Source organism: Leptodactylus fuscus, chromosome 3 (assembly GCF_031893055.1).
Source record: "Leptodactylus fuscus isolate aLepFus1 chromosome 3, aLepFus1.hap2, whole genome shotgun sequence".
Lineage (NCBI taxonomy): Eukaryota > Metazoa > Chordata > Amphibia > Anura > Leptodactylidae > Leptodactylus > Leptodactylus fuscus.
Genome location: NC_134267.1, coordinates 232,863,740 through 233,007,918, shown reverse-complemented (window position 1 = coordinate 233,007,918; position 144,179 = coordinate 232,863,740). Strand labels below are relative to the sequence as shown.

Genomic DNA, 144,179 nt, shown 5'->3' with positions numbered 1-144,179 from the left:
TACATGGACATCGACTGCTCTGATACATTGTAACAAACATGACAAATATGTTTTGCTTATGTTTAGCTCACAAAGCAATATCTAGACAAAATAGAAGTGTATTAGGTCTGTACAGGTTTGCAAAATCTGATTGTCCATAAAATGTTCTTATTCCCTGACAGCAAGCAGATCTCTAGAAATGATGAGGAATCAAAGGGGAACTCCATCTTAATATGTGATGGCATAATGCTAGGATATTCCATTACTTTATACATGGTGAAGGTCTGATCGCTGGACCCCATCAATCACAAGAATGAAGAGATAGCAGAGCTTCAGATTCTAGAGACTGAATTTAACTGCTAACACTGCACCCCCAAATACTGCACCCCTTATGTTATAACATTACAATAGTAAATATATGAATACTTCTATAATACAACCAAACTCAAGATGTGCCAGAGAGTAATAGAGGCCCATGTCATATAAGCACTATTTTTTTAAATTTTTGACATAGAATTAATCTACATAGAATATTTACTATGTGCCTACATCCTGAGTTACATCGTGTATTATACTCCAGAGCTGCACTCACTATTCTGCTGGTACAGTCACTGTGTACATACATTACATTACTTACCCTGTACTGATCCTGAGTTACATCCTGTATTATACTCCAGAGCTGTGCTCACTATTCTGCTGGTACAGTCACTGTGTACATACATTACATTACTTATCCTGTACTGATCCTGAGTTACATTCTGTATTATACTCCAGAGCTGCGCTCACTATTCTGCTGGTACAGTCACTGTGTACATACATTACATTACTTATCCTGTATTATACTCCAGAGCTGCGCTCACTATTCTGCTGGTACAGTCACTGTGTACATACATTACATTACTTATCCTGTATTATAATCCAGAGCTGCGCTCACTATTCTGCTGTTGCAGTCACTGTGTACATACATTACATTACTTATCCTGTACTGATCCTGAGTTACATTCTGTATTATACTCCAGAGCTGTGCTCACTATTCTGCTGGTACAGTCACTGTGTACATACATTACATTACTTATCCTGTACTGATCCTGAGTTACATCCTGTATTATACTCCAGATCTGCGCTCACTATTCTGCTGGTGCAGTCACTGTGTACATACATTACCTTACTTATCCTGTACTGATCCTGAGTTACATTCTGTATTATACTCCAGAGCTGCGCTCACTATTCTGCTGGTACAGTCACTGTGTACATACATTACATTACTTATCCTGTACTGATCCTGAGTTACATCCTGTATTATACTCCAGAGCTGCGCTCTCTATTCTGCTGGTACAGTCACTGTGTACATACATTACATTACTTATCCTGTACTGATCCTGAGTTACATCGTGTATTATACTCCAGAGCTGCACTCACTATTCTGCTGGTGCAGTCACTGTGTACATACATTACATTACTTACCCTGTACTGATCCTGAGTTACATCCTGTATTATACTCCAGAGCTGTGCTCACTATTCTGCTGGTACAGTCACTGTGTACATACATTACATTACTTATCCTGTACTGATCCTGAGTTACATTCTGTATTATACTCCAGAGCTGCGCTCACTATTCTGCTGGTACAGTCACTGTGTACATACATTACATTACTTATCCTGTATTATACTCCAGAGCTGCGCTCACTATTCTGCTGGTACAGTCACTGTGTACATACATTACATTACTTATCCTGTACTGATCCTGAGTTACATCCTGTATTATACTCCAGAGCTGCGCTCTCTATTCTGCTGGTACAGTCACTGTGTACATACATTACATTACTTATCCTGTACTGATCCTGAGTTACATCGTGTATTATACTCCAGAGCTGCACTCACTATTCTGCTGGTGCAGTCACTGTGTACATACATTACATTACTTACCCTGTACTGATCCTGAGTTACATCCTGTATTATACTCCAGAGCTGCGCTCACTATTCTGCTGGTACAGTCACTGTGTACATAAATTACATTACTTATCCTGTATTATAATCCAGAGCTGCGCTCACTATTCTGCTGTTGCAGTCACTGTGTACATACATTACATTACTTATCCTGTACTGATCCTGAGTTACATTCTGTATTATACTCCAGAGCTGCGCTCACTATTCTGCTGGTACAGTCACTGTGTACATACATTACATTACTTATCCTGTACTGATCCTGAGTTACATCCTGTATTATACTCCAGATCTGCGCTCACTATTCTGCTGGTGCAGTCACTGTGTACATACATTACATTACTTATCCTGTACTGATCCTGAGTTACATTCTGTATTATACTCCAGAGCTGCGCTCACTATTCTGCTGGTACAGTCACTGTGTACATACATTACATTACTTATCCTGTACTGATCCTGAGTTACATCCTGTATTATACTCCAGAGCTGCGCTCTCTATTCTGCTGGTGCAGTCACTGTGTACATACATTACATTACTTATCCTGTACTGATCCTGAGTTACATCGTGTATTATACTCCAGAGCTGCACTCACTATTCTGCTGGTGCAGTCACTGTGTACATACATTACATTACTTATCCTGTATTATACTCCAGAGCTGCGCTCACTATTCTGCTGGTACAGTCACTGTGTACATACATTACATTACTTACCCTGTACTGATCCTGAGTTACATCCTGTATTATACTCCAGATCTGCGCTCACAATTCTGCTGGTACAGTCACTGTGTACATACATTACATTACTTATCCTGTACTGATCCTGAGTTACATCCTGTATTATACTCCAGAGCTGCGCTCTCTATTCTGCTGGTACAGTCACTGTGTACATACATTACATTACTTATCCTGTACTGATCCTGAGTTACATTCTGTATTATACTCCAGAGCTGCACTCACTATTCTGCTGGTGCAGTCACTGTGTATATACATTACATTACTTATCCTGTATTATACTCCAGAGCTGCACTCACTATTCTGCTGGTGCAGTCACTGTGTATATACATTACATTACTTATCCTGTACTGATCCTGAGTTACATCCTGTATTATACTCCAGAGCTGCGCTCACTATTCTGCTGGTACAGTCACTGTGCACATAGATTACATTACTTATCCTGTATTATACTGCAGAGCTGCGCTCACTATTCTGCTGGTACAGTCACTGTGTACATACATTACATTACTTATCCTGTACTGATCCTGAGTTACATCCTGTATTATACTCCAGAGCTGCTCTCACTATTCTGCTGGTACAGTCACTGTGTACATACATTACATTACTTATCCTGTATTATACTCCAGAGCTTATGATCTGTATGAGTGAGTGCTGCTCTGGAATATAATACAGCATGTATATAATTTTGTATAAGTCCCTTACATGTACTGTTTGCCCTCATGTAGTATTACATATATTACACGGCTCACTAGATTACATGTAGATTTCTGTGTCTTCTCTGTACAATCTGATGTGTACGCTACAGATGGATCCGCGGTGTCCGGCGCAGGTCTCTTAATGATTCAGCATTTCTACACGCTGATATTTCCTTTGAAGTCTGGTTTTCTATAAGACGTCACTGTGAGGGTCCCTGGGGGAGGGGGGGCAGAGTCCTCATTAAAATCATTCACACTCCTATATCATGCTCCAAGAATCAGATAACTAGTACAGGCAAATCATGATAAAAGCCGCTGGTGTGGTGGATAGACAGTCCCGGCCGCTTCTACATGGCTGACCTTAGGAGCTCCAGGCTCAGAGGAACGTATCTAATTATCACGGATGGGTTACCTACAGCTCACGTACAGCTTACCCCAATATTATATTAATCTAGGGTTTCAGGGCAAATTTTGTTCACCTGTAAGTCACTGTAAAATTGCAGGATTGACACAATTTCCGAAATGTGTGGCTCTAGCATGGTCACCCACCACATGTCATGGGCCTAGGGGATAAATGTATGATCCACAGGGGCAAAACACTGGGACACTTACCAATCACAAGAACAGGGGCCCAGAATCGACCATGCAAATAGAACAAAGTCATCCATAAACACTATTACTCCATTCATCTTTATAAGACCGTGCCCCGCCGTTCTTGCTCTCCCAACTGTCAAGTTCCATTTTCGACTTGCTTGTCTGTTCCCTGATTTTCCAGGCAGCTATGTACACATTGTACATCTTCTGGTGTTGTTACTGCTCCTGTACTCAGTGCCTAAAATCCTGTCAGTATGTAGGTATATAAGTTTTCTTTACCTGCCACACCTTACCTGAGCAATCCAGTTCCTAGCTTGCGAGACTCCAGCTAAGGTGTTTTCTATGTGCTGCCCTATTTACTGTGTCTGACCTCAGCCTGTTCCCTGACCTCGAGCCCTCTCCCTACCTGCTGCCACTGGTTTTCGTATGTCTCACCTATCGATCAAATTCTCCAATAACGGCCATTAATCCAGATGTTTCACCAAGTTCATTCTGTTATCTATTTCTTTCTTCAGCATTTGATCAGTCTGTCTGCTTAGTTTAACAATCATCCTTTCACTGATCCTTGTCAGGAATCTCTTTTTTGCTGCTTCTGCAGCTTCGAGGTCTTTCCATATATTAATCCCCATTCCTCCTAATCTAGGTGCCTGCTATTTGGTTTTGTAACTAGTTTGGCTTTCATAACCTGATTCTTTGTGCTGCTCTGCTTTATAGTCCGGCTTGATATTGGAATTTCGTTTACTGGAATTACTGATTTTGGCTTTGTCATAACTCTAGGAACTGAACCTTGGCTTGATGCTGGAAAAACGCTTGTCTTCTGATTTTTGTCTCTGACGTTACCTCCTGAACTGACTATCGGACTAGACATTCAATCTTCTGATTCTGATCTGCCTTGTAAGTTTATTGTGGGTTCTAGTTTGACTTGCGTTCCTGCAATTTCTGATATGTTCTTCAGAGGCTCTATTATAACAATTCCTTTCTTTTTGTCCTGGTGGTGCCCCTGCTCATAAAGAGGGCTCTCCTATTCAAGCAATAGCATTGGAGTTGCAGCCCCATCCACTGTATAGCAGTATTTCCAGGGAAGAGCTTGTCTCCTGCACTACTTGTAGTGCCCAAACCACATTTGGGTTTGAACAACCCCTTTAAGGGGAAGTACTGTAACACCATCAATCTTTTGCTGCTGGTGGGCTTGCTCTCCCAACAAAGATAACTTCTCTGCATATGTCTATTCCCTGCTTTTCCATGTAGCCATGTATGTCAATTCTCTAATTCTGCTGCTGTTGCAGGGTCTTCCCATAGGCCGGACAACCTGCTACTTAAAGGGCCAGTAAACCTTCCCCAGCTTATCTCTGTCAGTCTGCAGATAGAAAAGTCTGCTCCTCCTGCCATGCTTTGCCAGAGTAGTCAGATTTCCAGCTTGTACAATTAGGTTTCTAGGTGTTGTACTGCCTGACCTACTGTGTCTGACCTCGGCTTGTTCCCTGACCTTAGATCTTCTTGCTGGTATTTGGTTATTTACTGGTACTGACCCTGACCTGTTTCTCACCACTGAACATGTGTTGCTAGCCCTGACCTCACGCCTGTATACACTACCTCGCACATCTACTGACAGCACTGACCTCGGCCTGTATTCTGGACCCACTCTGAGAGGTAATAACCTTGCAATCTTCCCGTAGCTTCAAAATCCAATTCATTGTACCGAGGTTAAAAGGCAAACACAAAGGAGGCCACTTAGACAACCCCTTATAAATACTCCAAAGCCAAAATGGATTGGTCCTACAGTCAGGTCCACAACCACCGTCCATTACAGCCAGCATGCTTTAGTGTCTGTAACAGTCCCATAAATCTGAACGTAGTGTCTCCAGCTATTTCTCTGATCAAAGGGAGAGATTTGAGACCTCAGTCTTGATGACCGGAGAGGATGTAGAAATTCAGACCCCCTGCCCAGATCAGATATTTGGGAGAGTGAGAAGACTACATGACTGGTAGATGCTTATCTTCCATAAAAGTGAAGGATTGAGCATGTTGAATTCCAATATGTCCTACCCTTCTCTTCTCTAGATTAGAAGAAATGTGTCAGAAGAATTTTGCAACAGTTAAACTTTCCCGTTGTTCCTTCAGACTTCTCGACTCATCCTGGAGGTCATCCCTTGCCTGTTTTACGTTAGACAATCTCTGTGTAACATTGTCTGCCGGATACTGTTAAAAATCTGAACATTACCTGGGAGATGTTCACCTCTCACCAGCAGATGGCAGACAACATTACACTCCGCAGTCTGGTCCAAGAAGAGGGCGAAACGCCACAGCTCCGGAGTCTCCACATCACTGCTGGCCGGAGCAGTCCTGTAGTGTGCCCACCATGTCCAGCAGAGATCAAAGGTGTCTGCATGTGTCTGTGAGGGAAGTGTTGTACAAATGTTTGCGTGTATGTAAGTAAATGTATGTAAGTAAGTATGTCTATGTACGTATATGTGTGTGTGCAAGTATATGTAAGTATGTAATTATGTGTGTATGTAAGTATATGTGTGTATGTAATTATGTGTGTATGCAAGTATATGTATGTAAGTAAGTATATGTATGCATGTAAGTATATGTGTGTATGCAAGTATATGTATGTATGTAAGTATATGTATGTATGTAATTATGTGTGTATGTAATTATGTGTGTATGTAAGTATATGTATGTAAGTATATGTGTGTATGTAATTATGTGTGTATGTAAGTATATGTATGTATGTAAGTATATGTGTGTGTATGCAAGTATATGTAAGTATGTAATTATGTGTGTATGTAAGTATATGTATGTATGTAATTATGTGTGTATGTAAGTATATATGTGTACGTGAAGTTTTTGTATATGTGCAGCATCCCCGTGTACACTGCTAATCATTTCTGTTCTATTTTATATACTATGTTGCTATACTGTGTCACTGTACTGTATATAGACCTCATGCTTCCATGCAGGGGCATAACTTTATGGGGTCCAGAGGTTGCCCCATAAGCACTGGCATCAGTATTGAGATGGCAGCTTCCATCTGGCCCATAAGCCAAGGAGACCTAGAGATTACCCTAACCAAACTCCTTAGCACCATACCCATCACTATCAAGAATATGCTGTAGGGATGAGGTAGGGGTGATAAGGTCAAAGCCGTGTTTATGACTAATTGACCAATAATCCCGGGTAACTGTCGTCATCCTAATTAATTAGGCCAAGTGCCAGGCAGTGACGAAGTCACACCCCTCTATGTGTTGGTATTTGTTCCTTCCGTGCCATATATAGCCAGCTACTCCTGGTCCTGCGTGGTAACCTTGGGGAGCTGTCTTGTGGCAGCAAGCCAAGCATTTGTTTTTCTTGCACCCATCCTGGATACAGGCGCCATCTTATCATATAACATTATACCAGTTTCAAGCATAACTAACTATATCTAGCATTCAGCTTTTAAGGATAACAATGGTTTTCATACATTACATGATTATAACCTTCACAGGGGGCCCCAGACAAAAGACTGCAGTGGGGCCCACAAGGCTTTAGTTACGCCACTGCTTCCATGTTTATTTCTCCTGTTAGGGATCATTCCACTGTGGATGTGGTACACCCCTGCTTTTGGGGGAGCTTGGTCCAGCCCAATCCATAGTCAGCTGGGGTGGGGTGGTGGATGGAGGAGATATTAAGTCACCTCATTGCATTCTGTTTCAGCGACCAGACAGTGTGGATGTGCAAAATTCCTGCTAGTGAGAGCCATTCTCCAAATCCAATACTAGTGAACCCGTGAGACAGAGAAGAAAACCCAGTGTCAGCCTAGAGAGAGGAGAACAAAGTGCCAGTTTGGAGGAGATTCCCCAATACTCCAACCTGGAGCTGAATCTGCTGCTTTTGTTACCTCTATAAAGTACCAACATTTGTTCAACTGCATCTACAGGAGTCATTCCTGCACTTACTGACCTCTATCATCTGGCTCAGAGAGGCTGAGAGCGACCAGCAACTGGGGGAACTACCACCACCATCATTACACCAGCAGAATAGTGAGCGCAGCTCTGGAGTATAATTCAGGATATAACTCAGGATCAGTACAGGATAAGTAATGTAATGTATGTACACAGTGACTGTACCAGCAGAATAGTGAGCGCAGCTCTGGAGTATAATACAGGATAAGTAATGTAATGTATGTACACAGTGACTGTACCAGCAGAATAGTGAGCGCAGCTCTGGAGTATAATACAGGATAAGTAATGTAATGTATGTACACAGTGACTGTACCAGCAGAATAGTGAGTGCAGCTCTGGAGTATAATACAGGATAAGTAATGTAATGTATGTGCACAGTGACTGTACCAGCAGAATAGTGAGCGCAGCTCTGGAGTATAATACAGGATGTAACTCAGGATCAGTACAGGATAAGTAATGTAATGTATGTACACAGTGACTGCACCAGCAGAAAAGTGAGCGCAGCTCTGGAGTATAATACAGGATGTAACTCAGGATCAGTACAGGATAAGTAATGTAATGTATGTACACAGTGACTGCACCAGCAGAATAGTGAGTGCAGCTCTGGAGTATAATTCAGGATATAACTCAGGATCAGTACAGGATAAGTAATGTAATGTATGTACACAGTGACTGCACCAGCAGAAAAGTGAGTGCAGCTCTGGAGTATAATACAGGATAAGTAATGTAATGTATGTACACAGTGACTGCACCAGCAGAATAGTGAGCGCAGCTCTGGAGTATAATACAGGATAAGTAATGTAATGTATGTACACAGTGACTGTACCAGCAGAATAGTGAGCGCAGCTCTGGAGTATAATACAGGATAAGTAATGTAATGTATGTACACAGTGACTGTACCAGCAGAATAGTGAGCGCAGCTCTGGAGTATAATACAGGATAAGTAATGTAATGTATGTACACAGTGACTGCACCAGCAGAATAGTGAGCGCAGCTCTGGAGTATAATACAGGATAAGTAATGTAATGTATGTACACAGTGACTGTACCAGCAGAATAGTGAGCGCAGCTCTGGAGTATAATACAGGATAAGTAATGTAATGTATGTACACAGTGACTGTACCAGCAGAATAGTGAGCGCAGCTCTGGAGTATAATACAGGATGTAACTCAGGATCAGTACAGGATAAGTAATGTAATGTATGTACACAGTGACTGCACCAGCAGAATAGTGAGCGCAGCTCTGGAGTATAATACAGGATGTAACTCAGGATCAGTACAGGATAAGTAATGTAATGTATGTACACAGTGACTGCACCAGCAGAAAAGTGAGCGCAGCTCTGGAGTATAATACAGGATGTAACTCAGGATCAGTACAGGATAAGTAATGTAATGTATGTACACAGTGACTGCACCAGCAGAATAGTGAGCGCAGCTCTGGAGTATAATACAGGATGTAACTCAGGATCAGTACAGGATAAGTAATGTAATGTATGTACACAGTGACTGCACCAGCAGAATAGTGAGCGCAGCTCTGGAGTATAATACAGGATGTAACTCAGGATCAGTACAGGATAAGTAATGTAATGTATGTACACAGTGACTGCACCAGCAGAAAAGTGAGCGCAGCTCTGGAGTATAATACAGGATGTAACTCAGGATCAGTACAGGATAAGTAATGTAATGTATGTACACAGTGACTGCACCAGCAGAAAAGTGAGTGCAGCTCTGGAGTATAATACAGGATAAGTAATGTAATGTATGTACACAGTGACTGCACCAGCAGAATAGTGAGCGCAGCTCTGGAGTATAATACAGGATAAGTAATGTAATGTATGTACACAGTGACTGTACCAGCAGAATAGTGAGCGCAGCTCTGGAGTATAATACAGGATAAGTAATGTAATGTATGTACACAGTGACTGCACCAGCAGAATAGTGAGCGCAGCTCTGGAGTATAATACAGGATAAGTAATGTAATGTATGTACACAGTGACTGTACCAGCAGAATAGTGAGCGCAGCTCTGGAGTATAATACAGGATAAGTAATGTAATGTATGTACACAGTGACTGTACCAGCAGAATAGTGAGCGCAGCTCTGGAGTATAATACAGGATGTAACTCAGGATCAGTACAGGATAAGTAATGTAATGTATGTACACAGTGACTGCACCAGCAGAATAGTGAGCGCAGCTCTGGAGTATAATACAGGATGTAACTCAGGATCAGTACAGGATAAGTAATGTAATGTATGTACACAGTGACTGCACCAGCAGAATAGTGAGCACAGCTCTGGAGTATAATACAGGATGTAACTCGGGATCAGTAAGTAAAAGGATTTACAAAGCGTCTCAATTTTTCTTACAGGTGAAATAGTTTTTCCCGGGGTAATATATTCATGAATTATCCGAGGCATAGGATATAAATGTGTTATCCATGATAGACGTCCTCAGTGTTTTCACAGACCACCAAACAATGGGTTAACATTGGGGTTGTAGTTTTCATTGGGCTGCTGAGGCTTCTTGATATTGCTATTTGGACCCCCACCAATCACCCACTGATATTTGCCCAGGAAACCCCTTTAATCCTCTATGTAACCTGCAGGAGCCCTTGTAATCTGGCGCCATCCTTCTAGTATTTCTATATTTTCATGTCTCTCTGCCTCTGTATTTTTCGCTAATCGCAGCCATGTATTCATATCTGGCCCGGGCACATCTTATTTAGCACAGTGGAGGTGATTCTAATGAATGGGAACAGAAGTGAAGCACAGAAGCCATGTACTGTCATTGTCTGACAGGAGTATCCGAGCCGCCACTTATTACCGCACATTGAATGGAAATTCCTGGAGAAGAAATCTCTGGCTCGGTTTTCACTACAACTTTTTGAAGCTTTGCCTCGGGAGTCCTTACAGCATCTCAGTCCCGGGGAATATAATCTGAAGGACTGGATTATTCATTGACCTCCCATGTTATGATACAGTTCAAACTGCCTACCGGCACCAAAGCGTCGGGATGGAAGGATGAAGCAGTGTCGATGTTTTCGTGAATTTTTTTTTGTCAATTTTTTTTTTTTTCGTCATTTCTCTAAAGGAGGCGCCGGCAGAATCCTGAATCTATTGAAACAGGCAAAGCTTTTCATCTGCTGACTGCACAATCGCGCGGCAGCAGAACGCATGGAATAATTAGGCCGGGGCTAGCCGAGGAGAGGAGTATTATACGGCTGCAGTTAACGTTACAATCTCACAATATGAATCATTTTTGAAGTTCCGAACAGAAAGGTAGAGATAGGACCCGGCATTGTCTTCCCGGAACGTTTCCAACCAAGATACAGACAGTGGAAACCAAATATTCACAATTGACAATGCAAAAACTAATTAACCTCCGAGGTTTGGAAATCAGCGCAAGTAAGAAGTTGAAGTCTTCAGAGGAACTTGGCAAGAAACTAATTAATATTTCTGAATTTTTTTATATATTTTTTTTTTTGCTTATCTGTAAATGTCTTTGAAGGGTTCTATGTATTGAAAGGGGAAAAAAAACAGGAAGCTTCGAGCGGGGATAGCCCTTGGGTGGATGAGAATCCTCGCAGAATTTTTGGGGGGGTTTTTTTGCACCGATCTTACGAGAGATTTGGGCATTTGGTAATATATTATAGATGTCTTTATGTACCCTAAATTAAAAGAATGGCTTTGTTACAAGTATGTTTCTCACAAGTACAAAAATTCTGCTCGATTTTTCCAAACATGGCATAAAAATGTAATTTTTGTGCGAAGAAAATTGCAACTTTTTCATTTCCATGCCACCTTCTCCCCATTTAATAAGACGTAAATGATGCGGGAAATGCACACCAGCTATGAGGTGAACAGCCAGGCAGAGAGTGCACCTTGTCATAATTCTCAGACCTGGCCCATTCCTGGATCTCCTCATACCTCACCGACCGCACATTCAGCGTCTCCCACTCGCACGCCACCTCCTCACCTCGCCCTCTCTCTGTAGGTGTCCCCCAAGGCTCCGTCCTAGGACCCCTCCTGTTCTCCATCTACACCCTTGGCCTGGGCCAACTCATAGAATCTCATGGTTTCCAGTACCATTGCTATGCCGATGACACCCAAATCTACATCTCTGGACCAGACATTACCTCCCTGCTGGCCAGAGTTCCAGATTGTTTAGCGGCTGTAGCCTCCTTCCTCTCCTCCCGCTTTCTCAAACTCAACATGGAGAAAACGGGGTTCATCATCTTCACCCCACCCCATATGGCCCCTCCACCCGACCCATCTATCAAAGTTAACAGAACCACAATTACCCCCATCCCACAGGCCCGATGCCTTTGGGTAACCCTCGAATCCGACCTATCCTTCAAGTCACAAGTTCAAACCCTCAACACTTCCTGTCGCCTCCAACTCAAGAACATCCACCGAATCCGCTCCTTCCTCTCCCCTGATACCACTAAGGCTCTCATAATCCCCATCCTAGATTACTGCAACACCCTTCTCCATGGACTCCCAGCAAACACCCTCGCCCCCCTCCAGTCCACCCTAAACTGCGCTGCTCGCTTAATCCACCTCACCCCCCCGATCTTCATTGGCTGCTCCCTTCTGCCAGTCCCTCCACTGGCTACCCATAGTTCAAGCTACTAACATTAACATACAAAGCCATCCACAACCTGTCCATAGTACAACCCTGTGTGATCTGCTGTGGTCAGTGAGAAACCCTCAGCGCACCTACTATGGGTATATGTCATTGTACACTGACACTTCCTTCTCTTCTGCTTTCTGGATGCCAATTGATCCAGGTGGCCTATTCAAGTCTGTTCTATGAATTTTGTACTACTGTCCTATATCCAATTCAGTTCTGTTATGTCCTCTCTTACAACCTACCTGACCAGCAATGTTATGGAGAATCCTATTCTAGGTCTCTGGACTCTATTGCTAGAGTTCTACTATATAAATCCTGTCCGCTGTAGTCATGGCTGGTGTTGAGGATTAGTCTACAGTTCCTGATATGGTTCCATTCACCTGCTGCCACAAGCCATCTTGTCATCACTGCTGTTACTTGTGATACTATTTGGTATTCTTTCTTTCATCTTTGGTTCCGGAACTGATTGTTTTGGTGTTGATTCTTCAGACAGACCTGTGGGCTGGAAGCTATGGTGAATAATCTGTAAGAAGACTGGAGTGTCCAGAGAAAACCACGGTGGAGAACAGGAAAGGGGGTCGGTGTGTTTTTCGTATTTTCAACCCTCCCTGTCCTCCAATTCCGAGACAAATTTTCTATTTTAATAGGATTAGACAAAATTAGAAAAACACGGCTTTCTTCGAGAAACAGCGCCACCCCCATCTGCAGGTTGTCCATGGTGCTGCAGCTCTGACCCCTTTCGTGAAGCTGAGATGTAGACACAACCCATGGACCGGTAGGAGGAGAGTGAATAATGCATGAAGACTTCCCATCCCTTGATGTAAGAAGGTTAACATGTCTTGACTGTATTGAACATGGAGCCGAGACAGGCCGAGATTGTAGAAAAACAATGCTAATTCACTTATTTATCAACACATCATCCAGCCGAAGGAAACAAGATGCTGAAATGTTTGCGGTGGGTGATTGTTTGATGAAGTGTGAAAGAGTGAGGAGCGCTGGATGAATGTGATTCACGGCTCAGATCTGCTCCCAGTCTATGATATCCGCGGTTTGATGTGCATTGCTTTGTAGGCAAAGAGAAGGCTCGCAGATTGCAGATGTATTGTGATGGTGACAACGAAGAAGCAGATGTCTGCTCAGCTGCCAAAGGGAACAAACCGGGCTGAAAAAAACAAGACAAAAAACTACAGCAAGAACGTCTTCTAAGATGGAGAAACTAGGACACATGAGCCACCGCCCATCAACCCGCCAAGACCTTGTAGATCGTGATTACTACAGACCCCGGACATCATCCAAGGCAGGAACTGATCTCCAGCAATTCCTTATAGGTCACCCGTACGGTCACATCCCCCGACCATCCCGAATTAGCTTTATTGGTCCTAGACATGATGGCTCTATCTGGAAGAGTGGTGTCGCCTGACTGTGCCACACCCAAGTATCAGCGTCATTGCCTTATACCCCAAGTGTTAGCAATGCTAAAGTACAGGGATAATACACACAGCGATGTCACAGTACAGGGATAATACACACAGTGATGTCACAGTACAGAGATAATACACACAGTGATGTCACAGTACAGAGATAATACACACAGTGATGTCACAGTACAGAGATAATACACACAGTGATGTCACAGTACAGAGATAATACACACAGTGATGTCACAGTACAGGGATAATACACACAGTGATGTCACAGTACAGGGATAATACACACAGTGATGTCACAGTACAGGATAATACACACAGCGATGTCACAGTACAGAGATAATACACACAGCGATGTCACAGTACAGGGATAATACACACAGCGATGTCACAGTACAGAGATAATACACACAGTGATGTCACAGTACAGAGATAATACACACAGTGATGTCACAGTACAGAGATAATACACACAGTGATGTCACAGTACAGGGATAATACACACAGTGATGTGACAGTACAGGGATAATACACACAGTGATGTGACAATACAGGGATAATACACACAGTGATGTGACAGTACAGGGATAATACACACAGTGATGTCACAGTACAGAGATAATACACACAGTGATGTCACAGTACAGGATAATACACACAGTGATGTCACAGTACAGGATAATACACACAGCGATGTCACAGTACAGAGATAATACACACAGCGATGTCACAGTACAGAGATAATACACACAGTGATGTCACAGTACAGGTATAATACACACAGTGATGTCACAGTACAGAGATAATACACACAGTGATGTCACAGTACAGAGATAATACACACAGTGATGTCACAGTACAGGATAATACACACAGTGATGTCACAGTACAGAGATAATACACACAGTGATGTCACAGTACAGGATAATACACACAGTGATGTCACAGTACAGGATAATACACACAGCGATGTCACAGTACAGAGATAATACACACAGTGATGTCACAGTACAGGGATAATACACACAGTGATGTCACAGTACAGAGATAATACACACAGTGATGTCACAGTACAGAGATAATACACACAGTGATGTCACAGTACAGGGATAATACACACAGTGATGTCACAGTACAGGGATAATACACACAGTGATGTCACAGTACAGAGATAATACACACAGTGATGTCACAGTACAGAGATAATACACACAGTGATGTCACAGTACAGGGATAATACACACAGTGATGTCACAGTACAGGATAATACACACAGCGATGTCACAGTACAGAGATAATACACACAGCGATGTCACAGTACAGAGATAATACACACAGCGATGTCACAGTACAGGATAATACACACAGCGATGTCACAGTACAGAGATAATACACACAGTGATGTCACAGTACAGGGATAATACACACAGTGATGTCACAGTACAGAGATAATACACACAGTGATGTCACAGTACAGAGATAATACACACAGTGATGTCACAGTACAGGGATAATACACACAGTGATGTCACAGTACAGGGATAATACACACAGTGATGTCACAGTACAGAGATAATACACACATTGATGTCACAGTACAGAGATAATACACACAGTGATGTCACAGTACAGGGATAATACACACAGTGATGTCACAGTACAGGGATAATACACACAGTGATGTCAGAGTACAGAGATAATACACACAGTGATGTCACAGTACAGGGATAATACACACAGTGATGTCACAGTACAGGATAATACACACAGTGATGTCACAGTACAGGGATAATACACACAGTGATGTCACAGTACAGGATAATACACACAGTGATGTCACAGTACAGGATAATACACACAGTGATGTCACAGTACAGGATAATACACACAGTGATGTCACAGTACAGGATAATACACACAGTGATGTCAGAGTACAGGGATAATACACACAGTGATGTCACAGTACAGGATAATACACACAGTGATGTCACAGTACAGGATAATACACACAGTGATGTCACAGTACAGGGATAATACACACAGTGATGTCTGCCGCCCTGGTAGTTGTGCCCATGATACACGTTTGTATGCTGCAGCCATATTGTGTGTCTTGTAGAGTAATTATCAGCCTCCCCGCCAGTCACATGACTCATTCGCAGTCAGTCGCTGACATATTTTTGGACATATGTGTTTAGTCTTTGCAAACAACTAATTTGTTAAAATATTTTTGCCGGCGAGATGCCGGAGCCATGCGCTCATTAAGCAGCGCCGCTTGTAGGACTGTCTCGTGTTGTTTGCTGTTATCGGGATGAATTTCCAGCAATGCCATCCAGGCGCTACGCTGAATTTTAATTCGTCTGAATACAACTGATTATCTAGCGCCGAACAAATCTGACTTGGCATATTCTCCAGACGTACAGAACAGACTTTGTGCAGGAACGATGCTGCTGAAATGCCAGGATCTCCAGCGCCTTCCTTATCGTGTTTTCAGATCGAGCCGAGGATGACAGGAGCTGCTGCGGGGAGATGGAATTAGACAATTATTAGGCTTTACACTCATTGGATAGGACACAATTATACGCCAAGTCTGGCCCATCTCTCTGCAGGGGGTAAAGGGGAACACCAGGGGCGTAACTTGATGGTTATATTCTGGCCTAAAAGCCTTAGACCAAGATACAAACCTAACATCAATAAGGGCGAAGGGGTTGTGATTAGCGGTTTTCATGGGAGAGACTGAAAATTTTTTCCTCTATATAGGTTACCTGATGTCCCTGCTCATTATATAGTGGGAAGTTACAAAGGTTGGGTAAGGGGATAAAGATGAAATGTGATATCTCTGGTGCTCAGGAGATCACCTTCTTACCTTTACCGTCCGCTCTCACCCTGAGAGAGGGAACGGGTCTTATAGGATAATATGAGATGAGCATTCTAGTCCAGGGTGCATGGTATCTCCATAGGCAATAGAGACATTAGTCCAAGGGATTAGCTTCCACAGCATCACAGCACTTCGTGACACATCCCAGCAGTCCAGAACAACAACAATCTTGGGTCTTGTCATGTGTGACAATATATCTCCACTTAGCTCCTCCCACGATGAGGTCAGCAGGTGGGCAGCTCTCCCCATCACCTTGTACCAGTATGACTATATACAGTCATAACTTTTTGAAAGTCTCCTATGGAGTCAGCTTGTCTGCTAAAAGGTGATAGCAAGGCTCTCAGTCCACTGATCCCAGACACCCCCTGCTAAGAATAACGAAGTTAGCACAATCATGACAATGCTGTGCCCAGGTTGAGACAAAGGGATGAGCCAAGCTACCTTCACGAAGGAATTAGACTTGGACAATTGGACAGTATCTCTGGCATCTTGCTAATCAGGTCGAGTAAATTAACAGGGTAAAAGGGAAATATATCTGAGAAGGCAGTGAAAAAAAACAAAACATAACTCTGGGCCATTCATCACAGGTGGTAATATCTCGTTTGTTCTAGAGTAGATATATTTGTAAAGTAAATGAGAGGTAAGATTTGATATTACTGGTGTTTTAGAATGCTGAAAGGGTTAAAGAACGATATAATATATAACTTATCCTGTACTGATCCTGAGTTACATCCTGTATTATACTCCAGAGCTGCGCTCACTATTCTGCTGGTACAGTCACTGTGTACATACATTACATTACTTATCCTGTATTATACTCTAGAGCTGCGCTCACTATTCTGCTGGTACAGTCGCTGTGTACATACATTACATTACTTATCCTGTACTGATCCTGAGTTACATCCTGTATTATACTCCAGAGCTGTGCTCACTATTCTGCTGGTGCAGTCACTGTGTATATACATTACATTACTTATCCTGTACTGATCCTGAGTTACATCCTGTATTATACTCCAGAGCTGCGCTCACTATTCTGCTGGTACAGTCACTGTGTACATACATTACATTACTTATCCTGTATTATACTGCAGAGCTGCGCTCACTATTCTGCTGGTGCAGTCACTGTGTACATACATTACATTACTTATCCTGTACTGATCCTGAGTTACATCCTGTATTATACTCCAGAGCTGCGCTCACTATTCTGCTGGTACAGTCACTGTGTACATACATTACATTACTTATCCTGTATTATACTCCAGAGCTGCGCTCACTATTCTGCTGGTACAGTCACTGTGCACATACATTACATTACTTATCCTGTATTATACTGCAGAGCTGCGCTCACTATTCTGCTGGTGCAGTCACTGTGTACATACATTACATTACTTATCCTGTATTATACTCCAGAGCTGCGCTCACTATTCTGCTGGTACAGTCACTGTGCACATACATTACATTACTTATCCTGTATTATACTGCAGAGCTGTGCTCACTATTCTGCTGGTACAGTCACTGTGCACATACATTACATTACTTATCCTGTACTGATCCTGAGTTACATCCTGTATTATACTCCAGAGCTGCGCTCACTATTCTGCTGGTACAGTCACTGTGCACATACATTACATTACTTATCCTGTATTATACTGCAGAGCTGCGCTCACTATTCTGCTGGTGCAGTCACTGTGTACATACATTACATTACTTATCCTGTATTATACTCCAGAGCTGCGCTCACTATTCTGCTGGTGCAGTCACTGTGTACATACATTACATTACTTATCCTGTACTGATCCTGAGTTACATCCTGTATTATACTCCAGAGCTGCGCTCACTATTCTGCTGGTACAGTCACTGTGTACATACATTACATTACTTATCCTGTATTATACTCCAGAGCTGCGCTCACTATTCTGCTGGTGCAGTCACTGTGTACATACATTACATTACTTATCCTGTATTATACTCCAGAGCTGCGCTCACTATTCTGCTGGTGCAGTCACTGTGTACATACATTACATTACTTATCCTGTACTGATCCTGAGTTATATCCTGTATTATACTCCAGAGCTGCTCTGCTGCATTGTCAGGACATATTAGGAGTTGTAGTCTTGCAGGTCGGTGACTACTGCTGGATGTGTAGGAGGCCTCCATGAATCACCATCCTACTGTGATAAACTGAAATATATTTTTCTCTTCAGAGTTTGGAGGTGCCAGGAGGACTGTGCCGGTGCCAGATACAGATCTAAAGAGAGAAAAACAGAACATAATATTAAATACATGATGACATAGTCTGGCGAGCCCGGGGAAAACACAGCTCTGCTACTCCATCTGGAAGATCTGGTCTGACACTGGAGATCGTATTCATTACAGGTGTGACCCCTTCACTACTGTACATTGGACACTTATTAGTTTCTTTATTTAACCCCTTAAAGGGAGTGTGTCACTAGACCCCTGCATATTAACCTAGCCCCACATATAGATAGCTTAGGGTCTCCTGAATCAAACATTGGTTTCCCCATGTGAATCGCTGCCTCTGTTGCCAAGATAGCGCTATTTATGTCAAAATGGAAATGAGTTCCTGGAAGCCGCCATTGCTGAAAAGAGCTAATTTGCATATGGATAAAACAGCGATATCTTGGCCATGGAGGCGGCGATTGAAATGGGGACAACACTGTTTGATTCAGACGACCCTAACCTGCCTTTCTGTAGAGCTGAAATGGTAAGAGGGTTTTGTTGACACACTCCCTTTAAGGGGTCAAGTCTGGAATCACTTTCTTGTCCCTTCCCTAAAGTCTATACTAGAAGAGACCAGTCATCTATCAGGGGTTAATTGGGTTTTAAAGGGAATGACCGATTTTTGCGCAAGCGTTGCAGCTTTTTCAGCACTTACCATGTACAGCGCCTACATGGCATAGTGGCCGTCCTTGGTATTGCAGCTTACTCCATTCACTTGAACGGGACCAGGCCGAGTGACTGATAAACGTGGTGTCACATGGCCTGTAAAGCAAAAGTGCACTGCTGCTCCCGGGTGTCAGATCTGCATGGATCTTCACTTGATCGCCTATCCTGTGCATAGGCCATCGATTAACAACTCCTGGAAATCACATAGTGTTCTATGACCTGTATTGGGTAAGGGTTCTGGAGCTTGAGGTGGCAATGGCGACGTGGATTTTAGATTTTTACCCCCTCCCCCCCATATAGGGGTCTTTTATACTAGCCCCCAGACTATATATATATATATATATATATATATATATATACTCACCGGCCACTTTATTAGGTACACCTGTCCAACTGCTCGTTAACACTTAATTTCTAATCAGCCAATCACATGGCAGCAACTCAGTGCATTTAGGCATGTAGACATGGTCAAGACAATCTCTTGCAGTTCAAACCGAGCATCAGTATGGGGAAGAAAGGTGATTTGAGTGCCTTTGAACGTGGCATGGTTGTTGGTGCCAGAAGGGCTGGTCTGAGTATTTCAGAAACTGCTGATCTACTGGGATTTTCACGCACAACCATCTCCAGGGTTTACAGAGAATGGTCCGAAAAAGAAAAAACATCCAGTGAGCGGCAGTTCTGTGGGCGGAAATGCGTTGTTGATGCCAGAGGTCAGAGGAGAATGGCCAGACTGGTTCGAGCTGATAGAAAGGCAACAGTGACTCAAATAGCCACCCGTTACAACCAAGGTAGCCAGAAGAGCATCTCTGAACGCCGCACAGTACGTCCAACTTTGAGGCTACAGATGGGCTACAGCAGCAGAAGACCACACCGGGTGCCACTCCTTTCAGCTAAGAACAGGAAACTGAGGCTACAATTTGCACAAGCTTATCAAAATTGGACAATTGAAGATTGGAAAAACGTTGCCTGGTCTGATGAGTCTCGATTTCTGCTGCGACATTCGGATGGTAGGGTCAGAATTTGGCGTCAACAACATGAAAGCATGGATCCATCCTGCCTTGTATCGGTAACGGTTCAGGCTGGTGGTGGTGGTGTCATGGTGTGGGGAATATTTTCTTGGCACTCTTTGGGCCCCTTGGTACCAATTGAGCATCGTTGCAACGCCAAAGCCTACCTGAGTATTGCTGCTGACCATGTCCATCCCTTTATGACCACAATGTCCCCAACATCTGATGGCTACTTTCAGCAGGATAATGCAATGCCATGTCATAAAGCTGGAATCATCTCAGACTGGTTTCTTGAACATGACAATGAGTTCACTGTACTCCAATGGCCTCCACAGTCACCAGATCTCAATCCAATAGAGGAGCATCTTTGGGATGTGGTGGAACGGGAGATTCGCATCATGGATGTGCAGCCGACAAATCTGCGGCAACTGTGTGATGCCATCATGTCAATATGGACCAAAATCTCTGAGGAATGCTTCCAGCACCTTGTTGTATCTATGCCACGAAGAATTGAGGCAGTTCTGAAGGCAAAAGGGGGTCCAACCCGTTACTAGCATGGTGTACCTAATAAAGTGGCCGGTGAGTGTATATACATATTATAGGCTCAGGCTTATCCTATACAGTGCACTGTACCCTATGGAGTATATTCCTCCAGGTTCTTTGTCTGTATAGGACCGTGCTCGGTGCACACGCCGCCTGCCCCTCCAGCTCAGCTGGGTTCACTAACTTATATCAATAAATTGTGAGCAGGCTTCGCAGCTGTCAAGCATAAATATATATCCAATATAGCTGCAGGCGGCACATCCTATAGAATCGCTGCAAAGCAGATGTTTCCCCCGCTCCGCCACCCTTTCTGTGCCAACCCATTAAATTCCATTTGCCTTCCAGTAAGAATAAAACGCCTTTGGAATAAAACGGCCGTGCTGCAGGGCGCCACCTGGTGGCCATCCTGGGGTACTACAGAGCCTCATTAGGAGGAGAGAATAATCGCTGGGTTCGCTTTTAATTGGCTTCCTAGTTTTCATATCAAAGAGACAAAAGTGAAATGAGGACAGTGACAAGTCAAATGCGATATATTTAGCTCGGCGACAGCTGGTGGGCTCTGCCTGTGATATCCAGTAATGATCTTCTTCCCGCAGAAGTGCCGGTGCTCAAGAAACTTGAAAAACTTGACGCTGACGATAAAAAAAATTTAGGCAAAGTTATTCTGATGGGTAAATTGGTGTTTCCAGGGGTGAGGAACTGGCCTAGGGACCAGTGCCCATTGTCCTGTAGTGAATCCAGCTGCACAGAGCATGCCCATTGTCCTGTAGTGAATCCAGCTTCACAGAGCATGCCCATTGTCCTGTAGTGAATCTAGCTGCACAGAGCATGCCCATTGTCCTGTAGTGTATCCAGCTGTACAGAGCATGCCCATTGTCCTGTAGTGAATCCAGCTTCACAGAGCATGCCCATTGTCCTGTAGTGAATCTAGCTGCACAGAGCATGCCCATTGTCCTGTAGTGTATCCAGCTGTACAGAGCATGCCCATTGTCCTGTAGTGAATCCAGCTGCACAGAGCATGCCCATTGTCCTGTAGTGAATCCAGCTGCACAGAGCATGCCCACTGTCCTGTAGTGAATCCAGCTGCACAGAGCACGCCCATTATTGTAAAGGACCATCCATCCACCCCAGCTATACAGAGCATTATCATTATTTTGAGGGTCCAACTTTTATCCATTCGCAGCATGCCCACTATTCTAATGGATTACCTTCCCTCTGTATAGAGCATGCCCACTTGCAAATCGTTCTTATTGATAACTTGGGTCATATTATCTATTGCCGACTTTTTGGTTGTTTGTGAAATAGCCCAAAAAGCCAGGAACCCCAAAAACAATTGATCTACTTCGCCATTGGCTTCAGAGATTCTCCGCTGGACGTCACCCCCGTTTTATGGTCATGAGTTGTAGTCACAATCCTGCAGACTTCAGAGTTAAAATCTCCCAGCATTCCCTGCTTGTTCATTGTCTGCAAAGAGTTTCCCTTGAATTCTCACACACAGGACCCTACATGTGACATCAATTATCAGTATGTGCAGATACCACAGCATCACCAGGCTTATTTGCCCTTCAGGAGACTAGAAAAGCTGAGTGGCAATCAGTTATTATCCAATTTAACCAGACATAACCAGCTGAGTAATCGATTCTGAATATTCCGATGTGTCTGCGCGATTCTCCTGACTCTAAAAATAAGGCAGAGCTTTGTATTAATGTAGTGAACATATTGTGAAGCCTCCGCTGTGTTTACTTGAACTTTACTGGAGATCAGCACTTGTGTTTTATGAGACAAGATGCGCATTTTGCAGCTCATGTGACCCCGCGGCTCTCCTGCCTGCGTTCTGGGCGAGCTGCCTACGATAATCTAGCTGACAGAATCACCAGCGTCTGACTGATTCATTACATTCCCCACGCAAGTCCCTGCGCTGCTTTACAGAGCTAAATTTTACTATCAATGCAAAAAGCCGGAAAACAACAAAACACCATAAACCCAAGAAATAAACCGACTACAGCAAGAAGGGAGGCAACGGGGTAACAGAATAGGGCAAAGTAGTATGGTAGTTATATTCTTGTACATAGGAGCAGTATTATAGTAGTTATATTCTTGTACAAAAGAGGTAGTATTATAGTAGTTATATTCTTGTACATAGGAGCAGTATTATAGTAGTTATATTCTTGTACATAGGAACAGTATTATAGTAGTTATATTCTTGTACATAGGAGTAGTATTATAGTAGTTATATTCTTGTACATAGGGGCAGTATTATAGTAGTTATATTCTTGTACATAGGAGCAGTATTATAGTAGTTATATTCTTGTACATAGGAGCAGTATTATAGTAGTTATATTCTTGTACATAGGAACAGTATTATAGTAGTTATATTCTTGTACATAGGAGCAGTATTATAGTAGTTATATTCTTGTACATAGGAGCAGTATTATAGTAGTTATATTCTTGTACAAAGGAGGTAGTATTATAGTAGTTATATTCTTCTACATATGAGTAGTATTATAGTAGTTATATTCTTGTACAAAGGAGGTAGTATTATAGTAGTTATATTCTTGTACATAGGAGTAGTATTATAGTAGTTATATTCTTGTACATAGGAGTAGTATTATAGTAGTTATATTCTTGTACATAGGGGGCAGTATTATAGTAGTTATATTCTTGTACATAGGAGCAGTATTATAGTAGTTATATTCTTCTACAAAGGAGGTAGTATTATAGTAATTATATTCTTGTACATAGGGGGCAGTATTATAGTAGTTATATTCTTGTACATAGGAGCAGTATTATAGTAGTTATATTCTTGTACATAGGAGTAGTATTATAGTAGTTATATTCTTGTACATAGGAACAGTATTATAGTAGTTATATTCTTGTACATAGGAGTAGTATTATAGTAGTTATATTCTTGTACATAGGGGCAGTATTATAGTAGTTATATTCTTGTACATAGGAGCAGTATTATAGTAGTTATATTCTTGTACATAGGAGTAGTATTATAGTAGTTATATTCTTGTACATAGGGGCAGTATTATAGAAGTTATATTCTTGTACATAGGAGCAGTATTATAGTAGTTATATTCTTGTACATAGGAACAGTATTATAGTAGTTATATTCTTGTACATAGGAGCAGTATTATAGTAGTTATATTCTTGTACATAGGAACAGTATTATAGTAGTTATATTCTTGTACATAGGAGCAGTATTATAGTAGTTATATTCTTGTACATAGGGGGCAGTATTATAGTAGTTATATTCTTGTACATAGGGGGCAGTATTATAGTAGTTATATTCTTGTACATAGGAGCAGTATTATAGTAGTTATATTCTTGTACATAGGAGCAGTATTATAGTAGTTATATTCTTGTACATAGGGGCAGTATTATAGTAGTTATATTCTTGTACATAGGAGCAGTATTATAGTAGTTATATTCTTGTACATAGGAACAGTATTATAGTAGTTATATTCTTGTACATAGGAGTAGTATTATAGTAGTTATATTCTTGTACATAGGGGCAGTATTATAGTAGTTATATTCTTGTACATAGGAGCAGTATTATAGTAGTTATATTCTTGTACATAGGAACAGTATTATAGTAGTTATATTCTTGTACATAGGAGCAGTATTATAGTAGTTATATTCTTGTACATAGGAGCAGTATTATAGTAGTTATATTCTTGTACATAGGAGTAGTATTATAGTAGTTATATTCTTGTACATAGGAGCAGTATTATAGTAGTTATATTCTTGTACATAGGAGCAGTATTATAGTAGTTATATTCTTGTACATAGGAACAGTATTATAGTAGTTATATTCTTGTACATAGGAGCAGTATTATAGTAGTTATATTCTTGTACATAGGAGCAGTATTATAGTAGTTATATTCTTGTACATAGGAGCAGTATTATAGTAGTTATATTCTTGTACATAGGAGCAGTATTATAGTAGTTATATTCTTGTACATAGGAGCAGTATTATAGTAGTTATATTCTTGTACATAGGAGTAGTATTATAGTAGTTATATTCTTGTACATAGGAACAGTATTATAGTAGTTATATTCTTGTACATAGGAGTAGTATTATAGTAGTTATATTCTTGTACATAGGGGCAGTATTATAGTAGTTATATTCTTGTACATAGGAGCAGTATTATAGTAGTTATATTCTTGTACATAGGAGTAGTATTATAGTAGTTATATTCTTGTACATAGGGGCAGTATTATAGAAGTTATATTCTTGTACATAGGAGCAGTATTATAGTAGTTATATTCTTGTACATAGGAACAGTATTATAGTAGTTATATTCTTGTACATAGGAGCAGTATTATAGTAGTTATATTCTTGTACATAGGAGTAGTATTATAGTAGTTATATTCTTGTACATAGGAGCAGTATTATAGTAGTTATATTCTTGTACATAGGAGTAGTATTATAGTAGTTATATTCTTGTACATAGGAGTAGTATTATAGTAGTTATATTCTTGTACATAGGAGCAGTATTATAGTAGTTATATTCTTGTACATAGGAGTAGTATTATAGTAGTTATATTCTTGTACATAGGAGCAGTATTATAGTAGTTATATTCTTGTACATAGGAGTAGTATTATAGTAGTTATATTCTTGTACATAGGAGCAGTATTATAGTAGTTATATTCTTGTACATAGGAGCAGTATTATAGTAGTTATATTCTTGTACATAGGAGTAGTATTATAGTAGTTATATTCTTGTACATAGGAACAGTATTATAGTAGTTATATTCTTGTACATAGGAGTAGTATTATAGTAGTTATATTCTTGTACATAGGAGTAGTATTATAGTAGTTATATTCTTGTACATAGGAGCAGTATTATAGTAGTTATATTCTTGTACATAGGAGCAGTATTATAGTAGTTATATTCTTGTACATAGGAGCAGTATTATAGTAGTTATATTCTTGTACATAGGAGTAGTATTACAGTAGTTATATTCTTGTACATAGGAGCAGTATTATAGTAGTTATATTCTTGTACATAGGAGCAGTATTATAGTAGTTATATTCTTGTACATAGGAGTAGTATTATAGTAGTTATATTCTTGTACATAGGAGTAGTATTATAGTAGTTATATTCTTGTACATAGGAACAGTATTATAGTAGTTATATTCTTGTACATAGGAGTAGTATTATAGTAGTTATATTCTTGTACATAGGAGTAGTATTATAGTAGTTATATTCTTGTACATAGGAGCAATATTATAGTAGTTATATTCTTGTACATAGGAGGCAGTATTATAGTAGTTATATTCTTGTACATAGGAGCAGTATTATAGTAATTATATTCTTGTACATAGGAGCAGTATTATAGTAGTTATATTCTTGTACATAGGAGCAGTATTATAGTAGTTATATTCTTGTACATAGCATGTAGTATTATAGTAGTTATATTCTTGTACATAGGAGTAGTATTATAGTAGTTATATTCTTGTACATAGGAACAGTATTATAGTAGTTATATTCTTGTACATAGGGGGCAGTATTATAGTAGTTATATTCTTGTACATAGGAGGTAGTATTATAGTAGTTATATTCTTGTACATAGGAGCAGTATTATAGTAGTTATATTCTTGTACATAGGAGCAGTATTATAGTAGTTATATTCTTGTACATAAGAGCAGTATTATAGTAGTTATATCCTTGTACATAGGAGTAGTATTATAGTAGTTATATTCTTGTACATAGGAGTAGTATTATAGTAGTTATATTCTTGTACATAGGAGAAGTATTATAGTAGTTATATTCTTGTACATAAGAGCAGAATTATAGTAGTTATATTCTTGTACATAGGAGCAGTATTATAGTAGTTATATTCTTGTACATAGGAGCAGTATTATAGTAGTTATATTCTTGTACATAGGGGGCAGTATTATAGTAGTTATATTCTTGTACATAGGAGTAGTATTATAGCAGTTATATTCTTGTACATAGGAGCAGTATTATAGTAGTTATATTCTTGTACATAGGGGGCAGTATTATAGTAGTTATATTCTCGTACATATGAGGTAGTATTATAGTAGTTATATTCTTGTACATAGGAGTAGTATTATAGTAGTTATATTCTTGTACATAGGAGGCAGTATTATAGTAATTATATTCTTGTACATAGGAGCAGTATTATAGTAGTTATATTCTTGTACATAGGAGGCAGTATTATAGTAGTTATATTCTTGTACATAGGAGCAGTATTATAGTAATTATATTCTTGTACATAGGAGCAGTATTATAGTAGTTATATTCTTGTACATAGGAGCAGTATTATAGTAGTTATATTCTTGTACATAGCATGTAGTATTATAGTAGTTATATTCTTGTACATAGGAACAGTATTATAGTAGTTATATTCTTGTACATAGGGGGCAGTATTATAGTAGTTATATTCTTGTACATAGGAGTAGTATTATAGTAGTTATATTCTTGTACATAGGGGCAGTATTATAGTAGTTATATTCTTGTACATAGGAGCAGTATTATAGTAGTTATATTCTTGTACATAGGAGGCAGTATTATAGTAATTATATTCTTGTACATAGGAGCAGTATTATAGTAGTTATATTCTTGTACATAGGAGGCAGTATTATAGTAGTTATATTCTTGTACATAGGAGTAGTATTATAGTAGTTATATTCTTGTACATAGGAACAGTATTATAGTAGTTATATTCTTGTACATAGGAGGTAGTATTATAGTAGTTATATTCTTGTACATAGGGGGCAGTATTATAGTAGTTATATTCTTGTACATAGGAGTAGTATTATAGTAGTTATATTCTTGTACATAGGAGGTAGTATTATAGTAGTTATATTCTTGTACATAGGGGGCAGTATTATAGTAGTTATATTCTTGTACATAGGAGTAGTATTATAGTAGTTATATTCTTGTACATAGGAGTAGTATTATAGTAGTTATATTCTTGTACATAGGAGTAGTATTATAGTAGTTATATTCTTGTACATAGGAGTAGTATTATAGTAGTTATATTCTTGTAAATAGGAGCAGTATTATAGTAGTTATATTCTTGTACATAGGAGCAGTACTATAGTATTTATATTCTTGTACATAGGGGGCAGTATTATAGTAGTTATATTCTTGTACATAGGAGTAGTATTATAGTAGTTATATTCTTGTACATAGGAGGTAGTATTATAGTAGTTATATTCTTGTACATAGGAGCAGTATTATAGTAGTTATATTCTTGTACATAGGAGGCAGTATTATAGTAGTTATATTCTTGTACATAGGAGCAGTATTATAGTAGTTATATTCTTGTACATAGGAGGCAGTATTATAGTAGTTATATTCTTGTACATAAGAGCAGTATTATAGTAGTTATATTCTTGTACATAGGAGGTAGTATTATAGTAGTTATATTCTTGTACATAAGAGCAGTATTATAGTAGTTATATTCTTGTACATAGGAGGCAGTATTATAGTAGTTATATTCTTGTACATAGGAGTAGTATTATAGTAGTTATATTCTTGTACATAGGAACAGTATTATAATAGTTATATTCTTGTACATAGGGGGCAGTATTATAGTAGTTATATTCTTGTACATAGGAGTAGTATTATAGTAGTTATATTCTTGTACATAGGGGCAGTATTATAGTAGTTATATATATTCTTGTACATAGGAGCAGTATTATAGTAGTTATATATATTCTTGTACATAGGAGCAGTATTATAGTAGTTATATATATTCTTGTACATAGGAGCAGTATTATATAAGTCATATTGTCTGAGTAGATGATGGTACTCATACATTTTTCAAACATTTTTTCAATTGCCCCCATATTGCTGATAAGGTATGTAAGAAAGTGACAGGAAAAGTCCTGGAAGGACGCTATATCTCCCCTAGAGTCCTCTCATATGTCTGGTGAGTGAGGGCTTCAAGAGCTGTAGTAAAGCATATGGCTGTATTAACCCCTTCTCATCCCACTGTAGGAAGGAGCTTTCATGTACAGGTGGGAGCAGTTAGGCCTAATCACAGGCCTATAAAGCCTCTCCAGACTTCTGTCCTGGGCAGTTCCTGGGGGAGAGTGGTGGAGCCAGGTCCTGTCCATCCAACTGAAAACTGGTGAGACCAGTGGGTGCTTCACAGCTTGTATTTTTGTTGATTTGTTTTGTCCGTGTGGTTGAAGCAAGCCACACGTATAGACAGAGTGCTTCTGTATAGTTAGTCGCCTAGCCGGGCAGGTATTTGTGTTTGTTTTTGCCTGAAGTAAAGGCCTGTTTATTTTGTTTGCCAGCACCTTTAAACCTTTTTGCAAAATAAACGCACAGGGGTAAAACCCTGTTCAAACTGATTTTGGTGTCTGTCTCTGACTGTCTGGGTCCGCTGCTGCTACCGCTGAGCCTATCTCCCCCACATTTGGTGGAGGATGCGGGCAAGCCCAGTTTAAAACAGCTCTTAAAGAGACAGATACCTTTTTTTTTTTTTTCCTCGCTCTATCACCTGATGTCCTGGGTGAAGGCGGTGGGAGAACAAAGCACAAACGCGGCTGCAATGGAAGACCTGGTTAAGCTGCTTGGACAGGCCCAGATGGCTGCTGAAAGGCGACAACAGCGTGCAATGGAGGCCTCTGAAAAATGGCAGCAAGAGATGAATGTGATGTTCATGAAGCAGTTGGCTGCGTTAAGTGAGGCCTTGGCTGCTCAAAAACCGGAGACAGAGTCTGCTGCTGTGACCCAAGAGGTGAGACCCACTGCACGAGCTGCTGTACAGAGTTCGCTACAAAAGATGACATCCACAGACGACGTGGAAGCGTATTTACATGTTTTTGAGTGGGTTGCAGAACGAGAAAAGCTGCCAAGAGAACAGTGGGCAGATGTCGTGGCGCCTTTTTTAACCGGGGAGCCACAAAAGGCATATTATGATCTGTGTGAGACCGACGCCAGGGACTATACCAAGCTGAGGGGAGAAATCCTAGCCCGACTTGGAGTAAACATGCATGTACGAGCTGGAAGGGTACATCACTGGACTTTTTCTGAAAGTCTCCCACCCAGGTCTCAAATGCATGACTTGGTCTACCTGGTGAAAAAGTGGCTCCAGCCAGAAGAAGCGTCCCCTGCCAAGATGGTAGAACGGGTAGTGCTGGACAAGTACACCCGCTCCCTTCCTCCTAAAATCCAACGCTGGGTTGGCCAAGCAGGGCCCACGACGGCAGAGGAGCTGGTTTGCCTGGTGGAGAGATATCGGGCCACTGAGGAACTCCTCCAGACACCCTCCCGGCCAACCTCCCCGAAATCTGGCAGGATCATACCCACCAATAGGGGTGTGAGGAGGATTGGACTGGAAGGTTGTATACCCGGGGAGCAGGCAGCCGGAACCATGTTCCCTAGATTCAAAACGCAAAATGGCGACCAATCCCATTTACGGTGCTGGCGGTGCCATGAGATGGGACATGTGGCTGCACGTTGCCCTCTGACCAGTGAGCCAATGGACTGTAGCAGTGTCCGGCAAGTCTCGCTGTTTTCTCAACCTGCCTGTTTAGCCGAACTGCCGACGGATGAGGATCCTCCAATGTGTGTGGTAACTGTGGGAGGACAGTCTGTGTCTGCTCTCATGGACTCTGGTAGTGTGGTGACCCTGATACGTGCAACTCTGGTGGACCCTGCCCAATACAATGGACGTACGGTGGGGGTCTTGTGCATTCATGGTGACATCAGAAAGTACCCAATAGCCGAAGTCCCCATCGAGACTACCTGTGGGGTAGTCCGTCACCAGGTCGGTGTAGTGCAGAGCCTGTTCCACAGTGTCATTCTGGGAAGAGATTTTCCTGGGTTCTGGAGCCTGTGGAAAAACCAAGATAAAGGGCAGGATGGGTGTGAAAGGTTGCCGAAAATGGATCCTGAACCTTTCGACCCGGACTGTGGTGGGCCAGCAATAGCCGCTGTCCCAGAAGAAACTAGCTCGCCTCTTACTGTGTTAGCTGGTGACACTGAAGGTCAGCAGGAGGTGTCTGACCTACCAGAACTTGAGGTGTCCCATGACAATTTTGGTACTGCCCAACTCAGGGACCCACACTTGTCTCGGGCACGAGAAAATGTAAAGGTGATAAATGGTCAGTCCCAATATCCAGGGGCTGATCAAGAATTTCCTTATTTTGCTATGAACCAAGATTTACTGTATAGGGTAAGCAAAATAAGAGATAATGTTATTGAGCAATTGTTGGTACCCCAACCCTTCCAAAAAGTGGTTCTAGATCTAGCCCATAAGCATGCACTGGGAGGACATTTGGGGTATGAGAAAACTAAGGAACGTATATTACAACGTTTCTATTGGCCGGGGGTGGACAGACATGTACGAGATTACTGTAGCTCCTGTCCAGTGTGCCAATTGACTGCACCAGTCTCCCACTTCAGGAGTCCATTAGTACCCCTCCCAATTATAGAGGTGCCCTTTGAGCGTATAGCTATGGATTTGGTGGGACCCCTGGTGAAATCGGCTAGGGGACATCAGTACATATTGGTCGTAGTAGATTATGCTACCCGATACCCTGAGGCCGTGCCCCTCAGACATACCTCAGCAAAGCTAATCGCCAAGGAGTTGTTTTATATGTTTTCCCGGACTGGTATCCCTAAAGAGATCCTGACGGATCAAGGTACCCCCTTTATGTCCAAAATTACAAAGGAAATGTGTAAGCTCCTGGGTATTAAGCACTTGAGAACCTCTGTCTACCACCCCCAGACCGATGGCCTAGTTGAGAGGTTTAATAAGACCCTTAAAGGAATGTTGAAGAGGGTGGTTAGCAAGGATGGTAAGGACTGGGATTGTTTGCTGCCATATTTAATGTTTGCCATCCGAGAGGTACCCCAGTCCTCCACCGGATTCTCTCCCTTCGAGCTAGTGTATGGAAGACATCCAAGGGGTCTATTAGATATTGCTCGGGAAACTTGGGAACAGGAACCCACTCCCTACCGTAGCGTTATAGAGCACATAACCCAAATGCAAGACCGAATTGCCGCAGTAATGCCCATCGTAAAGGAGCACATGGAGCATGCTCAGTTGGCACAAAGCCGTGTTTATAACCGAAAGGCTCAGCTCAGATCCTTTAACCCAGGTGACCGGGTGTTAGTGCTCGTACCCACTGTAGAGAGTAAATTTCTAGCCAAGTGGCAAGGTCCATATGAGATAATTGAAAAAGTGGGAAATGTAAACTACAAGGTCTTCCAACCAGGCAGGAGGAAACCTGAACAGATCTACCATGTGAATCTGTTAAAACCCTGGAAAGAGAGGGAATCCTTGTCGGCTCTAAGTACCCCTAGAGAAATTGCCACTAAAGTCAGAGGTGCAATTGGTAATCATTGTCCTGATGTACAGATAGCGGTGACTCTGTCTAAGGTGCAGGCCCAAGAGACAAAGGAACTTGTACAAAGAAACACTGATGTATTTTCTGAGACACCTGGGCGTACTAATCTAATAGAGCATGACATTGTAACCGAGCCGCAGGTACGAATCAGTCTGAAGCCCTACCGTGTACCTGAAGCTCGTAGACAGGCCATAACAAAAGAGGTTAACGATATGTTAGCTCTTGGGGTCATTGAAGAGTCAAAGTGCGTGGTCAAATCCTATTGTCCTGATTCCCAAACCCGATGGTACCATCAGATTTTGTAACGATTTCCGTAAATTAAATGAAAATTCAAAGTTTGATGCCTATCCGATGCCCAGAGTAGACGAGCTGATCGAGAGGTTAGGGACTTCCAGGTACTTCTCGACTCTCGATTTAACAAAAGGGTATTGGCAGGTGCCGCTTACGGAAAGTGCTAAAGAGAAAACTGCATTTGCCACCCCAGATGGGCTCTTCCAGTACGTAACTATGCCTTTCGGATTACATGGTGCTCCCGCCACCTTTCAACGGTTGATGGACAAAATCCTCAAGCCACATCGCAGGTATGCTTCAGCCTACCTTGACGATATTGTCATTTTCAGCCCTGATTGGGGGAGCCACTTGCCGAAGGTCCAAGCGGTACTAGATTCGCTTCGGGCAGCCGGATTAACTGCTAACCCCAAAAAGTGCACTTTGGGCCTTGAGGAAGCCCGGTATTTGGGGTACACAATAGGACGAGGAGTAATCAAACCCCAGGTGAATAAAGTAGAGGCTATCCAGAATTGGCCCCGTCCCGTAAGTAAAAAGCAGGTGAGGGCTTTCCTGGGAATTGTGGGGTACTATAGGAGGTTCATACCCAATTTTGCCTCCATTGCAGCTCCCCTGACTGACCTGACCAAGGGAGGGAGAACTGGCCTCATCAAATGGAGTGAAGGAGCTGAGGGGGCATTCCAAAAGTTAAAATCGGTCCTTTGTATACAACCGGTCTTGGTCACTCCAAATTATGCCAAAGAGTTTGTGGTACAGACTGATGCCTCAGATTTAGGGTTAGGGGCAGTCCTTTCACAGGTGATTAAAGGTGAGGAACATCCAGTCACATACCTGAGTCGAAAGCTCACTCACGCAGAGAAAAATTACAGTATTGTAGAAAGGGAGTGTTTGGCCATCAAATGGGCTCTGGAGTCCCTACGATATTATTTGCTAGGCCGACAGTTTCGGTTGATTACGGACCACTCCCCTCTCACATGGATGTCTCAGGCTAAAGAGAGAAATGCCCGGGTTACGAGATGGTTCCTTACCTTGCAAAATTTTAAATTTAAGGTCGAACACCGATCCGGTAAATTACAGGGGAATGCAGATGCTTTATCCAGGACACATTGCATGGTGGCGAAAGGTGTTCGCCCCTATAGGTTCGAACAAAGGGGGAGGGTATGTAAGAAAGTGACAGGAAAAGTCCTGGAAGGACGCTATATCTCCCCTAGAGTCCTCTCATATGTCTGGTGAGTGAGGGCTTCAAGAGCTGTAGTAAAGCATATGGCTGTATTAACCCCTTCTCATCCCACTGTAGGAAGGAGCTTTCATGTACAGGTGGGAGCAGTTAGGCCTAATCACAGGCCTATAAAGCCTCTCCAGACTTCTGTCCTGGGCAGTTCCTGGGGGAGAGTGGTGGAGCCAGGTCCTGTCCATCCAACTGAAAACTGGTGAGACCAGTGGGTGCTTCACAGCTTGTATTTTTGTTGATTTGTTTTGTCCGTGTGGTTGAAGCAAGCCACACGTATAGACAGAGTGCTTCTGTATAGTTAGTCGCCTAGCCGGGCAGGTATTTGTGTTTGTTTTTGCCTGAAGTAAAGGCCTGTTTATTTTGTTTGCCAGCACCTTTAAACCTTTTTGCAAAATAAACGCACAGGGGTAAAACCCTGTTCAAACTGATTTTGGTGTCTGTCTCTGACTGTCTGGGTCCGCTGCTGCTACCGCTGAGCCTATCTCCCCCACAGGTATCATGGGTCATTTTTCTACTATTCATAAATGCTCCTTAATTTCTCCGCTGTCAGTCGGCACTGCCTGAGGAGTCTTCACAATTACTGCTGATTCTTAGACACTTTTTACACAACCTTATATAAATCACCAGGAATTACTACAAAGAAAAAGATATTATGACACCAATTCAGACTGGATCCCCTGGGATGCGCTTTGCTATTTACCAGTAAGTCGGGCACTGTGATAAATGGGGCTATTAGGCCTGTACTGGGGAGCGGGCAGACACATGCAGGATACATATTTATTCACTTCCACTGCAGGATTTATTGAGACCGAGCACATTGGCATATTTTTAATTTTTGTGCTGCCCGCTTTAGGACCTACATTTAGAAACAATCAACTTTTAGATTGAGAAAAAAGCTGGAGACATATAAAATAGAGTTTACTGGGGTCACATCATGGACATAGTAAGTGGGAGATGGAATGTGACATGGTCAGTATATAATGGGCTTATGTCACTTATAAGGGCGAGTCCAGGAGATGCGAGAGCAGTCAGCCAGGCCTGGGTGATTTGCCCCCTGTCCTAAGATTCCAGGTCACCTCTTCTTGTAGCAGCCTACCGAATGTCTTAGGAGACTTTGCATATACTGTAGCCGTACAGACCTGTAGTTGTAATATGGTGCCCATACGTAGAAAGCGTCATGATCATGGCACCATATTGCTGTTTAGCCCTAACCTTAACCCCGTAAGGACATGGCCTCAAGAACGCAGCATTATTTTTCATTTTCTCATCATCCTATTGCAATAGCCTTAAGTTTTTTATTTTCATGTTGCCATAGCCATGTGTGGACTTGTTTTTTGAGGGATTAATTGAATTTTTAACAGCATCATTTTTACAACACAAATCATTTAATAATTAACATTTTTTTAACTCTTTCTGGGAGAATATGGGGAAAAAACAACAATTTTACCCTTGATTTGGGGCTGTTTATTCTATGGTATAAATAGCATTCTTAACCTTTTCCTGACATTCGCTGTACTAGTGCGGCTGATGCCGGGTGTTTAAATATGGCCGCTGCTCAGGAGCTTGCGGCCACCATAGCCGCCGGGTGTCTGCTGTTTTATACATCAGACACCCGGCGCTAATGCCTGTGATCGGTGCCCGCACTGATTGTGGGCATTAACCCCTCTGGCCCCTTGGTCAAAGCTGACTGAGGTGCCATTCCACCGGCAGCGCATGGGCGCCACCATTTTACCAGGGATTGCTGGCACCCAGAGCAAGCTCTGGGGCCGATGTCCCGTTTCCATGACAATCGGGGGCCTTGTGAAGGCTCTGAGGCCTGTCTTTCAGTATGTTCTATTGCAGGATATTCTACGTAGCCTGCACTAGAAATGCCGGGGTTTTTTTGCAATGCACTGGCATGGTAATATATTGAATTAGTTATCAGACCCCCGGGATTAATAAATACAAAAAAGAATTACAAAACAGTAAAAAAAATATATAAAAAAAATTAAAGCTATTAAAAGTTCAAATCACCCCCCTTTCCCAAGAACATATATAAAAGTACTTAAAGGGATTCTACCATTAAAACACATTTTTTTTCTTGTTGACACGTAGGAATAGCCTTAAGAAAGGGTATTCTTCTCCTACCTTTAGATGTCTTCTCCGCGCCGCCGTTCCGTAGAAATCGCGGTTTTCGTCTGTATGCAAATGAGTTCTCTCGCAGCCTCCATCTTCTTCAGCAACGGCCTCTTCATCTTCTTCCGGCGCACAAGGGATCAAAATTCAAAGCATGCGCAAGTCGGCTCTGCCAGCAGGCCTCGGGCAAAGCTGATTTCACATGCAGGGCGGCCATTTTTTTGTGGCTCCTTACGCGAGCATGCGCAGTACGCTCCTGTAGTTCTATAGCTATTTTCTTGTGGCCTGTGCAGGCTGCTCTGCCCGAGGCCTACAAGTTTGACTGCCTGCACCGGAAGAAGAGGACGTTCCTGAAGAAGATGGAGGTGTCGCTGGAGAGTTCTCTCGCAGCATTGGGGACACCCCCAGTGCTATTTGAGTGCTGGGGCCCGCCCCCAGTGCTGCAAGAGAACTCATATGCATACCAACGAAAACCGGGATTTCTACGGAACGGTGGCGCGGAGAAGACATCTAAAGGTTGGAGAACGTGTCAACGAGAAAAAAAATAGTTTTAATGGTAGAATCCCTTTAAATACTGTGAAACACGTACACGCCCGGTCTACAAATCTCTAAAAATATTTTTCCTGTACAGTAAATGCCGTTTCACTGTTTTGCCTCTGATAAAAATTTGAATAAAAAATGATAACAATTCCCCAAAATGGTATAACTAAAAAGTACACCTGGTCCCGCAAAAAAAGACGTCCTATGCATCCCTGTACACAGAAGTATAAAGAGGTTACGGGTGTCAGAATATGGTAACTTTTAGAAAAAAAACACTTTTGCACAGTTTTGGATTTTTACAGTAAGTGCCCTTCCTTGTGACTTTACCCCACTATCTGCTGGGTAACTCTGACTCTAACTCCCTCTTCAGTCTGGCACATGGGACCTACTGGAGACTGGAAGTGGAGGCGGCCATAGGCAGGAGAGGGCATTGGTAAGTCATACCTCCCAACTGTCCCGATTTCCGTGGGACATGCACGATTTCGGTGACGTGTCCCGCAGTCCCGGTTGGTGGGAGGTATGTCACGATTTCAACTCAGATCTGCGTCCAGAGGATGCAGATCTGAGTTGAACACATAGGCGGCTAAAGCAAGGAGCTGTCACAGTTCAGCTCCTTACTTCGCCGCTGCACTCCGGGTAGTGGCTGTGTAGGCGCAATGTGATGACGTCACATCGCGTCTACAACTGTGTGCGAGAGAGAGAGAGAGAGAGAGGCGCGCAGAGAGTGGCGGGGGAAGGAGGAGAAGGTAAGTGTAATGTGTACACTGAGGTGGAACGTGAAACTGGGGGCAGATGAAGGAGAGGACGGCATGACACTGGGCGCAGAGATGGAGGGGACATAAATCTGGGGGCAGAGATGGAGGGACATGAATCTGGGGGCAGAGATGGAGAGGACATGAATCTGGAGGCAGAGATGTGGAGACATGAATCTGGGGACAGAGATGTGGAGACATGAATCTGGGGGCAGAAATGGGGGACATGAATCTGGGGACAGAGATGGGGGACATGAATCTGGGGCAGAGTTGGAGAGGACATGAATCTGGGGGCAGAGATGGAGAGGACATGAATCTGGAGGCAGAGATGGAGGGGACATGAATCTGGGGGCAGAAATGGGGGGCATGAATCTGGGGACAGAGATGGGGGACATGAATTTGGGGGCAGAGATGGAGGGGGGACATGAATCTGGGGGCAGAGATGGGGGACATGAATCTGGGGACAGAGATATGGAGACATGAATCTGGGGGCAGAAATGGGGGGCATGAATCTGGGGGCAGAGATGGAGGGGGACATGAAACTGGGGGCAGATGAAGGGTGTATATGAAACTGGGTGAGAGATAGAGGGGGAACATATACTTTACGGGTGACTGTAGGATGGGCGGAGTCAACGGAATAGTGGGCTGGGCTAAATTTGCAACGGCACGCTACGTGCGCCGCACATTTTGTCCCTCTTTCGGTTCTTCAAAAGTTGGGAGGTATGAGTAAGTCAATAGTGACCATTACCTGCTGGTGACAACCTATTGAAAAAAACAGCAATGGGCTCCCTAAATTCACAGGACCCATAGTGGAAACCATAGCAAGATCAAGCAGGATGATTATTTTTTCAATACGCTGAAAAAAAGACATTTTCATCCCCCTCAAAATCAGGTTTAGGTTCTGTCCTGTGTAAACATGCCCTTTCATGGACCCTGGAGAACTATACCACCCAGCAAGCTCCCTCGGACTTGTGCCATATATCGCTCATGATCATACCTCCCAACAGTCCCAGATTCAGCAGGACAGTCCCAGATTCCAGGTCCTGTCCCGTTGTCTCAGTCAGCGAGAGGTGTGTCCCGGTATCAACTCATCTGTGTCCTCTACGTAGATGAGTTAAATACAATGATGAAGCAAGAGTCATCCGCAGACAGCTCCTGCTTCACCATTGTGTGTGAATCAGATCCTTGTGTAATGGCATCACTCACATCACACCTGCAGCTCCCTGAATGCTCAAATAGAAAAGACTTTTACAGGGCAACAGGGAAGCGAGGAGAGGTGAGTATCATTGTCTTTATTATGTGAAGAAATTTTTTGAGAGAAGTCCTCAGTAGTTGATACCTTTTTTAATGGCTAACTTAAAAAGTTTTTTGATGACATATTGAGCTTTCGGGACTACTATAAAGGTCCCTTCATCAGGATGGATGAAGGGACCTTTATAGTAGTCCCGAAAGCTCGATATGTCATCAAAAAACTTTTTAAGTTAGCCATTAAAAAAGGTATCAACTACTGAGGACTTCTCTCAAAAAATTCCTTTCATTTCATATCCACTGGCTAACACGGTACAAGGATATTTTGTCTTTATTATGTCAAACTGTGGGGGCAAATGGAGGGGGACCATTAAACTGGGGGCAGATGAAGGGGGACATTTAATTGAAGGCAGATGAATGGGGGGCATTAAACTGGGACAAATATAAAGGGAACATTAAACTGGGGGCAGATGAAGGGGGAACATTAAACTGGGGGCAGATGAAGGGGGAACATTAAACTGGGGGCAGATGAAGGGGGAACATTAAGCTGGGGGCAAAAGAAGGGGGTGCATTAAACTATGGGCATAGGAATGGGGGGAATTAAACTGGAGGCAGATAAAGGGAAATTTAAACTGGGGCAGATGAAGGGGGACATTATACTGGGGGCAGAAAAAGTGGACATTAAACTGGGGACAGAAGAGGGGGGGGTATTAAACTGGGGACAGATGAAGGGGCACATTAAACTGGGGAGGGCAAATGGAGGTTGACATTAATTCGGGGGGGGGCAGACGGAGGGTGAAATTAAACTGGGGCAGCTGTTGGGGGGCAAGTTGGAAGGGAACATTAAGCAGTGGGAGTAGCTACCCCCACAGTTTAATGTCCCCCTCTAGTGGTGCCCTGGTTCACCAGAACTGGACAGAAATCTTTATTCCATTTTTTTCTTCATATTTTGCACGAGCCCAGATTTATGATACACTTTCATTTTATATTGTTAGATTGTTAGATGATACGTTTTTAAATAAAGTTTCCGATTACAAACCCTCTCAGGCCCGCCGGTGTCCTTCACTATACTGCGCCTATGTGTATTATCTGCTTTATAACCAGCGCCACCTGCCGTCCGCAACCGGTACAGGAGGAACTACATGACTGAAAAAACTAGATCCGTATCGCATGCGCAGTGCGGCTTAGTATCTTGTATATAGGGATAAGGTTGCGCAGGCGCAGTGGCGGCAGGGACGGGTTGTGGCCTGGTAGTCGGTCCGGTGATGACGGGCAGGACCGGTGTGTAGGGCAGGACGGGCTCTGCTTCCATTATGGAGTTCGCCGAGCTTATTAAGACGCCGCGGGTGGATAAGGTGCAGCTTCACAGACCCTTCCACCCGACAGTGGGCGGTACCTTGTGCCTGACGGGTCACCACCTGATCCTGAGCTCCAGACAGGACAACAGTGAGGAGCTGTGGCTACTGCACTCCAACATAGACTCCATAGAGAAGAGGTACAGTATATATCTATGTGTATATGGCCTCCTACAGGGGTCAGCGGCTGCGGTGGTACTACAAGTCCCAGCATACCCGCCTCAGCACCTCAATCACTTATACAGAGCCTTACAGGACCGGATTAGGTTAGGCAGGTTGCCTAGCATCAGGTGCTGCCTCCGGCAGGTGACTACCCTGAGCCCTGTATGGAGAAGGCGGCTCTGTGAGACCACTACTGCCCCCTGGTGTCTGCTTATCATTCTGCCCTTGCTGTTGGCAGGTTTGTCGGCTCCTCCGGGACCATCACCATAAAATGTAAGGACCTGCGTATCATCCAGCTGGAGATCACCGGAATGGACGAGTGTCTGAACATCGCCAGCTCCATAGAGGTGAGGGCACCCCGCTATAGAGATTGTGCCCCCACCCTCATATATAACGTGGTATAGGGTCAGGTCACTGGGTATAATGTGTTCTGTCCTCATGATAGTGCTGTATGAGGAGGGGGACACTGGCGCTGTATGAGGAGGGGGACACTGACTGGTGCTGTATGGAGAGGGGGACACTGGCACTGTATGGGGAGGGGGGCACTGACTGGTGCTGTATGAGGAGGGGGAGACTGACTGGCGCTGTATGAGGAGGGGGACACTGACTGGCGCTGTATGAGGAGGGGGACACTGACTGGCGCTGTATGAGGAGGGGGACACTGGCTGGCGCTGTATGAGGAGGGGGACACTGACTGGCGCTGTATGAGGAGGGGGACACTGGCTGGCGCTGTATGTATGAGGAGGGGGACACTGACTGGCGCTGTATGAGGAGGGGGACACTGACTGGCGCTGTATGAGGAGGGGGACACTGACTGGCGCTGTATGAGGAGGGGGACACTGACTGGCGCTGTATGAGGAGGGGGACACTGACTGGCGCTGTATGGGGAGGGGGACACTGGCTGGCGCTGTATGAGGAGGGGGACACTGACTGGCGCTGTGTGAGGAGGGGGACACTGACTGGCGCTGTATGAGGAGGGGGACACTGACTGGCGCTGTATGAGGAGGGGGACACTGACTGGCGCTGTATGAGGAGGGGGACACTGACTGGCGCTGTATGGGGAGGGGGACACTGGCTGGCGCTGTATGAGGAGGGGGACACTGACTGGCGCTGTATGAGGAGGGGGACACTGACTGGCGCTGTATGTATGAGGAGGGGGACACTGACTGGCGCTGTATGAGGAGGGGGGCACTGGCTGGCGCTGTGTGAGGAGGGGGACACTGGCTGGCGCTGTATGAGGAGGGGGACACTGGCTGGCGCTGTATGAGGAGGGGGACACTGACTGGCGCTGTATGAGGAGGGCGGCACTGACTGGTGCTGTATGAGGAGGGGGACACTGACTGGCGCTGTATGAGGAGGGGGACACTGACTGGCGCTGTATGAGGAGGGGGACACTGACTGGCGCTGTATGAGGAGGGGGACACTGGCTGGCGCTGTATGAGGAGGGGGACACTGACTGGCGCTGTATGAGGAGGGCGGCACTGACTGGTGCTGTATGAGGAGGGGGACACTGACTGGCGCTGTATGAGGAGGGGGACACTGACTGGCGCTGTATGAGGAGGGGGACACTGACTGGCGCTGTATGAGGAGGGGGACACTGACTGGCGCTGTATGAGGAGGGGACACTGACTGGCGCTGTATGTATGAGGAGGGGGAGACTGACTGGCGCTGTATGTATGAGGAGGGGGACACTGACTGGCGCTGTATGTATGAGGAGGGGGACACTGACTGGCGCTGTATGTATGAGGAGGGGGACACTGACTGGCGCTGTATGAGGAGGGGGACACTGACTGGCGCTGTATGAGGAGGGGGACACTGGCTGGCGCTGTATGTATGAGGAGGGGGACACTGGCTGGTACTGTATGAGGAGGGGGACACTGGCTGGCGCTGTATGAGGAGGGGGACACTGGCTGGCGCTGTATGTATGAGGAGGGGGACACTGGCTGGTACTGTATAAGGAGGGGGACACTGACTGGCGCTGTATGTATGAGGAGGGGGACACTGGCTGGTACTGTATGAGGAGGGGGACACTGGCTGGCGCTGTATGAGGAGGGGGACACTGGCTGGCGCTGTATGAGGAGGGGGACACTGGCTGGAGCTGTATGAGGAGGGGGACACTGGCTGGCGCTGTATGTATGAGGAGGGGGACACTGGCTGGCGCTGTATGAGGAGGGGGACACTGGCTGGCGCTGTATGAGGAGGGGGACACTGACTGGCGCTGTATGAGGAGGGGGACACTGACTGGCGCTGTATGAGGAGGGGGACACTGACTGGCGCTGTATGAGGAGGGGGACACTGACTGGCGCTCTATGAGGAGGGGGACACTGACTGGCGCTGTATGGGGAGGGGGACACTGACTGGCGCTGTATGAGGAGGGGACACTGACTGGTGCTGTATGTATGAGGAGGGGGACACTGACTGGCGCTGTATGTATGAGGAGGGGGACACTGACTGGCGCTGTATGTATGAGGAGGGGGACACTGGCTGGCACTGTATGAGGAGGGGGACACTGGCTGGCGCTGTATGAGGAGGGGGACACTGGCTGGCGCTGTATGAGGAGGGGGACACTGGCTGGCGCTGTATGAGGAGGGGGACACTGGCTGGCGCTGTATGAGGAGGGGGACACTGGCTGGCGCTGTATGTATGAGGAGGGGGACACTGGCTGGCGCTGTATGTATGAGGAGGGGGACACTGGCTGGCGCTGTATGTATGAGGAGGGGGACACTGGCTGGAGCTGTATGAGGAGGGGGACACTGGCTGGAGCTGTATGAGGAGGGGGACACTGGCTGGCGCTGTATGAGGAGGGGGACACTGGCTGGTGCTGTATGAGGAGGGGGACACTGGCTGGCGCTGTATGAGGAGGGGGACACTGGCTGGAGCTGTATGAGGAGGGGGACACTGGCTGGCGCTGTATGTATGAGGGGGGCACTGGCTGGAGCTGTATGAGGGGGGGGACACTGGCTGGCGCTGTATGAGGAGGGGGACACTGACTGGCGCTGTATGTATGAGGGGGGGGGACACTGGCTGGCGCTGTATGAGGGGGGGACACTGACTGGCGCTGTATGAATGAGGGGGGGCATTGTGGCTGGCGCTGTATGTATGAGGGGGGCATTGTGGCTGGCGCTGTATGAGGAGGGGGACACTGACTGGCGCTGTATGAGGAGGGGGGCACTGACTGGCGCTGTATGAGGAGGGGGACACTGGTGCTGTATGAGGAGGGGGACACTGGTGCTGTATGAGGAGGGGGACACTGACTGGCACTTTATGAGGAGGGGGACACTGACTGGCGCTGTATGAATGAGGGGGGACATTGTGGCTGGCGCTGTATGTATGAGGGGGGACATTGTGGCTGGCGCTGTAGGTATGAGGGGGGGCATTGTGGCTGGTGCTGTAGGTATGAGGGGGGACATTGTGGCTGGCGCTGTATGAGGGGGGCATTGTGGCTGGCGCTGTAGGTATGAGGGGGGACATTGTGGCTGGCGTTGTATGTATGAGGGGGGGCATTGTGGCTGGCGCTCTATGTATGAGGGGGACATTGTGGCTGGCGCTGTATGAGGGGGGCATTGTGGCTGGCGCTGTAGGTATGAGGGGGGACATTGTGGCTGGCGCTGTATGTATGAGGGGGGGCATTGTGGCTGGCGCTGTAGGTATGAGGGGGGGCATTGTGGCTGGTGCTGTATGTATGAGGGGGGACATTGTGGCTGGCGCTGTATGAGGGGGGCATTGTGGCTGGCGCTGTAGGTATGAGGGGGGACATTGTGGCTGGCGTTGTATGTATGAGGGGGGCATTGTGGCTGGCGTTGTATGTATGAGGGGGGGCATTGTGGCTGGCGCTCTATGTATGAGGGGGACATTGTGGCTGGCGCTGTATGAGGGGGGCATTGTGGCTGGCGCTGTAGGTATGAGGGGGGGCATTGTGGCTGGCGCTGTATGTATGAGGGGGGGCATTGTGGCTGGCGCTGTAGGTATGAGGGGGGGCATTGTGGCTGGTGCTGTATGTATGAGGGGGGACATTGTGGCTGGCGCTGTATGAGGGGGGCATTGTGGCTGGCGCTGTAGGTATGAGGGGGGACATTGTGGCTGGCGTTGTATGTATGAGGGGGGCATTCATTGTGGCTGGCGCTCTATGTATGAGGGGGACATTGTGGCTGGCGCTGTATGAGGGGGGCATTGTGGCTGGCGCTGTAGGTATGAGGGGGGGCATTGTGGCTGGTGCTGTATGTATGAGGGGGGCATTCATTGTGGCTGGCGCTGTATGTATGAGGGGGACATTGTGGCTGGCGCTGTATGAGGGGGGCATTGTGGCTGGCGCTGTAGGTATGAGGGGGGACATTGTGGCTGGCGCTGTATGTATGAGGGGGGCATTGTGGCTGGCGCTGTAGGTATGAGGGGGGCATTGTGGCTGGCGCTGTATGTATGAGGGGGGCATTGTGGCTGGCGCTGTATGTATGAGGGGGGCATTGTGGCTGGTGCTGTATGTATGAGGGGGGACATTGTGGCTGGCGCTGTATGAATGAGGGGGGACATTGTGGCTGGTGCTCTATGTATGAGGGGGGCATTGTGGCTGGCGCTGTAGGTATGAGGGGGGGCATTGTGGCTGGTGCTGTAGGTATGAGGGGGGACATTGTGGCTGGTGCTCTATGTATGAGGGGGGACATTGTGGCTGGTGCTCTATGTATGAGGGGGGCATTGTGGCTGGCGCTGTAGGTATGAGGGGGGGCATTGTGGCTGGTGCTGTATGTATGAGGGGGGACATTGTGGCTGGTGCTGTATGTATGAGGGGGGCATTGTGGCTGGCGCTGTAGGTATGAGGGGGGGCATTGTGGCTGGTGCTGTATGTATGAGGGGGGACATTGTGGCTGGCGCTCTATGTATGAGGGGGGCATTGTGGCTGGCGCTGTAGGTATGAGGGGGGGCATTGTGGCTGGTGCTGTATGTATGAGGGGGGACATTGTGGCTGGCGCTGTATGAATGAGGGGGGACATTGTGGCTGGCGCTCTATGTATGAGGGGGGCATTGTAGCTGGCACTGTATGTATGAGGTGGTAGATTGGTGACAAGTCTGCCCTCTTCTCTCCTCAGGCCTTGTCCACACTGGACTCCATCACTCTGATGTATCCGTTCTTCTACCGCCCCATGTTTGAGGTGACTGAGGACGGCTGGAGCTCTTTCCTTCCTGAACAGGAGTTTGAGCTTCTCTCCTCTGAGGTGAGTCCTCCGGGTCTTTGCACTTGTGTCATCGCTGTCTCTGCTTCCTGTCCATAAACAAGAATGTGGAATGACAGAGCTGAGGGTTTGTCACAGTTCTATCCAGTGGAGAAATCCCTTGTTAAACACTTCACAGCTGCCCAAATCTCTACTTTGCTACAATGTATCAGTTTGGAATACAGAATATTTATCTCACAGAGGATTGTGTAAACTGGATACAACTGTAACAAATCTTCAGCTGTGAGAAGTATTAGTTTTGTACAGGATTTTCAGCCACTAGGTTGTTCCCAGTCACTGACGAAGCAGAGATCTTGCAAATGGGGTGAAATGAGGAAGAAATGCCCTTGTGCCATTTTCATACAGGTCATGGGCGGAGCTATGTAAGGGTCATTGCCGTGGATTTGTGGGCATTAAATAGTCGCCAAACTATGGTCAGATATCGTAGCGTCTAGTTTTACCCGCTCATGGCTGGTTAGGTCGCTCCTGTGCTGCTGCCGAGAGATTAGGATAAAGGAAATGGTGGAAGGAAACGGAGAAACTGCTGAGTCAGGGAATATAACCACAGGTCATGTGCTGCAGCCTGCACGTGTCAGGGGGCAAGGCGGTGGGTGCCCCAAATTGTGTGTGTCCCTTTAAATCACCTGTCAGAACCCTGGCCATAGGAGATCACGGTCTGTAAGGAATAAGGGGGGTGGATACATTTGACATGCAGGACTCTGGGAAAGCTGGAAAACTGGTTGTTTCCTAGATATAGATATAACTAAGAAATGTCTTGAGCTGTAATAGTCTGATGGAAGAGGACGGCTTGTGCTGTGGGGACCAGGAGGGGACTGTGCTGTAAAGTAAAGATCGTGTTGCCTCACTGTGTATTTTTCCCTTCACTGTCTTGTAACACTTCATCAGACCGAAGACTGGAGACTGAGCGATGCGAACCAAGACTTCTCCGTCTGTCAGTCCTACCCCCCAGTGGTCACTGTGCCCAAGTCCATTGACGACGAGTCTCTGCGTAAGGTGGCGGCATTCAGACAAGGAGGACGATTCCCAGTGCTGAGCTATTACCACAGGAAGAATGGCATGGTAAGTCACTGTGTACATACATTACATTACTTATCCTGTATTATACTCCAGAGCTGCACTCACTATTCTGCTGGTACAGTCACTGTGTACATACATTACATTACTTATCCTGTATTATACTCCAGAGCTGCACTCACTATTCTGCTGGTACAGTCACTGTGTACATACATTACATTACTTATCCTGTACTGATCCTGAGTTACATCCTGTATTATACTCCAGAGCTGCACTCACTATTCTGCTGGTACAGTCACTGTATACATACATTACATTACTTATCCTGTATTATACTCCAGAGCTGCGCTCACTATTCTGCTGGTGCAGTCACTGTGTACATACATTACATTACTTATCCTGTATTATACTCCAGAGCTGTGCTCACTATTCTGCTGGTACAGTCACTGTGTACATACATTATATTACTTATCCTGTATTATACTCCAGAGCTGCGCTCACTATTCTGCTGGTGCAGTCACTGTGTACATACATTATATTACTTATCCTGTATTATACTCCAGAGCTGCGCTCACTATTCTGCTGGTACAGTCACTGTGTACATACATTACATTACTTATCCTGTATTATACTCCAGAGCTGTGCTCACTATTCTGCTGGTGCAGTCACTGTGTACATACATTACATTACTTATCCTGTATTATACTCCAGAGCTGCACTCACTATTCTGCTGGTACAGTCACTGTGTACATACATTACATTACTTATCCTGTACTGATCCTGAATTACATCCTGTATTATACTCCAGAGCTGCGCTCACTATTCTGCTGGTGCAGTCACTGTGTACATACATTACATTACTTATCCTGTATTATACTCCACATCTGCGCTCACTATTCTGCTGGTGCAGTCACTGTGTACATTATTACATTACTTATCCTGTATTATACTCCAGAGCTGCGCTCACTATTCTGCTGGTGCAGTCACTGTGTAAATACATTACATTACTTATCCTGTATTATACTCCAGAGCTGCGCTCACTATTCTGCTGGTACAGTCACTGTGTAAATACATTACATTACTTATCCTGTATTATACTCCAGAGCTGCACTCACTATTCTGCTGGTACAGTCACTGTGTACATACATTACATTACTTATCCTGTATTATACTCCAGAGCTGCGCTCACTATTCTGCTGGTACAGTCACTGTGTCCATACATACTGTACATTACATTACTGACCCTGAGCTATATGGGGCACTTGTGTGACATCTCCCAGTTAATATGAGGAGGGTAGGCTCCATACACTGCCCATCAGAGATGCTGGGTTAGATCCCCTATTTATGTGGGCTCTGGACCATAAAATTCTGGATGAATGGATTTGCTTTGGTTTAGGGTCTATCTGTTCCCAGGATATCTTAGAACAGTTGCCCCTTGGCTGTTTTCCACCTTGGTCACCTTAATGTAGCCTTAGCGTTACATACTGGAAGGAGCAGGACCCCTGCAGCACAGAGTATTTTAGCATTGATGTTACTGAGGACAGGGCTGCATGTTATATGCCTGTTGTGGTAGACATGTGGTAGGCCACAAAAACAAGGTCCCCAGCAGCAGCACAGAGTGTTTTAGGAGAGGAGTGTGCTGATTGTGTCGGTGCTAGTGACAGGGCACATCTGTGATTCTGCCAGGTCTCCCGTGTGACTGTCCCCATGGCCGCTCTGATACCTTCCACCCCTTTGGTATATTATGGAGTACTAGAATATATGTATAGATCAGATATATACAGTAAGTATGTGACCCCCCCTTCCCCCAGTACTGCGGTGTGAATCCTGACAAGTGCGGCCCTCGCCTCCCCCGCAGCCTCGCCCGCCGCCCTCATTGTGCAGGAATTGATTGCGGACTGAGCTCTCCCCGCACAGCAAATCACATCATCAATCACTGCCCGCAGCGCCCTGTCAGCTCCGCCGCCGCACGGACGCCATCTTCTGCTCTCTCCTTCACTACCTGCGAGGTAATGGCCAGACCCCCCCTCCATATGTCCGTTTAGTGTGGGGGGGTCTGCACATAATCCATGATGGAGGATCAGCCACACATGACTATATATGGAAAAACGGATTTATTGTATATTTATTGGCAAATTCTAGATCTTTATATGAAAATTTGGGGGTGACGGCTGATAGGCCCCACCATTATGGCTCCTTGCCCAGCTTTTTCAAGCTCTGAGTGCCAGGTTTGCCAATCAGTAGGCAGCTCATTACTGTTCCGGACCCCAGGGAAGATGCTTTGGTTGCCACCCAGCTTTCCTGGGTACAGATATACCCACAAGGACTTGCCTGGGGATTTATCTGCGGGTATTGTTGTTGTGTTTTACACTCCAGTCACCTCCAAAGCTGCATACCCACCCATCTCCAGTGCTTGGATGTGATGTAGTGTTTATGGCAAGTGTGATACATAGAGAATAATGTGCTGGACCCGGGGCATGATGGGATATCAGCACCACGGCTGCTCTTTCGTAAATGCAGCTTTGGTTGTGAGTATAAAAGATAAGTGAGGCATGCCCTGAGTAACACACAATACAGTTGTGGCTTTGGATGGGACTAGAGTATAAGAAAACATGGAATTGCAGCTTTGGATGTGACCAGAGTATATAACATAATGGAGTTGCAGCTCTGGATGTGACTAGAGTATATATCATAATGGAATTGCAGCTTTGGATGTGACCAGAGTATACAACATAATGGAGTTGCAGCTTTGGATGTGACCAGAGTATATATCATAATGGAGTTGTAGCTCTGGATGTGACCAGAGTATATAACATAATGGAATTGCAGCTTTGGATGTGACCAGAGTATATAACATAATGGAATTGCAGCTTTGGATGTGACCAGAGTATATAACATAATGGAGTTGCAGCTCTGGATGTGACCACAGTATATGACATAATGGAATTGCAGCTTTGGATGTGACCACAGTATATGACATAATGGAGTTGCAGCTTTGGATGTGACCAGAGTATATGGAATTGCAGCTCTGGATGTGACTAGAGTATATGACATAATGGAATTGCAGCTTTGGATGTGACCAGAGTATATAACATAATGGAGTTGCAGCTCTGGATGTGACCACAGTATATGACATAATGGAATTGCAGCTTTGGATGTGACCAGAGTATATGACACAATGGAGTTGCAGCTTTGGATGTGACCAGAGTATATGACATAATGGAGTTGCAGCTTTGGATGTGACCAGAGTATATAACATAATGGAGTTGCAGCTTTGGGTGTGACTAGAGTATAAGAAAACATGGAATTGCAGCTCTGGATGTGACCAGAGTATATGACATAATGGAGTTGCAGCTTTGGATGTGACCACAGTATATGACATAATGGAATTGCAGCTTTGGATGTGACCAGAGTATATAACATAATGGAATTGCAGCTCTGGATGTGACCAGAGTATATGACATAATGGAGTTGCAGCTTTGGATGTGACCAGAGTATATGGAATTGCAGCTCTCGATGTGACCAGAGTATATAACATAATGGAGTTGCAGCTTTGGATGTGACCACAGTATATGACATAATGGAATTGCAGCTTTGGATGTGACCAGAGTATATAACATAATGGAATTGCAGCTCTGGATGTGACCAGAGTATATGACATAATGGAGTTGCAGCTTTGGATGTGACCAGAGTATATGGAATTGCAGCTCTGGATGTGACCAGAGTATATAACATAATGGAATTGCAGCTCTGGATGTGACCAGAGTATATGACATAATGGAGTTGCAGCTTTGGATGTGACCAGAGTATATAACATGATGTAGTTGCAGCTCTGGATGTGACCAGAGTATATAACATAATGGAATTGCAGCTTTGGATGTGACCAGAGTATATAACATGATGTAGTTGCAGCTTTGGATGTGACCAGAGTATACAACATAATGGAATAGCAGCTTTGGATGTGACCAGAGTATATAACATAATGGAATAGCAGCTTTGGATGTGACCAGAGTATATAACATAATGGAATAGCAGCTTTGGATGTGACCAGAGTATATGACCTAATGGAGTCCCTCATGTGTAGATTGTAAGCTCTGCAGGTTAGGGTCCAGGACTTCCCTGTCTTGTCTTACATATAGAGGGGCGGTCCCACCGCTTGATGCTCCGCCCCTTTCCTTGCAGGTGATGATGCGTAGCAGTCAGCCCCTCACCGGCACCAACGGCCGACGTTGTAAGGAGGACGAGAAGCTCATTAACGCCACTTTAAGACCCGGAAAGCGAGGCTACATCATAGATACTCGCTCACTGAACGTGGCGCAGCAGGCGAGGGCCAAGGGCGGCGGCTTTGAGCAGGAGGCGTATTACCCCCAGTGGAGGAGGATTCACAAGACCATTGAACGGTAACTCCAACTTGTCATGGCGTCTCCTGTGTACATTTGTCTTCCTGGTGAACCCAGAGATGCTATTGCATAAATGGCTGATAACAGGGAACAATAGATTGCATCCAACTTCACATCCATTAGGCTTACACCCCATGAAGCTCAGTAAACCCAAATTCCAGGGGTTGTAGGGTAACAAACATGGGGGAGGGGACCCTGTAAGAATATCATTATGTAGTTTTTAGAGTCCCAGGTCTGATCTTGCAGAAGAGGCCACAGCATTGAAGTGAGCGCTGTGACCTCTTCACTGAACACCAATCACAGCGCCATAGATTGGATAGTGGTGGAGCTTGGTATTGCAGCTCAGTAGTCACAGCCATTATTTTTGCTCCAGCAGGAAGTGTCCGACCCTAAATCGAATTTTCATATAGGTGACCTATACACAGGACGGGTCGTGCGTTTGTGATCTGCCAGCGTCTGACATCCAGACATTATACGTTTCATCTATTCTAGCAGCCTCCAGGTGGATGGGCGGTGGGTGTAGCGACAATCCTATTCAGGTAATGGTTCACCGGCATTACCGCTATGCAGTGGACGGCGCTGCGGCCCCGCTCTTATTACTTACATAGGATCGGTGCTGCCCCTCTACTAGCAGCTTCTGACGCCCGGAGTCTACTAGAACAGATATCATGGGCAAGGTCAGGTATCGGACCCTGACAGATCACATACAGGTGACTTATCCTGTGGACAGGTCAGTATGAACATTCGATTTGGGAATTAGAAAACCCCTTTAATTAAAAATCTCCTACTGTTTGGTTCTACAGCTCTTAAAGGGATTCTGTCATTAAAATCACATTTTTTTTCTTGTTGACACGTAGGAATAGCCTTAAGAAAGGCTATTCTTCTCCTACCTTTAGATGTCTTCTCCGCGCTGCCGTTCGGTAGAAATCCCGGTTTTTGTCTGTATGCAAATGAGTTCTCTCGCAGCACTGGGGGCGGTCCCCAGCACTCAAACAGCACTGGGGACGTCACCAATGCTTCAAGAGAACTCTCCAGTTCCACCTCCATCTTCTTCTGGAACGTTCTCTTCACGCGTCTTCTTCCGGAGCCGGTTTTCAAACTTCTAGGCCTTGGGCAGAGCCAGTTACACATTCCCGGGCCACAAGAAAATGGCTGCTTACACAGTAAGCTGTGCAAGCGGCCATTTTCTTGTGGCCTTTGGGCATACGCTATCGGCTCTGCCCGAGGCCTAGAAGTTTGAACCCCGGCTCTGGAAGAAGACGCACAGAGAGTCCGTTCCTGAAGAAGATGGAGGCGGCGCTGGAGAGTTCTCTTGCAGCATTGGGGATGCTCCTCAGTGCTGTTTGAGCGCTGAGGACCGCCCCCAGTGCTGCGAGAGAGCTCATTTGAATACCAAAGAAAACGGGATTTCTACAGAAAGGCGGCGCGGAGAAGACATCTAAAGGTAGCAGAAGAATAGCCTTTCTTAAGGCTATTCCGACGTGGTAGGGAGAGAAAATGTGATTTTAATGACAGAATCCCTTTAAGCAGACTTGTGTGTCTCTATAGTAACAGACTCCAAACAATCCATTTGTAGTCTGATCCTGCTCGTACAGTAGACTTACAATTGTGACTGTCTGGGGGTGATGGGTGTAGCTTTGTGCCATAGGAGGCGCCAGTCCTGACATTGCTCCTCCATGTCGCCGTGTACATAACATGTAATGGTTCCCGGTTTCTTCATTTACAGATTTAACATCCTGCAGGAGAGTCTGATCAAGCTGGTGGAGGCCTGCAACGACCAGTCCCACAACATGGACCGCTGGCTCAGCAAACTGGAGGCCTCCAACTGGCTGAGTCACATCAAGGAGATCCTGACCACCGCCTGCCTGGCCGCCCAGTGCATCGACCGGTGAGCATCGCGCGGGGCAATAGATGATAAGCGCCACCAGGGTTATCTATCTATTGGCCGCTTTTCTCCTTCTTTGCTCAGCCTGATCTATGGCTTGGTGCACATCCTCAGTGAGCGCCCTCTATTGGTGTGCATGCCTGAGGCACTGGCATCCTAATTACATCATGGAAGTCAGATTTGCATATTCTTCCCATGTTCCTTTGCACAGTGGAGCGTTCATGGCTTAATAATGGCCTAATTGGTGGTCTCTCCCTATGGAGTGACGATATCCCCTCAACCCTGTCTAAGCCTCTCACCTCTGCCAGGTCAGTCCTCTCTGCGCCAAGCTGATGAGATGCAATAACATCGAAATGGCTGTCCTTGGCTGAGAGACTGTATCTGGTAAACTCCCAACATCATTGCAAACAAAGGCCTCTGAGAAGGTCGCCCTCTATTGGTGTGCATGCCTGAGGCTCTGTCTTCCTAATTACATCTTGGAAGACAGACTTCCACATCCTCAGTGAGCGCCCTCTATTGGTCTGCATGCCTGAGTCACTGACTTCCTAATTACATCATGGAAGTCAGATTTGCATATTCTTCCCATACAGAAAATTTTAAGAATTCTAAAATATATTTTAATATTTCCCACTGATGGCCACTAGAGGGAGCTTCACCTGTGTACTGTCGGGAGAGTAAAGATTGGACTTGACCCCATCTTGTATACTGGAGCATGATACGGCAGTGCGGCATTTTTGCCCCTATCTAGGAAATTTGATGATTTAAAAATAATTCTATAATTTAAAAAAATATTTTTGGAAATTTAAAAGAAAAAACTTAAAAACTTTTTGGGTGACACCTTCCTTCTAAGAGTTGTGTGATGATTCTAATATTCTTTGTATCAGACCCCCCAACGGTTTAATACGGCTTCATGCACACAGCCGGGTTATAAGCGGAGAAGGGTCTTTGGGGTCTTCCAGATCCGTGTGTTCGTTCCTATGGATCTGAATAAGGCCAAAATATCGGAAAGGAACGAATCATGGGAAGAGACACGGATTGCACACGTGTGCATGATACAATCTCTGCTTGCTCGCTACAGTTTTTAAAACCTACAGGCCGGAAACTTGCACAGACCTGACACTTGTCACTCCTGAGAATTTGTTACATTGTAATTTCTGAAGGCATCGGGTTGCCGGGTTGTTCTTTCCATCCTTGCACTGACATCTTTGCTTCCAGCAGAGGGCGCCACTAATGTCTTTTGGAAGTCACATATGGCTCCTGTACAGGGGGTTCTGTTCTACCTGCTTAATAAGAAGGGGGGCAGCAGAGAGTCCAGTCAGTGCAGCATTAGGGCAGGTGGGAAGTTATTAGGGGAACAATTAAAATTTAGGATGGTTTGTGCTGATCCAGACCTTGTTATTTTGCACTGCAAGGGGTTAATTTACCTTCTCCCCATAGGGAGGGAGCGTCTGTTTTGGTGCACGGATCGGAGGGCATGGATTCCACGTTACAAGTGACCTCATTGGCTCAGATCATCCTGGAGCCCAAGTGCAGAACCATCCGGGGGTTCGAGGCCCTGGTGGAGAAGGAGTGGCTGCAGGTGAGTGTATATAGTGTGTATACCATCGCCCTCCATGCTGTTGGGTGATGTCTTTGGCATCGATCTAATGACATTGGGTTTTCATACCTGTGTTGTGTCGCCAGGCCGGTCATCCGTTTCAGCATCGCTGCGCCCAGTCGGCCTACTCCAACAGCAAGCAGAGGTGGGAGGCCCCGACGTTCCTGCTCTTCCTGGACTGCGTGTGGCAGATCCTCCGCCAGTTCCCCTGCTCCTTCGAGTTTAATGAGCGCTTCCTGGTGACGCTGTTCGAGCACGCCTACGCCTCTCAGTTTGGCACCTTCCTGGGCAACAATGAATTTGAGAGGTTAGTGGGGTGTCCTGTGGGGTGCACTGGGCACAGCCATGATGTGGGGGTTGTCTGTGCTGTAGCTCTTGTGTACTTCCGTATTGTGGAGTCAAATCCTGATTGGACTTTCATAGGAAGAGGGGATAAGCGGCCGCCAGACACTGTGTGCGCCGCTTATCCACAGGTTATTTATATAATAATTTATTTCTGATCTATTCCTTTCAATTCCTGTTCATAAAGATGGCCGCCGCTCTATACAATCACTGCCTGGAGGTGGCCAGAGCCTTACTATTTGGGGTGGGGGACCCCCTGTAAAGACCTGTCACAAGTCTGAAAAGCCCAATGACCGTCATCATTTGATTGCCTCTCTTTATCTAAATCTGTTCAGCTATTCCACAGATATAAACCTTTTTAGTGCTGAGGCACATAAGGGTCTACTATCCAAGTGGGCGTAAACACTGCCTGACATACAGCACACCCGAGAAACTACAGCGTTACCGCCCCCTTGGCTAATAGATCCTAATTTACATCAACGCTCACAGGGCTTATATCCGTGGAATAGCTGAACAGATTGAGATTTTAAAAAAGCGCTGATCAGATGAGGGAGGTCAGTGGGCTTTTCAGGCTTGGCGACGGCTCCTCTTTACAGGGGGTGTCCAAAAAAAAAAAATGTAAAAATCTTGCTAACTTTATAGGTGACTTTCCCTTTAACTCCAGACTGCTACATTGGTAACCATGTAGTATTGTGGGTACAGGTCATCTTTGGGCAGGTTATGGAGACATGCTAACAATGCTGCATGGGAGAAGAGTATGTAAATTTCACAGGCACAGAAAGCGATTTCTCTAGCGCCACCTATTGGAAATTGGAGGTGCTGGTGCAATAGTTTGGGTGCAGGTCAGTAAGGCCATCCTTATATGCGGGGATCACTGTAGGGGTGTCCATGCTGTATATACCTCCGGTACTGGGATACATCAGCAGGTGATGGGGCAGAGAATAGGGCACAGTGTAGGGGCGTCCATGCTGTATATACCTCCGGTACTGGGATACATCAGCAGGTGATGGGGCAGAGAATAGGGCATATATCACTGAGTGAAACCTTGGGGGACTCTGATAAAATAATAAAACTTAACTTTTAATAAATACAAAAAGATAAAAAGTATTCTTTTTTGTATATAAACAAAGAGTGGTCAATATTATAGTCACACTTTCAGATGAAAGACTGACTAATAAATAGCAAAAGATGGCATGCTATCTACACACCCCTTCCATTGGTATGAGTGGTAAGAAGGAAAAAGATTGGCCAGAAATCTGTGCACTATCTGTGCCTACAATTGTCTGTTGCTGGCCCTGCCTCCCTCAACCAAAAAATCGCATGCCATAGCACATTCCACAGGAGTAATCTCAATAGCAAGACCTCAAGAGTTAATGACAGAGGGTTTCAATAAGGCATTTATCCTGAGGATACTGGCCTAACGCCACACCAACAGGAATCAATACCAAATGAACCTCTACCTTGGGTCCACAATACTCCTAATGGCGGTGCTAGCACAGACATGAAGCTAGATAGCCCTGTCTTTCAGTTGTTCCTGCCCTACGCGTTTCAACTCCATTTAGAGAATCATCAGGGGCTATTCTCTTTTTCAAAATAAGCAGCGTGACCGCAGTATGACCGCTCTGATACCGGCGGTGCCGTACACTGAAAATCCTCCACTATTTAAGGACCAAGCCCCTCCCAGCTCCTCTCGCGCCTCCAATCAAGGCACCGCTCCGGACACTCCTCCACGCATGCGTGTTGGGCTACACGATAGATCGCTATTACCTCATAAGCCCATACAGATACTCGCGCATGCGCGTACTCTTAGCTCCGCTACCTCCGCTACACAGGAAGCCGATAGCCTCAATGCTGAAGCACTACCATTCAATCGCTGCTGCTGCTGCTGCTGCATACGATCGTACTGACAGGTAGCTTTACAAACCCTAATAATAGGAAATCCCGTCATGTATTATTTACACCCCATGGGATAAGTGCTTCAACAAAGCCATGTCCTTTCCTAAATATCTCGCACATCCTCTTTACAGTCCCAGAACAAGATTAATATTATCTGGAAGGGACTATTTAGACAAAATATCCTTCTTTTAAACCACTATTTGGAGGAGCATATAATGCTTATGAAACAGAGTGTCCTATTACAGTGAGGAACTGCTTTTGAGGAAACCATTGTCCCGATAACCTCAGGGAATAAAATCTTCGTCAGACAACATTACTTTGTCAAGAATACTTTGTTCAGGTAAGTATCCAAACTCACATGTCTACCTCCAGAGACTACATGACACAAAATATAAGTGTCACTGGACAAATTGATATTTTACTTGCAACATCTTCATATTATGGGTCCAGATTAGAGCCACCCACTAAAAAGACACATCTTGAGATGGGGTATAACGGACACGCAGTATAAATATATACTTAGTATATATCATAAAAGCCAGTGGTCCCCTCACTTTTGCGAAATAAAGCATGTAAAATCCATCTGTTCATTTAGACCCTTAGGATACAATGTATCCAGTCTGTATATCCATTCTGTTTCCTTTCGCAAAACGAAATTGTCCCAATCGCCACCTCTACTTGGTGGTCGGACCACCTCAATTGCTTTAAATCTAAGTTTAGTGACATCACCACCATGATAACGTACAAAATGGCGTGCCACAGATGTATCACGTTCGTTCAAAACATCACACACATGATCGCGAATCCTTCTTCTAAATTGTCTAATTGTTTTCCCTACGTATCCCATAGGGCATGGGCAAGTCAAAAAATAAATGACACCCATTGTCAAACAGTTTGCAAAGTCACGGCACACAAAGTTCCTACCCGTGGAGAAATTTACAAAGTCTTTAGATGTATCAATGAAATCACAGGCAGTACAGCTGCCACATCTAAACTGTAGGGGCGTCCATGCTGTATATACCTCCGGTACCAGGAGGTGATGGGGCAGTGAATAGGGCACACTGTAGGGGAGTTCCTTGCTGTATATACCTCCGGTACTGGGATACATCAGCAGGTGATGAGGCAGAGAATAGGGCACACTGTAGGGGCGTCCATGCTGTATATACCTCCGGTACTAGGATACATCAGCAGGTGATGGGGCAGTGAATAGGGCACAGTGTAGGGGCGTCCATGCTGTATATACCTCCGGTACCGGGATACATCAGCAGGTGATGGGGCAGTGAATAGGGCACACTGTAGGGGCGTCCATGCTGTATATACCTCCGGTACTGGGATACATCAGCAGGTGATGGGGCAGTGAATAGGGCACAGTGTAGGGGCGTCCATGCTGTATATACCTCCGGTACTAGGATACATCAGCAGGTGATGGGGCAGAGAATAGGGCACACTGTAGGGGCGTCCATGCTGTATATACCTCCGGTACTGGGATACATCAGCAGGTGATGGGGCAGTGAATAGGGCACACTGTAGGGGCGTCCATGCTGTATATACCTCCGGTACTGGGATACATCAGCAGGTGATGGGGCAGAGAATAGGGCACACTGTAGGGGCGTCCATGCTGTATATACCTCCGGTACTGGGATACATCAGCAGGTGATGAGGCAGAGAATAGGGCACACTGTAGGGGCGTCCATGCTGTATATACCTCCGGTACTAGGATACATCAGCAGGTGATGGGGCAGTGAATAGGGCACAGTGTAGGGGCGTCCATGCTGTATATACCTCCGGTACCGGGATACATCAGCAGGTGATGGGGCAGTGAATAGGGCACACTGTAGGGGCGTCCATGCTGTATATACCTCCGGTACTGGGATACATCAGCAGGTGATGGGGCAGTGAATAGGGCACAGTGTAGGGGCGTCCATGCTGTATATACCTCCGGTACTGGGATACATCAGCAGGTGATGGGGCAGAGAATAGGGCACACTGTAGGGGCGTCCATGCTGTATATACCTCCGGTACTGGGATACATCAGCAGGTGATGGGGCAGTGAATAGGGCACACTGTAGGGGCGTCCATGCTGTATATACCTCCGGTACTGGGATACATCAGCAGGTGATGGGGCAGAGAATAGGGCACACTGTAGGGGCGTCCATGCTGTATATACCTCCGGTACTAGGATACATCAGCAGGTGATGGGGCAGAGAATAGGGCACACTGTAAGGGCGTCCATGCTGTATATACCTCCGGTACTGGGATACATCAGCAGGTGATGGGGCAGAGAATAGGGCACACTGTAGGGGCGTCCATGCTGTATATACCTCCGGTACTGGGATACATCAGCAGGTGATGGGGCAGTGAATAGGGCACACTGTAGGGGCGTCCATGCTGTATATACCTCCGGTACTGGGATACATCAGCAGGTGATGGGGCAGAGAATAGGGCACACTGTAGGGGCGTCCATGCTGTATATACCTCCGGTACTGGGATACATCAGCAGGTGATGGGGCAGAGAATAGGGCACACTGTAGGGGCGTCCATGCTGTATATACCTCCGGTACTGGGATACATCAGCAGGTGATGGGGCAGTGAATAGGGCACACTGTAGGGGCGTCCATGCTGTATATACCTCCGGTACTAGGATACATCAGCAGGTGATGGGGCAGTGAATAGGGCACAGTGTAGGGGTGTCCATGCTGTATATACCTCCGGTACTAGGATACATCAGCAGGTGATGGGGCAGTGAATAGGGCACAGTGTAGGGGTGTCCATGCTGTATATACCTCCGGTACTAGGATACATCAGCAGGTGATGGGGCAGTGAATAGGGCACAGTGTAGGGGCGTCCATGCTGTATATACCTCCGGTACTAGGATACATCAGCAGGTGATGGGGCAGTGAATAGGGCACAGTGTAGGGGTGTCCATGCTGTATATACCTCCGGTACTAGGATACATCAGCAGGTGATGGGGCAGTGAATAGGGCACAGTGTAGGGGCGTCCATGCTGTATATACCTCCGGTACTAGGATACATCAGCAGGTGATGGGGCAGTGAATAGGGCACAGTGTAGGGGCGTCCATGCTGTATATACCTCCGGTACTAGGATACATCAGCAGGTGATGGGGCAGTGAATAGGGCACACTGTAGGGGCGTCCATGCTGTATACGGCTCCTGTGGCTGATAGATTCTCCCATTCTCTCTGCACATCTCTCTGTAGGAATAAGCTGAAGCTAAAGCAGAAGACTCTTTCCCTCTGGTCTTGGGTAAACCAACCCCACGAGCTCCACAAATTCACTAACCCATTGTATGAAGCCAATGGGCTGGTCATCTGGCCCTCCGTGGCCCCCCAGAGCCTGCTGCTGTGGGAAGGTAAGTCCGCCATCTGCCTATTTTAGCCTTCAGGGCCTCAGTTTTTGCTTTTTTTCGGTTTGATTTTGCTGAGACGAGCTGTGTTTTTTTTAATGGTACCATTGTGGGGTAGATAAAACGCATTATAAAAAATTTTATTGTATTTTTTTTTTTTTTTTTTGAAGAAGCGGATATATTAAAAAAATCTTGGTGGAGGGGAATAGAAATAAAGTGGTTACCCATCCATCTTTAGGGTTGGGGGTTTTTTTTGTGTTTTGTTTTTTTTTACATGGTATAGCATGTTTTTTTTTATGGTTTGGTTTTTGTTTTGTTTTTTACATGCATAGTTGATAGAGCTATGTAGGGGCTTATTTTGTGCGGGACAGTTGTAATTTTTATCTGTACTTTTTTTGGGATGCATTCAACTTTTTGGTCACTTTTATTAGGAGGGGAGATTAAAGGGATTATAATTAAAACCTATTTTTTTTCTCACTAACACGTAGGAATAGCCTTAAGAAAGGCTATTCTTCTCCTACCTTTAGATGTCTTCTCCGCGTTGCCGTTCAGTATAAATCCCGGTTTTCGTCAGTATGCAAATGAGTTCTCTCGCAGCACTGGGGGCGGGCCCCAGCACTCAAACAGCACTGGGGGCAGCCCCAATGCTGCGAGAGAAATCTCCAGTGACGCCTCCATCTTCTTCAGGAACGTCTTCTTCCTGCGCTGGCTTCAAACTTCTAGGCCTAGGGCAAAGCTGACTGCGCAAGATAATGGCCGCTTACAGTGCTGTGAAAGTAACGCCCCAGTGCTGTTTTGAGCGCTGGGGACCGCCCCCAGTGCTGCGAGAGAACTTATTTGCATACCAGCAAAAACAGGATTATATACCGAACGGCAGCGCAGAGAAAACATCTAAAGGTAGGAGACGAATAGTTTTTCTTAAGGCTATTCCTACATGGTAGGCAGAAAAAAAATGAGTTTTAATAATAGGATCCCTTTAACAAACAGAATTTTTTTTTTTTTTTTAAGGTTTTTTTGTTTAATTTTAACATAATAAAACTATATTTTGGGGACAATGGGTATTTAGGTTTTTACTAAAGTTATGACTGGGTCATTTGCGGGATATTACCCATGTCAGTCTGTGATGGAGCCTAATGGGGTTCTGTACATGATAATGCCAGAGGCCACGGTCAGACCTGCAGCTGCCATGTTTACCTCCTGGCGCCCTGCAATGTTGTGTGGGACGAAGGGATGGCAGAGGAGGAACCCCTTCCCTCTCATGGTGCAGTCACTATTGAGCTCAGCATGTACAGGGTTAAACCGTCAGAGATCGGAGTTATGTCACAAGCAGGAACCAGACTATGGTGTCACCACTGGCGTCACTGGCACTGCCCATGTGACCACCATGACGAAGATATCAGTCACTGAGCATTTACTAACTTTAGTTACACCATTGCTTGGGGGCCGTTCACTGATTCCCCCCAGATTCTGCCTCCCATTGTTTCCTTTTCCGCTTTACTGTCAAGTGTGACCCTTCATATGCCAAATATGGGGGACTCCACTGATTCATGGGCTTTACGCCACGCTTTTTGGGATCTTCTTCCAGCCTTGGTTTTAACAGTTTGCACTCTGTGCTCCTCAGGGGTGTTCCTACGCTGGAATAGATCCTCCCGCTTCCTGGAGGACGCCTACGAGGAGATGATCCACATCATAGAATACAACAAGGACCTGCAGGTTCGAGTCAACGCATTAAGGAGGCAGCTAGCCGAACTGGAGACAGAAGATGGGATGCTGGAGACCCCTTAATGCTGCGGACCACCCCCCCACCCCACAATAGTGCATCGTCCACCTCCCCCCGCCCCGCATCGGGCTACATGTTTACACTATCTGTCATGCATGCACTACAGTTTTCTTATAACTCTGTGACTAGGGACCAATGAGCGTGCAGCATGGGAGCCGGAATTAACCCTTTGCGTGTACTTCTTGCCTGCACACTCTGTGCCTTGGTTATGTTAGTACATCCCAGTGAGCGGGTGATGGGCAGGCTCCGGGCGGTGCGACACTGATGCCACCACACTCCTGCATGTTATAAGATGTGCAGACACCAGGGGTCATGGTCCGTGGTATCTGCAGAGCCCCCTGATCTTTACTTTGATCTTGTAAGACTTATTCGTTGTCTCAAGATCTCTGCTTGCTTTCAGTGAGTGTAGGCATTTACCTTTAGATCCACAGGCTTAAAGGGGATGTCTGGGCTTAAAATATGTATGGCCTATCCTCAGGATCAGTGGGGGGCCCTGACTCCTGTGCAGGGCTAGGCGCAGTATGTAATTGGGAATGTTTCCATTCACTGACAGCAAGCAGAGATCCTGGAAATGACAAATTGAAAGTGAGTATGTTATAAAGGTGCAGAACCTCACAAGTCCAGCTTTATCCATGTATAATAGGAAAGTTCTGCAGATTTGTAACCTGTTACATTTCCATTCCTCCTCATTTTTAAGATCTCTGCTTGCTGTTAGCACGTGTAGGTGTTCTCTTTTACATCCAGAGGCTTCAAACCATTGCTGATGTCGGTGACTAATGCGTAGGGCTAGGTGCAGTGTACGACAGCCATCAAATGTATAGGGGAATGTTTCCATTCACTGACAGCAAGCGGTGATCTTGGAACTGTGGAGGAATTAAAAAAGCAGCATGTTTCAAATCTGTAAAACTTTGTGAATACAGCTTTATCAGTATATCATAGGAAAGTTCTGCAACGTTGTAGCTTACTTTGTTTTCAATCCTTCCCCATTGTTAAGATCTCTGCTTGCTGTCAGTGGATGGAAACTATATCTCTTACATCTAGAGACGAAAAATGTGACAGATGTGCAGGTGCATAGCTATGTTATACTACCATGGGTGTGATGGGGGTGGGTTTTTTTAAGGCACTAGATGTAAATTTGAATGTTTTCATTCACTGACAGCAAGCGGAGATCTTTGTAAAGAGACTTTCGATTTCTCCATTTCTAATTTGCATCAATATATGAGAGATCTGTCACTTTGTAACATGCTGTGTTTAAATTCTTCCCAACTTTCAAGATCACTGCTTGCTGTCAGTGAGTGTCAGCATTCTTATTGACATCCAGAAGCTTAAATGCTGATGTCCACTTGACTTTGTACAGGGTTAAGTGCCTTGTATTACACCCAGCAGATGCCACGTCAGCTATTAGATGTATATGGGAATGTTCCTATTCACTGACAGCTATTGGAGGTCTTGGGAACGGTGATGAATTGAAGCCCAGCACGTTACAAAGTTGCAGACGTCCGTAAATACAACTTTATCAGTATATAATAACATTCTGCAGCGTTGCAACCTGTTGCGTTTCAATTCCTCCCCATTTTCAAGATCTGTAATGGCGGTCAGTGAATGGAAACAGTTGTGCAGGTGCATAGCTGTGATACACTGGACGTAGCCCATAAATCTGGTGAGTTTTCAGCCTCTAGAGACGTATATGGAAATGTTTCCATTCACTGACAGCAATTACAGATCTTGAAAGTGATAAGACATGGAAAGAATATGTTACAAAGGTGCAGCAGTTTGTGAATACAGCCCTATTAACATTAAAAAAAAATTTTATAATTGTTTCTCACCAGTTCAAGATTTCTCATTGCTGTCAGTGAATGGTAACCTTGTTGTTTACATCTGACCAATGTGCAGGTGTATGGTGGTGATACACTGGATCTAGCACATGAGTCTGGTGGATATGATCGGGAAGGGTCTCTGCCTCTAAATGTAACTGGGAACGTTTCTATTCACTGACAGCACTTGGAGGTCTTGAAAATGGCGAGACATGGAAAGAATCTGACACAAAGTTGCAGAAGTTTGTGGATTCGGCTTTACCAACCTACAATTAAAAGTTCCTCAACTTTATATCAAACTCTTATTTCAATCCCCCACCCCATTTTTGAGATCTCTAGTTGCTGTCAGTGAATGGAAACTTTCTCCTTTACATTTAGAGACAGCAGACCCCTTATCTATGTGCCGCAGTTTTGATCTATTCTGCCAATCTCTGCACGTGGCCGTGACGGGGTCTCCGCTGGACAAGGTTTACACCCACTGACTGCAAGCAGAGGTCTTGACAATGATAAAGAAACGTTTAATATGGAAGTCGCAGGACCTACATTCCCATGAGCCCCCTGTACTCTGTCCTATAACGTGTTCCTTGCTCACCAATGAATGGACCACCAGGTGGCGCTATGGAACCAAGCACTTCTTCTGGTCCCCTCTCCTCGCCTGCCATTATTTTGCACTAAGTTCAGTGACTAGCCGGTTCTTGTTTTTTTCCGTATGTGTAAATGTGACGTGTACATAAAGCAGTGGAGACGACTGTTCCGTACCTGTAAGCGGCGGGCGGTCGCCCCAACGCGGCGAGTGATTCTCCTACGTAAAGTGAGATCTATGATGAAATAGATGTGATCTGAATATATTGACATTAAAAGACTATGACATTTCAGGTTGGTGGGTTCTTATGTGCTGCAGATTCTCTTCTTATTCCCCAGGGGGCGCTGCAGGTGATGGCCTTCCATACGTAGAACACTTGACCTGGGGTTGCGAATTTATCAAATTTCCCTGATCGGGGAACAGCTGACGACACGTCTCAAGAGCTGAGTGTTTACTGTGCGGTGTCCTTACTAGTAGAACATGAGACTATTATGTCACCGACACAAGCTGGAAAACAGGAAACCCGAGAGCGAAGCATAATACATAGTCATGATTGAAGAACACTCAATCTCAGTAATGCAGAAGCATTGTGTGAAAAAGTAAGTGAACCCTCTAACTGAACTCGGTAAGTAGCAGCCAGGTACTCCTCAGCAAATGCCCTTCATTTATCTATAAGCGTGACCACCTGTATAAAAGCAAAAGTTTTGGTAGTTTGCTGGTCTGGAGCATTTAGGCATGTTGCCAGGGAGGAAAGATACCAGCAATGATCTTAGAGAAGTGGTTGTTGTTACTCATCTGTCATAAGTGAAACATACAAGTGTTATTATTATGGAGGTGCATCCTGGTCCCACTATGGGTCTCCTGAACTGTACTCGCAGCATCGTACTGATCACTGATGATTTAAGCTCTGGTCTGTAGACCTATGGTCATATCTGTAATACAGACACTTCTATGCAATCCCAAAGGATACTAATGCACATCTGGCCGAGCAGCGGTAGTCTGTGTGTGGTGACTGTAATATGTAGTAGTGCCCTGTGCTCATAGGAGTGGCCGCTGATCAGAGAACATACAAACTCCTTGCAGATGTTGCCCTTGGCAAGATTCAAACCCAGGACTCCAGCGCTGCAGCCACCGTGTTGCGCCCCCCCCAATGACATCATACATTGTCATATACACAGAGCATTCCTATTGGATAATGTTATGGATCATGGCATCCTCTGTGCTAATTCCTATATCATCCACATGGCGCACAGGCTCCGATGCTGTTTTGGTGCAGGTCCTGTCACGTTGCTCGCCGCCCGCCTGTGCAGTAGACCTGATCTAATATGCTAATCCTCAGGCTCAGATATATACACAAGGTGCTCCCTGACGCGTGAAATCGGGGTCTGTCCAGCCTGCACATTGTGCTCGGTGTGCCTGATGCAACCATCGACATGGATTACGGTATATGTGGCTGAACCTAACCAACAGCGCCGCCATGCTCTATGTCCACACTGGGCATTACGTCCCATTTCCCCCTATCATTGTGTTACTTGCTGTTAAAGGGATTGTCCGGGGGGAGTTAAAATCATCCTAATTCATCCAAAGGATTCTTGATGCAACCGAGTCACATCATCGCAACCAGGCCCTGACCCCGGATTGTAGGTAATATGACTATTGGTATTCATCCAATCATACATGGATTCCACTATTTCAGTAATATTGGTTTTTCATTTTGCAATCCCCTATTTCTCATCATGTGGCCGGCCCTGGAGGTCATGATGTGATAAGACTTCCCGGTATTTGCTTTCTGGTATCTGGATACTGACATGGCTGACGTAACCTGGTTCCCGGACTCCCAAAAATAGCCTCACCCCACTATAGTAACTGAACACACCTATCCTGGATCGTCTTAATTGATCCCAAGATGCCTCCGAATTACTAAGAGCTTCAGCCCTCTTATTCATGCGCATGTACGTGGCCTGACCACAAATCTACACCAGCGATATAGGACGAGCCTGTGTTATGGTAAATCTGCTGGATTGGGGCGGCCTCGCTTTAGCCAATCTAGATTACCGTCCCATTCCACCCACTGTCGCCGCAGTGCGCCAAAAATGTGACAAGTTACTACTTACACTCACCGGCCACTTTATTAGGTACACCATGCTAGTAACGGGTTGGACCCCCTTTTGCCTTCAGAACTGCCTCAATTCTTCGTGGCATAGATACAACAAGGTGCTGGAAGCATTCCTCAGAGATTTTGGTCCATATTGACATGATGGCATCACACAGTTGCCGCAGATTTGTCGGCTGCACATCCATGATGCGAATCTCCCGTTCCACCACATCCCAAAGATGCTCCTCTATTGGATTGAGATCTGGTGACTGTGGAGGCCATTGGAGTACAGTGAACTCATTGTCATGTTCAAGAAACCAGTCTGAGATGATTCCAGCTTTATGACATGGCATTGCATTATCCTGCTGAAAGTAGCCATCAGATGTTGGGGACATTGTGGTCATAAAGGGATGGACATGGTCAGCAACAATACTCAGGTAGGCTTTGGCGTTACAACGATGCTCAATTGGTACCAAGGGGCCCAAAGAGTGCCAAGAAAATATTCCCCACACCATGACACCACCACCACCAGCCTGAACCGTTACCGATACAAGGCAGGATGGATCCATGCTTTCATGTTGTTGACGCCAAATTCTGACCCTACCATCCGAATGTCGCAGCAGAAATCGAGACTCATCAGACCAGGCAACGTTTTTCCAATCTTCAATTGTCCAATTTCGATGAGCTTGTGCAAATTGTAGCCTCAGTTTCCTGTTCTTAGCTGAAAGGAGTGGCACCCGGTGTGGTCTTCTGCTGCTGTAGCCCATCTGTAGCCTCAAAGTTGGACGTACTGTGCGGCGTTCAGAGATGCTCTTCTGGCTACCTTGGTTGTAACGGGTGGCTATTTGAGTCACTGTTGCCTTTCTATCAGCTCGAACCAGTCTGGCCATTCTCCTCTGACCTCTGGCATCAACAACGCATTTCCGCCCACAGAACTGCCGCTCACTGGATGTTTTTTCTTTTTCGGACCATTCTCTGTAAACCCTAGAGATGGTTGTGCGTGAAAATCCCAGTAGATCAGCAGTTTCTGAAATACTCAGACCAGCCCTTCTGGCACCAACAACCATGCCACGTTCAAAGGCACTCAAATCACCTTTCTTCCCCATACTGATGCTCGGTTTGAACTGCAGGAGATTGTCTTGACCATGTCTACATGCCTAAATGCACTGAGTTGCCGCCATGTGATTGGCTGATTAGAAATTAAGTGTTAACGAGCAGTTGGACAGGTGTACCTAATAAAGTGGCCGGTGAGTGTATGTCCTGTCCTGTGAATTTAGCAGGAAACCCCCTTCAATGTAAGCTTTCGTTTCTATTAGTTCCTGTTGCCAGGCAACCATGTGACCTCCTATTTGGGTGACTACCCTCTTATTACATGTCACCCCATGTTCACGGCTCCTATACGCTCGATAGGCTTGTGTTAGGGCTCAACCACTACAGAATGAGGCGTCTCTGAGGTGAAAACGGGCAAGACAAGGCGGAAAAGGAAATATCTGAATAGTGAGGGAGACTTCAAGACATCGTACAGTATGGCGGCATGCACATCGCCGGGCCTTCATTAAATGGTAGAGTTAGCGAGCAAGTGCCGCAAAATGGTCAGGAATAGGACGTGTCCTGAGTTTTGCTCACGGCCCCGTACGTCGGACCATGATGTGTATATGGGGCCATAGAAATGAATTAGGCCTAAAGCCTGTCTTTATTGCCCAGAGCAACCAATCACAGCTCAGCTTTCATGTCTTACACTCTGCTGAGAGAATGAAAGCTTGGCTGTGATTGGCTGTTATAGACAACAGAGACTACTAGTAAATGAAGCCCATTGTTTTCAATGACTGGCATGACCAATGCTTCTTATTGTACACCAGTCTTACTAAAGGTGCCCGCCCGTGCACCAAAATGGAGATCTATGTCACCTAGGACCATGAAGCCATATATATATATGGACCGTACTGTTCGGCTTTATTCGGTGCTCCCATTAAAGGGGCTCTATCACTAGATTTTCGTGTTTTTAGGTAAAGTTCAAGTGCTGCTGATCGTTAGTAGAATGACGACCCCCCCCTCCCCCCCGTTTTTGTTAATTACCGTGGAAATCGATATGCAAATCAGGTGCACGGTGGGCGTTCCGTGCACCCCCTTGCGTCATACCTTCTGGATGCCCACCGCTGCCTTCAAGCCCTCCTCCTCCTGCTTATTCACCGCCTCCATTCTCGGCAGTTTCTATTGAAGTCACACGCGTGCGCAGTAGCGCTACGTCCGGCGCGCTACTGCATATGCTCCAGCGCCAGTTCGCAATGTTCTCTATGGGAAAATGGCGCCGAAGGGAGCGCTACTGTGCACGCGCATGATTTCAATAGATACAGTTACTGCGCAGGCTCCAGCGCCATTTTCCCGTTTAAAACATTGCAAGTTGGAGCTGGAGCAGGCACAGTAGCGCACAGGAGGGAGCGCTACTGCACCCGCGCACGACTTTAATAGAAACCGCCGGCAATGGAGGCAGTGAATAAGCAGAAGGAGGAGGGCTTGGAGGCAGCGGTGGGCGTCAGTGATAGAGCCCCTTTAAAGTGAATGGGAGCACCGCCCCCAACACTAGCCACGCCCACATAACCCCTTTATGCCTATTACAAAGGATGTCGGGTATTTAAATATGGGGGCACTCAGGAGTTTCTCTATTATACATTGCAGGCGCAGTGCCTTGGTCATAGCTGACCATGGTGCCATCTTCCTGGCGGCACATGGGCTCCATCATTTTGGCACCAGTCAACTGCACCAGCAACGAGATTTGGGGCCGGCGATCGGTGGCTATGACAGCCTGGAGCCTATTAAAGGGTCCCAGCCTTATCTGGCTATGACTTGTATTAGCGAATAGACCCCTGGGGTTCAAGACCCCTTAAAAATTGGCACCACCATGAAGAAAAATTTGTCCCGCAAACAGTAAGCCCTTATGAGAACAGAAAAATAAAAAAGCTATGGGGTTTGGAAGGGGGGAATCAAAAAGGAAAATCCAAAAATGTCTCTGGAGGGAAGGGGTTAAAGATATAGTTTTGTATTTTGGGGAGTTTCATCTTCCCTGTATTCTGACTGTAGATTTCTCTTGAATTCCTATAAACCAGTTCACACCCGCTCTCGGTATGTCAGCACTTCTGTGAACCGGTGGCTTGTTTCCGAGAACTCCGGAGGACGTGATGAATGGCTTCCTATATTGCACAGCTGTATATATGTATATACTGTATAGCCTGTGTGCTGCACTGTCAGGACTGCACCACGCCCTCTGCTGGCTGCACTGGTGACTACCGCACCAGCCCTGGAAATCTAGAAGCACAAGCAGGAGCGCATCTACCATGAGGCGACCTGAGGGGATGTTCTCTTCTTAATGGGCCGCTACTTATTGTGTTATTAGCTTTTACCCGCGACTTCGTCCGCAGAACCCCGACCCCCTGTGGGACCCACCTGGAGTGGTGCGCAGGCTTGTTCCTTTGCTTTGTGTCCGCAGTGGGCGCTTTCTACACCTGTGGGTCCATGGACCCTCGGGGCCCACCCTGTGGCCCGCTGGAACTGTTTACCTCCTCTCCCTCCTGGCGCCCGCCCCCCCCCCCCTTTCTCCCTACCCACTTCCCCATGTGGTCACTACTTCCTCCTACCCCGTGCCCCTTTGCCCCCAGGAACGTGCCCCCTTCCCCCCCTAACCCCATGCCCCTTTCTCCCGTGTTACCTACTCCATGCCCCCTTTTTCCCCCTATCCCATGCCCCATTCCCCCGTCTTACCTACCCCGTGCCCCCCCCACCCTGCGGCCCGCTGTAACTCTTTACCTCCTCTCCCTCCTGGTGCCCACCACCCCCCTTTGTCCCTACCTGCTTCCCCATGTGGTCACTCCTTCCTCCTACCCCATGCCCCCTTCCCCTGTCTTACCTACCCCGTGCCCCCTTTCCCCCTACCAACTTGTGGCCCCGTCCTCACCACACCCTGGGCTTCCCGTGCACCGATGTTCCGACTTGTAGTGTCCAGAGGCGGCAGGCGCCTCTGCACATAGTATTATATCCCATAGTGGCCCCTGCACACAGTATTATGCCCCATAGTGGCCCCTGCACACAGTATTATGTCCCATTGTAGCCCCTATACACAATATTATGCCCCATAGTGGCCCCTGCACACAGTATTATCCCCCATAGTGGCCCCTGCACACAGTATTATGCCCCATAGTGGCCCCTGCACACAGTATTATGCCCCATTGTAGCCCCTATACACAATATTATGCCCCATAGTGGTCCCTGCACACAGTATTATCCCCCATAGTAGCCCCTGCACACAGTATTATGCCCCATAGTGGCCCCTGCACACAGTATTATACCCCATAGTAGCCCCTGCACACAGTATTATGCCCCATAGTGGCCCCTGCACACAGTATTATGCCCCATAGTGGCCCCTGCACACAGTATTATGCCCCATAGTGGCCCCTGCACACAGTATTATGCCCCATAGTGGCCCCTGCACACAGTATTATGCCCCATTGTAGCCCCTGCACACAGTATTATACCCCATAGTGGCCCCTGCACACAGTATTATCCCCCATAGTGACCCCTGCACACAGTATTATGCCCCATAGTGGCCCCTGCACACAGTATTATGCCCCATAGTGGCACTGCACACAGTATTATGCCCCATAGTGGCCCCTGCACACAGTATTATGCCCCATAGTGGCCCCTGCACACAGTATTATGCCGCATAGCGGCCCCTGCACACAGTCTTATGCCCCATAGCGGCCCCTGCACACAGTATTATGCCCCATAGCGGCCCCTGCACACAGTATTATGCCCCATAGTGGCCCCTGCACACAGTATTATGCCCCATAGTGGCCCCTGCACACAGTATTATGTCCCATAGTGGCCCCCTGCACACAGTATTATCCCCCATAGTGGCTCCTGCACACAGTATTATACCCTATAGTGGCCCCTGTACACAGTATTATGTCCCATAGTGGCCCCTGCACACAGTATCATGTCCCATAGTGGCCCTTGCACACAGTATTATACCCTATAGTGGCCCCTGCACACAGTATTATCCCCCATAGTGGCCCCTGCACACAGTATTATCCCCCATAGTGGCCCCTGCACACAGTATTATCCCCCATAGTGGCCCCTGCACACAGTATTATGTCCCATAGTGGCCCCTGCACACAGTATTATGCCCCATAGTGGCCCCTACACACAGTATTATGCTCCATAGTGACCCCTGCCCACAGTATTATACCCTATAGTGGCCCCTGTACACAGTATTATGTCCCATAGTGGCTCCTGCACACAGTATCATGTCCTATAGTGGCCCTTGCCCACAGTATTATACCCTATAGTGGCCCCTGCACACAGTATTATGTCCCATAGTGGCCCCTGCACACAGTATTATGTCCCATAGTGGCCCCTGCACACAGTATCATGTCCCATAGTGGCCCCTGCACACAGTATCATGTCCCATAGTGGCCCCTGCACACAGTATCATGTCCCATAGTGGCCCCTGCACACAGTATCATGTCCCATAGTGGCCCCTGCACACAGTATCATGTCCCATAGTGGCCCCTGCACACAGTATCATGTCCCATAGTGGCCCCTGCACACAGTATCATGTCCCATAGTGGCCCCTGCACACAGTATCATGTCCCATAGTGGCCCCTGCACACAGTATCATGTCCCATAGTGGCCCCTGCACACAGTATCATGTCCCATAGTGGCCCCTGCACACAGTATCATGTCCCATAGTGGCCCCTGCACACAGTATCATGTCCCATAGTGGCCCCTGCACACAGTATCATGTCCCATAGTGGCCCCTGCACACAGTATCATGTCCCATAGTGGCCCCTGCACACAGTATCATGTCCCATAGTGGCCCCTGCACACAGTATCATGTCCCATAGTGGCCCCTGCACACAGTATCATGTCCCATAGTGGCCCCTGCACACAGTATCATGTCCCATAGTGGCCCCTGCACACAGTATCATGTCCCATAGTGGCCCCTGCACACAGTATCATGTCCCATAGTGGCCCCTGCACACAGTATCATGTCCCATAGTGGCCCCTGCACACAGTATCATGTCCCATAGTGGCCCCTGCACACAGTATCATGTCCCATAGTGGCCCCTGCACACAGTATCATGTCCCATAGTGGCCCCTGCACACAGTATCATGTCCCATAGTGGCCCCTGCACACAGTATCATGTCCCATAGTGGCCCCTGCACACAGTATCATGTCCCATAGTGGCCCCTGCACACAGTATCATGTCCCATAGTGGCCCCTGCACACAGTATCATGTCCCATAGTGGCCCCTGCACACAGTATCATGTCCCATAGTGGCCCCTGCACACAGTATCATGTCCCATAGTGGCCCCTGCACACAGTATCATGTCCCATAGTGGCCCCTGCACACAGTATCATGTCCCATAGTGGCCCCTGCACACAGTATCATGTCCCATAGTGGCCCCTGCACACAGTATCATGTCCCATAGTGGCCCCTGCACACAGTATCATGTCCCATAGTGGCCCCTGCACACAGTATCATGTCCCATAGTGGCCCCTGCACACAGTATCATGTCCCATAGTGGCCCCTGCACACAGTATCATGTCCCATAGTGGCCCCTGCACACAGTATCATGTCCCATAGTGGCCCCTGCACACAGTATCATGTCCCATAGTGGCCCCTGCACACAGTATCATGTCCCATAGTGGCCCCTGCACACAGTATCATGTCCCATAGTGGCCCCTGCACACAGTATCATGTCCCATAGTGGCCCCTGCACACAGTATCATGTCCCATAGTGGCCCCTGCACACAGTATCATGTCCCATAGTGGCCCCTGCACACAGTATCATGTCCCATAGTGGCCCCTGCACACAGTATCATGTCCCATAGTGGCCCCTGCACACAGTATCATGTCCCATAGTGGCCCCTGCACACAGTATCATGTCCCATAGTGGCCCCTGCACACAGTATCATGTCCCATAGTGGCCCCTGCACACAGTATCATGTCCCATAGTGGCCCCTGCACACAGTATCATGTCCCATAGTGGCCCCTGCACACAGTATCATGTCCCATAGTGGCCCCTGCACACAGTATCATGTCCCATAGTGGCCCCTGCACACAGTATCATGTCCCATAGTGGCCCCTGCACACAGTATCATGTCCCATAGTGGCCCCTGCACACAGTATCATGTCCCATAGTGGCCCCTGCACACAGTATCATGTCCCATAGTGGCCCCTGCACACAGTATCATGTCCCATAGTGGCCCCTGCACACAGTATCATGTCCCATAGTGGCCCCTGCACACAGTATCATGTCCCATAGTGGCCCCTGCACACAGTATCATGTCCCATAGTGGCCCCTGCACACAGTATCATGTCCCATAGTGGCCCCTGCACACAGTATCATGTCCCATAGTGGCCCCTGCACACAGTATCATGTCCCATAGTGGCCCCTGCACACAGTATCATCCCCCATAGTGGCCCCTACACACAGTATCATGCCCCATAGTGACCCCTGCCCACAGTATCATACCCCATAGTGGCCCCTGCCCACAGTATCATGCCCCATAGTGACCCCTGCCCACAGTATTATGTCCCATAGTGGCCCCTGCCCACAGTATTATGTCCTATAGTGGCCCCTGCACACAGTATTATGTCCTATAGTGGCCCCTGCACACAGTATTATCCCCCATAGTGGCCCCTGCACACAGTATTATTCCCCCCCCATAGTGGCCCCTGCACACAGTATTATACCCCATAGTGGCCCCTGCACACAGTATTATGTCCCATAGTGGCCCCTGCACACAGTATTATCCCCCATAGTGGCCCCTGCACACAGTATTATCCCCCATAGTGGCCCCTGCACACAGTATTATCCCCCATAGTGGCCCCTGCACACAGTATTATGTCCCATAGTGTCCCCTGCACACAGTATTATGTCCCATAGTGGCCCCTGCACACAGTATTATGTCCCATAGTGGCCCCTGCACACAGTATTATGTCCCATAGTGGCCCCTGCACACAGTATTATACCCTATAGTGGCCCCTGCACACAGTATTATACCCTATAGTGGGTGAGTCTCGCAGCCACTATACAGGTGTTCTCATACAGTGACATTGATTCTGCCTGAAGCCGGCCTAAGCAGGAACGAACTGGCTATGTTCTCTTAGGCTATGTTCACATGTGCAGGTTTTGATCTGGCATTTGAAGACAAAACCAAGGGGTGGGATTAAAAAAAATACTAATAAGGGGAGTGTTATTATCGTATTATCTGTGTTATTCATTACTTCCTCTCCTTCTATGAGTCACACCAAGCTTTGGTTTCTAAAACCGCATTGAAATCCTAATCATAACTTGCCCATGTGAATAGACCCCTAACTGAAACACTGAGGCGATACCCAGATGGGACAGACTTTCACAAATCTGCATGGAAACTCTCCAGATCCCCCCGCCTTTATTCTTTTGTTTCTCTCCCTCCCCCCGCCTCGTGAAAACAAAAACCGCCTCGTGTAGCCTCGCCCTATTCACAGCCAGCAGACAACAAGTCGCGCGGCCCAAGCCCCGCCCCGCTGCTCGCCTATTGGCTCACGCTGACACACCTCTGACGCTCCCTCCGCAGGGCCCCGCCCTCATACGGCACATTCCTCGGTGACGTCACGTCGGTGGGCGTGTTCGCCGCAGCGTTTCATTGTCTCCTGGATACAAGGGGTGCGTCATGACTAGAGACCACGCCCCCCGACGGGCGGCCAATCAGGAGCGCCGTGTGCGGCTGGTCTGAGGCGCACGTGGTCCGGAGCCGGTATATAGGTGCGGGGCCGGGGCTGATGTCGTAGTGAGGGGGCTGCGGGCGCGCGCGGTGCGGGGGATTAACTGATTGTATCCCGGATCGTATTGTGTATTGTCTCTTCTGCAGACAGGTAAGATGTTCATTGTGCAGGGTGAGGCAGTACAAGAACCAGCAGGGAACAGGAGACCCTGCACCCCCTGCCGGGCGGGGGATATTTGGGGAGGGGGCAGTGACTCGTGGGCTTTATATTAATTGGGATGTGGCTCCTTTTGTATTGGGGTCTGTTCACACAGCGCAGTATTTTTTTTTATTTATTTTGCACGCTATGCGGTTCTGACATCCATATCCATGAAGTCTTTTACGTGTGTGAATACGCTCCAAGTCGCGCGATTGTTGCCCATTTGCCTTGTAATATTGGTCTCTCTTGGCCACCGTAGATTTATCCATTGGCGTTCTGCGGTGATTGTTGTGCTGTAGGGCAGTAAAGGGTCATGGGGGTCCTTGACCCAAAACCGCTGACATGGGAGTAACCAGTGAGAGGTGTCCTTTCCATTGACTTCTATGGGGGGATCAAGTCATGTGACTAAATGTACAGTATTGGGGGGTGCCAGTGGTCAGCTCAGATCACATGGGATGGCACGTGTCACATGACTGTGCCGGCTCTCCATTGACTTCTATTGGGGCACTTGCCAATGCGACTCTCTTGGCTCATGTTGGTTAAACTGGTCATTTAAGGGTGCGTTCACACCTGCATTGTTAAGTGATGGTCACCAGATCCCGCCCCATTGACTCTAACGGGGTCCGAGACTCTTCCTGTTGTGCTTGCAGGACGTTTTGGTCCAGGAGTTCAGACCGACCTGGCGCCCATGGCCTAGTCTGTGCCATGCAGAGCCGTGGAGGGAGGATTCATTTATTACATTACGTTATGGCGCCTACTATAGGTACAACCAGTTACCCACCGTAAGGGGAATCCCTCTCCTGACAGGGCTAAGTATTCCTGAAGAAGTGGCAATTCTGGAGCATCTTTTCTTAGAGGTTTGTGTGTTGATCCTCCATTATTCCTCCTGGAAATTTATGAATAAATGAATGGCTATCTGAGGGACTGACACTGGCAGCAGTGACTGGTTAAAGGGGACATTATGGATCGAGGTGTTAGTGTCCCATAGTATACCTCCAGCGCTTGCGCAGTATAGCTGGGATGTGTGCCCTTGGGGTCCCTGATCTGCGCAGGTGCCGGAAGCACCAGAGAGGAGTCCGATGAGTCATTGGAGTCGTCTCTGGGTAAGTATAAAGGATGATGCTTTACCATAGGGGGTGATCTGGACACTAAAGTCCCCGATCCATAAGGACCTGTGGGTAGTTTAGTGTCCCAAGTAGCCCTAACGGTATATTTATACATTTCTCGGAGGAATAACAGAGGAACAGCGCAGGAGAAAGTTGTACAGAGCTATAATGTATTAAGGAAATCTCTCAAGACTAGAACCTGCAGAGAAGTGATGGACTCCGCTGATACAATGTCTCCAGAATAGGTTCTGACGTCCTACAATAAAGGGATTTTATAAGGTACCCGTGTAGCAGAGCTGAATTTGTTGTGTGTCAATTTATTGATGTGGCAAAGGAAGAAAAAGTTCAGCTCTGCTACATCTGCGTGCGGTATACGGTCATAGATCATGCAGTGACAATATGAGATTCTGGAATCTAGGATGACTTTCTTTCCAGACCACCTGGATGAGGATTTTCTTTCTGGATATGACTGTAACAAACCCTCAGCTATGAGACGTATACAGGGTCCAGGCTTTACAGAGAACCTTTCAACCCCACCGCCATTCCTGAGCAATCAATGTTGTTAGTTTCAGCACCCAATATGGTAATTGGGTTCTATACTGTCACGTGGGTTGTCCAGACTATCTGTTCCACCCCAGGACCGCCCACTTGACAGCAGACAGGCTAATTAGCATATCAGGTAGGAAAACTAACTGCACCGATTGCTCAGGAATGGTGGAGGTTAGAGAAGAAATTCCAACTGTGCTGGAATCAGTGGAGCAGTGACTAGTAAAGGATGCCAAAGGCTAGTGATGGTGGCGGAAGGGTGTGTTTGGTGCATGTGTCTGGTCACTTGGAGCCCCTGCAATTTCAAAAATAGGGGATCCCGAGTCCCTGTGTTAATAGAGCATGCAGGACCACCCCTCCATTTCCATACACACTCGTGATTGGTCGATATGGGGCCCCAGATAAGATGCTTATCCTGTATCCTGCACCGTATTGGTGACTAGAGATGTTTCGTTGCAAACTCAGCTCTGCTACACGCGTTTCCTCTGCAACTTGTCGCATAATCAGAGACTCCTCACCCCTATATGATGCACCATGGAGTATGAAACTCTTCAGCGCCCACTCAGCCCTGCTACGTCTTGTGCAAGGTGTGCGGAGGGCTGTCCTGGGGGCAGAGGGCGACCTATCGAAGGTTTCAGCTTACAGGTGTGGGTTTTATCAGGTTAAATTCCTGCCACCGGTTTGCGGCGGCTTCAGGCTTATCCTGTATGACCGCCCTGTGCCGCTGGCTCTGGCACTGCAGCCTGTAATCCCCCCCTCCTGTACATGAGCAAGCGGGAGGGGAGGGGGGGAGGCGGTGTGAATGACTGCAGCGGTGTAGTCTGATCCAGCAGCTAACTGGTTCATCTGGTCAAGGTCAAGTTGTGATCGTGGACGGATCTAAGAATTCCTCCCCCGGTTTCTGTAAGTTGTGACATGTTTATTACGGATTCATGCTGGATAATGCAGCAGTTGGCGAATTCGTAGTCTTTTGCCATGGAGATGATCACATTTTGTAACCGTAGATTTATCGATAGTACGTTTTTGGACCATTGTAATATCCTCATGGCGGTTCTGCTGTTTTCTATGTACGTGGAAACCATCATCAAGCAGGCTAGATAAAGATAATATACTGATTTATTCATTTGTATCTACAAGAAGCCTATTAACCCATGCCTAGCCAAAGCTGCGGATAATAAATAAAGCAACATATACCGTCTATAGGGTACCTAAGTATAAAAGATCTGCCAACAGCAGCTTGTTGATGGGCATGTCTAGTAATAGGATCTCATTGTCTTTATCATATGTTGCCCAGGATAGTAATAGGTTATGGAGTCCGTCTAAAGATCAGTCAACAGCAGCCTGATGAGGAGTAGCTTAATAGTTAAAATCCCGGCCGAACCCATATAAGATCAGTCAACAGCCTGATCCTGATTAAGTTTCGATATTTTGTCCATGACTATCCCATCTCTTTAGTAAGTGGGATTGTAGGGGGGTATTAATATCCCAATCCGACACAAGAATATAAGATCCGTCAACAGCAGTCTGGGGATGGGGATGTATATGAGTAGTCTATAGCAGTGTCTTTCTTTATGATGATCATTGAACTATGGATACGATTGTAGAGGGTTAGTACATTAACCTAAGAATAATAGATCAGTCAACAGCAGTCTGATGATGGGGTATGTGTATTTTAATAGTGTCCATGTCTATAGGTAACATATACATCACGGGAATCGATAAGTGGGACTATACGGACTGTTAGGAGTTGACGTAGAAATACAAGGTCCGTCAACAGCAGTCTGATGACGGGGATGTAGATTTATTAAGGTGTCTTTAGCTCATATGTGTTAATTACGTGTTAATTACGTCAATGAACATGATTGCCAAGGGTTAGTAAGTCAATCTAAGAATAAAGATCAGTCAACAGCAGCCTAATGACGGTCTCTAGGATACAGATTCAGAACTGAGGGAGACTTGTGCACTTTGGCATCCATTTGTGTCTCCTACAAATAAATGGGATCGGTCCGGCCAGTGCTGACGCTAGCATTGGGCTGTCTTGTATCTGATGACATCACCAACTCTTCTCCTAAATTGGGCGGTGACCCTAAGCTTTACATTAGCCCACGTGACCTCCCTGCCCCTCCCTCACTCCCCATAGGTCGCTCATTCCCCTGCACTTTCCTGTCTGTCTGGTTGTATCTCCAAGCTGTGCCTCGAAACCTAAGCCGTGACGGGTTATTAGAGGTTAATGACATTCAGGTACAACACGGTCTGTCAAGGAGCGTTGGGAACCTTGCCCAAATCTGAGTGCCAAGATATTAAAATTACTTCTAGGAGTTTCCGCCTTTCTGTTTTGTTTTTGTTTTGTTTTTTTCTTCCCGTTGCCAAAATATGGAGGCTAAATAATGGTGTACCGCCATACAATGTTCTACCGTAAGGTGCCATGTGTTGGCCTAATATCACTTCCATACAGTTACCTAATTGCTATACAGTGCTCCCAAAACCATACAGTGCTAAATTATAGCGCCTAAGTAAATACCGCCATACAGTGCTAAAATAATACCAATATACACAGACTCCACCATATCTGGAGTCTGTGGCGTCTCCCCTACAATCTGCAGGGCGGATGAATTACATGAAGGGTGACTAGATGGCGACTGCCTGGATATGGAGATTAAGTTTAGACTCAAGATTAACTTTATTTCCCATGGTCATGACTTAGTCCGTGGCCTACCCTTGTCCTATTCCTCTTCATACCCTTTTACATGACCTACCTTTGTCCCCCATACTACTTAGTCCGTGGCCTACCCTTGTCCTCTCGCCTACCCTTGTCCTCTCGCCTACCCTTGTCCTCTCGCCTACCCTTGTCCTCTCGCCTACCCTTGTCCTCTCGCCTACCCTTGTCCTATTCCTCTTAATACCCTTTTACATGACCAATCTTTCCATCTTCTTATCCTTCTCACACTCTACCCATCAACCCCTATTCTACTTAAAACCCCAACCCTTCTCACCCCTTGGGTACCATCTCATGATTTCAGTAGTTGTCTGATTCTTGATGCCCAACCATACTAATACTGAGTATTCTATCATGTCACAAGGGTGGGCACCATGCGTCCCCAAAATACAGCACCTGTTCTTTGAACAGCATAGCGTATTTAGTATTGGGTACAAAATGTGGTTATCTAATTTCCCTCTACATTAACAGGGTGCTCAATAGGTCTCCCCATACATGGTACATCCCAATCCTTAATAATTGCCAGGCAGCACCTATAGTTGCCATAGTATGAGCACAGTGCAGCCTGGCACTTGCTGCTAATACACCTGCAGTCAAAGATGTCCTAAATGATCGGGGTCTTGGACATTATATAGTTCTTCTTCCCCTTGTGAATTTTCCTTCTGAGACCTAATTCCTCTGCTGTTTTCATCATGCTGGGATTTCCTGCTGGTAAAGGGGAAGAGAGAGCTGCCATATTAACACTAATAACCAGACCGCTTCTCTATTACTTGCATGAGTCTTCTGAGAGTTGTAGTTTTACCACTGGTTGGAGATCACTGTCTTCTTGGGGCATATTCATACATGTCAGAAAACCAGATGCAAGCTACAGAGACAGATTTGTCATGTGTGAATTCGCCCTAATCTGTCTCCCTCCGGCAACTTCTGTGGGCTCGCCCCATTTTACTCTTCAATAATCCGCTGCAGTAATTCTAGGTATTGTGCTTGTGCCGATGCATGCAGGGACTTGTAGTCCTACGGTCTCTGAGGATCCAATACACTTGTATTGGGGAGTGGGGGGCAACCAAAAACAAAAGCAATAATAATAATAGATGCTAAAATAATAGTAATATATTGGTTTACTACGATAATTGTATGGGTGTATCCGCCTGTATAGAAGACCTATAGTTCGTGTGACCTCATAGGGTGTGGGTTGCCATTTATCTTTGTTGCAGTCCCAAATTACATAACCGGATACACCAAAAAAAAAAAAAAAACAATTATAGGTAAATTTACCTGATCTTGTGGCTTGATGGATCTTTTATAGTAGTTTTTAGGATCCCTAATATTCTGTATGGGTGAGAATTCTGTCTCCCTGCTGTCACCACTAGAGGGAGCTTCTGTGTACTGCTTATACATAGAACTCAATCAGTAAACTGTATGCAGTGAGCTCTGGAGCTCCCCCTAGTGGTAGCTGCAGGCAGAAAAAATTTGAGTAAAGCTTCATGTTAAATGGAGGATTTGGATATTGTATGAGACAAAACAAAGCGGAACGTACTGGGTATACAATAAACAGAACAGGGGTTGGTGGAGTTGTCAGAATTAGCTTTTTGCCTCCAGACTTAAAGGGATTGTCCAGGAATTATAGACAACTTGGGGACAACAAGGGTGAGTGTATAAACAAGCAAAAGTAATCCTCGCCTATCCTTGACGCTCTGTTGTACAGTCCAGTCTCCTTGTGCTGGGGGTCACGTGACCGCAGAGACCAATCGGTGACCTCAGTTATTGCTGGTGATGTCACCGGTCCCTCTCCAGCACCCAGTGAGGTCATGTCTCGGTAGTCATGTGACACTCTCCTTGTCCTGATATGGGAGAGAGGGCACCAGGACCGTACAACATGGTGGCAGGGATAGGTGAGGGACTTGGCACTGGTTGACCAAAAGTGAAGATCTCCTTGTATGGTGATACTACAGCAATGCGTGTACTTCAAGACTCTAGGAAAGCTGAGTGACACCGTGGGCCATTGCATTGGTGCCTATGTAGCAGGTCACTAGCCCCTGGGCAATAGCCATATGATCGGTCTAGGTAGTCGATGCTGCACAACTGACCATAATGGCCTTATTCAATGTCCTGGTCAATACAACAACGCGACATGTGCCTATAATCCGCCATACTTGGTCCTGCGCCCTCACCACTACTTTACCACAGCTCCCTTTATACCTTTATTCTTCCCTCACCTGTCCCAAGCCAGTCGCCCACACCGATCGGGGCCCTAGCCAATTGTGCAAGGTGAGTGTGCACACTACAGCTATGAGTTGTCACACAGCTTTCCCAGAAACAGAGGGGGGAGGATTTTTGGACCAAGCTTGTGTCAGGAGTGTCCGTCCTCCTGCAATGATGTGGTTTCTGCAGAGCAGCTGGTAATTCGGGGAAGATCACACAGAGCGTGTCGCAAGCGTTGGCACATGATGGGACGGCGGCGCTGCAGATGAGCCCCAGAGTAGCTGAGACGTGAGGTAGTCGGGTTCTGCTTTCCTCTTCTCCTCCCTGTGACGTAGGGGACAACTCCTACCCCCTCTCTGGCCCTGATTGGTCGGATTTAGAGGATGTGTCCTATAAAAGGCCAAATGTGCTGCGTGTGTGAGCTCCTTACCAGATCAGAGCAAGTGAGGTAAGACCGATAGCAGATGCTGCAGCCCATCCTCCTTAGGTCCTTGCTATAGATTGGTCAAGGGTACGGTGAACTGCCCCTTTAATTATTCTTGCTGTGTGTGCATGCATGTATAGCGTAGTCCTGCAGATGAAGCAGAGCTGAATTTGTTATGTAACTCTGTTCAGGTTGAACCTCCAAAACTTTCCGATATGGGGGGCTGTTTGCATCAGATTTGGTTCTACAAATCTGACACCAGCTCGGTACCTGCCCTATAGCTCAGCTTCCTAGACTTGGGGGTGCAGGGTACAAGGGGTGAGGGCATTGAGCGAAACTCTTAGGATATGCAGTCCTATGTAAAATTGCAGATAATGCGATATAACGTCCCGGTGCGCTGCGCAAATCTGATGGGCACGGGTCAAATAATCTTAATATAATGTTTCTCTATATTTTTATATTATATAATGTTTTCTTTAATGTATATTTTGCTATCTATTCTCTTTGACATTGCTCCTTACCACTGCCCCCTGTCCATAAATAGCTGCGCCCCCTCCTCCCAGCCGACCATTAATAGGATATTTTGGACCTTTCCTAGAAAGCTTGCCCTATAGCGTCTACAGTAGTGTGAGCTCCTTGGAGGAATCTGCTCGTGTCCTGTATATAGAAGCTGCGACCAAAGCTCTATGGATGGAGATGACTCCGATGGTTTTCCAGTCTGTGCTGCGGAGACGGACTGGTCTATACTGGGAGGAGAACTGGGTGTCATGGGGCTGATGTGGAGACCGCTATACAGGAGACCCATCCGAGTCCTCTCCATCCGCAGATCACTGGTCGCAGATTCCTCCAAGGAGCCATCTAGGACGTATACTTGCCCAGTCATCCATATACGGCAACTCCTAGTAACTATATACAGGTCGTTCTACTGGTTACTATAAGGAAGCCGAGCCTGGTCATTGTCCGCTTCCAGTCTTGTGCAAATCAAATGTAACAATTGCGCAATGAGAAATTCTTCTATTTTCTTGTACATTTTGTGTTTCGATTTCTCGCTGTCTCAAAGATCTCTGCTTGTTGTAAGTGAATGAGACTCGTACAGATCTAATGCTCCTATTGGATCCAGTCAGTTCTCCAGCATTGATACCTTGTACAGGAGAAGGACTAGAGCTCCTCGTATGGAAGCTTAGCCAGACTGGATGCAATTGTTGCAAACGCTCAGCTGTGAGACGTATTGGATAAGGATACCCCGGTCACTTATAGGATGAGGAGTGGTCCTAGGGTGTAAGTACAGACCTAACTCTGTGAGCTGGCATGTTGTTTAGGTTTACGTGATCCCCTGCACGCTGACAGTCTCCACTTTCCTGTGCCACGCCAGCAACCCGAAACCAAGAGGGGGCTTCCTAAGCCGCTGGTTAACTGTTTAGCTGCCAAGTGCTAGCATTGCACACACACCATCATGCAAAGCCAACCTAGAACATCCAAGCCAAAAATATTCTGTCTATGTAACCTTTAATAACCTGACTAGCTTGTGCCCCTCTGGTTGTGTTTAATGGGCTCCTATACTTTGTGCGCCCCTATACTGCTTTTGCAAGGATTGGGACAGAGACCTTCTCCCATCTCCACACATTGACCATAATAAAAAGCTTCTAAGAATATCCCAAATTTCTCTGTGGCTAAAGGTATCCCTTACACGTCACCTCCTGGTCCATACACCTTGTATATAGTCACGTCTGCCCCTAGGTGCCCATGGGTGGCAGAGACTCTTCTTGTAAACAAGTCTCACACACCTTAAACTGGCATCTCTTGTCTGGGAGTGTCCCCGTCCTTTTTGGCGTGGCCTTTATTCCATTGAAGCTTTAATCCTCTGACATTGTGTTCTTCCGGTCATTAACCCCATCTTTCCCCCCACCCTCTCTCTCTCTCTTCCAGAGATGCCTGTTTTACGGACGTTATCCAGAACGGTGAAGCAGGTGCTGCAGAGCCCTGTGTGCGGGTGTCAGACGGTCACCTCTGTCCGCTTCATTGGGTTTTCACCCCGCCAGGTGACGTCCGATGCCAGCTTCCACTCCGTGTCCTTCTCGGAGACTGACCACCCTCGGGTGCTCATCACTGGTAAGTTACCTGGGCTGTGTCCCGTCCATGGTTGGCTCGCCTCTCCTGCCTCTTCGTTTCCTTATGTTGTCCTCTGTCCATCGTCTTCCCTGCCTGTCCCTTGCACCTTGTCGTGTTTATCTTTTGCTTTCCCGTATCGCCCCTTCATTAGTGTCTATTAGTTCCATCTTCCATCTTGAGTGTCTCTCCTGTCCTGCATTATAACTCTTTCATTGTCTCCCCTGCCTCTTGCCTTCATGTCTCTTCTGCCATTCCCTTACATATTGTCCTTTACATCTCCCATCTTTCCCCTACGTCATGGTCTCTTTAACATCTCGGTCTTACTCCATCTTGCTCGCCTCTCCATCCTTTCCATCCCGTTTCTTTACTTCTTCCCTCCACGTAGTCTCTCCTGTCTCTTCCTTATATATATTGTCCTTTCCATTGCCCTATATTGTGGCCACTTTTAGTCTTGAGTGTCTCTCCTGCCTTTCCTTTCCATCTCTATATGGTTTTCTTATTGTCTCTCCTGCCTCCGTTCCAGTGTCTTCCCTGCATTGTGGTCTTTCTTTCCTCCTACAATCTATCTTCTCCCCCTTTCTCTATCGCCTTCCTCTTCTCGACCCTTGGTCCTCCTTGCCTAGATGACTACCCCTTCTAGGTTAACCTCCTATTAAAGCCAGGATCTCTTCTCTGCAAGCCATGTTCTTCGATCCTGTAGGCCTCATGTTGGGCCTACCTGTCTTTGTAGCTCCTTAATGTCCCCATTGCCCGATTTCACTTGGTCATCTCCCACTTTGCCTTCTTCCTCTATTGACACCGTCCTCCATCCTCCATGGCTACGACAACACTTCCTTCACTATACGTTTTCATCCATCACACTGACTTCCTACAGTCTGTCCCTTTCTTCTCGTAGGAACCTATAGACTACACCTATATCTCCATGCCATGTCGCTCTATGAATATCTAGAGCCATGACCCTGCAGGAGATGACTAGAATACCTCAGCCCTTACAGGTGGAGCGATGTAGGGTTCACATATTTAATGTTTGTGCTCTATTTTACAGGAGGATTAGGCCAACTCGGAGTCGGACTTGCCAAACTTCTGAGGTAGGTTCCTTCTACTCCAGCTGTGTTTTATGGAGGTCTCTTAGGTTTATGACACTTAGTGTTTTATCACCGCACGTTCTTTGATCCTCTGATTTGTCCTACGTGGCATGACCCGTGGTCTGGTCTGGGGTTACGCATTTTAGTCAGTGAGACTTATTTCTCTTTGTCCCTCTGGTTACAGGAAACGTTTTGGCAACAACAACGTGATCCTCTCCGACATCCGAAAACCTCCAGACAATGTGTTTCATAGCGGTAAGTGCTGGTGGTTTAAGGATATCTAAAAGTTTGTTACTCTAAGGATGTGTCACAACAATAGCTCACCGCCATTAAAGGGGTGGTCTGCCTTGTACAATCCCTTGTTATGTTAGGAATATCCCAATAATATAAGCCGGTTTCATTGTATTACTGCTAAGATCCCAATGATCAGCCCTGATCTGCAAGGTAGTCTATCCGCAAGCATTCAATTTCCCTGCAGCACCACCCCTGGCAAAATGGGGTATTACATGCTTTCCTTGTGAAGTACAAACTTGTTGAGACTCTTCTTTCTGAAAATCTTACTTGAGGAAAAATATCTCCCAATGCCCTGATAGGATTTTTATAAACCAGATGCCCCCTTGTGGTACCCCGATGTGTTTTTATAGCTTCTTTCTTTGTCGCTTTTTCAGGACCTTTCATTTATTCCGATATTTTGGACTACAAAAATCTCCGTGAGATTGTGGTGAACAACCGAATCACCTGGTTAATACACTACAGCGCCCTCCTGAGTGCGGTTGGTGAAGCAAACGTTCCTTTGGCCAGAGCAGTAAATATAACTGGTAAGTTGGGTGCAGTAGTCGCTACTTGGTGTAGTCAGTACAAGGACACGACTAATGCGGTGTCTTGCCATCCTTAGGTCTGCACAATATTCTGGACATTGCTGCAGAACACGGACTACGATTGTTCGTTCCCAGCACGATTGGGGCATTTGGACCAACTTCTCCAAGAAACCCGACCCCTGACCTGTGTATACAGAGGCCAAGGACCATCTACGGAGTCTCAAAAGTCCATGCAGAGTTAATGGGAGAGGTACGAACTCTTACTTTCCAGTTGGCCCAATGGCGTTTTTGCCCACGTTGGCAGGTCTTCTGCCCGGTTCCCACCTATTTCTTGACAACTATATATTGGAGCAAGTCCAGAGAAGAGCAACCAAAATGGTGGAAGGTCTGCAAACCATGTTCTATGAGGAGCGGCTAAAAGAACTGGGATTGTTTAGTTTGCAGAAGAGAAGGCTGAGGGGAGATTTAATAGCAGTCTACAAATATCTGAAAGGTAGTCACAGTGCAGAGGGATCTACCCTATTCTCATTAGCACAAGGAAGTACAAGAAGCAATGGGATGAAACTAAACGGAAAGAGATACAGATTAGACATTAGGAAAAACTTTCTGACAGTGAGGGTAGTGAGAGAGTGGAATAGGCTGCCACGGGAGGTGGTGGGCGCTCCATCAATGGAAATCTTCAAGCGGAATCTGGATAAACATATAGCTGGGATGATTTAGGAAAACCTGCACTCGCAGGGGGTTGGACCCGATGGCCCTTGAGGTCCCTTCCAACTCTACCATAAGAATAAGAAAGAATAACTATGTTGTAATTTGTAGCTGTCGTCTTGTCTATGAAGGGAATGGGTTGTCAGGCAGGGCCTAAAGGGTGCTGCTCATGATAATGTGATTGTTTTACTGCATGTCCAACACATACTTGTCCAAAGTGAATAGTTGAGATCTCCATCCCAGCTGGTCCAAGTAGTCCAACCGATCTGGAGTGGACTATTGGGACCCAACCAATTTGGGGTGGAATTGTCTAGGATCAAAGGGGATCCAACCACTTGGGCTTGTCTTGGTCCTGATGGTCCCTGATTTTAATAGAAGGAAAACATGGCTTAAAACTGAAGTGTGACTCCTTGTGAGGCTCACCATCCATTGTCTTCACTTCTTTCCTTGGAAGACGTTTCACAACGTGCACCAACTCTCTCCATCCTTCAATCTGCAACTCCATTGACTCTGGCACAGTTGGATTTTTTATTCTAGCACTCGTCGTTCCTGAGCAGTTTCAGTTCCCAATATGCTAAATGTCAAGTGGGTGGGGCTGGGTTAAGAGTCACAGACCACTCCTCTGCCAGGGCCTCCAATTCCTAAGGACTTGGGGCTAGAGAAGAAATTCCAACTGTGCTGGAATTAGTGGAGCAGAACCTATTGGAGAAGAGTTGGTTCAAGGTCCCTTTATCTACATGTTGACCATTGATGTCCCTCCAATTGCTACATCCATGAAGGTCGGGCTCCTCTCCCAATTGCACTGACCTGTCCTCGGCACGGTCTACCACTCTGGCTCTCGACTCGTCTTGTGAAATCAGACGTCTGCTCTTATCTCGCTGACGCGCGGATGGCACTGGCAGCACATTTTCTGACTGGTCTATTTATACCTCCCCCGGCCGCCATCTTTGTGCTGATTTAGCAGTTCTCTAATGTTAGCATAAACCTGTTAATCCAGGGAGGAACCCCAGCCAAAAAGATAAACTGAGCCGCAAACAAACATTACAAGCCCTACCTAGGAGAGGATTATGGAGTCTGTTCTGGGCAGGGATCAATCTATATATAAATTTTTTTCTTTTCTTTAATCCTGCAGTATTATCACTACCGGTATGGCTTGGACTTCCGATGTCTTCGGTATCCTGGCATCATTTCTGCCGATTCCCAGCCTGGAGGAGGAACGACTGGTAAGGACCAGCACCTGCTATGTATCTAGATCCCTCACACTGAGCCAGTAGGCTCTTGTGGGACCCTCAATCAGGACGTAATCCCTGTCCTTCCTCCATGTAGACTATGCAGTCCAGATATTCCATGATGCCATCAAGACCGGTAGATTTGTCTGCAACTTGAAACCAGAAACCCGCCTGCCGATGATGTACATCGATGACTGTCTGAGGGCCACGATGGAGGTGCTGGAGGCCCCGGCAGAGTCCCTCACAATGAGGACGTACAACATCAACGCCATGAGCTTCAACCCCGAGGAGCTGGCCCAAGAAGTGCAGAAACATCTGCCCGAGCTTGAGGTTGTTTACAATGTGGATACGGTCCGACAGGCCATCGGTAAGAACAGGGTGAAACTGGACACTTAAAGGGAGTCCCAACATATCACCCCAGCCCTGTAGATAGGTTAGGGTCTCATGAACCAGTATGTTGTATTTGGTATTGAAGTGAATAAAGCTGAGCTGCAATACCACAGACATCCTGTAGACAGGGGTGGCGCTGTTCTTGAAGGTAAACATCTTTTTTTAGATAATCCAGTTGAACCTTATGTCCATCCCATCATGTGGCTGACTTCATATTCATTGTCATAATTTGTTGATACATGGCTCCACTAGCCATGGTTCCATGTTCAGACCCATAGGTACGATGTATGCTGCCATATGGTGGCTCCATGTAGTGTGTCCCAATAACATGGCTTACAACCCTAGTGATCTACTAAACTTATACCCTGTCCTTCATTCCTCAGCCGATAGTTGGCCAATGAACTTTGACGACAGCAACGCTCGCAACGACTGGGGCTGGAAACATGAATATGACCTGCCAGAACTGGTGACCACCATGCTGGGCTACCTGAGCCCTGAACGTCTTAATGCTCATGCCCAGGCCAGCTGATCCCACCGCGGGGGCACCGGGTGAACTATCTGTCTATCATTGTAGTGTCTGTCATATGCTCAACGCAACTTCTACTGTTACAACGTGTTTTAGTCATTCAGTTCATGGAATGGAGAAAAGCTGTAATATTCATCGACTTCCCATCAGGCCAGTGTCCAAATCCATGTTTTATTACTTGAAGATGTTTGTTGTTTGGGGGGATCGGTGCAGGGGTATCAGACCTGCACCCCTTAGCGTTACATTTTATCACCCTCTTGATATTTTGTCACGGCGGAGTTGCAGAATCCAGGTGCTAAACTGTAACCTATGTGGGCACACTGTTTCCATAGCTGTAGCTCTTAGTATACCGTCAATTATAACACAACTCTTCCTATATGAATAGTACGGATACATAGAAGAAACTTTGTAATCTATCTTACTAAAGAAATCTGTTTCCTTAGCCGCTTATTTACATAGAAGTCTATGGAGGTGGGAGGAGACTGAAGGAAAATACAGACCAATCACTGCAGCACATTGTGTGTGAGAGCTCTTGTGCACCGATTCAGGCACTAAGGCTCGTCCCCTCCCCTCTCCATAGACTTCTATATGTAGAAGAGCCTGAAGGTGAGAGGAGATGGAAAGATGCTACTTTTAGAAGACCTATATTACAAAGTTTCCTATATGGACTTATACTATTCATTTAGGGAGAGTAGTTTTATAACCGGACATATGCTTTAAGGCCGTAGTATGTATTGGTGAGCCCCCGACGTACCCTGGGAATAAGAGGTACTACCGAAGTCCAGGGTGAGTGGGCTTCATGGGACATTTAGACATTAGTCACACTTTTTGTTCCGCATTCGTGAGCTTCCCTTTAATTTTTTAAAATTATTTTAATTTGATCAAACATTCTGTGCTAATTAATTTCTTAAAAAAAATAAAATTTTATATAAATTTTAATTTATTTTAATTTTTTTTTTTTTTTGCTGATGCTACTGTCATGAAGTTCAATGTACAAACTGTACGTAAGGAGATTGCCCCCTAGTGGTGGCGGAAGGCAGTAAAGTCATAGAAGATACACTCACAAGGAATGTATCGCCAGTTTTTTTTACACTTATTTATTCAAAACCAGGTTAATTTTTTTTACGGGGGCGGCCATCTTGCCTTGAGCATCATCTCTGCTCTCAACAGCATTTAGAGATCTGCTTTATGGCATTAACCTGGAGCCGACTCATTGAAGTTGGGAGGAGATGAGTGGATGTAATGATGGGTCAGAGGGGTGTTCTCTTCTATTGTAATCCTGTATGATGTCAATGAGACAGCTGCTGCAAAGAAAACGCTGCAGAATTGGCAAGTGTCAATCTGTTGGGTTTAGTGGCCAGAGTAGAAATTGCAGGACATAGTAATTTTTAATTACATTTAATGTAAAAAAAAAAAATAGGTTAAAAAAAAAATCATTTTGTAACTTTCACTTTAAGGAATTAGTTGGTACAGAACAATGACTTGGACTTTTTATTTGTACATATTGTTTCCATATAATATGTATACTGAAATATAATTTAAAATTTCATGATTTTTTTTTTTTTTTTTTTTTTTTTTTTTCCGACTTTCGGGATTTCCTTGACATGTTCAGGTTAATGTTACCAATCACCTGTAAAATATACAATTGTGACGAAATTGTAAAGAATTTTCTGTAACTTATTCACCCTTCGGTGTGTATATACGGTATATATTTTTGCATGAACATGCCGTGACTTGGGGCTGCCTCAATCTACTTGATCTTATAATACTTGAATATTATGTAACTCATGATTCCAATCCTTGGCTTGAAGATGCAGAAACCCCCAGGTCTACGTTGTGCTTCCGATTTCATATGGAATCTGCCCCCTGCCATGGTCATGAGTTGATTCCAATAGTATTCGAAACATAGTTTCAAATACCTCGCTCCCATAGGAATGAATGGGAGCAGGCGAACAGCAAGGGGTTAAGCGCCGGCCGCTCCCGTTCATTCCTATGGGAGCGAGGTATTCGAAACTGCAGTTTCGAATACTATTTGCTTCTCTCTAGTCATGATACCTAAGGTGGGGGGTGGGGTAAGAATGAACTGGTGCAAGGGTCACGTCATTTAGATTGGATTTAGGAATGTGTTACGTTTTACAAAAATTTGGACGAAATTGAACCACACTGTATGTAAGATGGTGGGTGGATCCATAAACGGCAAGAGTAGTCTGTCACCAGAACCCGTCATATCACCTGAATCATACGGTGTTTGCTCTTGCAAATCGCTACCTCTGTTGCCGCAATTTCACTGTTTTTGGCAATTGAGCTCTTTGGAGCAATGGTGGCGTCCTTGTTGCTCCAAAACGTTAAGCAGTAACACCCTCGCCGCTCCGCAGGGGGAGCACTTACACATTGCCAAAAGGGTTACAACCAACATTGGGTTAGGGTCACCTGAATGGCTGGCTGGGACTGGCGACACTCCCTTTAACTAGAACACTAATAGGAATTTTGGCGCCCAAATTGGGAACAAAAATCTAAAGCGGAACCAATAAAACAATTCATTTCTTGATACAGAAGCACAATTTTATCTAAATATATTTTAGCTTTATTTTATTTTTTTGCATGTAAAACGGGGAGAAATTCAGTGAACCTATTTATTAAAAACCTACAGGCGAAACTTGGGCCATTCGGGGTCACATTTTAGCACCAGACGTTCATCTTCACCCCCTAATAGTGATGTAAATATTAAAGGGCGACTCTAGAAGTGAGATCTGGCGTCTGTGGAATCTCACTGAAGGGGTTGTAGACAAACCATCAATGACCAATGAGTGAGGGGAGGAGGCGGAGCTATAGAATCACTATTTTTGTAAATGAGAGGCATGGACATATTTTTGCATTGTTTAGTTGTAATACGGCAAGAATGTATTTAATAAAAATATAAAATGTTTACGGAGTCGTGTGTGTGTGTGTGTTTTATTTATTTTTAGCTCTGATTTAAATTTTAAAACTTTTTTTTTTTTTTTTATAACTGGTTTTAATTCCTGTGGTGTATACATCATTCCACTAAGGGTGCCTTTACACAGCATAGCGCGCCGCTCTTTTATACATGTTTCCGAGCGCGGCGCTTCAAAACAGAGCCCATTGATTTCAATGGGTGCTGATATACGTGTGCTACCCATTGAAATCAATCGGAGGCTTTTTTAACCTATTGATTTCAATGGGTAGCGCGCATATATCGGCACCCATTGAGCTCAATGGGCTCTGTTTTGAAGCGCCACGCTCGGAGCGGTGCGCTATGCCATGTGAAGGCACCCTTAGGCTGAGCTCACATGGGTTTTTATGTTTTGTTTTTTGTTTTTTGGGACAAGATTTTGACGCGGAGGCCGCCTCCGAATCCGGTCCAAAAAAAATGCCATGAATGCCAGTTTAGCGTATTGGCATCCAGTCGCGGCATTCTGCTTTGGATTAAGCCCAAATGAATGGGCCTAGTCAAGAGGGAGTGTCACGCAGCAGATTCTGCCACGGAATCTATGGCAAGCAGCAAAGAAACGCTAGCGGAAAAAAAGTAGTGAACGGCTACCATTGAAGTCAATGGGAGGCGTTTTTTTTTTTTTTTTTTTTTTTTTTTTTTTTTTTTTTTTTTAGGTGGATTCTACGTCAAAAGCCGGTCCAAAAAAACCTGTGTTATTTGAGCCAAAGCTAAAATCCACTTCTGTGTTTTGTTTTGTTTTTTTTTTTTTTTTTTTTCTCTCCACCCCCTCCCCCCCAAGTACAGCGTACATAGCCACATGACTAAGCCTTGTACAGCAGTTCGGCCTATTCAATCTGCCGGGGAATCTTACAGTATAACATTCCTGGTGGAGCGATTTGCCCCTTCCATAAAGCCTTGTGAATAGCGCAGTGCGTGCACAACATGTCTCCGATGTTTCCTGTACTCCTTTTATCCTGACGTGACCTTCTAGCAGAAGCAGCTGCGATGTCGTACTATGGGATGGAGTCACAATACCTTCTTTATTCCCTTTCTGGCTCAAAAATCAAAAAATGTCCTCGGCTTGAAGGGGTTAAATAAGCCGGGTTTTGCTGCATATTTTTTTTTTTTTTTTTTTTTTTTTTTTTGTCCCCGTCTTGACTGTTTGGGTCCACACCACTACTGAGCTAGTTTCCCAACAATATATTCTATATTCTTTGAATACTTGAGTTTTGACTCTGCCCCTTTTTTGTTTTTTTAGGAAAAAAAAAAAAAGTATCAACATTTTACTTCCCATTATTCTAGATCTCTGCAAATCATGACCGTCGGTGCAGATAAATTATTTTAATTTGAAGGGACCTTTCATCACCCCTCGCATCTCCACCTTTTCGCATCCTTTAATCTCCACTGATTCTGCCACAGTTGGAATTTTTTCTGTAGCCCCCACCATTCCTGAGCAATAAGTTCTTAGTTTCAATATTCTAATTAGGCTCTCAAACTAGAACCACCCACCTGACAGCTTCAGCACACACTGAGCTAATTGGATAGCTAATTGGAATTTTTCTGTAGCCCCCACCATTCCTGAGCAATAAGTTCTTAGTTTCAATATTCTAATTAGGCGCTCAAACGAGAACCACCCACCTGACAGCTTCAGCACACACTGAGCTAATTTTGCTAACGGATAATAGCTCAGGAATGGTGGGGACTAGAGAGAAAATTCCAACACTGCTGGAAACAGAAGAGCAGAGCCTATTATGGGATGTAAATTACTATTTACACACTGCACACAAGTTGCAGGAAAGTTCATCTGAAATGCTCATTCCCCTTGCCACTTTTTTTTTTGAATCTTTGCAATTTTGATCTCTGTGACTCTCATCCACACTGTATTAGTTTTGACCCATTCCTTTGAATGTAAGAGGTAATGGCTCCACACGTCTGCAGATATGGAGTCGGTCCTCATGTATGTAAATGTATCCTGTGCTATGGTGGCCTGATTATGAAATGTAAGCCAGCAATGCCACGTATATAGATGCTGAACATTCTGCGCACGATGTCTCATACAGGTCATGTCTATTATTAGTCAGTCGATTGCGGCTAATATGATATTGTAGGAGACCGGTAACATTAGTCACTGATCCTACCAGCTTTGTAATAATAAAACGAATAACATAGCTTATTAAAAAACATAATAATAATATAATGCCTCTTCTACTTATTAATCTCTCTACCCTCCCTTTCCATCCCTCCCTTAATGAGTTGACTCTGAAAACATTGCTAAATCCATCTTGGTCTCCAAAGATGGACTGCAGCTCCACAAAGTATCAAATTACATAAAATGCTCACCGGCGCACACGGCCGGACCTGGTCTGACAGGTTCTGAAAGCTCAGAACGGACTCCGGGTGCTGGTGTGAACCGAGCGTAATGGACACAATATGTTACAATCATGCGACCTCACTGGTGCATACAATGGCCACGTGTTAATATAACTATGAGACCAGTGGATAAGGAAATATTCTGCTGGCCTAGAAGACTTGCTCACTCTTCCAGGATGTTGGGAGGTCACCCCCCTCCATTTTTATTTTATTTTTTGTGGATGACTCCAGGATGTTTGGGGAACGTTGCATAGTTGTAGGTGTGGGTGTAGTTACCTAGAAAGATCAGTCATCTGTTGAGTCATTGTGTAAATGACCACCAATGGTCACCTTCTAGATAGTCACTTCCTGCAATGAGAGATAATCTCTGCCCCGTGCTCTTACTTCAGTTTAGACTTTCACCAAATATAGCTGAAATTTCTTCTATGGATCTCTGGCACCATCTTGTTCACCGTCTATGATCGCCCACAAATGACCCCCTACATAATGGGCTCATTATGAATTTTCTAAAAATTACGGGTTTGGCTAAACCAGATATTTTGGGGTTTACCCAAGACATGTGATGTTGGAGAAAGTGAAGGAAGAGACCATAGAAGATCATGGGTAAAGATCGGATTCCTAGGAGACAGTGGGGCCGTCACTTATTATACTCTGGGGTCTTGAGTATAATAGTGCTTCCAGTTGAGAAACAAAAATGGCGGGTGAGGTTTGGCCTTCACTAGTCTCTTGAAAATGCCTTCTAGGGTTAAATAGTATTTGTATACAGTGCCCACATAATACCATAGCTGTACAATACACTAAGGGGGCTGGTGTTTATCCATGACTAGAGATGGACGAACCTCTGAAGATTTGTTTCGTTTCAGGTTTGGATGGGTTGGCCCAAAGATTTGCTTTGGGCCGAACTTGTTGGGATAGAAGTGCACGTGACAATATTATACTCTCGTGTCTCTTCAGACCCCAGACTATAATAAAAGAAGACCCAGGGGAGATGTAAAAAAATATCAAACAGTTATACTCACTTTCTCTCATCTCTTCTGGCCTCCTGGGTGACCTCATGTATTCTGGGGCCACCACTGAGGCCCAATGGGGCTTTAACCGTCATGACGTGTGACCACGGGGAACATGACATGATTCTGGAGGCCAGAATGTAACCCAGAGAACTTTATACTCTGGGTCTGAAGGGAGTATAATAAGTTCCCTGTCGTCCTACCAGCGGCACAAGACCCCATATTGTGCCGCTGTTAGGACTAAGGGAAAGAAGATTATCTTCATAATCCTTCGTTCCCTGTCGTCCTACCAGTGGCACAATATGGGGTCTTGTGCCGCTGTTAGGACTAAGGGAAACAAGATTATCTTCATAATCCTTCGTTCCCTGTCGTCCTACCAGCGGCACAATATGTTATCTTGTGCCGTTGTTAGGACTAAGGGAAACTAGATTATCTTCATAATCCTTCGTTCCCTGTCGTCCTACCAGCGGCACAAGACCCCATATTGTGCCGCTGTTAGGACTAAGGGAAACAAGATTATCTTCATAATCCTTCGTTCCCTGTCGTCCTACCAGCGGCACAATATGGGGTCTTGTGCCGTTGTTAGGACTAAGGGAAACAATCTTCATAATCCTTCATTCACTTCTGGTTCAAGGCTGAAAAAGAGCCAAAGTTTTGGGTCGAGTCAAACCTGAAACTTTTAGAAAATTTGGGTTGGATTTGGTTCGATCCGAAATGGATCACTCGTAACAAAACTGGACCTCCATAAACCTGTAGATTGGTATTGTCCTCCAGGCTACAGCTAGGTTTTCACCGGGGAAGGGATGGGTTGTATGTGGAATATGTGCAGCTATAGCATGATTCAGCATCTCCTATATGAGCTCCGTCACTGCTTTTGGTCATGACTATGGAAGACCTGATAAACGTCTCAGAACTGTGCTCTGTATACACAATGTAAACCTCCGATAACGATGAATCATCCTCTATGGACAAAACACACAAAACTAGGGCAACACAGGTTAGTGACTACCATCAAAAATTCTGAAACATAATGATCCAGTTTGCTACAAATTTTGCCAAAATTTTGGGTTTTGGAGAAAAGCCATATTTTTGGGGTTCGCTATCTACAAACCGTTATTATATTCTAAGGTCTCTTAAGACCTCAAGTTATAATAAGTGGAGGCCATGAAAAGGTGAGTGAACATAACAAACAGTCTTACTCTCTTCTTCCAGCTCTATGGTGGTATCTGGGGCAGGACCCCCGTTCTCTTGGAGCCTTTTCCAGCTTCCTGAATTTTTATTTTTTTTAAATGTAGATTGTGAGCCCCATATAGGGATCACAATGTACATTTTTCTTTTTTGTTCCTGGCGGGATTCAAACCCAGGACTCCATCGCTGCAAGGTGATCTCAATTCCGATCCCAATGCAAGTCAATGGGATTTTTTTTATCAATAATCGAAGATCGGATTTTAAAAATGATCCTATTCACTACACAGCATGGAGTCTAAACATTGTTTAAATTTTTGGATTCCACACTGTGTAGTGATTAAAAAAAAAAATCCCCCGGCTACTTAGCACCCCTGGTATCCACTTATCTGCACAGATCCACTGCCGCTCCCCGTTCTTCTCGGTCTGGTCCTCTCTCATTGACATGCCTTCAGAGTGCCGTGCGTACCCCCACTTCCCTAGGCTAGTGTTAGAGATTATGGGAGTAGGCGGGGCTTGTTGTGGCTTAGGAGAGTGTGGGCAGGGAGATGTGAGTGTGGGCAGGAACTGGGCGGGGAGATGTGAGTGATGCACTCACGTCTCCCCGCCCACACTCTCCTAAGCCACAAGCCCCGCCTTCTCCCAGCATCTCTAACACTAGTCTAGGGAGGCGGGGGCGTGCACGGCGCTCTGAAGGCATGTGAAGGAGAGAGAAGAAGAGCGAGAAGAACAGGGAGCAGCAGCGGCAGCAGATCTGTGCAGGCAAGTTGAGCGAAGTTCGCGAGTAGATAGATACTATCTACTCTTCTGTTTCCTCCCGGCTGTGCCATATATTGGACTCTGCTACATCTCAGATGTAGCAGAGCTGAGTATACAGTAAAACAGGGACAAAGCAGAAGAGTGGCAGGCTGCGGTAAATCCATAGGAATGAATGGACGCAGCCGGCACTCAGGGGGTTAAGCGGCCGGACGCTGGCAAAGTCTGCGTGCTGGCTGCTTCCATTCATTCCTATGGGTGCGGGAGTTTCGAATAGTGCTCGCTCATCTGATACTATAGCTTTTACCACAATGATTGGCCAGTAGCCAAGCATTGAGGGAAATAACCAACGGAAAAGATCGGGATCGGAATTCCGATCGCGATCGTGAAATTTACTCGATCGCCGATCGGAATCCGATGTGTTATTGAAGGGCGATACTATTTTAGCTACCTATGTGATTATATATGATGGCACATAATGAGAACATGTGCGACCCATGTCATTCAGAAATATTCAAGTGCCACTTTACCACATCAAGTTCCGTTGGGTCTCACCTTACTACACTTCTCTACTACGGTACTTTAACTCAAGTGTCTCCTCATCTCCACAAGTGCCGCAGTATTACATATCCCACATAGCACTCACTACACTATTGTTGGAGGGTTTATTTGCTAACTAGGTGCAATCACTTCTCTTCCTGATTTGCTCTTGGCTTGAATGGGGATTAGGGCATGACTGTAATATCATAAACTATAACACGATCCACCAGGATTCCACCTCGTTTGCACCAGTCCTTGCAGTCAGGGCCGGTTTTAGACAAACTCTGGCCCTGGGCAAAATGAGCAACCGGATCCTGGGGGCGCTCTTGGGGATGGGGGCCCTGAACAATTGCCCAGTTTGCCCTTCCCCTAACACCGACCCTGCTTGCAGGACTTTTCTCAGAATCTGCAGCGGAGTCTCCAATGTAGATGTGAATCCAGCCTTAGATAGGTCAGGCTCATCTGAATATAAAGCATTTTCTCCATGATGATTTAGGCTTCTGTTGCACAATATGCAAATGAGAAATTTGGTGCACCGAGTGTGCTACGGTCTGCACTGCACAGAAATGCCCTCCTTCCTTGTCCCTTATTTGATTGACTGGATCAGGGAGCTGATCCAGGTCAGAGTCTGATTGTTTGATGATGTCATAAAGGGAGCATAGTGAAGTCATATAGTCTATGCATGAAGCTAGTTTCTGTTTGGTTGGAGATGTCGTAGGAGGATCACAATGCACTTATACAGTCTAAGTAGCAGGTAGGTAAGCAATATCTGTGATGCCAAGGGCGAAATACGGTGAAGTCACTCAGTCTTTGGCAAGTAAGTCTCCGGTTGGTGATGTCACAGAAGAAGTGCGGTGAAGTCACACAGTCTATGTAGCAGGTAACTGTCTGATTGGTGATGTCACAGACGTGCGATGAAGTCACAGTCTATGTAGCAGGTAAGTGTCTGGTTGGTGATGTCACAGATGTGCGGTGAAGTCACACAGTCTATGTAGCAGGTAAATGTCTGGTTAGTGATGTCACAGATGTGCGATGAAGTCACACAGTCTATGCAGCAGATAAGTGTCTGGTTGGTGATATCACAGACGTCTGGTGAAGTCACACAGTCTATGTAGCAGGTAAGTGTCTGGTTGGTGATGTCACAGATGTGCGGTGAAGTCACACAGTCTATGTAGCAGGTAAGTGTCTGGTTGGTGATGTCACAGATGTGCAGTGATGTCACACAGTCTATGTAGCAGGTAAGTGTCTGGTTGGTGATGTCACAGACGTACGGTGAAGTTACACAGTCTATGCAGCAGGTAAGTATCTGGTTGGTGATGTCACAGATGTGCGGTGAAGTCACACAGTCTATGTAGCAGGTAAGTATCTGGATTGTGATGTCATATATGTGAAGACGTGAAGTCACTCGGTCTATTTAGCATGTAAGTGCCTGATTGGTGATGTCACAGACGTGCGGTGAAGTTACATAGTCTATATATAGCAAATAAGTGTCTGGTGATGTCACAGATGTGCGGTGAAGTCACGCAGTCTATGTAGCAGGTAGGTATCTGGTTGGTGAAGTCACACAGTCTATGTAGCAGGGTAATTTCTGATTTGCGGGTGATGTCATACGAAGCACAGTGAAGTCACACAATAAATATAACAAGTTTATTCCTGGACATAACATACAACCACATTGTAAGGATCCAGCTGGTTGTCATTCACCCCAATGTGCATAAGATTCCTGGCTTAGACTCCATTATATATCACTCTGTGACTTGTGGGGCAGAATCTCTCTCTCTATATAACATCCAGACTGATACTCATCCTATAGCTCTGTCCTGAGAGATTCCCTATAGGCAGCTGCCATGTACCAGATAAGAAGAGGCTCTCAAGGACGGGCCTAGTGGTGCGGGGCCTGATTTATGGGCCCGCAGTCTTATCTCCCGTTCCACATGCTGGTCTTTGCAGAAAGTACGAGCGGCTAAATATAGACTTCAGCTAAAAATGTGATTAAAGCAAAAATAGCAAAGAACAGACGTTACGCCGAGTACAGCCGCGCCGACGTCTCCTAAACCATAATGTGGAATTATGTAACCTTGGAGTAATGATTGTCTATAGAGGCTCCAGGTCGGTACGTACAGTCATGTCCTGCTCATATTAGTGGAAATTTTGGGGGCAGATTTATCAAGACTGGTGTTATTCATAGCTCCATCGGCGGCAGAGGCGGCATCCTTCTCCGGCCTGGAGGGAAATCTACGTCAGCTCATTTTTGATGTAGGGCTGATGGGCATGCTCTCTTTGCAGGAAAGTGGCAAGGGTAGCAAAAAAATACCCCAAATTTTCAGACTTTGCAAGAAAACTGGTATACTAGGCCTAATAAATCTGCCCCACTCAGTTCCTTTCACGTGTATTTTGCACTACCAGACACAACCTATGGAGAACCTTCTTGAATGACCCATCAGATTGTCCCCACGTCAAATATAGTCAAGGGTGCCTATTAGATACAGCCTCATTGTGATATCTACATGGCAGTTCAATTCTGGTCCCCAAGGGCATTGTGGTACCTTGACCCCCTTGTCTACTAAGGGTTGGACCACTGGTCACACCACTTCTGAGGTCCATTGCTGCTGCTCATGGGTGGAACTGCCAAGGTTGAAAGCTTGGAGCTACCTCCATTCAGAAGTTAAGTGAAGTTGGTGACCACTGTGGGAAATAGAAGTCCACAGGAGGGTAAATTACCAAGACAGAGGCCGGGGGAGGCCAACAAGCCTTAATATTATGAATCTAGGTGAATCTACGTCCCACGTGAAGGAACGCTAAACAGAGTTACGTAACGCAGGAGCCTCCACGGTCAATGCAGACTCAACAAACATCTTGGACATCTTTCAGCAGCACAGGATCCAAAGAAATCCTTGTTTGCTTCTGCTCGGAAGTAGAAATGCTTTCATCTTGTGCCAGCACCCAAGCCCTTGTCAGCCTGTCGAGAAAACACGTTCGCAACAGAAATGGCCCAAAATATTTGCACAGAACAAACAGTCACGAGTGAGGGAGTGAGGTCATTACCAACGTATAACGTGTTGTCCCTGGACATCTTGAATGTAGGGGGATGGAGGTAACTTTTGGGAATGGTATGTCAAGTGTCATAGGGAGTGGTCCAGGTAGCTGAGATCGGGGGAGATGTTAGGTCGGCCTATATCACTATATCGCTTTACCGGACAATACTGAGGCTATCAGTGGTCGCAACCAAAGTAAGCAGCAATTTTGCCATCCGAGAAAACACATATGACCACCATAGCACAAGGACGACGCAAGCGAGGACAAGGTGCATAGAAGAATTCACAATTCGCTTGAGAGGTGAAGGTAGCGGTGTAATATTCTGTTTCTGCACCTCCCCTGGGCCCTTACTTCTTATACATGTATTCTGGGGTCTTCCAAAAATTAAAAGGTGGGCAAAGCTTGTAAATAGTCACAAAACAAATCTTGTAATTGTTCACCCCTCTCTAATGTCCATACCGCCAAAATTATACAATAATAAAGTGTATTTATATCATTAGAGCATGGTATGACAGTATTATTTCTAATTGTATGACGGTATTATTTCTAATTGTATGACGGTATTATTTCTACTTGTATGACGGTATTATTTCCGCACTGAAAGACAGCATTATTTGTACACTGTATGGCAGAATGATTTCTGAACAGTATGGCGGTAGAATTTGAGCACTGTATGACAGTATATAGTGTAGAAATAATATTGCCATAGGGTGCTCTGATAATACCTCTATCCAGTGCAGAAATGATACTGCCATCATATAGTGTTCAACATGCAGTGTACACATAATTGTGCCATGCATTGCTCAATTTATACCGCCATACAGTGCAGAAAAAATACTGCCATACAGTGCTGAAATAATACAGACACTAGGTCAGCTCTCATGTGTAAGGACCCAACCAAACAGCGCCCCCTATCTCAGCTTCCAGAAATTGTGAGGAATTAAGATATTAGGATTTGCTACGGGTACACTCCAAGTTTTGAGTGAAGGTTATGGACTCTGTCTTGTAAGATGTAGATGGCCCAGGACGTGTAAGGCGGTTGTACTACCCACCATACTTGCTCTGTATGTTTCCTGTATGGTTCCTTATGTGTGTATTGTAGGAGTGTGCTGCGGTGCGTTCCTTCTATAGTAGGAACCTTGGTGTTGGCTGAGATGGGGTTCAAGGTGAGCACATTTCAGGGTACTTCTCCGAATAGTGCGGAGGGACTCACATCCCAATTCTGGACTTCTGGCGCGGGGGTTGTTCACAATCTCAGATACATCTAAGCAACCTGCCATATGCCTTATGAGCTCCTTACATGGAGTTGTGCAGACAGACTACAACAATGGCAGGCTCGGAGCAGTTCTGCACACCTGAGAAGGATCCGACGAGCGCGAAAGACGTCGGCAAACAATCTAATTATAGAGCAGTCTTGTGTATACAATAACTTGGCATTACATAGGACACTATGGAGGAGCCCACAGCCAATCACATCCCTCCGTGTCAGATACACCCTCCAGGGTCCCGTCGTCACTACTGGATTTTTCTTTTGCATGCTTTGTGTTCTCTAGTAATTACTTCAAAGAGCAAACTAAAAAAGATCGAATACTATGAGCAAATATTGGCGCAATCCATAACGTGCTGAGTTCTATTGAGATGGTCAAAGATGACCTAATACCGGAAATTAGGAAATTATCAGAAAGACCCCCCAAAAAATGGTGGTCTATGGAGACTATTCGATATTCGTTTCGAGTAGCCCCTCAATATTCGACTACTCGAATCGAATATCGAACCCTATTATAGTCTATGGGGGGAAAATGCTCGTTTCAGAGGTAGGAACGTTTGATCAAATTATACTTACCAAGTCCACGAGTGAGGGTCGGGCTGGATCCTCCGAGAAGTCTTCTCCGTGCAGCTTCCCCGCGGCGTCTTCCGGCTCTTCATTCACTCTGCCAGGCATCGGGCCTGGGCAGAGCCGACTGCGCATGCCCGCACTACAAACGGACATGCGCAGTCGGCTCTGGCCAGGCCTGATGCCTGGCAGGGTGAATGAAGAGCCGGAAGACGCCGCGGGGAAGCTGCACGGAGAAGACTTCTAAAGGTAGGAGAAGAACCAGCGTTGACTGGCCGACTGTATAGCATTCGGCCAATGAATGCTGGTTCTGCATCGAACTTTTACATTCGAATAGCGAGTGGTACTCGATCGAGTACGAGTATTTCGAATACCGTAGTATTCCATCGAATACTACTCGCTCATCTCTATTTTGTATCAATATTTGTAAGCCAAGAAGAAGAGTCAAAAAAACGTAAAGTTTGTGAATGTAAAGGGGCTGGTTTTATCCAAAAATAGTGTCCGATATTGCATCGATGGCTGATTCACGTCAGGGGAGCTGGGGCAAAACACCAGACAGTCAATGACAAAGTATGCCGCTGTTTTTGGATAATGCCAAGTCTTTCTAACCCAGATCTCAATGTTTTTGCTTGTTTTTGTCCAATTTGTTTGTTCTAAGCTTCCCATGAAGAGGCGGCAGCCCGTGACGTGAATCCTCTTTGTATCTCCAGCTCTTCTCTGTTACTTGCTGTCCTGACAGCTGGACATTGTGGAAGGAACGCGATGGTCTCCTCACAAAATGTTCAGAACTTTCTTGGGTTACAGAGTTTAAGAGACACAAAAAAAAGAGACATACTATTGTAAAATGGTGAAAAAAATATAATAAAATCAAAAAGATTCATCTCTTATAGCCTTATAGAGGTTTATCAGACTGCTCCGAGGCTTCATGACTGTCAAATTACAAAAATCAACCTCTATATAAATTCTGGAATTTAACAGCAAACTATCATAATTTGTCATGTAACACACTGAGGCCTTAAAGGGGTTCTCCAGACTGTGTTTCGACAACAGAGGTGTGACATGAAAATTCTGGGCCCCAATGCAAAATCCGTAATGGGTTTCCAAGCTAACTTGCAGCATTTAGAATAGTGGTATATTGTATATGGCAATGGGACAATTTGGGGCCCTCAGGGTCCTACTGCACCCTCTATAGGCATCCAGCTACGCCCTCCGCTCCGGATTAGGCCCAATAAATGGAGTTTCCCAATGAATGGAGTTTCTTCAGGCCGAATCACAAGGCAACTCAGCCTGCAGAATGAGCGTTTCGCTTCTGAGCGGCTCCTATTGATTTCAATGGGAGCCATCTTTTAGGTCAGAGTTTTGAGGCCGTATTCTAAAAAACTCCGTGTGAACTTACCCTTATACTCACCTTCCTTCACCTTTTCTGGGTACCCTCGTGTCCAGTTTTCTCTGGGGTCTCTTCCAGCTTCCTTGTTCGCGTTATGTGCTCTAGGATGGGGGCAGTGATTGGGCCTTAGTGGTCCCATGGGGAAGGCCAGTACATAAGAGGATGCTCATGATGGATGTAGGTAGAGACTTGTAAAAGAAAAGACCTGTCATATTTTGCACTTGAAAAATGGTATCCCTTGCCCGAAACGCGTTGTGTTTATGCTGTAAGAAACGCATGTACATCCTAAAGGCAGACCCAATAGAAGTGGTGGAGTCAGGAAATGCAGGCGCAAGGACTGGGGAGGAGCAGGGAGTGGGCATCATGTAGAAAGGGATCCTTGGTGGCCATGCCTGCTGGGAGTTGTAGCATACCGGCACAAACCACTGGTGTTACACCCATGCTGTTATGTGCCAAAGTAAATCCTTGCAGATCTGAATGTTCTGAGCGGAGAGATCTTCTTACAATGTTCTGCTGCCTTCCAGGTATCCCGTTTCTCTCCGGACAACAAATACGTATTGTTCTTAGTGTATTATAAAGGGTCACAGCACCCAAAGACTATTAAACTTCCGTTTGCTGTACGGTTGCATGAAATTTAGGTTTCCTGGAGAGAGAATCTTTCCAAAAACAGTTCACAGTTGGTTAAACATGGAGCTTTCCTAAAATGACCCAAAGGTTTCTTATCTTGTCACCTCCCATTACTGATGTTTTTGCCAAGTTCATGAGTCGTGTGTACAATGTGACATAATACAAGGCACTGAGATATAGGAAGGACTATGTTAGATGAGAAAATATTGATGAAAGATTATCGTAGAAGGAGTTACGTCAAGATCTAGACATATCATCTAAAAGCTGAAGAAATTGAGGAACATTTTACCCAAAATATAGTCTCTGGGTGTAGCCAAGGGACTAACATCTACCGTGTAGGGTCCGAACATGGTCATGTAATACAATACTCACAAAAGATGAAACTTCAAGTACCAAAACCATCTTGGCATGGATATACGAGGTAGTGGAGCTTATGGGACCTTCTATTCCTTCCGCCGTAATTCAGCATGGAGGGGGTATTTTTAGTAGTGAAGATGTTAAGCAAGGACGTGGTGATAAATCCACGTGTAGGGCAATGGTCAATACCAGGAAGAAGCACTATGGAAAATCCAAGATGTAACCAGAAGACACACAGTGTCGGCCTGGCCCACCGGAGGACTAGAGAATCCTCCAGTGGGCCCAGACTCCAACACAATAATGGTCCAGAAGAAGACAACCAAATTCGAAGGGTAGTATGGTCCATTTCCTAGGGGTTGTTGGAGGGTGGGTCCAAGAACGTTAGCCCAACACTGAAGTTATAGCCAAGATTGGTAAGAAGTGAAAGTCAGAGCATAGCAAATGTTCATAACCAGAAGAACCGTGACACTTGCCATGACAATTAGATGTGATCGACAGAGAAGATCAGAGAGGAGTCGGTGAGATGTAAACCTTGTATTCTGGACCAAATGCTTTCTGATCAAGGAGAATACATCTCCAGGAATACATTTACTGTAGAGGATCTTTGATCCCCAGTTCAGAGGAGAAGTCAAAGGTAAAGAGAAGGAAATTTGGATATGGAAGAAGAAATGTTGATAACTAGGAGTCAGATAAGAAAGATATTGTAGATAGTTGAGATCCTGGAGAGCTGGATGAAGATGAAGATCTAAAGGAAGGTTCCAAAATTAATCTATTTCTATTATGTCTATCTGATATCTATATCATATTTATCTAATATATCTATCCATGTATCTATATGTCTATCTGATAACTATCTATCTCATATCTGTTAAGATAGAATCTCTGGAGCAAAAACCGGAAATTGCAAGAACTGGCTGACAACAGAAATCAGTAGAACAAGTTGTTTAACTCTCACACATTGCTAAGACATCCTGGCAACTCAAAGGTCTTCACCTGGGCCAACTGCGAAGCCAGATGGACTTGAGCTGAATTTGGGGCCCAACATATCACTACAGAAAACCAGAACCCACATTAAACTTACAAGGCAGATCAAAACCAGGGGGATGAATAAAAAAAGTGAATGTGTCCAAGCCAAAAAGTCAGTCCAAGAGGTAAGGTCAGAGCCAAAATCAGAAGACAAGCAGATTCCCATTAACAAGCCAAAGAACAGTCCAGGATAAGTGATCAGGGTAAGGAAGCTTCATTAAGTATAACCAATAGCAGGCACCTGGATCAGCAGGAATGGGGTTTATATATCCCTCCTCAACATAGGAGAGCCCTGAAAACTGCAGAAGCTTCACAGCTTGGCAAGGTAACCTTATAGCAACAAAGGCTAAATTGATAATATCTATCTATCTATCTATCTATCTATCTCATATCTATCATCTATCCCAGTACAGAGACTTTTCTTTAGTTTATCTATCTATGATCTATCACTTCTATGTTCTATTTCTGTGATCTATCTATCTATCTCCCTATCTATCTATCTATCTATCTATCTATCTATCTATCTATCTATCTCCTATCTATCTAATCTATCATCTATCTATCTATCTCCTATCTATCTATCTATCTATCTATCTATCTATCTATCTCCTATTTATCTATCTATCTATCTCCTATCTATCTATCTATCTATCTATCTATCTATCTATCTCCTATCTATCTATCTATCTATCTATCTATCTCCTATCTATCTAATCTATCTATCTATCTCCTATCTATATCTATCTCTCTCATATCTCTCTATCTTCTATCTATCTATCTATCTATCTATCTATCTATCTATCAATCGATCTATCGCCTATCTATCTATCTATCCATCCATCCATCCCTCACTCTCTCTCTCTATCGATCTATCTATCTCCTATCTATCTATCTTTCCTAGTACCAGGGTCAGTCCTTTAATCTTCTTGGTAACGCCATTATTTATACACAGAGCTGGAGGGTTCATTGAACTGGAAAGGCTGTAATGTAAAGCCTGGCTGCTCGGTCCCGGGAGAAAGTGATTAATAACAACCATTTTCCTTCAAGGTGACCAATCTCAAGGTTTATTCTGGTCCTTCAGTGAATGAATCACGCTACCCCTGAGACCTTGTGCACGTCACTGCCTATAGTGTAAACCGTGAATGAATGTATGGGTGATATACAATTGTATTATAGGAGATCTACGGAAGATATTGGCACTATATAGATAAAATATAATATTATTATCTGCTTTGGACTATCTCTATTTGTTAGAAATGACCTTCACTTGCGATTATCTGCAATCCAGGAAGTGTTCAAATTTCTGCAGCGCCACCCCAGGAAAAAATAGGCATTACACCGTGTCCACTCATACCAATGGTTTGTCTATGTATTGCAGGACAGGGCCAGAGATATTCTTTGTAGCCGCCAAAAGATGGAGATCCTGAACCCTCCATCCCTAGATAATATAAACTTCATGAGACTACATCAGTATCTGCAGAAACATGTGCCAATGGAGATAACCGTGGTGAAATTTTTGCATTGCCACCCAATAGTAGATGCACTGGGTCATACATATGTAGCTGTGGCTACTACTGAACACATGGATTGGTTTGGGGCCAACAAATGGGTGCGCATGGAAGATATTGATAAATCTACTTTCCCTTTAAGACATATACAGTGTGTAGGTGCCCCAATCTGTAGGGTTAATGGCCAGGTGAGCTGTATTGATCCTACAGACTGCTGATCTTACAAGGCGTGACGGCGGTAATTACACATTGTGAGAATTCCAATATGGTTTAATGGAATCTTCTAAGCAATAAGTCAAGAGGTCGGAGGCGTCTACTGCGTCACACGCCAAGGTCGTGGACTCTCGTATGTCCATATACTCAATGGACTCATATCACTAATCTTAAGGTGTAACGTGAGTCTTGAATTACAACATAAGACATATGGACGTTATAGACCGTCCCATTTATAGATGTTATGTATTACCGTACTCAGGACTTCCTTATTGTGCCAGAACAGAAAGTCGCTCACATATCTATGGCGGACTAGGGTCCTACATGTAGCATATATGGGGTCGTTGCTGAACATCCCCAAAGAGTGGACTGGAGGGGGGTGGAATGACAGGTCCCACTATCAATCCTACCTGTCATTCCCAAAAATCCAGCCCAATACTGAGCATTTACCAAAATACTCAGCAGACGAAAGCTGTCTGCTGAGAACAAACACTCCTGGAGTTTTCTCATCTCCCCCACCTGAGTAGTCTGGGCGAGATGTACACGCTCTCCATTACCTGACCAGCCATCGGCTTACAACAGGTATAGTCATATTATCAGTGCTATACACAGACCTTACCGTACCTCTGTACTCAGCCCTACTGAATGCCGCACACAGTCCATCATAGATGTTGTGCGTCACCTACTGGTAAACTACAGAACTGCATGGCAAAAAAAAATAGAAGATCCTTTGCATTTTGTCCAAACAGGGCTGTCAATATTTCTATGCAGGCACACAGTATTAGTCTATTATAAAATATAAAATAAAAATTAGTAAAATATATGAACAATAAAATATTATATAAAATAAATATTTTTTAAAAAATCATATCCTATTAATGAAAGTTTGTGAGTTTGTGGGTTTGTGTGTTTGGATGTTTGCATGTTCGGATATTTGTTCCTCAATCACGGAAAAACCGCTCGACCGATTTGGCTCAAATTTTCCACAAACATAGTTAATACACCCGATTGCACAATAGGCTACTTTTCGTCACAATAACGCACATACGTTTTTCCCAGGACCCACCCAAAAAGCCAACTCACACCACCATCTCTGCAATCTCACACACTTTGGACCATAGGAAACCCTAAAACTTCACATTCCCCTCTACAGCCTAGCCCCTAACCCCACACAATCACATTCACATATACTTCAGCACTTTCACACTAACCGTAACGATACTGCAGGAGCCGACCTGTTTCACTCTCCGGCCCAGCCATCTTTACTGACCCCCACCACTAGGAGGATCCACGGCACCGCCCACCACACTACTCCACTGTCTTCACAGGAGCATGCGCACCTTACACACATAGACAACGTGTTGCCAGCACGCCACCATTTTGCGCCTATAGCTTACACAGCAACACCCGACCCACTGGCTCCAGGCCGCAACACTCCCCGCAACACGCCACTCTCACCTCCCTGCTGTTTATGATCTATCCACCGGCCCGACACTGGTAAGTGGCCATACCATTCTTGCATTGCCAGGACCTCTGGCCTGTATACTACGCTGGACCGACACCTTACGCTCCATAATAATCCTCCCCATCTCCCTCCGTACCCTGTCTATCTGCTTAGCCTCCTCCAAACACCTCTCACTAACTTGCACCGCACTTCACCCCGTTAGTATGGCCCATGCCGCTGATATTCCTATGCCAACCGCCCACCATAGCCGCCGCTTATTGCCATAGCACCGCTGACTTCATTTCTACTGGCTGGGCTCCGTTGCCAGCACACGCCGTTCCATTACGGCGCATGCCGGTGCTTTCGCTGTAGCAGGTGCCCGGGAGCCGCATGAACTACATGGCCTGCTTAACCTCCGTGATGTCCCCCATTGCTGCCCACATTCCCTACTCCGCCACCTTCTCTGAACTGGACCGCGCTGAGCCGCCCGACATAGCCTGCTCAACCCCCGTGATGTCCCCCATTGCTGCCCACATTCCCTACTCCGCCGCCTTCTCAGAGTTGGACCGCGCTGAGCCGCACGGCCAACATAGCCTGCTCAAACCCCCGTCATGTCCCCCATTGTTGGCCACATTCCCTCCTCCGCCGCCTTCTCTTACCTGTACCGCGCCTCCGGTCTGTCCCCTGCTGTGCGTAGGCATCCTCCACCTGATCTCCGCCGGCTACACTGAGCTACGCTGCCGCCGGCAGGTTACTATGCTATGCTATGCTATGCTACATAGCCTGCAATAGCACTGGCACAATTAGGCAATGCATTGCAATACATTAGTATTGCAATGCATTGCATTATATTAACTTGAAATACCTCTGTCCCAAACACAATATATACACTTTCCACCACCGACGTATACCAGGTGAAATAAAAAATCTTTTACATGCAAAAAGTCTCACGTATTCTCTAACTTACTACAAAAACAACATATCAACTTACATTTCATATCCCAGACCTTTTACACACTATTAAAACCTTGCCAGCGATTGCATTTACACACTTCTACAATCACCGCAGACAAAGTCGCGGGTACCAGCTAGTAAATCATATAAATATAAAATATATTAACTAGAAAATAAAATAAATATAACAAATATAAAATGAAATTAAATAATAATAAAAAAAAAATCAACCCAAACAGGATCGAAAAGATACTCAAACAAGTTCACTTTATAACTGGTCATCAGCCGGGAATCATGCCGAGAAAAAAGAACATCAAAGAAATTGTAGTACCATATTTAAAGGGCTGACATCCATTGTACTCTTATGGCAGATACCAGCAAGGGGTTAAACGCTCTCCAGCAATCTGATGTCTTTTTCATGAACCGATGACCACAACTGGAAGGCATACTAAAGACTGGCTGCACCCAAAATGAGCAGGATCGTGAACTGTCCACGACTAACACACAAGCAGACATGTGACTAAGTCCTAAGGCCGGGGTCACACATTGTGTGTGCACAGCAGGCTAGCCATTGGCAGAATCGGATGGATTTAAACAAATCCCATCCAGACACTGTGGAAAAAATCCCGCAATGCAAAGTGTTTTTTGTTGTGGGTTTGGAACGTACAGAATGTTGATCACTGCTGCAGATTCAATGCAAAGCTTGAAAACCACACAGGGGTCAAACTATATCCCACAGTGGCAAGCAGGTGCTCTGTGCCTAGATCTGTCTACCTCTGTGTGTGCTCCTGTCTCTTTAAGAATTAGTGTTCTCACCTGCTAAACATCCTCCTGCCAATCCCTGTGTGAAACGCTGAAATATATGCAGGGTCATGCTGGATACCTTGTCTCTGGCTATATAACCCATCATACATGATGTCCTATCAGTTTTCTGCTGCTAATAATCACATTATGGCTGCAACACATTTTACATTTGTCTCTGAGATAGGGTATGTGTACAATAAGGAGCAATCTGCCCCTCCCCTATCCATTACTACTAATACTGGTTTATTTATATGTAATTCTGCCAAGAGTAACTGCACTGTAGCAAAGAAATAGCTGAGAAAAGCCCATGGGAGCATAATATAGGTGATCTACTGTAGGTGATATAGAAACACTGACCTGCAAATACATGTAGGCATGATGCAGCCTATAAGCTCCCTGACACAGGAAAAGAGGCATACATGAGAACAGTTAGTAAAGCTGTTGCTGTCTGTGAATAATATCCCACCTGTAACCACCACCTTTGAGATGTGCAGAATGTGAAGTTTCAGCAGTTTATAGACATGTGTGGAGTCTGTGAGGAGAATCAACCCCTCCCATCTGCATTCACTGTGTGAATAGACCAGACTCTTCACCTATGCAGCGAAAAAATAAAATAAAATTGTATAGTCATCTATCCCCGTTGCTCCGGTGTTGTCCCACGCCTTCTGTTTTGTGTGCCCTCTTGCGGCGTAGTCTATTGGGTCCACGGGCTTCCGTGGTTAGCCGCTTTTTTAAATGGATTAGGTTCCCAAATGGACTCTATTTTGAAGGATTGGAGGTAGGAGGATGGGTAAGAGTAATATTTTTTATTCAGTATTGTCTGCACTGGGCGTATTCAGTATTAACCCATTCACTGCCCCAAATTGTTTTTCAATAATACAGGAACTGCTCTGTGAAAATGACCTTATGTGTGCAAGGCAATGCACGCACGTGGTCAGTTTAGGTTTCCGATCACAGGTGACATCCTTCTGGAGCACGTGGATGTCCTGTTTCTACTCCTCAATGACAGATGGTGTTCATAGGTGAGTTAAAGTAACCGATCCCCAATTGGGGATCATGGTAGTTAATGGGTTAAGATAGGTTCACACTAACGTCCGAGTCTCTGTCATTCGGGACCACATGGATTTTTGGAAGAATCTTCGATGGAGTTTCCTACGCAGATGTGAACCTTGCCTTACTACTAATATGAAAATATCATAGTGTCTGTACAAGCAGCTCTTACGTTGTTCTCTCCCTGTGCCTCCCCTGTAGATTGTTTTTTTTCCCAGTTAGCCATGTAAACTAAAGGACAACATCATCTACAGATGGACAGCCAGGTCACTGATCAGCTAGAGGCATCTTAGTAAATATACATATTCAAGCTTAAAACGGTCTTTGACTGTTTTAGATTGGGTACCCTCGATCCTTGAGAGCAACATAACCCCCCCCCCACCCCCCCCCAAAAAAAAAAAAGTTCACAAATTACTTTGCAGGGGAATTTCAAATTGGACCAAATTTATCTGAACCAAATAGAGACCAATCTGAAACGAATTTGTGGAGATTCGCTCGTCTCTAGGAGGTCTCTCAATTATTACGTTGGGACTTAGTCCACAAGTAAATTGTATAGTGTACAAGTAAAAAGCACCAAGAAGTGGCTGGACGATAGAAGAGGAAGGTTCTTTAATGGCCAAGTCACCGGCATAATGGCCAGGTTAGGAAACAAAGACAAAAAAAGAACACACTGGGCATAGGATTAGCCAAATTTGGCCAATCCTGCCATCATTTTATATTTTTAGTGGACCACGGCCAAAATTTTTCAACTGGACATCACAAACAATTACGGTATACACAATTGCATGGTTAGTTCAATAGGAGTTAGCAGAAAAATATAATATAATGGAAAGATCTGCACTTCTTCCACGTTTTGGACCTACCCCTAGTTTGGTCGTACAAAACACTAACCAAAATATACCAGTGTGAATGGGGCCTTAGAATAAACACCCACTGGAGCACATTTTTGACAAAGGGCCAGAACAAGGGATTTAAGCAATGAAGAGAACACCATATCTGTCCATTTGTGTAATAAAGGACTATAATTCAGTTTGCTATTCCATCCCCGTTATGTTTATATACCGTATATACTCGAGTATAAGACGACCCAAATATAAGACGAGGCCCCTAATTTTACTACAAAAAAAATGTACTGACTCGAGTATAAGCCGAGGGGGGGGGAAATCCACCATTGCAGATAAAAAAAAGTCTGGTCATGTGCATTACAGCTTAGTAACTCCATGGGGATCATAGTAATATCAGTTAACCCCATCATGTCCCTCACATTAACCCCCCGTGTGCCTCACATAAGAGTTACTGATATGTGGGACATATGGAGGTAATAATTAGGTATCTTCATAATTAAGGTCCTTTATTAGTACCCTCATGTCTCTCACATATTAGTAACCCTTATATGGGGCACACAGGGGTTAATATGAGGGACATGATGGGGTTAACTGCTATTAACGTGAGGCACATGGAGTTACTGAAACAAATTAATAACCCCAAATGCCTGACATTAATAGGCATGGTAACCCCAGCAGGTACCTGTGTGTTACTTTTACTTTCCTGTAGCTTCTTCTCCTCCATACAACAGACATCTTCTATAAGACACAATGAATCCTGGCCACTGACTTATCTGCAGGTGTTACATTCTAGTGGCTGCAGGACCTTTGATGACATCACAGTCACGTGACCTACATGACAAGCCAATCACAGAGCAGTAGCACTAAAGGACCTCCCCCTTTATTTAATTTATGCAGGTCCTTGCAAGTCTCTATGCTCCTTGGACCCTGACTCGAGTATAAGCCGAGGGGGGCTTTTTCACCATAAAAACTGTGCTGAAAAAGTCGGCTTATACTCGAGTATATACGGTATTTTTAAAGGCAATGTCTACTCAAAAAAAATTCCGTTAGGTGTCTTTACTTCTTCTCTACATCACCCTGAATTCTCTGATACGTTGTTTAACTTTATGAATAGATAAAGAAGCAAACTTAATGGTGATAACTCAGTTTCACTGCTTTTTTTCCTCCATCCATCCACCATACTCTTCCATATGGATCCCAAATTCTGAACATACCGACGGCTTCTTTCATGTCGAAAAAGGATTGATTTATTTCTAAAACATTTCACACATTCTGAACATGGAAATGACATTGTTCGTGTATCACAAGATTTGATTGATGTTTAAAAAATTCCCCACATTCCGAACATGAATATGGCTTCTCTCCTGTGTGACTTCTCTCGTGTACAACAAGCTTTGTTTTGTCTCTAAAACATTTTCCACATTCTGAACATGAATTTAACTTCTCTCCGGTGTGAATTCTCTCGTGTCTAACAAGGCATGATTTATCTGTAAAACATTTCCCGCATTCTGAACATGAGAAGGGCTTCTCTCCTGTGTGAATTCTCCCATGTCTAGCAAGACCTGATTTATCTGCAAAACATTTCCCGCATTCTGAACATGAATATGGCTTCTCCCCTGTATGGAGTCTCTCATGTAAAACAAGCTTTGATTTCTCTCGAAAACCTTTCCCACATTCTGAACATGAATACAACTTCTCCCCTGTGTGGATTTTCTCGTGTTTAACAAGACTAGATTTATTGATAAGACACTTCCCACATACCGAACAACAAAATGGAGTCTCTCCTTGGTGACTTATTTCATGTGTAACAAGACTCGCTTTGTCTGTGAAACATTTCCCACATAGTGAACATAAAAAAGCCTTCTCTCCCGTGTGACTTTTCTCATGCCTAACAAGACTTGATTTATCCGTAAAACATCTCCCACATTCGGGACATGAATATGGCTTCTCTCCTGTGTGAATTCTCTTATGTCTAACAAGATTAGATTTTTCGGAAAAACATCTGCCACATTCTGAACATGAGTATGGCTTCTCTCCTGTGTGGATCTTATGATGATCTTTAAGTTTGGTTTTAGTAAAAAAACATTTCCCACATTCTAAACACGTAAACGGTTTATCGCCTGTGTGAATTTTTTGATGATCTTTGAGTTTCGTTTTGGTAATAAAACATTTGCCACATTCCGAACACGTAAATGGTTTCTCTCCTGTGTGGATTCTCAGATGATGCTTCAGTTTGTTTTTGGTAATGAAAGATTTCCCACATTCTGTACAGTGAAACGGCTTCTCCCCCGTGTGAATTCTCTCATGGGTAATAAGCTTTGACCTCGAGATAAAACTTTTCCCACATTCAGAACAGGAATTTGGTGAGTTCCTTGCGTGTATTCTTCTGTGTGAAAAAGGATGTGGGCTTCTTGTCCAAGATTGGTCAGGAGAAGATCCCTCGTGATCGGGAGCATTATAGGATTCTTGATGAAAATTAAGGGCCATGAGGTTTTCTTCGGAAAAGTGCTGTATGACGTCTTCGTCTTCTACTTTATAATTCAACGATGATATGAAGTTTTCTTCAAAGTTTTTACTTTGGTTTTCTGAAAAAGGAAAATGGATTTCATGATTTGCTCCTTGATATCAAAGTGTGAAAAATAGTCGAACCAAATAGAGTATAAAGTAAATCGTAAAATGTAGGTTTGCTTTTAAATTTTTCCCAGAATGTTGCTTAACTTTATCCAGTAAAGTCGGGAAGACTCGGAAAGTTTTCGGAAAGTCTCGGACCCATTCATTTTTTTCCTATTTTTTTTTTTTTTGTGGCCTTGTACTAAAATAAAAATTCACGCCTCCTCCACCAATCTGCACTCAATACCCCTTCATGAGAAAAGTGAAAAAAGACATTTTTTTTAGTGCTTTGGACCTCAGACTGGTCCAAAGGATCGCCTTCCAAGAAGACAATGAGCCTAAGTTTACAGCCATGACAACACAGGAGTGGCTTTGGGACATCCCTGTGAATGTCCTTCAATAGGCAATTTTTTATTTTTGTTTTTGACTTCCCGCCTACCAATCCCGTGCGTTCGTGTAGTTGGCTGCAACAAAATGGCGCTCGGACATGCGCAGTACCGCTCCGAACTACTGACATAGACTCCCTTTGAATCATAAACACATTTGCCTGGCCTCAGCTTTTCGAGTCCCTGTCCCGGACCATTAATGAACGCATGTCTTACCTGCACGACCACTTTATTTCTTTCCAATTCCTGACACTCCAGCAAGCCTCCTCTGTGGCACTTTTTATGGCTCCTATAATTTACTTACACTCCTGTCGTGACAACAAACATGGTGGAAGAGTTGTCCGAGAACCTTGGCCTTCTCTTATGATGTGGGCCTATAATTAAAATAAGCCATCAATCCCCAGAAAACCCTTTCGGAGACCTCCATTATTACGTACCTGTAGGAGTATATATCGGAAAGTCGTCCACCACTTCAATCTTACACGGGTGATCCCCGATCATGATCTCCTCCGCTTCAACCTCCACTTTAATGTAAGTCAGATCTTCACCCTGCTTCAATCCAACAGATCAACATAAGAAAGCCCCAAAAATCAATGAGCACATCTACGACTGCGGGGCTACAAAGGCCCAAAAACACTCTTCTATAGATTAGATACAGGGCTCAGCTCTCTGTACCTGATAACTCTCTGGGACACGGTGATTTTCCTCGGGGCAGTCTTGGTGATAGAGAGGACTGGGGCATCTCTCTGGTGAATTTTTCCTACTGGATCCATCTGGGGGAGACACAAACACAAAGTGATGGGATACATGACCTATGGTAGGTAAATCTATATTGTATATCATAAACTTCTCTACTCGCCTTCAGATCTATGTATATTCATTGGAGTCCTATGGATGTGTTTAATGTATAGGGCAAATGTAGGGCACTAAAGGAAAGTGAAAGGAGCCTAAATTGGGGACCTCCTACATTACACCTCATGGGTATGCAGTGCACATGATGTGATAAGTGCTTAACCAGGACCACCAGTGCCGGCCTGTGCCCATAGTAATGTACAAGTTATATCTCTTCTTACCTTGTGATGTAAGCGGCTGGTAGTTTTCCATCATGGCGTCCTTGTACAGATCCTTGTGTCCTTCTAAATACTCCCACTCCTCCATGGAGAAATAGACAGTGACATCCTGACACCTTATAGGAACCTGACAACACAATGATACGGTCATCCCCCGACCCCTCCATGGTGTTACTGTATAACGTCCCAGCATTCCCAGCAGCGCTCACCTCTCCAGTCAGCAGCTCAGTGATCTTGTTGGTCAGTTCTAGGATCTTCTGCTCCTGTATCAGTGAGTGCGGGGGAGGGTCTGTGATGGGGCTGTGGCTCCTGCTCCATCCTCCTGACTCATGGACATGGCGGCTGGGAGTCACACAGTCACCCGATGTCTTCTTCACTACGGTGTAACCCTATGGATGGAGCAAGACATAGAGAATTGTATATTGTGGCCTAGGCTGTATACAGATCACATTTGGATTACTGGGGTCAGTCCTGGAGACCTCACCGAAGAAAAGACAGTAATCATATAGAAAAGGTCCAAAAATGGAATACCAAAATGGTGGAATGTTTCAAGCACACAACTCAACCTCTTCCAGCCAAAGCCATTGTAAAATTTTCAATTTAAGTTTTTGACTCCCTGACTTCCAAGCATCATAACTTTTTTATTTTTCCCCTTCACAGAGATATATCAGGGCTTACTTTTTGTGGGACAAATTATATTGGTACCATTTAGTATTCCGTACGATGTACTTGGAAGCTGGAAAAAATTCACATTGGGGTGGAACTAGAGAAAAATTGTGTTTGTGAAACTTTCTGATGGTCTTTGTTTTTATGGTGTTCACTGACAAAACAAAATGACAAGTCACATGTACTCTATGGGGCGATACCATTCCAGGGATACCAAACTTTCCTGGGTTATGACACCCGTAGCTTTTTGTATATTTCATGTGCATAATAATTAAATGCTCGACATCCGCAATACTATTATGCCAGATGTTGAGAAAGGGTTAAAGAATGGGGTAAATTTATCAAGTTGTTGTTCAGTTCTATTCCATTACTTGGAAGGTCTGGAAGATGTTACGCAGAATTCTGGATTATTCCTAGGATTTCTTTTCTTATATTAGACCTGGTTTACCTCTCCGGTCAGCAGGTAGATGATCTCCAAGGTGAAGTTTAATATTCTTCTGGTAATCTCTTTCCTGTCCTTCTCCATCCTTGTTGGGTTATGCCGGAGCATATGAAGTAGAAGAGAAAACTGGAACACTTAGAAAGTTCTAGAACCGCAGGTACCTGTATGAGAAAAAGAGGGACAAAGGAGGACAACGTCATATGTGAAATACAGAATTACTGAGCCTTTACAGCACCATGTCCTTAGAGTCTACACCACATGGATTAAACTGGTCCACCCATGGTGGCGTATCCACATCGGCTACTTTTTATCGTAAATGACATGGTTTCACAACTGTTATGAATTTATGTTCACATACTATAATACACTGCTCTTATCTCAGCTTCTGATAAAGCCAGGTCTGTTATCTCTCTGTGTAGACACTCAGCTAACCCTCAGTCTACTGTGTACCTGCATTTGCATATTATCTGATCTGCTCCAGGTATTGCAGACAAACTGACATGGGCAAAAACCTTTAATCCAAATTGGCAGCTTGCCAATTTTAAACATGCCAGGAAAAAGAAAATATAATTTGTCGCAAACAAGGAGCGCTATGAAGGAAGCCAGAAGTCACAGAGTTCTCCTCAAGCGCAGCTGAGGGGGAACATCGACACCAACAACACGCTCATTATATGGCGTCACAGCGAGCTGCTGGAACAATGACGGGCACGGCGTGAGGAACGAGTTCAGCGGCAGGCTAGCTTTAGAGTTGCCGAAATGCCGGAGCAGGCAAACCATCGACGCCCACAACCCGCAGACAAAGTCACGCGCAGAGGCTAGTACAAAATATAAGCAGAAACTCACACTCTTATGCTAAGAACACACTAACGTTGTGCTGGTCCTTTGGAGGACCAGAACAATGGAGAGGCTGACCACTAAAATAGCACTTTGTTCCTCCCTTGTGTATTTTTTAACATTGTTGCTCAATAAAGCTTTTTGTATTTTGACTAGATTCTGGTGCTCCAGTCATCTTCCTTTTGGTTGTTTGGCTGTTATACAGACTATATAGAGCTGAAAGCCAAATAACAGAGCTGGCCGTGGTGTGTACAGCGATGTATGGGTTAACCAAAGCACGCCCTTGCGATTGCCGTTATCTCAGGAGGTGCTGTGCACGCATGGTACACTCATTGTTTGATATGTTTGCATTATAGGTAACCTTGAGGTAAGTGACGAGTCTTTTATTATTTTATTTGCATTTCTTCTTATGTATTTATTAATGTTTATACTGCGTTTTGAAAAAACATAACCTTATTTTCCTTTTCACCATGTTGTGCGAGGGACTTGTTTTTTGCAGGTCAGTTGTAGTCTTTGTTATACACATTATAAATGGAATAACCATATGTGGAAACCCAGGAGAAGTCTGAATGTAAACACGTTCTGGAGAATCCCTTTAAGCCATTACTAGACATTGCACGCCTGATTAGGCACCGTCCTGCACAAGACTACCTGGAAACGAAACATGAGATGAGATCCTGCAGAACCTTCTATGCCATCAGAAGACAACTGTACCACCTCAAACCACCGGTGAGGGTCTGGCTGAAGATATTTGACGCTGTCATCTCCCCGATCCTTCTCTATGGCAGCGAGGTTTGGGGCCCAGCCACCTACCCATACCAGACAAAGTGGGATTCCAGCCCAACAGAGAATTTCCACCTGGAGTTCTGCAAATACCTGCTCCATGTCCATCACAACACCACCAACATGGCCTGCAGGGCAGAGCTAGGCAGACTCCCCCTATGGCTCACTATACAGAAGAGGGCGCTAGCTTTCCAGGCACACATCCAGGGGAGCAAGCCCGACTCCTACCACCACCAAGCATGGCTAAGCCACCTGAGCAAACCAGACACTCACCAACCAAACAGCAGCCAAACAGCAAACCAAAAACACCAACAGATGATAACCAAGGCCGAAATAAAGGCGACCACAGAGGCAAACAGAGAGCGGTACATTGAAGAATGGAGAAACGAAATAAATAACTCCAAGAAACTCACCGTGTACCAATCCCTACAAAGGGACTACACCATGGCCACCTACCTGGAGAGAATACGCCACCCCAAGCACAGACAGACCCTGAACCGGTACAGACTGAGCGCCCACAACCTAGAGATAGAGACGAGGCGATACAGGCAGACGTACAAGCCACGGGAGAAGAGACTGTGCCAGCACTGTGACCAGGGGGCCCTGGAAGACGAGACCCACTTCCTGCTACACTGCACCAAATACTCAGCTGTGAGGGCCGTCTACTACCAAAGACTCTCTGCCCACATTCCAGACTTCATATCTGCAGACGAGAAGAGGAAACTCTACATCCTACTGGGAGAAGAAGAGGCCACTGTGGAGATCGCTGCCCAATACGTGTCCAGCTGTCACCAAACAAGAGGAAGATGAGACTCCACGGACTGTTATACCCAAAACCACACCCCATTATAGCAGCCACCAACTAAGAGGAAGATGAGACGCATGGACTGTTACGCTATTTCTTCTCGCCGACCCCAGGATCTCCAATGAACAGGAGTGAAAGACCCGATGAATCTTCTAAATATTACAGGAATAACTATCAGCCCTGACAATCCAGTTTAAGAGCAAATACTGAGATTACAGCCAACATAGAGTATACAGAATAAGAGAAGTGGTACTGTGCACTGTCTATATATACAGAATAAGAGAAGTGGTACTGTGCAGTGTCTATATATACAGAATAAGAGAAGTGGTACTGTGCACTGTCTATATATACAGAATAAGAGAAGTTGTACTGTGCAGTGTCTATATATACAGAATAAGAGAAGTTGTACTGTGCAGTGTCTATATATACAGAATAAGAGAAGTTGTACTGTGCAGTGTCTATATATACAGAATAAGAGAAGTTGTACTGTGCACTGTCCATATATACACAGAATAAGAGAAGTGGTACTGTGCACTGTCCATATATACAGAATAAGAGAAGTTGTACTGTGCAGTGTCTATATATACAGAATAAGAGAAGTGGTACTGTGCACTGTCTATATATACAGAATAAGAGAAGTTGTACTGTGCACTGTCTATATACAGAATAAGAGACGTTGTACTGTGCACTGTCTATATATACAGAATAAGAGAAGTGGTACTGTGCGCTGTCTATATATACAGAATAAGAGAAGTTGTACTGTGCGCTGTCTATATATACAGAATAAGAGAAGTTGTACTGTGCGCTGTCTATATATACAGAATAAGAGAAGTGGTACTGTGCGCTGTCTATATATACAGAATAAGAGAAGTGGTACTGTGCAGTGTCTATATATACAGAATAAGAGAAGTGGTACTGTGCGCTGTCTATATATACAGAATAAGAGAAGTTGTACTGTGCACTGTCTATATATACAGAATAAGAGAAGTTGTACTGTGCGCTGTCTATATACAGAATAAGAGAAGTTGTACTGTGCACTGTCTATATATACAGAATAAGAGAAGTTGTACTGTGCACTGTCTATATACAGAATAAGAGAAGTTGTACTGTGCACTGTCTATATATATATATACAGAATAAGAGAAGTAGTACTGTGCACTGTCTATATATATATATATACAGAATAAGAGAAGTGGTACTGTGCACTGTCTATATATACAGTATAATAGAAGTTGTACTGTGCACTCTCTATATCTATCACTATATCTTCTGTATACACGCCGGCGCTGACTACATCTATTATTTCTATGACTTTCTTCCCTCCTTACAATGACCTGAATAATATCCGGTAATTATTTCATGTAACTCGTCTATTTGTAACACAAGTTGTTGTTTTTAAATTTTACAAAACAATTTAGAATATTTTGCCAATAGTGAAATAACCCCCTCCCCCCCCTCCAGCTTACCTCAGGTCTGTGTGTATTATAAATCCACAGCACAATAATGCCACAAAGTTCCTGTGTGAATACAGCCTTATGGCAGCCAGTGAGCAGCGCTGTATATACAGATATCTCCTCTGTATTCTGCTGCTTCAGTAATAACACAGAGAACATCAGTGACCACCTGACCAGGACCTGCTCTGTATCTACTGCACTGCCATAGCTGAAGGACCTGTGATGATGTCACCGTCATGTGATCATAAGTGAGGGGGCGGAGCTCAGTGTGAGTATAAGAGCGAGGTCACACTGTGATTTTTCTAGTGGCGTGTCTGATTGATGAAGCGACAGCTGCGGGTTAGAGGAACGCATTGCCTTGTGTGACGTGTCGTGGGCCGCAGCTGTCGCTCAATAGTTAAAATCGATAATAGGGGCTACAGAAAGTCACACATAGGGGCAACATGGTGGCTTAATGGCAGGCACTGGAGTCCCGGGTTCAAATCCTGCCAAGGACAAAACATCTGCAAGGAGTTTGTATGTTCTCCCCGTGTTTGCGTGGATTTCCTCCCATACTCCAAAGACATACTGATAGGGAAAAATGTACATTGTGAGACCTATATGGGGTTCACAACTTATATAAAGTTAAAAAAAAAAAAAAGGAATACATGCAAATCACCATTGATGCCATCCCGGAGTAGGTTATTTTCGGCACTGTTCACATTTATTTGCAACCCTTTTTTTGTCCTTGAGCTAAAGTTTCCGCCTGACTTTACCCTCCTCCCCAAAGCTGAGGTTTGGGGCCTTTTATAGATCATGTGGCTATTGAAAAGTCACCGATTAGGGCCCACTGAAGTTTAGACATCTTGTACTATACCTCAATGTACCCCATGGCAAACTGCACCCACTCCATACCATACTATTACCTTATAATGGGATGGCGGGCGGATATCAATATAAGGACGTTCCTTTTGTCTTAGGAGACTCCTCTAAATTCTTTTCTTATAGTATTACAAGCCACAGAACTTCTAGAACAGGGCTAGGGAACCTTTGGCTCTCCAGCTGCTGTGAAACTACAACTCCCATCATGCTCCATTCACTTCCATGGGAGTTCCCAGAACAGCAGAGCCAGTATGCATGCTGGGAGTTGTAGTTTTGCAACAGCTGGAGAGCCGAAGGTTCCCTATCCCTGTTCTAGAACAAGGGTCAGCAATCTCCAGCACCTGTCTGGGGTTGACACTTCGGTATTAGTGTAGCATGTCTCCACACGTTTTTGCTCTAGTGTAGCATGTCTCCACATTCGAAAAACGCGTTTTACTTAAAAAAGATCGCATTTTTTGCTGCTCGAAATTTCCGACACTTGGAGCACCGAAAACCATCCTATTCTTTTCCTCGATTTCCATAGGCCTTTTTTGCATGCCGAGACCACACCAGTGCAGCCTTGGGTTCCCAGCAGACGACGTTGCCGATTAAGCTGTTGATCCAACAGAAGTCATCGATTTTGTGTGGCAAATTCAATAGCCAGATATTCAGTCGACGTTAGCTCACAGAATTCGCAAATATTTGGATCCAAAGCCATGTATCGCGTTGTGACTAAGCCTGATATTTATACCTACTCTGCACTTTCGCGATGTGGAGAATGACAAGGCTTGCTTGGGGGACACATGGCGGCATCGTACCCCAAAATGTGTGGTAATTTAATAAAATATACTTTTTCTCCTCAGGTTCACTCAGGGAAGTAAAGATAGTGTAAGCTGTGCGCTGTAATTCAAATTTCCCGCCTTTTTTTTACTTACCTCAGCTGATGTGTAGTTCAGGGTCAAAGGTCATCACTAGGCAGATTTCACTGGTTCTTCTGGAAGATGTGGAGACATACTGCACTACGGTACACATTATGTGGAGACACGTCTAATCATTTTTGTGCGCTTTCGCGATGTGGAGACATGCTACACTAATACCCGACACTTCAGCCATATTTTTTTCGGCACAGGGCTCTCTCTGATGTTTAAAGCTGCTCCATGTAGCCCATCACTCCCATGTAGACGCAAGATGGAGGGGAGGAGACACTACGGGGGAAAGCATGAGTCATGGTGTCCTAATGTCCGGACTGTGTTTTGGCCTAGTCAGGGGTGAACCTACCCCTTTTGCCGCCCGAGGTGAACTACAGAAAGCCGCCCCCCCCGGAGGAGGGGGCGGAGCGAAGGGGTGTGGCCGAGCAAAGGGGGCGTGGCAAAGGGGCAGGGCTTAGCGCCATTCGCAGGCAGAGAGCAGGCACGGAGAAGACCTGCTCTCTGCCTGAGCGTGAGGGGAGGCTGCTGGAGCAGCGCTGCGTCCACAGGGCCTCCTCAAACCACCGCTCGGTGCTAAGCCAGTTCAGGACAGCTTGTCCACGACTGGCTTGGGTAATCAAAAATGCCGCCCTCCCTGGGGTCCTGACATAGCGCCACCTGAAGCGCTCGCTTCAGGTCGCCTCATGGGAGGTGCGGCGCTGGGCCTAGTATGAAGGCAGCAATTCATTTTTGTACCGCCTCAAAATCTGGTCCAAAAAAACTCTGTGTAAACTCAGTCTAAGTATTTAGGAAGTAACCGTAGCAAGTCAGCCACGGAGTGAAGGCAGACCATGAAAAGTTACAGAGTGGGGTGCCAAGTGCTAAGAAGCATAGTGCAGATAATCCATCAATACTGTGGTGACTTAATAACTCCTCTGGCATTCACATAAGAACAAACACTGTGTCCCACCTGGAAGAGAAGCTGCATGTGGCCTTATGTCATTGACCAATGTCAAGTGGACGGATGAAGAGATGTAAAGCACAATGCTGCCACTGGACTCTGGACCGAAGGAAAGGTGTTTTGTTCAGTGACCAACCACACTTGGCACTCCGAGAGATCCTATTACCTTCTCATTTGTCACCTATAATAGACTAGTGTCACACAGAAGAGAAGCCCTGGGTCCAAACTGAACACAGTTTTTGTTATGAGCCGGTCTTTACAGTCTCAGCCTGTTAGGTTCAGGCACGGGGTGGATGGACAATTGTCTGACACACGGCCAGAGAATGTTCACATTGGGCATGCAATCTCTGAGGTAGCACTCACACGTTGTTCCCGTGATGAGTTGCGTCACTGGTCACTGCGCATGTATGTCTTTGCATCTGAAGGGAGTTAAGTCTTTCTGCAGTGCTGAGGACTCATTCCAGGCTCGGAGCGGTGCAGAGCGTTTCCGTCCTATTACTTTCTGTTTGTTCCTGCTCCTGGCTATAGAACTCCACTTTGCATGTTGTCAGTTGCCGGTCTTACGCTAGGTTCACACCTGCATTCGGCACTCCGTTCTGTGGTTTCCTTCTTCTGCATGCAAGAAGACGGAAACCACAGACCGGGTCCGGCCGTGAGCGGCGGTGAGCGTTTTATGCTCTCCGCCGCGAAACCGTTTTTTTTTTAATCGAACACAGAGTACTGCATGTACGACTCTGTGTCCGGTTTAAAATGAATGGGTATGAAAGAGTCCGGCAGGTTTCCATCTCCTGCCTCTGTTTTTTTGCAGGAAACGGAAACCTGCAGAACGGAGACCGGGCGCAGATGTGAACGAGCCCTTAAACTTCAGTTGCCAGTGATTTCTAGAAGTGATCTGTCTGCCTGAATTTTTTGCTATCTTCTGAGTCTGAGCTACTGGCCGTTCACTTATCCCTCGCTGCCTATAAATCTTCTCCACCTCCAAGACGCCTAAGTGGAAATTTGCTAAGTATCTGAGCACTTTTGTCCCAAGTATAGTTGTTCCGAGCGTAGTGAGCCCTAGACTTTTACTGCTTGGAAGTTTGGATTTTTGTGTGGTGCTAAGTTCTGCTTATTCTATCCTTTGTAAACTGTCAGTATCAATGTGTTTCACATTTATTCTCTACTGTATACTTTGCCTGTCCTCATATTCACCGTTAGTCCAGTCGGACACCTGGGTGGGGCTTTCTCTGTATCTGACCTCTCCTTCCAAAATGTGAATCCCGATACTATAAGTGTTTAGTCATTTTTGTTCTTTTTGATATATACTTGACTGAGAAGTATCGGTCAGGGGCAGTTCCTGGTCAGAGATCCTCAGATCACAACAGTTTTACCTCATTTCTCTCCAAGTGGCTTCCTGTATAGAGAAAACTCATCCGACACTTGGCCTTACGTTAAAGGTCTACTCTCTTCAGTCCATAGTCAGGCCGTTCCTGTCAACCCACAAATCTCTTCCACATCTTAGGTAATTTTGCTCTTGGAGTTACAGATGCAACATTTCACTCCTGCTTGAAGGCCAGACTCTTACTTGTGTCACACGAGCTCACACATACAGAATAGCAAAATTACGGGCGCAAAATTACGCGGCGTATACGCTCATCAAATCATTGAAATCAATGGGATCTTTTTGAGCGCGCAAACTGCTGACACGCGTATACATGCCAGATTGCGCTCTACTTTACTACGTGTGAATTCCCCCTTACCATGTCTCCTTCCTGATACCTCTTCTCCCACAATCCCTTGCTCAGCCACTCCATCCTCCCCTCTGCAACTCCTCTTGGTTGCAAAGACATAGGAGGAGAAGTGCTATTGCCTGCTGTTGCAAATCTTTGCATGGCATGAACTGCGGCATCCACTGTACACAATGTTCCCCTTACTGGGGGTTACAATTTTTTAGGTTGACGGAATAGCTTTATTTACAATGAGTTGTCAATTGGCGCACATATGGTGTAATGTGACATAGCAAAGGCTGGAATAATAAATGTTCCATGTATACTAAGCAGTATACAAGCACAATATACAGTATAGGTCCAGATCCTACCCTATACATTACACCCTGCACCAGGTCAACATTCTACTATAGCTGCACATATCTATCTATAAGTAACAGGGAAATGATAAGGGATGGGGGGCTAGGGGAGAGGGAGGGGAGTCACAGGCCCAAGGCTTTGTTGAAAAGACAGATACACTAAAAGGAGGGCTAAAGAGAGGTACCAATCCTCTTCTTCTTGGACATCCAGATAGAATAGTCTCTGAGCAGTCCGGGACGGACATAAGCATTTCCATACAGGCCACAAAGTGTCCATAAAACCGTTTACATAGCACCAGGATACCTGGATAGCCCCAGTCCATTCAAGGTCCATAGAAAGGGTATTCCAGGCTACTCCACGGTGCACAGTATATAGGTTCGGGGTGCCCAACAGGGATTCCCAGAATGGACGCAAAAGTGTTTTCTCAGCAAATGGGTTCCTTGACCGGAACCTGGTGTTGTATAGTCCATGGGCAAGTTCTCGGGGTCAGAATATTTTTGTTTTACTGTTTTAAAGGTCCTCAATTAAAATCACGAGCCCCAGATTTAGTGCTAATGGTCCGAATGATTGTCTTGAGTGCTCCTATGTCTCCTTGTGGAGACCGCCAGCTGATAGGGATTCGCATCGGTCAAGCAGAGAACCCTGGAAAAAAGGTTAAGCATGCTACATAGCTCTCCTGCCACCTACTGGAGGTAGCATGTGTTCAACAATTGACTATGTTAGTGTTTGCTTTTTCTTTCAGTCTGCAAATCCTAATAAAGGGTCAGACATTAAAGGAGTTGTCTGGGGAGTTTAATTTAATTTAAACATACTTCCTCCTGGATTTTTTTGAAGCTGGGTCTGGGGGTTCCAGACGGGTTCCGATCCGAGCCCTGGGGTCTCTCTGAATCCTCCCTCCTCTTCCGTTTTCGCAGGTTACCTATGCTATCGGAGCTGACTGGCTAGCTGCCAGCCCTTGTATCACAGGTAACACCTGGAGGGGAGAGGAGTCAGAGTGACCCGAGGGTTAGCTGCCGGTTTGAATCATATGATACAGGCTCAGAACCAGCCCGATAATTTACAGGGTAGCTACCTCCAATACATGGCACTAGGTAGACTGCTTTCTTCTTCCTAGGAGACTTTTCTGATGTACAGCAAGTAGACGGTAAAGATGCCGATACACAAGAGAACAAATTTTCTTAACAAATTTTGCCTCCTTTCTGTGAAGTCCTGCAATTTTTCACTCTTCATCTAAGGCCCCATGTAGCGAAACGCAACAAAAAAAAAAAAGAAACGCATGGTGGTTTTTTTCCACAGCATTTTTCATTGCGTTGTTGCTGAGGTTTCCTATGCGGACTTTCTGCCCCTATTATACCTATAAGGAAAACGCCAACATTTCTGCAGGTATAATCGCCATGCTGTGATTTTCAAAAACACGGACGTGTTTGAAAACGCAGATATTCCGCGGCAGATTAGCCAGAATTTTATTCACTTTGCAGGTACTGTAAAACATGTTTTTTGCTGCGGCATTTCCGTTTCCAAGAACGCTGCGTTTTCGCAACATGGGGCTTCAGCCTTACCCTTGTTTCTGTATTAAGAGCTGTTCCTTGCTTGCTGTTTCTTGGCTGTGAATATGGGTGTAATATGGAGAAGCCGAGGCTCGGAGGAGGCTCTTCAAACACTTAGGGTGCTTCCGGCCTGCTGTGAAATAAAGCCACGGGCGGAGCACGGAGGACACGTGCATGTCACCCATGTGCGGCCCATGCTTGAGCGGCCCCTTTCATTAAATGAATAGGAGCCATGGAAGAAACAAAGCAAAATAGGACAGGACCCGTTCTACATTTAATGGCCCCGGACTGTCGATCCAAGCACGTGACCGTGTAATTCATGATTATGTGTACGGACCCATAGAAATGTCAGTGTGCTATCCAGGAAAAACACGGATAGCACACTGATCTCAGCCACGGTCGTCTGCAAGAGGGACAGTCTCTGAACTGAACGTGTAAGCAAAGGCTGTCCCAATGCATGGTCCAATGCTCCTTTCCTTTCCGATATTATAGAACAGGTCCTATCCTGTTCTGTGGCATCAAAACTGAACCCCCAACTGAGGTCAATGAGTGGCGGACGGCACTTGGATGTGCATTCCGCTAGAAAAATAATCCGCACCCCTCGACCTGCACAGTGTGCATGTACTCTTATACCTGAGGCAATATAAAATGTGTTTGGTGGCTTTCCTCCGGGTACTCCGGTTTTCTTCCACACTCCAAACACATACTAATAGGGAATGTAGATTGTGAGCCATGTATGGGACAGTGCTTGACAATATCTGTAAAGCACTGCGGAATATGATGGCGCTATATAAGGAAGCTAAATAAATAAATCAAACATAGAACCATGTTCTGGTGTCATATAAAAGAGGAGTTTCTGATGACAGTTCTACCTTTATCATCTCAGTCAATGATAAGGTCAAAGCTGTGTTTATGACTAATTTTTTTTTTTAATTCAAAAGTTTTATTTGGTTTTCCAGAATTTTTAAAAGAACAGTACAAAAGGTAAAATAATACCACAACTGAACATCAGATCCTATACGGAGCATTACCAGGCAAACAACGCCAAAAAGAGATAAAGCGAGGATCACAAAATCTTGTGTATTATCATCATGAGCACAAAATAAAATAAAATATGACAAGCTGTCAAGGATGAGAAGAGATAATATCAGTGCCAGAAGTCCGCTCAGGCGAAATGCCACATCAAAACGTACAAAATGTACATAACAGCAAACAGCACCTGACATGCTAACAACAGATAACCAAAGAAGAAGGAAAAACATAGGCAGGGAAGAAGGTGAAAGAAGGTAGGTAGGTAGGAATTCGATCATCAAGGGAAGAAAACATATGAAAGATAGGAGTAGTCAAAGTCTCCATCAAAGAAATCGAGCCAGGAAGTCCCATCAATCCCCCATGACGGCAGACGCATCATTCGCAAGCTCCGATTGAGCCAGCAAGCTCTTTCGAGCCTTTGGCAATGTTTCTTCCCGAAAAACGAGAGGGATCCAGGGAGGTGGCTGGTAGTGTGGGGACCCGTATGGAGTCCTCCTGGACCGGCATCCAAGAGGCAATAGAGATAGGAGGAATGTCCAGTACCCCCCATAAGTGATCTAGGTCTTGGGGTGAGTGAAGCCCAAGAAGGGCTTAAGTAATCAGCGTTTTTGAAGAGTAGAGGGCGCAAGGTCTTGGTAGAGCTTCAGCGCGTGTCCCTCGTATGCCAAGGCTGCCTTATCTCTGGCAGCTCTAAGGAGGTCCATAGTATGTGCAGAAGAAAAGAGGGCACACACCACATCCCGCGGTGGGTCCCCGGGGCTAGGTTTAGGGCGAACTGACCTATGGATCCTCTCGAGGGACATCACAGAGGCTGCATCCTCGCCCACCAGCGAAGTGAAGACTTCAGCAGCTATGAGGGGGAGCTGGTCCGGCAAGTAGGTCTCCGATAGGCGACGGGACTGATTATCTAAATCCTCCATCGCCAGATACGTATAATTTAAATGTGCAGCATGAGTGTCCAGACGCTCCGAGACAGATTAGACTGTTTGCAGGACCTCTCCCTGGCGAAACTCTAGTAGGTCCACACGGCCGGTGACAGTATTGAAATCAGCGCGTAGTGCAGATAGCTCGCTCAGGACAGGAACAAGGGCTTGGTAGATAGCCTGAGAACAGGGTTTTCTTTAAATACCCTTTAGAGATGGGCGCCGGAGAGTTGTCCTTTAGGGAGCTATCCCCATCAGAGTCAGTTGTCGCATCCTTCAAGTGAGCAGCATCCTCAGGGGCCATCTTCTTCGGGAGGGCAGGAGAGCCCGAAAGCTGTTTCTTGAGGAACTTCTGCATCCCCGCTGACTGGGTCTGTCGATCCTTTGAATCTGGGGGTTCACTAGCTCTGTCACGCCCGATCTTAACCATGGCCTGTGACAATAGATGGGCTCGATGATGTGTCCTTTTTTGCCAGATAGAAGTGCAGGCAGGTAGTACAGAGCGGTGGAGGCAGTGGCAAGATCAAGCATGCAGCTACCACAGATGGTCAGAAAGACAGACTTAAGCCTCGGGGTTGTGTAGATAAGGAGAGTGTCAGCTCCGCCTGTGTCTCTCCGAGGTAATGAGTTGCATGAGATCTGTTTATGACTAATTGACCAATAATCCCGGGTAACTGGCGTCGCCCTAAATAATTAGGCTGAGTGCCAGGCGGTAAAGAAGTCACACCACTCTATATGTTGATATTCGTTCCTCTCTCAGCTAATGAATGTGTACTGACGCACTTTTATTTAAGACCACGGGGGTTCACATCAGATTAATATATTTACATATATCTGCAATTACAGATATTCCCAAAAATAATCAATATAGAATTGGTGTCACATGAAGAGAGAGGGAATCCTATCTTTTATATGACACCAGAATCACAGTTCTACATGATTCCTAGAACTGCTGCCAATTTTACAATCCATTGTTGGGCTGTCAGCTAGCCTTGTCTTTCTATAATTCTTAAGTAAATGACTATATGTTTTTTACAAAATGTAAAACATTTTAAGCGTCCTTACTTTTTAGTTACTACATCACTATGAACCCAATAATTTGGGTTATTAAGAGACGTTATGTCCTTAATACTTCCCAGGCTAATTCCACCTATAAAGCACTCTTATTGTCTGAAGTACAGGGTGGCCATAAAATAACCTCAGGTGTTTAGAGTCGTGTGCAGGCTGACCCAATGGATGAAATTGCCTGAAAATTTGTATATGTGCTAATCAAGGCATGGGGAAATGGACGGCATGAAAAAAAAAAATTCTTCTTTTTCTAAGATTTGGGCCCAACTAGGGTTGCCACCTGTTTCGTCACAGCAGCGAGGTACCGGACAATGCTGGAAACAGTGGTCGTTCCCCAACTCCAACAGCGGCAGTGTCTGCAGACGATCACCTTCCTGCAGGATGGAGCCCCTCCTCACATCGCAAATCCTGTGAAGAACGCTCTTCGTGCACATTTTCCAAATGACAGGATTTTGAGCCGCTCATTCCCTACAGCGTGGCCACCGTGCTCTCCGGATCTCACGCCTTGTGACTTCTGGTTGTGGGGACACTTGACGGAGCGTGTTTATCGGGGGAATGTCGAAACCCTGCCTGACCTCACAGACCGCATCACGTTGGAAGTGCGCAGCATCTCACCAGAGATGTTACATGCAAGCGTCAAGCACGTTCTGCATAGGATGACCATGGTCACCATGCATGATGGCGGCCAAATTGAACAGTCATGCTAGGCGGTGGTCTAAATAGGACATCCCCAAGTATCGACAGACGGGTTTTGCGCCGCGCGCTCACTGTACAGCGCCACATTATCCCCTGGTGGGGAGTTTTGGTATTAAATTTTTTTTTCATGCCGTCCGTTTCCCCATGCCTTGATTAGCACACACAAATTTTCAGGCAATTCCGTCCATTGGGTCAGCCTGCACACGACTCCAAACACCTAAGGTTATTTTATGGCCACCATATATATAAAAATATTACTATTAATTCCCACATTCGAAACAAGGACAGGATGAGTTTCAAAAATTTGATTTCCTTCCAAGTATAGAAAATCAAAATGGTTTCTCTCGTTTATGACTTTTCTGATGATCTCCAAGCTTGTCTTTGGTGATGAAACACTTCCCACATTCTGAACAGGAGTATTGCCTCCCTCTTGCGTGAATTCTCTCATGTCTAACAAGACTTGATTTTATTGTAAAACGAGTCCCACATTCTGAACAGGAGTATGGTTTCTCTCCTGTGTGAGTTCTCCCGTGCATGACGAGAATGGATTTTTTTGTAAAACATTTCCCACATACGGAACATGAAAATAGTTTCTCTCCTTTGTGGATTCTCTTATGTAAAACCAGAAATGTTTTATCTGTAAAAAATATGCCACACACCGAGCATGAGTATGGCTTCTCTCCTGTGTGAGTTCTCACATGTTTAATAAGACTTTGATTACTTTTAAAACACTTTCCACATTCTGAACAGGAAAACGGAAGCTCTTTTTTGTGACTCCTCTCATGTGTAGCAAGGCTTCGTTTATCTATAAAACATTTCCCACATTCTGTACATGAATATGGCTTCTCTCCCGTGTGAATTCTCCGATGTCTAACAAGATGGGAATTTTCCGTAAAACGTTTCCCACAATATGAACATGAATATGGCTTCTCTCCCGTGTGATATCTCTGATGTGAAACAAGCTGTGATTTCTCTCTAAAATATTTCCCACATTCGGAACAGGAATGCAACTTCTCTCCTGTGTGAATGAGCCGATGTTTAACAAGAATTGAATTACTTACAAAGCGCTTTCCACACTCTGCACAAGAAAACGGCTTCTCTCCCGTGTGAGTCCTCTCATGTACAACAAGGTGTGATTTATCTGCGAAACATTTCCCACATAACTGGCACGAATATGGCGTCACTCCTGTGTGTATTCTCTCATGTCTAACAAGACTCGATCTCTTTGTAAAACTTTTCCCACATTCCGAACATGTAATTGGATTTTCCCCTGTGTGAATTTTTTTATGATTTTCGAGTTTGGGTTCAGTCATGAAAAATCTCCCACATTCTGATTGATACCAATTAACCTCTTTGGGACTTGTATTTGTGGTAATCTGAGATTGGTCAGAAGAAGGTTCCTTGTGATTCGGGGGATTACATGATTCTGGAGGAAAATTATGGGTCATGAGGTTTTCATCTGAAGAGTTCTGCTTGACGTCTTCTACTTTACATCTTAGTGATGGTATGAAGTTCTCCTTCTTAATGGGATATTCTGTTAAGATTAAAAATGGGTTTCAAGATTTTATTTCAGATTACAAAGTAGAAAAATTTAGAAACACACATGCACTTTTAATTGAGCCAAAAGGTATAAGATGGAATTTTGCATGCAGTTTAGAATGAAACGTTTCCCGATCGGTGCCGCCATTGCTGACATATTAACTTTGCTCCTAATATGTTAATCAGCTTTTTTGTTCCTACAAGGACATCACCACGGTTAGCATAGAAAGGAGGGTTGGAGGGAACGGGTACAAAACTCTTTGGAGACATCCTCTTCGCACCAAACAGGTCAAAAGCTAATAATATTTCAGCAACGGAGGCACTGACCGGAAAGCAGAAAAACATGTTTTATTTAATGGAAGCCTGGCTAGCCTTATAGTTCGAAGGGACTGGTGACACACTCCCTGTAACATGTATAATAAATAAATGTGTATAGGGGCTTCCTAATAATCATAGATCTTGAAGACTGGATTACCCAGGAAAAAAAACAGTAATAGGACCCATAAGGGATGTGCCCTCTATTCTTTTTTTTACTACAAAGCGTCAAAAGCTAATAATATTTCAGCAACGGAGGCACTGACCGGAAAGCAGAAAAACATGTTTTATTTAACGGAAGCCTGGCTATGCCAGTGCCGCACCTCCCATGAGGCGACCTGAAGCGACCGCTTCAGGCGGCGCTATGCCAGGGACTCAGGGAGGGCAGCATTTTTGGTTACCTAAGCCAGTCCAGGACAAACTGTCCTGGACTTGCTTAGCACCGAGCGGTGGTTTGGGGAGGCCACTCGAGCAGCGCTGCTCCAGCAGCCTCCTCTCACACTCAGGCAGAGAGCAGGTCATCTCCGTGCCTGCTCTCTGCCGTGAACGGTGCTAAGCCCCGCCCCTTCACTTCGCCACGCCCCCTCCGCTCCGCCCCCTCCTCCCGGCGGGAGGGGGGGGCGGCTTTCTGTAGTTCACCTCGGGCGCCGAAAGGGGCAGGTTCACCCCTGGGCTATGCTTATAGTTTGATAGGGACTGGAGACAGACTCTCTGTAACATGTATAATAACTAAATGTGTATAGGGGCTTCCTAATAATCATAGATCTTGAAGACTGGATTACCCAGGAAAAAAAACAGTAATAGGACCCATAAGGGATGTGCCCTCTATTCTTTTTTTTACTACAAAGCGTCAAAAGTTAGATTGCTTCACTGTGTGTAGACCAGGACACTAATGGCCTTAAGCTTTAGGATCTCGATTGGAGAACAATAGGATTGGGCTCCGATAAAGTGACAGTAACATCAGGGCTCATTTACCAGAGTTTGTAGCTAGTTTATGACAAGGTGCGGTTCTTATCTGGAGTCTATGCGCCTAAACAGAAATCTATACAAAACACTTGGATAATAAATCTGATGGCGCCAATGGCCCCTCCGATTCCCCCTGAGATCAGAATGAATGTAGGTTTAACGAGTCGTTGGTAAAGCAAACCCGCACTTCCAATCACTTAGGGTAAGTTCAGACGGGGTTTTTTGGACCGGAACCGGAGGCGGAGGCCGCCTCAGGTTCCGGTCCAAAAACCAGGTACCCGCGACTGAAAGCTGGTGCACTGCACCGGCATCCAGCCGCGCACTCCGCTCCGGATTAGGCTCAGTGAATGGGCCTATTCCGTAGGAGGGAGTGTCTTCAGTCCGAATCGCGAGGAGACTTGGCCTGAAGAATGAGCACCTCCTTCCGGAAAAAACTCATGAGCGGCTCCCATTTCAATGGGCGCCATCTTTTTGGTCAGGATTTTGAGGCGAATACGGCCTCAAAATCCTGACCATATGTGTGAACTTACCCTCAACCTGCACTGCCATTCACCAGCGTTACCTCAGCTATCTCCAATGCTCCCATTAAAGCAACAGGTTGAATGCGTGGGGGAGACTTTATACCCCCTGTTCTTAGATCAGTAGGGTCTGAAAGCGGAGACACCTACCAATCCCATTTATGCTCTATCCTATGGCTAGAGGCTACTTTTGGTGGTAAAACTTCGTTAAAAAGTTGCAATTTTTCTACAAAAATTCTGCCAAATTCTGCCAAATTTTTTTTGCATGACTTTATCCCCATTATCACCTGTATTTGTGGTAACAATCTGAGATTGGTCAGGAGAAGGTTCTTCATGCTTCACGGCATCACTTGATTCTGGAGTAAAATTAAAGGTCCTGAGTTTTTCTTCTGGATATTGCTCTGGGATGTCTTCATCTTCTATTTTACAGTATAGTGGTGCTATGAAATTTTCTTCAGATTTTTTAATAGGTTTTTCTGTTAGGATTAAAAAAATTGATTTCATGATTTTGGTTCGAATTACAAAGTCGACAAATTTAAAAAATTCTATTGCAAACACACATTTAAAAAAAAAAAATTCTTAGCCAAATCAAGAATTAGATGCAGCAGAAAGTATCAAGTTATATTCACACAGAAATAATACATCGGTTTGTCATTTTGAACTGCGGTGGGTCTCCATGCATTGTAAACTGATTCCTAAAAACCCTTGTAAATGGTAATAAATCGGATAAGACCAATGGCCCTACCCCCACTCCATTTAGTGAAATTGCCATGCAAGGTTCCAAACACACAAAAGAAAAATTACAACTTTTTTTTAAAAAAATTCTGACTTCTGGTGCACTCACTTTAGTTGCCAGGGGTTTAGACATTAATGGCTGTGTGCTGAGTGATTTCCAGGACACGGCACATTTACCCTGTTATACAAGCCGTACACGGACTGCTGTACGTTGTATGAAAGTGTCAGATCTTCAGTGTTGTCCCATGAAAATAGATCATGAAATAATTACAAAAATGTGAGGGGTGTACTGATTTTTGTGAGATCCTGTATGTACACCAAAGTAATACCAATGAAAATATCAACTCATCCCATGAAATAACAAACCCTCGCACAGCTCTGACAAAAGGAAGAATAAGTGGCTTAGCTTTTTCTAAAAAAAAATTATTATTATTATTTTTAACCCTTTGCATCACCATTCTATTATGGCAGAAGTCAGGTATCTAAATGAAATGGCTGCTCAGGGGTTGAGCAGCCGTCAAAGCTGCCGGGTCTCTGCTGTATAATATAGCAGTGATACTGTATTATTAACCCTTGCATATACTGTATATCATAAACTTCTCTACTCGCCTTCGGATCTATGTATATTCATTGGAGTCCTATGGATGTGTTTAATGTATAGAGCAAATGTAGGGTTCTAAAGAAAAGTGAAAGGAACCTAAATTGGGGACCTCCTACATTACATGTCATGGGTATGCAGTGCACATGATGTGATAAGTGCTTAACCATGACCACCAGTGCCGGCCTGTACCCATTATAATGTACAACAAGTTATATATCTTCTTACCTTGTGATATAATCGGCTGGTAGTTTTCCATCATGACCTCCTTGTACAGATCCTTGTGTTCTTCCAAATACTCCCACTCCTCCATGGAGAAATAGACAGTGACATCCTGACACCTTATAGGAACCTGACAACACAATGATACGGTCATCCCCCGACCCCTCCACGGTGTTACTGTATAACGTCCCAGCATTCCCGGCAGCGCTCACCTCTCCAGTCAGCAGCTCAGTGATCTTGTTGGTCAGTTCTAGGATCTTCTGCTCCTGTATCAGTGAGTGCGGGGGAGGGTCTGTGATGGGGCTGTGGCTCCTGCTCCATCCTCCTGACTCATGGACATGGCTGCTGGGAGTCACACCGATGCCCGATGCCTTCTTCACTACGGTGTAACCCTATGGACGGAGCAAGACACAGAGAATTGAATATTGTGACCTAGGTTGTATCAGCTCTAGTGAGATCACATTCGGAATACATATGTACTCTATATACTCTATGGGTTGATACCATTCCCAGAATACCAATCTTTCCTGGAGTCGCCCTATTCTGACACCCGTAGATTTTTTATATCTCTGTATACGGGGAAGCATAATAATTAGATGCCCAACATCTGCAATACTATTACACCAGATGTTGAGAAAGGGTTAAAGAATGGGGTGAATTTACCAAGTTGTTGTTCAGTTCTATTCCTTTACTTGGAAGGTCTGAAAGATGTTACGCAGAATTCTGGATTATTCCTATGACTTCTTAGGGCTAGTTCACACGGGAATAGGCTCCGCACATTTTGGTCCTGATTTTGACGCGGGATGCTGCATCAGAATAGGACCAAAATGCGACTGTCGCGGCTTCCCGCTCCGGAGTAGGCCCAAATGAATGGGCGTAGTCCGGAGGGTGCTGCCGCGTGGCAAACGCTGGGCCTAAATCAGCCGGGGAATCCGCCTGAAGAAAGGGCAGCTCGCTTCTTTTTATCGTGACCGGGAACAAACCGCTCACGGAAAAAAGGAAGCTAACGGCCTACATAGACCTCCATTGGGAGGGGGCGGATTCTTAGGTGGATTCGGCATCAGACTCCGCCCCCTCTTTCCCTGTGTGAATGAGCCTTTATTATGGATTTTCCTTTGTTATATTAGACCTGGTTTACCTCTCCGGTCAGCAGGTAGATGATCTCCAAGGTGAAGTTTAATATTCTTCTGGCAATCTCATTCCTGTCCTTCTCCATCCTTGTTGGGTAATGCCGGAGCTCACCTAGAAAGTTCTAGAACCGCAGGTACCTCTATGAGAAAAAGAGGGACAAAGGAGGACAACGTCATGTGTGAAATACAGAATTACTGAGCATTTAGAGCACCAGGTCCTTAGAGTCTACACCACATGAATTAATCTGGTGCAGCCATGGTGGCGTGTCCACAGGACAATGGTCTAATAGATCCCGGTCCCACCTCTGTTTGGCTGCTCAGCCGTCTCCCTTAATCCCACAGAGCAGTGGCCACACGTCTGATCATTTTCCAATCAGATAAAGGTCTACAAGATCTCCGGATATACAATATATAGGCAGAAACACACACTCTTATGCCAAGAACGCACTGACGTTGTACTGGTCCTTTGGAGAAGCAGAACAATGGACAGGCTGACCACTAAAATAGCAGTAAGACTAGCGGACAGATGTGAATGAAACCTGAAGACAATCCATAGAAGAGAAGTTGTACTGTGCACTGTCCATATATACAGAATAAGAGAAGTGGTACTGTGCACTGTCTATATATACAGAATAAGAGAAGTGGTACTGTGCACTGTCTATATATACAGAATAAGAGAAGTTGTACTGTGCACTGTCCATATATATATACAGAATAAGAGAAGTTGTACTGTGCACTGTCCATATATATATACAGAATAAGAGAAGTTGTACTGTGCACTGTCCATATATATACAGAATAAGAGAAGTTGTACTGTGCACTGTCCATATATATACAGAATAAGAGAAGTTGTACTGTGCACTGTCCATATATATATACAGAATAAGAGAAGTGGTACTGTGCACTGTCTATATATACAGAATAAGAGAAGTGGTACTGTGCACTGTCTATATATACAGAATAAGAGAAGTGGTACTGTGCACTGTCTATATATACAGAATAAGAGAAGTGGTACTGTGCACTGTCTATATATACAGAATAAGAGAAGTGGTACTGTGCACTGTCTATATATACAGAATAAGAGAAGTGGTACTGTGCACTGTCTATATATACAGAATAAGAGAAGTGGTACTGTGCACTGTCCATATATATATACAGAATAAGAGAAGTTGTACTGTGCACTGTCCATATATATATATACAGAATAAGAGAAGTGGTACTGTGCACTGTCTATATATACACAGAATAAGATAAGTTGTACTGTGCACTGTCTATATATACAGAATAAGAGAAGTTGTACTGTGCACTGTCTATATATACAGAATAAGAGAAGTGGTACTGTGCACTGTCCATATATACAGAATAAGAGAAGTGGTACTGTGCACTGTCCATATATACAGAATAAGAGAAGTGGTACTGTACACTGTCCATATATACAGAATAAGAGAAGTTGTACTGTGCACTGTCCATATATACAGAATAAGAGAAGTTGTACTGTGCACTGTCCATATATACAGAATAAGAGAAGTTGTACTGTGCACTGTCCATATATACAGAATAAGAGAAGTTGTACTGTGCACTGTCTATATATACAGAATAAGAGAAGTTGTACTGTGCACTGTCTATATATACAGAATAAGAGAAGTTGTACTGTGCACTGTCCATATATACAGAATAAGAGAAGTTGTACTGTGCACTGTCCATATATACAGAATAAGAGAAGTTGTACTGTGCAGTCTCTATATATACAGAATAAGAGAAGTTGTACTGTGCACTGTCCATATATACAGAATAAGAGAAGTGGTACTGTGCAGTGTCATATATACAGAATAAGAAGTTGTACTGTGCACTGTCCATATATACAGAATAAGAGAAGTTGTACTGTGCACTGTCCATATATACAGAATAAGAGAAGTTGTACTGTGCAGTCTCTATATATACAGAATAAGAGAAGTTGTACTGTGCACTGTCCATATATACAGAATAAGAGAAGTGGTACTGTGCAGTGTCATATATACAGAATAAGAAGTTGTACTGTGCACTGTCCATATATACAGAATAAGAGAAGTGGTACTGTGCACTGTCCATATATGCAGAATAAGAGAAGTTGTACTGTGCACTGTCCATATATACAGAATAAGAGAAATGGTACTGTGCACTGTCCATATATACACTCACCGGCCACTTTATTAGGTACACCTGTCCAACTGCTCGTTAACACTTAATTTCTAATCAGCCAATCACATGGCAGCAACTCAGTGCATTTAGGCATGTAGACATGGTCAAGACAATCTCTTGCAGTTCAAACCGAGCATCAGTATGGGGAAGAAAGGTGATTTGAGTGCCTTTGAACGTGGCATGGTTGTTGGTGCCAGAAGGGCTGGTCTGAGTATTTCAGAAACTGCTGATCTACTGGGATTTTCACGCACAACCATCTCTAGGGTTTACAGAGAATGGTCCGAAAAAGAAAAAACATCCAGTGAGCGGCAGTTCTGTGGGCGGAAATGCGTTGTTGATGCCAGAGGTCAGAGGAGAATGGCCAGACTGGTTCGAGCTGATAGAAAGGCAACAGTGACTCAAATAGCCACCCGTTACAACCAAGGTAGCCAGAAGAGCATCTCTGAACGCACAGTACGTCCAACTTTGAGGCTACAGATGGGCTACAGCAGCAGAAGACCACACCGGGTGCCACTCCTTTCAGCTAAGAACAGGAAACTGAGGCTACAATTTGCACAAGCTCATCGAAATTGGACAATTGAAGATTGGAAAAACGTTGCCTGGTCTGATGAGTCTCGATTTCTGCTGCGACATTCGGATGGTAGGGTCAGAATTTGGCGTCAACAACATGAAAGCATGGATCCATCCTGCCTTGTATCGGTAACGGTTCAGGCTGGTGGTGGTGGTGTCATGGTGTGGGGAATATTTTCTTGGCACTCTTTGGGCCCCTTGGTACCAATTGAGCATCGTTGCAATGCCAAAGCCTACCTGAGTATTGCTGCTGACCATGTCCATCCCTTTATGACCACAATGTACCCAACATCTGATGGCTACTTTCAGCAGGATAATGCAATGCCATGTCATAAAGCTGGAATCATCTCAGACTGGTTTCTTGAACATGACAATGAGTTCACTGTACTCCAATGGCCTCCACAGTCACCAGATCTCAATCCAATAGAGGAGCATCTTTGGGATGTGGTGGAACGGGAGATTCGCATCATGGATGTGCAGCCGACAAATCTGCGGCAACTGTGTGATGCCATCATGTCAATATGGACCAAAATCTCTGAGGAATGCTTCCAGCACCTTGTTGTATCTATGCCACGAAGAATTGAGGCAGTTCTGAAGGCAAAAGGGGGTCCAACCCGTTACTAGCATGGTGTACCTAATAAAGTGGCCGGTGAGTGTACAGAATAAGAGAAGTTGTACTGTGCACTGTCTATATACAGAATAAGAGAAGTTGTACTGTGCACTGTCTATATATACAGAATAAGAGAAGTGGTACTGTGCACTGTCCATATATATATACAGAATAAGAGAAGTGGTACTGTGCACTGTCTATATACACAGAATAAGAGAAGTTGTACTGTGCACTCTCTATATCTATCACTATATCTTCTGTATACACGCCGGCGCTGACTACATCTATTATTTCTATGACTTTCTTCCCTCCTTACAATGACCTGAATAATATCCGGTAATTAGTTCATGTAACTCGTCTATTTGTAACACAAGTTGTTTTTTTTTGTTATAAATTTTACAAAACAATTTAGAATATTTTGCCAATAGTGAAATAACCCCCTCCCCCTCCAGCTTACCTCAGGTCTGTGTGTATTATAAATCCACAGCACAATAATGCCACAAAGTGCCGGTGTGAATACAGCCTTATGGCAGCCAGTGAGCAGCGCTGTATATACAGATATCTCCTCTGTATTCTGCTGCTTCACTAATAACACAGAGAACATCAGTGACCACCTGACCAGGACCTGCTCTGTATCTACTGCACTGCCATAGCTGAAGGACCTGTGATGATGTCACCGTCATGTGATCATAAGTGAGGGGGCGGGGCTCAGCACTGAAGAGGATAATTGGTGCCTGAAGGACCTGTGATGATGTCACAACCATGTGATCATCAATGAGGGGGCGGAGCTCAGTGGTGAAGAGTATAAAAGCATCGTCACGCTGTGATTTTTCTAGTGGCGTGTCTGATTGATGAAGCGACAGCTGCGGGTTGGAGGGACGTATTGCCTTATGTGACATGTCGTGGGCCGCAGCTGTCACTCAATAGTTAAAATCGATAATAGGGGCTACAAAAAGTCACACATAGGAGCAACATGGTGGCTTAGTGGCAGGCACTGGAGTCCCGGATTCAAATCCTGCCAAGGACAAAATATCTGCAAGGAGTTTGTATGTTCTCCCCGTGTTTGCGTGTCTTACATCCTCCCTGAGGTAAAGATTGTGCCTGTCGTTACCTTCCTCCCCAAAGCTGAAGTTTGGGGCCTTTTATAGATCATGTGGCTAGTGAAAACATCACCGATTAGGGCCCACTGAAGATTAGACATCTTGTACTATACCTCAATGTACCCCATGGCAAACTGCGCCCACTCCATACCGTACTATTACCTTATAATGGGATGGCGGGCGGAATTTACCATATATTTCAATATTAGGACATTCCTTTTTGTCTCAGGAGACTCCTCTAAATTCTTTTCTCATAGTATTACAAGCCACAGAACTTCTAGAACAAGGGTCAGCAATCTCCAGCACCTGTCTGGGGTCAGCACTTCAGGCATATTAATTCGGCACAGGGCTCGCTCTTATGTTTAACCCCTTCCCACCGATGGCACTTTTTGACTTCCTGACCAAGCTCGATTTTTCAAAACGGACATGTGTCACTTTATGTGGCAATAACTTTGGAACGCTTTAACTTACCAAAGTGATTTTGATTTGAGAATTTTTTTACCGTGCAGTGTACAGCATAAGTAACATGTTACCTTTATTTTGTGGGTCGGTACGGTTCCGGCGATACCTCATTTATGTGATTTTTTAATGCGTTGTTATTTGTGCAGAATAAAATTCAATTTAGGGGAAAAAAATCAATTATTTTTGCATCGCCATCTTCTGAAAGGCATAACATTTTTATTTTTCAGTAAACAGAGCTGGTTGAGGGCTTATTTTTTGTGGGATGACCTCTGCTTTTTATTGGTACCATTTTAGTTTTCATCTGACCATTTGATTACTTTTTATTGAACATTTTGTAAGGCAAAGGTGGTGAATAATCATTATTTTGTGCAGTTTTGTATTTTTTTTTATGATGTTCGCCGTTGGGGTTAAATAATATTTTAATTTTATTGTTCAGGTTATTACAGACGCGGTGATACCAAATATGTAATTTTTTTTCTATTTTTCTTTATTTTACATAAAGAAACATTTTATATGGGAAAATGGGATTTCTGCTGCTCACACAACATGCTCAACATATGGTAAGTCGAGTTCCAGCGTGTGGGGATGTCGCACAACAGCCGGTGTTCAGGCAGATGTAGGCGTCGTTTGAGGCTAGCAGCAGCTACTGTAAACTTACGAAAGTGGGCGCAAAAGCACCACACTTTCACCAGTAGCTCGTGAACATTGGGGTAAGTTGAAAACGTGGGCCAGGCCTGGAACGTGTTGGAGGATGGCAAGCTCCAGAGCTGCTACCAGGTTCCGGCCGTTATCACACACGACCATGCCTGGGCCCAGGTGCAGCGGCGCAAACCACATTGCCGTCTCATCGAGGATGGCATCCCTCACCTCGGAGGCAGTGTCCTGTCTGTCACCCAAGCTGATGAGCTTCAGCACGGCCTGCTGATGTCTTCCCACGCCAGTGCTGCAGCGTTTCTAGCTTGAAGCTGGGGTCGATGTAACAGCAGAGGAGGAGAGTGGTGGTTCAGAGCCCCTGCCAGGAATCTTGGGCGGGGAGAGGAGGTAGGCTGCCCCAGTTTGCGACCCGGTCCCATCCTCCACTACATTCACCCAGTGTGCCATCAGTGAGATG

At 45.1% G+C, this 144,179-nt stretch overlaps 3 protein-coding genes across 4 annotated transcripts; 2 read left to right on the top strand and 1 right to left on the bottom strand.

Moving 5' to 3' along the window:
- Window positions 1-40,004: 40,004 nt before the first annotated feature.
- On the top strand, window positions 40,005-64,518 carry MTMR9 (myotubularin related protein 9). The gene is made up of 10 exons (XM_075269309.1): window positions 40,005-40,300; window positions 40,561-40,669; window positions 45,404-45,529; window positions 46,433-46,606; window positions 50,744-50,961; window positions 52,688-52,849; window positions 54,284-54,425; window positions 54,530-54,750; window positions 59,899-60,050; window positions 61,666-64,518. Exons 1-10 carry the CDS (start codon window positions 40,119-40,121, stop codon window positions 61,827-61,829), a joined length of 1,650 nt encoding a protein of 549 aa, XP_075125410.1. The 5' UTR covers window positions 40,005-40,118; the 3' UTR covers window positions 61,830-64,518.
- A 17,756-nt stretch (window positions 64,519-82,274) lies between these two features.
- Window positions 82,275-92,065, top strand: LOC142198338 (L-threonine 3-dehydrogenase, mitochondrial-like). Of its 2 annotated transcripts, XR_012715350.1 has the most exons (10): window positions 82,275-82,300; window positions 84,203-84,385; window positions 85,431-85,473; window positions 85,655-85,725; window positions 86,139-86,288; window positions 86,366-86,538; window positions 88,129-88,219; window positions 88,323-88,592; window positions 88,999-91,035; window positions 91,145-92,065. XR_012715350.1 is itself a non-coding variant. In XM_075269313.1 (9 exons), the coding sequence occupies exons 2-9, from the start codon at window positions 84,205-84,207 to the stop codon at window positions 89,142-89,144; spliced, it is 1,125 nt and encodes a 374-aa protein (XP_075125414.1). In that variant the 5' UTR covers window positions 82,275-82,300; window positions 84,203-84,204; the 3' UTR covers window positions 89,145-92,065. The 2 variants fall into 2 exon arrangements, 1 of the variants encoding a protein (XP_075125414.1); XM_075269313.1 differs by having other exon boundaries at window positions 88,999-92,065.
- A 22,141-nt stretch (window positions 92,066-114,206) lies between these two features.
- Window positions 114,207-142,011, bottom strand: LOC142198346 (uncharacterized). The gene is made up of 7 exons (XM_075269323.1): window positions 141,964-142,011; window positions 138,157-138,288; window positions 137,231-137,410; window positions 137,025-137,148; window positions 135,751-135,939; window positions 132,581-133,659; window positions 114,207-115,350 (listed from the first exon to the last, which is right to left on the bottom strand). Exons 2-7 carry the CDS (start codon window positions 138,232-138,234, stop codon window positions 114,298-114,300), a joined length of 2,703 nt encoding a protein of 900 aa, XP_075125424.1. The 5' UTR covers window positions 138,235-138,288; window positions 141,964-142,011; the 3' UTR covers window positions 114,207-114,297.
- Window positions 142,012-144,179: the final 2,168 nt, after the last annotated feature.

Bases quoted from the DNA above. Each gene is read 5' to 3' on its own strand.
- MTMR9 (XM_075269309.1), top strand. From the start codon at position 40,119: ATGGAGTTCGCCGAGCTTATTAAGACGCCGCGGGTGGATAAGGTGCAG. The intron at 46,607-50,743 runs GTAAGTCACTGT...CTTTCCTTGCAG, and splicing joins ACCACAGGAAGAATGGCATG to GTGATGATGCGTAGCAGTCA. The intron at 54,426-54,529 runs GTGAGTGTATAT...TTGTGTCGCCAG, and splicing joins TGGAGAAGGAGTGGCTGCAG to GCCGGTCATCCGTTTCAGCA.
- LOC142198338 (XM_075269313.1), top strand. From the start codon at position 84,205: ATGCCTGTTTTACGGACGTTATCCAGAACGGTGAAGCAGGTGCTGCAG. The intron at 84,386-85,430 runs GTAAGTTACCTG...TCTATTTTACAG, and splicing joins CCCTCGGGTGCTCATCACTG to GAGGATTAGGCCAACTCGGA. The intron at 85,726-86,138 runs GTAAGTGCTGGT...TCGCTTTTTCAG, and splicing joins AGACAATGTGTTTCATAGCG to GACCTTTCATTTATTCCGAT.
- LOC142198346 (XM_075269323.1), bottom strand. From the start codon at position 138,234: ATGGAGAAGGACAGGAATGAGATTGCCAGAAGAATATTAAACTTCACC. The intron at 137,411-138,156 runs GTAAACCAGGTC...CTCCGTCCATAG, and splicing joins TCTACCTGCTGACCGGAGAG to GGTTACACCGTAGTGAAGAA. The intron at 115,351-132,580 runs GTTAGACATGAG...TCGAGGTCAAAG, and splicing joins TTACAATAAAATCAAGTCTT to CTTATTACCCATGAGAGAAT.